Below are 134,693 nucleotides of genomic sequence, written 5' to 3' on the forward strand. Positions count from 1 at the left end.
CTATCGGAAGCTCAACAAAGTCACTCAGAAAGATCATTTCCACTCCCATTCTTTGATCAAATGCTTGATAGGTTGGTCGGTCGAGCTTTCTATTGTTTCCTTGATGGATATTCCGGCTACAATCAAATTCTTATTGCTCCGGAGGACCAAGAGAAGATTACTTTCACTTGTCCCTATGGTACTTTCTCATTCTCGCGAATGCCATTTGGGTTATACAATGCACCGGCGACTTCTCAACGGTGTATGATGGACATCTTCACCGACATGGTGGAGGATGTTCTTGAGGTCCTCATGGATGACTTTTTCGTGGTCGGAAATTCTTTTGATGATTGCTTGAACAACTTGGATAAGGTCTTGGCAAGATGTGAGGAGACAAACTTGGTTTTGAATTGGGAGAAATGTTACTTCATCATCGAGGAAGGCATTGTCCTCGGCCACAAAATTTCAAAGCATAGTATTGAGGTCGACAAGGCCAAAATAGAGGTGATCTCTAAACTCCCACCCCTACATCCGTGAAGGGAGTGAGGAGCTTCTTGGGTCATGCAGGGTTCTATCGTCGATTCATCAAGGATTTTTCCAAAGTGGTGAACCCCTTGTGTAAACTGTTGGAGAAGGATGCCAAGTTCCATTTCAACAAGGACTTTATGAAGGAATTCAAATTGCTCAAGTTCAAATTAACTACTACTCTTATTATCACCGCACCGGATTGGAGCTTGCCTTTCGAGCTCATGTTTGATGCAAGTGATGTGGCGGTTGGAGCAGTTTTGGGGCAATATATCAACAAAATCTTCCATCTGGCCTACTATGCTAGCAAGACCATGAATGATTCCCAAGTCAACTACACAGTGACCGAAAAAGAGTTACTTGCTATTGTCTTTGCTATGGAGAAGTTTCGCCTGTACTTGGTGGGTACAAAGGTGATTGTCCACACTAATCATGTGGTGCTTCGGTACTTAATGAGCAAAAAGGATTCAAAGGCAAGGTTAATGCGGTGGGTGCTTCTATTGCAAGAGTTTGATCTAGAGATTCAAGACTGCAAAGGTAGTGAAAACCAAGTGGCGGACCACTTGTCTTGTTTGGAAGAGGAGGGGAGGCCACATGACGGCCTTGAGATAAATGATTCCTTCCCCGACGAGTAACTTCTAGCCATTTCAATGACTGGGATGCCATGGTTCACTGACTTAGCAAATTATCTTGTGAGTGGTATTTTACCGAATAAGTTCTCTTCAAACCAAAGGAAGAAGCTCAAACAGGATTGCCTTGACTATTATTGGGATAAGCCGTATCTCTTCCGGATTTATACCGATGGTGTGATTCGACGAAGTGTACCGGAGGAAGAACAAGTGGAAATTCTTGAGGATTGCCACTATTCACCATATGGTGGTCACCATGGTGAAGCTAGAACGGCAACAAAAGTGTTGAGTTGTGGATTCTATTGGCCTACTCCTTACAAGGACGCTAGCTATCTCGTCAAGCGTTGTGATGAATATCAAAGGGCCGATGGGATTTCTAATAAATATGAGATGCCCCTCAGACATTTTTTATGTGTGGGGCATTGATTTCATGGGTCCTTTCGTGATCTCTTTTGGGAACACTTACATTTTGGTAGTTGTGGATTATGTGTCAAAGTGGGTTGAAGTCGTGGCTTTACCCAACAATGAAGCTCGAAGTGTGTTGGCATTTTTAAAAAGAACATATTCACAAGATTTGATACTCCAAGGGCCATTATTAGTGATGGGGGATCACACTTTAAGCTTTTGATATCTTACTCACCAAGTATGGTGTCACTCATAAAGTCTCGACCCCCTATCATCCTCAAGCAAGCGGGCAAGTGGAAGCCTCCAACCGGGAGATCAAGAGTATTTTGTCAAAGACAGTGAATGCCAACTAGACGGATTGGTCAAAGAAACTTGATGATGCTCTTTGGGCTTATAGGACGGCTTACAAAACATCGATTGGTATGTCTCCATACCGGTTAGTGTTCGGGAAAGCTTGCTACCTTTCGGTGGAACTTGAGCACAAGGCTATGTGGGCATTGAAAAAGCTTAATCTTGAATGGGATGTCGCTGCCAACCTAGGGGTGGCACAATTGAATGAGCTTGATGAATTCCGGCACCATGCTTATATAAGTTCGTTCTTATATAAGAACAAGATGAAGTACCTCCATGACAAGTACATCTGGAACAAGGAGTTCAAAGAAGGTGATCTTGCATTATTGTTCAATTCTCAGTTACGAATGTTCCCGAGAAAGTTGAAGTCTAAGTGGAGTGGTCCGTCTGAGGGTGTGAATGTGACACCCTTTGGTGCATTAGACTTGAAGAACAAAAATGATGAAGTGTTCAGAGTCAATGGTCACCGGGTAAAGCATTATCTTGGCAAAGTTGATGGTGGCCACGTCGTGGCGTTAATTCATTCCAAGTGATTGATGGTAATCTGCGTCATGTCGTGACGTTAAATCAAGCGCTTCTTGGGAGGCAACCCATGTTTCTTTTCATTTTTTATTTTCTTTTTTAGATAGGTTTTGTATTAAGATAATTGGTTTTGACTTGAATAATAGGAATGAGTATGCATTGCAGTACTGTGTTCGAAAATATTGGCCAAGTGTTGAAAACATGCGGACCGCACATTTATTGTGCGGACCACACAATTTTTTATTCCACAACTGAGAAGAATCTGCGGACGCACAATTCTTTGTGCGGCCGCATAACTGGAGACCCAAAAATTCAACTCTCTGAAGTTGTGAATTGTAGAGAAAAGGCCATTCTACGGCCGCAGAAATTTTTGCGGCCACACTCACTTTTGTGCGGACCACAGAACTTCAGCAAGGTCAGGCAAAGAATGTGGACCGCACTCAAAATTGTGCGGCCGCACTCAGCTTCAATTTTGACCGACTTTGGTCAACCTATAAATAGGACCTCATTGCACTATTCATAACTTTACACACTCTGAACTTTTGAGACCTAAGCAAGCACAATGCACACAAAGTACCTCACACTCCACATTTATTTCATCAGTGTAGATTCTTAACTGCATTCTTCATCACCGGTATGTTCAATTCATGTTTAGATTTTTCAATTTTTTAGTTTTTGTTCTTAATTAGTATAGTTATTTTTAGGCCTAAAATGTCAAATGTTCTTCATGTGTGCTTGAAATTGTGTGGGTAATAGCATGTGTGCTCATTGAGGACTGGGTAGATCGTTCATCATGTTTAATTTGCAAATACCATATTTAAATTGTGCAAAAATTGCAAAACCTAAGTCAATGCCGTTTTACTTTTGAATTATGCGGCCGCACACAAAATTATGATGTCCGTAGATCTTGAGTTAGGGCAAAATGTGATACATGAAAAGTGCGGACCGCACTCAAAATTATGCGGTCCACAGAAAAATTGTGCGGTCCACGGAAAAATATGTGCGACCGCACTTTGGAACTTCAGAGAACCAGTAGTCTGAACTTGGTTTTGTGCGGCTGCACTCAAAATTATGCGGTCTGCACTTTATCATGTGCGATCGCACTTTGAAATTGTACGGTCTGCACAAGGCAGTCTGCGGCCGCACTGAATATTGTGCGGTCCGCACTGTCTCTTTTGTACACTGATTTCCTGCAACTTTTAATATGCTTCTGAACTTTAACTGACTTATGTGCTTCGTATTGCAGACAATGGTTCGATCAAGAGGCATAGGTGATACATCTAAAGGGAGGGGTGAACCCTCCCGAGGCTGAGGAAAGGGCACTCAACCTCTGGGAGTGCAATCAAAAGCAATAGCCAAAAAGCCGACCACTGGGAGAGGTAGGGCCACAGAACCCTCAGAATCAAGCTCGTATGTCCCGTCTAGGGAAGCCTCTGAGGGTCACTCAGTGGAGGTACAGCATGAGGCCCAGTCCCAACCACCATAATTCACTGGGAGATACCAACTGCGCAACGAACCCTCCACCACAACAAGTTCTTCTGAGGGTTCCAATGCTGGTAGCCAGGGTTCAGAGCCCTCCTCTACACACACTCCCTCTGCACCAGTTGCAGTAGATAATGATGATGATGATGTTCCTGATGATGGTAGGGGAGGTGACACTAGAGTGGGCGGCCTAGAAAGGTCGAAGAAGAAGGAAGTATGGGAAGATAGGTTCGTGAGTTTGACTGCCTACACAAAGCTTTGAGAGTGGTGGCCCCAGAGATCGCTCACACTTGAGCTACAATTCTTGCTGAATGATTTGGATAAATACAATCCAAATGTCCTTAAGCAGCTCAGGGAGCGCAAGGGGTGGATGCGGTTCACCAGAGTGTTATGGATGCCAAATAGTACTTGGTACTGAAGATTTATGCCAATGTGGAACACATCAAGAAGGGTACCAAAGTGAGGAATTTGAAAGTCAGATTCGACCCAAGCACTCTGAACACTTACTTGGGATTCAAGGAGGTAGAGGCAATCCAGTACTTGGAGAAGCTTGCTATGGGTGATGCAGCTCGCCCTTGGTTAGTAGAGATTTTGGCTCCTCCAGGACCACCACCACCGTGGATAATAGTAGGGGTTCCCATTGAATGGGCCACCCTCAACTTTGAAGAAAATGGGTGGCAAACATTTGTGTGCAGCCGTATTGACCCAAGCCAGAATAAGAACAATCTTTCGATTCCCCGGGCAATTTTGGTGGCATCTATATGGCCGGGTACCCAATAAATGTGGGTGCCATCATGTCGGTCAATATGTCAGTGGTTGTCCGAAAAGGAGAAAGCTCCTACCCACATCCCAACACCCTCACAGAATATCTCACGGATGAAAAGGTGGATCTGAGGAGTTTTGATACAAAAGTGCGAGCTAAGAAGCACTTCTCATGGTACTCCTTGCAAGGTCCGGGAAACCCAAAGTTCAAGGGTAAGGCAACTGCCACCATTGGCCAGTCTTATGAGCCATCGGTGGTGGTTATAGATTATGTTGCTGAGCCATCTACAGCTCCCATGCCTTCCACAACGGCCGGTCCTTCCACCAAGATAGCTGACATGCCACAACCTTCATCTTCTAGACCATGAACATCAGTACCAGTTCCTGCCTCATCCACATATCCACTCATTGCACTGCGAGTCTCCTAGACATTGCCGAGTCTCAACAACTGGATGCAGATAACTACTTCAACGTTTTCTAACATATCCAGTGTTGTTGCAGCACAGTCTTCTACACCAGCAGCACCACAGGTTCCTCCGTCAGTGGAGAAAACATTAAAGAAGATCCTGGACAACCAGAAGACCATTATGGATACACTAGTGGCACATGGGGGAGCTATTGAGGAGTTGGGCAAAAAGGTGAAGAAGATGAGGAAATCCCAGGACTCAAAGAAATCAGTGGAGAGATTGAGAAAGGAGGTGACAAAGATTGCAGCAGCTGGTGATTTACCATTTGACCTACTGATAGAGACAGATCCATCAGTACCAGCAGAACCAACAGCACCATCAGCAGAGGCACTAGCTGGCCAGTCTGACAAGCCAGACCTTGCCGAGGAGGTGCTTCAGATGTTCACCAACCCTGTTGTTCCCCGAGCAGAGGATGATGAGATCTAGTTGGAGGAGCCCGAGGGTGGTGACGCTGCCATGCACCCTGAGACCACATAGGGAGTTTTCTTTACTCTCTACCCTCCTTATTTTGATTTTGCTAAGCATTGAGGACAATGCTTATTTTTATTCAGGGGGTGGTCTATTTTGGTGGGTTTGATTTGATGACATTGGCCTGTAATAACTTTAATACTATTTTTGTTATCATTATTTTCTCTTTCATTATGTATATATTTTATTCCCCTCAGTTTGTATATTCATTTGTCTTACTTTCAGTATCTTATTTCATAACTTCTTTATTTTGTTTTCTTAGTAGTCTAGCTTTTTATTTATGTTAATAGCTTCTTTTTGATTTGGTAGCTTCATTTTTATGTTTAAGTGAGCAATAAGCCTTTGGTTTTCTTAATGCCACGGTTCTCTCCAAATGTGGGTTTTGTGTGAACCGGGTGGCTCTTCCCAACGATGGATGGCGTGACAACCTTCTTAAGGAATTGAGTCTGTTTTTTATGTTTAGGTAGAAACAATAGTGTTAATGAATAAAAAAGGGTCAAGCATGATCCACTTAGTACCAACACACTTAACTACACGCTTATGGTTAAAAACAAGCTTTTGGAAAGAAATGGCTCTAGTTAGTGACCTTGTGACTCTTGTGTTGACTTAGACAATCATCAGGTGGTTTAATTCAACCATTAGAGATCTTCAATCTTGAATACGGTTGTTGTGGACCCTCGAATCTATCCTCTTTAACAATCCGGTTGTGTGAGAGGTGAGATATTTTGTTACGAGTCCAAGTACTCGTGCGAATGGTCTAGAACTTGCCCCGAATGTGTTTCTAGGCGAAATTCTAAGTTTGCTTGGCTTGAGAAATTATTGTAGGCTCTCCTTGACCCGTTTTAAAACCTTCCATGGAACACCAATGATGTTATCATTAGTCAACCCCTATGAGCCTAAAGTCTTTTTCATTCGATAACCATGTTACAAGACTTTACCCATTTTATAGTGACCCTCTCTTTGCACCCGAGCTTTCCTTAGCACTCATGAGAAACAAATGGCGAAAACATACGTTTGGGGGAGAGATGAGGAGTTTGAAAGTGGTATCAAGGCACAAGAAGAGAAAAAAAATGAAGAAAAGGAAATGCAAAGAAAAAGAAAGAAAGAACAAAAGAAAAAAATAAAAAGAAAGTGAATAATTTGAAGGGTTGAAAGGATCCAAAAGAAAGCAAAAGTGCAAAGCATGGAGAAAACAAAGAAGGAGAATATTAATATCATGACCAAGAAAGAGAGATGTCAAGTCTCTCTAGTTCCCCTAAGGAAAAAGAAAATGACTCAAAGAGTCGGCAAAGTATGAGCCAAAAAGAGAAAATGGAGTGCTAAAGGAAAGATGAACCCGTTCCATTCCAACATTTCCCTCCTCAGTCCAAAAGTCTTCATTACATTCTGAAAAAGCCCTACATGATTTCAAACCGAGTAAGCTTACATTAGTGATGATCTACATGAGGGGCAAGCATATGGTACTTAGAGCCGTACTTGTGATATTCTTTTGAGAGTGATGAGCGAACCTTTCACGAATCATTGAATTGAGTGCTACATTTTTGAGCGAGATGAGCTTACGGAGAGTATAGGAGAAGGAGCTTGGGATCCACAATGACCTACATGAAAGTGCAAACTTTCTTGATGAGTAAAATCAGCTCTTGATGCTCAAGTGTCACATTAGAGCTATTTGTTCTTTAACATTCAAAACATGGCCTTGTTGATAATTCATGAGTGTGTGGGTAATTGTTGGTCCCAATTGATATGTGTTTGATGCAACTTAGGCCAGCTAAAATAGCTCTTTTCTTGTGGAGGTGGGAATTACCTTATTTGATTGAGGACAAGCAAAAGCTTAAGTTTGAGGGAGCTGATAAGTAGGGATTTTGACTACTTATTTGCACTCTTTTACTTTAGTTTTAGCTTAAAAATGCTTAAAGGTATTCCTGAAAACTGGTAAAATGTACTTACTTGCAGGAGCATTAGAAAAAGAGCCAAAACGATGAAATTGAACTCAAGAAGAAGTATTTTTGGACAAGGACTAAAACCAAGAAAAAAGAGCAAAGTGCGGACCGCACGATATTGAGTGCGACTGCAGACTATGAAGGACCTCTGACAAAATACCTTTGCAAAGTGTGGACCGAACAATTATTGTGCAGCCGCAGAAGATGAGGTTAAGAGACATGGAGTTCTGAGTCCATGAAGAAGTGCGGACCGCACTATTATTGTGCGGCCGCAGAATTCAAGAGTGCGTCTGCACTCAGAAATGTGCGGTCCGCAGAAATCCCTCCTGTCAAGCTCAAATTCAAGAGTACGGCCGCACTAAAAAATGTGCGGTCCGCAGAATCTGAAGACGTATGGCCGCAACTCAGAATTGTGCGGCCACAGAAGTCCATCCTGTCAAGCCCAGCTTCAAAGTGTGGATCGTACACAGAATTGTGCGGCCGCAGAACCTCCGGAGGGGCAATTTTATCCGAAAATTTCAGCTCTGTATAAATAGTTCTTTTTGTCAAATTTAGGTTAAGTTTTGAACTCCAGAAAGTAGATAGTCGTTTTTCCTTTACTGCTTTGGGAAACTTTGTGTTATTTTATCATTTTAACATTGGATTTTCATCCCTTTATCATCTATTATGAGTTTAATCTTATTTTCTTCCTTAGTTTCTTCATTTTTGCCTATGTGTAGCTAAATCTCTAGTTAGGGTTGTGACCGAACCCTAGTGTGGTTACCTAATGAGTGTTTGATTTAGGGCTTGTTTAAGATTGGGTGTATGATATTTAGCCTAGTTCTTGCTTGAATTTAGGAATTAATGATTGCAAACATTGATTCATGCCTAATTGACTTAGTCTCTACTTGAGAAAGAGAGACTAAGTCTAGGAAAACTTGGCTAACAAAAAATTGGGGTGAACACAAGAAATTGATAGCCCCAATTAAAGGGTTGAATCTAGAGATAATAAGATCTGACTTGAGCATATATCAACGATTTTGTGAATTACCCATTTGAACTTGAGAAAGAAAAATTAGGCAAAACCACTCTAACTACCGAGAGGTATCGAGTGGGTAATCGTGTGTTTATTTCTATATTACACCACGACCAACGAAACATGCCCTAAAGCCCACAACCCGTTAGGTAACCACCTAGGTTGAAGTCACAGCCCTAGATCTTTTATAAACTTGAAAAACAACAACACCAAAAATATTGTTCTATAGCTTTACATTTACAAACAATAGTATAAATGTTAGAAGTAGAAAGAAACAGCCAAGTATGTGTAAGTGCATTTTAGGCACGTCATACACCCAGTCTAAGTATATACCTAATCTAATATAAGCTCTCTGAGGAATCGACCCCGACTCAAAGTTAGGTAATTATAATTATATCGACCGCTTCATAATCCCAATCAGTGGTATGACTTTGGGCGACATCACCCACCAATGTTTTTATCCCTAGTCAACCCTTTTGAGCCTAAAACCTTTCTCATTTGATAACCATATTACAAGCCTTTACCCATTTTGTAGTGATCCTCTCTTGGCACCCGAGATTTGCTTAACACTCTTGAGAAACAATTGGCTAAAATATAAGTTTGGGGGAGAGACGAGAAATTTGAAAGTGGTATCAAGGTACAAAAAGAGAAAATAAATGTAGAAAAGGAAAGGCAAAGAAAAAGAAAGAAAGATGCAAAAAAAAAAGTGAATAAGTTGAAGAGTTGAAGAGATTCAAAGAAAAGCAAAAATGCAAAGCATGGAGAAAACAAAGAAGGAGAAAACGAATATCATGACCAAGAAAGAGTGATGTTAAATCTCTCTAGTATGAACTAGTTCTATTCCAACATTTCCTTCCTTAGTCCAAAAGCCTTCATTATATTCCAAAAATGCCCTACGTGATTTCAAGCCGAGTGAACTTACATTAGTGGTGATTTACATGAGGGGCAAGCATATGGTACTTAGAGTCGTACTTGTGACATTCTTTTGAGAGAGATGAGCGAACTTTTCACAAATCCTTGAAGTGAGTTCTAAATTCTTAAGTGAGATATGCTAACAGAGAGTATAGGAGGAGGAGTTTGGGATCCACAATGACCTACATTAAAGAGCGAACTTCCTTGATGAGTAAATTTAGATCTTGATGCTCTTGTGTCACATTAAAACTATTTGTGCTTAAAACTTCAAATCATTGCCTTGTTGATAATTCATAAGTGTTGTGGGTAATTGTTAGTCCCAATTGATGTGTGTTTGATTCACCTCAAATTAGCTGGAATAGCTCTTATCTTGTGGAGGTGGGAATTACCTTATTTGCTTGAGGACAAGCAAAAGCTTAAGTAGAAACATCTATGCGACCGCACTCAGGAAATGTGCGGCCCGCAGAAGAGCCCAGTGCGGACGCACCCAGAATTGTACGGACCACAGAACATGAGAGATGCGGCCGCAATCCAGAATTGTGCGGCCACAGAATCAAATCCTGTCAAGATTTGAAGAGAAGTGCGGACCGCACATATAATTGTGCGGCCGCAGAACCTCCGAAAGGGCAATTTTGTTCGAAAATTACAGCTTTGCATAAATAGAGTACTTTCACGAAATTAGGTCAAGTTTTTGAATATTGGAAGTCCTGTAGCTGTGTTTATTTACCCTTTTAGGCAAGTTTAGTTTACTTTGGTGATTTAACATTGGATTTTTATCTTTTAATCTTGCAATATGAGTTTTATCATCTTTTCTTCTCTATTTTCCTCTATAACCAAAAGTATCTAATTGTATTCCCAAAAACTGATGAAATATGCTTACCTGCAGGAGTATTGGAAAATGAGCCACTACGATGAAATCCAACTTAAGGAAGACCGATCTGAACAAGGACAAAAATCAGGCACAAAAGCTCAAGTGCGGACCGCAGATTTTTATCTGCGGCCGCAGAATGTGAAGGAAAATCAACAGAGCCCCAGTGCAAAGTGGCCGCAGAAGCTACGTAAAAGCCAAAGTTCAGAGAGTTTCAATTCAGGTTCAAGAAGAATGTGGACCGTACAATAATTGTGCGGCCGCAGAAACAGCTATGCGACCGCGCTTAGGAAATGTACGGTCCGCAGAAAAGCCCAGTGCGGCCGTACCCAGAATTGTGCGGACCGCAGAACATGAGAGATGCAACCGCAATCCAGAATTGTGCGACCGCAGAATCAACTCCTGTCAAGATCTAAAGAGAAGTGCGAACCGCACATATAATTGTGCGGCCGCAGAACCTCCGAAAGGGCAATTTTATCCGAAAATTCCAGCTTTGTATAAATAGACTACTTTCACGAAATTAGGTCAAGTTTTTGAATATTGAAAGTCTTGTAGCCATTTTTCTTTACCCCTTTAGGCAACTTTAGCTTACTTTGGTGATTTAACATTGGATTTTTATCTTTTAATCTTGCAATATGAGTTTTATCATCTTTTCTTCTCTATTTTCCTCTATACCCATTATAAGTAGCTAGATTTTTAGCTAGGGTTATGATTCAACCCTAGTGTGTGAACCTAATGGGTGTTTGATTTATGGCTTATTTATGGTTGGGTATTTATTATTTAGCCTTGTTCTTGCCTTTAATTGTAGAATTAATGGTTGCAAATATTAGTTTATGCCTATTTGACTTGGTCTCTACTTGAAAAGGAGAGACTTACTCTTGGAAAACTTAGCAAACAAGAATTTGGGATAAAATCAAGAGATTGGTAGTCCCAATTAAAGGGTTGAACCTAAAAATAGTAAAACCCGGCTTGAGCATTTTATCAATTATTTTGTGCAATACCCATTTGGACTTGAGAAAGTCAAATTAGGAAAAATCACTCTCTTACCGAGAGGTATTGAGTGGGTATTTGAGTGTTGATTGCTATAATACACCCCGACAAATAAAACAAGCTTTAAAATTTACAACCCATTAGGCAAACACCTAGGTGAAGGTCATACCCCTAGGACTTTTTATATATTTGAAAATAAATCCAAAAACAATATTCTCTAGTTTTATATCGTTAGAATTGTAATCCTTATGTAATTTTAGAAGTAAAAACAACACCATATTTGTGGAAGCGCAACCAAGATACTTCACGTGCTTTATCCAAATATATACAACTAATCTCATCTAAGCTCCCTATGGATTCGATCCCGACTTATTGTTCGGTATTATTATCGCAATCTACTGTTTCACAACCCCGAATAGAGGTGTGACTTGGACGAGATTAATTTTTGGCGTCGTTGCCGGGGAGCATAAAGATAGATTTAGCTATATATTTGGTTTTGTGTGTGAATTATCTTCTTTTCCTTCTGTGTTACTAATCTTTTTGGTGAAACAATGGCTCTCAACAACAATGATCCTCGGAAACATGACTTTAGGGGATGTGGACGTAGAAACATGCCTTTTGGGGGATGAGGGCCTGATGGCGGCCGTGGAAAATTTCACTGTCCTCGAGGGAACATTAAGGAGCATGGAAGAGGATCTTGAGATTAGTAAGGGTGTGGAGGCCCAATGTAGCGACCTTCAAGCTCAGGTAGTTCAACTGCAATGCCAGTTAGACGAGTGCCAATTCCATATGGAGGCTCTCAGGGGTGAGAAACATGAGGAGTTCGAGCAGGCGAATTCTTCTCGGTTGGACGCTCGGAGGAAGGTGGACATCCTCGAGCTAGCAAAGAAAACTCTTTGTGCTGAGAAGGAAAATTACCAGTCGACGGCAAGGGCTAAGGAAGGTCGTCTTGAAAAGAGATTGGGTAGTTGGACAAAGAAAACTCTGAGCTGCATGATCGGGTGTCTTCTTTGGAGGCCGAGAAGGCCTCACTGCGCGCGGCCTACTTTTTCGAACGCTTCCGAGTATCCTAACAATCCTCAGGAGCTGTAGGAGGAGTAGATCCATCCTGAAGTTCGTCTGGACGTGCTCCGCGACATGCGTGTGGTAGGCGTTATATTTTATGCAGCCCTCGAGGATGCCTGAGTTTAGGCTCGTGAGGCTCGGCTCGCTTGGGATTATGATCCTGCTATGCCTTAGCCTAGTGAGAAGGATGATGAAGAGGGCATAGATCGGGTCAAGGACGTTGCCTGGTATGATTTTACTTACCCTTAGGGCGAGGATGGAGGAGATGTTGGAGGCCGAGATGGAGATGGCCATTAGTTTTTTGTTCCAACTTGTTGTATTTTTTTATGGCATCTTAAAATGCTTTTGTAAAGAACTCTTTCTTTGAATATGAATATCTAAGTTGAATTCTTGTTTTACATGTATCTTTTTCATTTTGTCTCTTGGCCGAATAGTCATGGGCCGTATTGGACTTTTGTTTACACAAGTCAAATATATCTCTTAGTCGAGATGTGGCCGAGGGCCGATAGGTGTTGTTCGAGTTTTGTCGAACTTGATTGTTTATTAAATCGTGGTCGAGGGCTGATAGATGTTGTTTGAGCTTGGTCGAACTTAACAGTTTATTGAATCGTAGCTAAGGGATGATAGGTGTTGTTCTATCTTGATCGAACTTAACCTTTTGTTGGATTACGTCTGAGGGTCGATAGGTGTTATTCGAGCTTAGTCGAACTTAACCTTTCGTTAGATTACGGCTGAGGGTCGATAGGTGTTGTTCGAGCTTGGTCGAACTTAACCTTTCGTTAGATTATGGTCAAGGGCCGATAGGTGTTAGCTTAGTCAAACTTAACCATTCATTAGTGTATTTTCTATAAATGATCTATTACTTTGAAGTCGTTGCTCTGATTACATTATTTTGCCTTTTGGCAATTTTGGAGAATTGTACAAGTTTTGGGCGTGGACTGGTGTTCTAGTCCCAGTCCAGTATATCTAGTCCTTTCATTATTCGACTTGGAGAATCTTGAGGAGTCGGGCAATGAAAATTTAGTCTTATCTCGTATACTTCAACTTGAAGAGGCCCACTCGTTGCCTCATTAAAAACCTCCTTGAGAAAACCCTATTGGGACAAAACTCAAATGAGGAAAAAAAGTACGACTTATGGGGCGCTTCTTGTTTCTTAGGAATTGAAGTACTTGAGGTGGCTTACATTCCAATTGTTTGGTATGAGCTTCCTCTCCATGGTTTCCAATTGGAATGAACCTTTGTCTGCTTTGCCTATAATCTTGTATGGTCCATCCCAGTTCATTCCCAATTTTCCTTCTCGTGGATCGCTGTTTGCTTGAGTTTTGGCCTTGAGCACGCAGTCTCCGACCTTGAGTATTCGAACCTTTAATTTTTTGTTATAGTAGCATTCTTCTTGTTGTTTCTGAGCGATTATCCTTATGTACGCCATATCTCATCGCTCTTCGATCTCGTCGAGATCTTGTCTCATATTCTCGTCGTTACTGGTGTCGCTTTCATGGGAATATCTTAGGTTGGGTTCTCCAACTTCGACTAGTATAACTACATATATTCCGTAAACGATGGAGAAATGTGTCTCTCCTTTGCTCGTCTTCGGGGTAGTTTTGTGTGCCCATAATACTTCTGGGATTATATCCGGACACAGTCCTTTGTCTTCTTCAAGTTTCTTCTTTATGATGTTTAATATGGACTTATTGGAAGATTCTGCGTGCCCGTTGCCTACTGGGTGATAGGGAGTTAAAAGTATCCTCTTAATGTGCCATTTCTCGAAGAATTCAATGGTTTTCTTTCCCGTGAAATGGGCCCGTTGTCGCAGCTTATCTTTTTGGGTAGGCTGAATCGGCAGATGATGTTTTTCCATATGAAGGCGATTACCTCTTATTCGCGCACTTGGTAGAACGCTCTTTCTTCCACCCATTTAAAGAAATAGTTAGTTAAAACTAAAAAAAATCATACATTACCTCGCCTCGGCGAGAGTGGACCCATGATGTCCACTCTCCACTTGATAAATGGCCATAGAGAGGTAACCGAATGAAGGTGTTCGCCTGCTTGGTGGATTATTGGGGCGTATTTATAACATTGCTCATATTTTTTCACGAACTCTGAGGCATCTTTCTTCATGGTGGGCTAGTAGTACCCGACCCGTATGTGGCACCTGACGAGTGCTCGATCACCAGAATAAGCACTGCAATGCCCTTCATAGACTTGTTCGAGAATGCGTTGGGTTTGGTTTGGGCATAAACATTTTGCCAACGGACTGACATACGTTCTCTTTTATAAGTATTATGAAAGAGGTTGTATCTGGCCGCTTGCATTCTTAGTTTTTTAGCTTACTTTTTATCGTTTGGGAGGGTGTCATCGTGCAAATACGTAATAATACAATTGCGCCATCCCCAAGTTAAACTTACAGATTTTACCTCGAATTAGTCTAGTGACGAGTTGAGGAGATGGACTACGCTTTGGTCCCCGACCATGATGTTTTTGGTGGCGGCGGCCAGTTTAGAGAGGCCATGTGCTTCAATGTTCTGCTCTCGTAGGATATGGTCGAGCTTGCATTCATTGAAATTGGGCAACAACTTATAGATCTCGACTTGATATTTTTGCAAGCTTTGTTCTTTGATTTGGAAAGTCCCTATGACTTGGTTGACTACGAGCTGAGAATTACAGTGGAGTCTCAGCTGCTTTGCCCATATCTGAGTGCTAGCCTCATTTATGGCGATGCACCTTCTGTTTTGTGTTCGTGTTCCTGGTGGAATTCGTAGAGGGCGTCGAATTTCCTAGTGCTCGGCTCAGACCTCATCTTTGGCAGCCACTTGACCTTTGTTCCAAGCTTCTCAAAGGCGTAGACCACCTCTGTAGGTGAACAGAAAAATTGTAAGCAGACAATAAAAGGGGCATACCTCTCTCGTTCATGTGAGTACATGTCCTCGGCCTAGACGGGTCATCATCATAACAAAAGGATGGAGGGGAGGGTGCCCTGACATAGGGCTGATGTCGTTTGCTGTTTTGGCCGAGAGGCTGGGTGATCCCTCATCATGTTATATTTTGGTCCATTGAAGTCATCGTCATCTGCTCGAACCTCGGCACATTATGCATTATGGATTTTATCACAAGTGGGTTGGAGGATACTTCATTAATCGGCTCAGCAGCTTTTTGGTAGCTCTTAAACTCTCTCTACTCAATCTGTTCTGAAAGTCTGCGACTGCCATCCCCTCGGACACATTTGGTAAAGCCATCCTTACCCCGTTGAATCGGGCAAAGAAGTCCCTCAGTCCCTCTCTTAGGGATTGCTTGATGGCGAAGATGTCGTTTACTTTCGTTTCGGCTTTCTTGGCCCTGGCATGTGTAGTCACGAACTTATCAGCCATTTTTTCGAACGTTTCTACGGAGCGGGATGGTAGCTGTGAATACAATGTCAATGACCCTCCAGTGAGGGTTTCACCAAATTTCTTTAGAAAATGGAGGGCACATGTTACTTGGTGAGGTCGTTGCCCTTCACGACGGTGACGTAATGAGTCACATGGTTTTCGAAGATGGTTGTTCCATCGTATATTCTGAGATACGGTGGCATTTTAAATGTCTTTGGTATGGAATGTCGGGTCGCTTCCTCGATATGCGGTTGTTCTACAAATTTACCGGTGTCCCTTTTCGGCAGTAATTTAGGGGCGCCCGGTATCTTGTCTACTAGTTCCTAGTGTTCTTTCACACTATCTTTGAACGCCTTGTTCTCATTCTCCATTTCTTCCATTCGTTTCAAAACAATGGCGAGGACGTTGTCACCTATACTGTCAGTAACATTGTGAGTTTTACTTGGAGTTGGGGGTCTGGTTGATCGTCCTATTCGTCCCCACGTTATACTGTGTGGGCTCTTGCAGTTTCTGGGGTCGTGCATGGAGCTTGTTTGTTGAGCATACTTACTAGGGTATCAGTTAGCCATGCTTCGAGGAGCTTTTTCATAGCAGGTGGCGTCCCTTCTCCTGTAGACGTGGAAGCCCCTTTCCCATTTGGTTTCGTTGTGCTACAAAAAGCGGGAGGCGACTTCTCTCGCCTGGGGGGGGGAGGCAGTGGGCGTCACTTCCTCGCCTTGTGCTTCATAAAATTCGTTGATGGCGTTCATGAGGTTAAGGGGGGCGTCATTTGTTGCCCTAGCCTCGGAAATTTCTGTATATGCAGATATGAGAAATAAACTTTATGGCTTGTTGGGTTAGCAAGTCGCGTGAGTTGTAGATCTAATAGAAACTAAAAGATTAGCTAAGAAATCCCCACAGACGACGCCAAACTGTTTGACCCAAAATTTAGATATAGATTTAAACAGTTAGATTTTCTAATGAAATAAGGTTAATATTAGCCAATATTAATATCCAAAAAATTATTTAACTAGTGTCATGGGAAAACATCATACAGTCTGTTGGAGCAGCCGTGAATATGTAACAATAAACAATATTTAATGGCCCAAATTCAAAGTAAATAGCATTAAACAGCAATAAATAGTATATAATAATATTGTTGTAAATAAATGAAAGAGAGATGACCGAAAAGGGATGGGATCGTATGATATTCCCTCAGACAATGGTGAATGATTGAGTAGCTTTTGAATATTCAGATTCTCCTTGGATCATGGGAGAAAAGTTAGATCAGGATCTCAAGGAAATGTGTCTTTTGTATGTATGTAATAAAGCAAAAATCTTTAGATAATATCAAAGTGTTGTTATTTTACAAATGACTGTCCAATCCCGCTATAACTGTGTCTCTTTCTATTTATAAGAGGACATGTATCACAAAACCCTAATAGTACAGATCTTAGGAATATTCATTGGAATATTCTCTTTAAAGTCAGATCCCCAAAACTAGTCGTTACTGCTCCGTTAAGGAGGGTACTCGACCTCAATCTTTGTTGACTCCTCGACCTAGCACTTATCTTTTGTCAGATCATTTCGACCGTGAATCCGTCTTATGATTTAGTGCTAACGCGACCTAAATATAACTAAGATAATTTTTGGCCTATACAAGAAGAATATGAATATATTCTCTCTGGTTTATTTTGTTTTATATGTAATTCTTTTCTTTTTGAGCCGTTTTAAAAGAATTGACATATTTGTATTACAGAATATATTCTTTATTTTAACTTCTTTCAATTTACCAATTGACATGCTGTAATAGGAGTTTACATGAGATATTTAAGATCGTGAAATGCTTGAGTACTTTAATATTCTATATACATTTAATTTCAGTCAAATGTGATCATGCAAAACGAGTGATAGAGTAACAAATACTCAAAAAACTTCTGAAGAAAAGGATGGAGGACTTCAAAACACATTAAATTTGACCAATCTTCTACCCCTTGCACTTTCTTCACAACGGCAAAATCAAAATTTTCACTAAAAATATTCAAATTAATATGTATATATTAAAAGAAATATTTGACTTATATACCAGTATAATTTTTCTGGTGAATAGTAGTCAATTGACCATCAATCCAGTATCCGCTTCTCTGCTATCTCGGACCAAGAAGAAAATGATCTCCTATGGTTACTTGCAATTTGAAAAAAAAAATTATGTTTTTATATCTTTTATGTATAAAAATAAAAATCTCTAGAAAAAAACATAAAACTAAAGCCTGCAAATGAAATAGAATAGTAATAAAAGTACTGCGTTTGTATTGGCAACTAAAACTGAAAAGTTGAAGTCATGCTCAAAACTCAAAAGTGGTCCCAAGATCAGACAACCAATTAAACTCCTGTACTAAATCAGGAAAACATGCTCAAAGTAAGTGGACTCCCAAACAGGCCTTAAACTCATGGTGGGGTGGGTTGTGGTGACAGGTGTCGGTACAACAACTTTATTCCCTCTAATGTAAATTAATTGTGGGATGACTACTATTAATTTAATTATCCTTTATACACTAATAATCCAAAAGTTTATATATTAATTATCTCGAGAGGTACATTCTCTCTCCGGGACCAATTAATTGTATTGGTAGACTAAAATTAGGTGAGTATTTAGGTAATATAATTACTTTTAAAGGATATGAATATATTCCTTGATGTGTATCTTTTTTGGAAACTTATGGCGTTTAATTGTTTATATGCACAAATTGGCCCCTATATTATTCTACTAGTCTAATTGACTAGTAAAAACTTCTGAAAAACTATTTCTATTACTTCAATCTCTATATTTCCTGTCAAGTGAATTAAAAACTATTTCTATTACATCAGATGTAAAGTTTCTTTTTTCTTTCTAGGCGAACCCTGATATGAATTGGTATTCCTTGTTATAGCTAGGTGAGTAAAAGGAAGGATGATTTGTCTTTTCTCCTTGCTTACTTCCTTATTGATGTTATTATGAGTTCCCCTTCTTTTTAAACTAAGTATATGAAAAATGAAATTTTCAAAGTGATAATGCACTTTGTTCTTGAATTATACAACATTCACGAAATTAGGTTAAACATCATCAAGAAAAGGCAGGTTAAAATATTTTGAGAAAATTGCATATTCGTATTGAAGGTCATGGCTGATCAAAATGGTGTAATGACTTTTTATACATCAAAACCAAGTTATATAGTGTATTAAATTGTATAAGAACTCGTGAAGAGACCACTTTACAACTTTTATCCTTTTCCCCTGAATTCCTTTTTATTTTTGGATATAAAAGTTGGAAAGTTTGATCCATATTTTTTACATTTATTTTTTGGCTAAAATACAATTAGTTTTGACCGATCACCAATTTTGTATTTTGCCCTAAATTTTTCTCCCAAGCTTTATTCCAATCGAATATTCCACATTGCCCAAATTAACTATTTTATATGCTGGAATGTGAGAAATACTTGGTTTAATTTGAGGAATGTTGAGAATATAACAATGGGTGTAGAATTTGAAAGGAAAGTGTGTCAGGGTAAAATAGAAACCTCGGGAACAAGAGGGTTGAAAGTTTTGAGTAACGTTTACAAATTAATAGAAGTCACCGAACCTAGATTTTACTTTCACCTCTAGGCCTCAGAGCTCCATTCAAATGGCATATTAACACCCAAGGCATGTTTGTAAGGATAAATACACTAATCTAAGCAACAAAATTTCTGAGATATATTAGTAGTTCACAACACTGGTATTGATGGTGCATATGTCCATCAATTTAGATCACTTCTCCATACTAGAGACCAGCTATGGGCAAGTTTGTTGCAATACACAAGGTGAGAATAGGGCAATCAACAAAGGGTATCTTCTTAAACAGGCGATCAAATCGGCCTTGCTGATCTTCCCGTCGTGATCTGTATCAAACAAGGTGAAGAGTCCATGGATCTGCGATGGTCAAGATAGAAAAACTTAAATAAGATGTATAGCAATAAGAAAAACCATAACAATTTTAGTATCCTTGAACCTAATTTCTAGAAAAATTATCTGTATTATTTAAGCAAAGTAATCCACTCTTTTTTCCGGTCAGAAAGTAATCCACTCACTCAAGCAATTGACAAGCCAATTGATGAGTCTCTACCTCAGTTCTTCATGTACAGCGTGCTATCTTTATACATTTCTTACAGGTTAAACAAACCCCTCGTTTTTACAAAGTGATAACACTTATCAGAGCGGTAAAACTTGAATTGACCTAGTTTACAAGCAAAAATAGTACAGTTACATATCGAGTCCACGCAACAATGTATGTGTGGCCTGAGAGTTTCCCAAGACTAGCCAAAAAACAACTCACCTCATTGCTACTCAAACCAGGAAGTGATAGCATAAGAGAATACCTAAACTGCAAAAGCACATGGAAGTTATAGGGACAAGTCATATCTGCAGTTGGTTGATAACAAGAGCTATCAGACAAAAAGAATGAAAGTGATCATACCTCTTGTTCCAGAATGTAGTTCTTCCCACCGTCGTCACATGCAGTAAAAGCTGATTCACAGGCTTGATGAAACAATGGCTGCTTCAAGATATGAGCTGAACCAACCAAAAACTGAAGGCAACAAACAGATCAATCATGAATTCTACATCTGTAATTTCATTCATAAAACAAAATCATTCCCCGACTCCCACCCAACCCCCTTGCCAAAACCATAGTGGCATACATCAAAGCGTACCTATTTAGTCAAAATGACTATCACAGGAAAAGCGACGAAAGCTTTCAAGCCTAAATGGAAATTTCTTTTCAATAACGTTTTTAAAACGAGTCCTCGAATTGCAACATATGATTCACAAAAATAAAATAAAAAGGAATTCCATTATCAACAAAGAGAGAAGCTCTTACTATTTTTATTTATTTTAAGATAAAGAGTTCCAGACATCTCACCCCTCTTTTATCATCATACTTTAATCCTGGATATCAAATTATAATTTTCAAAAAGTAAAATATGAAGGTCGTCAATGATGCAAAGATCCCTATAAAATTAATGAATGTCATTTGACATATATCATTAGCCATATGGGATTCAATGATGTCCTCATTATTCTCTGTCAGCTTTTCAATTGACGACGATGGATTACAAAATAAAATTATTTCAAGTTTAGTCTTGAATATCTTCAGAGATTAGATCTTTTTTTTCCTTGATAAATGTCGACTAGGCACTGCCAACATTTGAATGGGATGAAAAGATAATTCAATTATGTTTGCAATGTATAAATCCCAATATCTATGAGAAAATAAAAAATGTACATCAGATTATAGGCTCATAAATCTGAATCTAGTTCCTAAAACAAGTAAGCAGATAACTTGATTTCAGAAGCAATTGGTGAAGAAAGAGCACCTGCTTGAATGTTATTTTACCGCTCTTCTGCATATCAATGAAGCCAAATATCTGCAATACAAGAAAGAATAGCTCAGGGAGATAAAGCAAGTTATTATACTTTTTATAAGGATATTCTTTAACAAAATAGACTTCTTTTAAAGCAAATTATTATACTTCACCAACAAAAATTGACCTCACAGACATCTTAAACTTCCTATTACCTAGTGGTAACTGATATGATTTTCAGAAAAAATTATCTTCACTCTTATGTGTCATTTGGTAGAAAGATTGATATCCTGAGAATCCTAGGTATATAGGATGGTGATGAAGTGATCATTTGTAGAATTGCACTTAGATTCTCATGTTTGATATGTCAAATTGATCATGATTGTTAAAGTATGCAGACCTTGTCATCTAAAAGTTTAATCTACTAGCGATAATACACTTTTAATTACGTCATCAGTACAGCCCCTCACGTGCCTAATTCTTTTATCTGAGCCAAGCACGCGGATATTATTCTAAAGAAAGGTGGCTGTCAAACTCGAACTCGAAACTTCTATTTGCTCTGATACATTAAAGTGAACTGCCTCATCAAATAGTTTAAGTTATTAGAGAGGATACACTTTATTTCCTTAATTATGTCTTGAACACAATGGAATCTTATTATTAAACCAGTCCAACACTATTTTTAGCTCCACAACACCCTTGACACAAATTTCGTCGTTTCAGTGAAAACATTTATAAGAGATTTTCTCAACCATCGATTACCCAACTACAAGTAGGACCTCCCTTCATCAACTCCACATTTTACCAGACGAGATTAGGGGACATGCAGCCACAAAAAGAAAATATTGAAGGGAGAATCTACTCCTTGAGAATGAAGACTAGGGAGGAGAGGAACATGCTTGTTGTGAGAGCAAGAGGAAGGGAACAGAGCACTGATTGCAGCAAATTTCTTCTTTTTCCTTTTTTTGGACAGAGGATTTGGCTTCTTTTTTTTTTTTGGGGGGGGGGGACTGTGAAGGAGTTTTGACGGTACTATATGCACGGCCAAAAGAAGTTGGAGAAGAAGGCAAGTGATTAGAGCCAGCAGCAATGAGGAACACTGGAAGTGGTGGATGGCAGTGGAAGTAAACAAGTAAAAGTATTCCCTCTAACTACTTAATCTCAGCTTAATCTTTGATATGACGCATCACACAATTCAACATGGTATCAAGTAAGCAAAGATCCTAGTACTTGGGTCTCACCGCCACCCATCAGCTGTCCACATGCTTTGCAAGAATAGACATAGACTTGCACATGAAAAACGTGCCGCATACCTAAGATAAAAATAAATATGCGTGATCCCTCTCCAACAATTTAAGCTTTTTGATTAGGCGGTGCACATATTTTGACAATAGTGGAAATTGACCCTTTTATATTAAGTTTGACGGTCAAAGTGGTCTATCAGGATCTAACCCCATGAGATTTTAATTCAGAATAACAATCTTCCTCCAACCTGCAACCTGATGATATAATCCTACCTCAGCTAACATGGCATTCATAAGTTTAGTCCAGTCCTTAGCATTCAAAATCCTACCACCCTGTTTTAAATTTTTTTTTTTTATAAGATTACCACCCTGTTTATAAAGTTAAAAGACAAAAAAGTAACAAGTAGAGTAGACATTAGCTGAAGAAATGACGGAAAACACACAATGCAATGAGAAAAGACATTGACAAGCCCAAGAAAGTAACTCCTAAAAGGTAAAGAATTAGGTTACCAATGAAAGAAGTAACAACCATAATTATCAGGGAAACAGATGCAAGAGACTGAATGATGAAAGCCCTAACAAGAGAACAAATGCTCAAAATTCTGAACTACGCCAATCGGAACTAATATATTTTTTTACCTTTTCAGAAAGAGTACAGGATTTCAGTCTAAAAACCCTGAGGAAGTCATGAATCTCGACCTGTCCCCTACAGAAACAATGGATATTACTGCAAGTACAATTTACAATTAAAAAATTCCATGAAAGCAAAACTACAAATCCCAAAAATCTAGTCAGGATAGGAGAAAAAATGTGATACATCAATATACAAGAAAAGAACAATTTTCAAATTTTCTCTTGAAACCACATAAAGAAGGAAGGAGGGTGTAATGACATCCCAACAAAACACCCGTATAACATGAGAATGGGAGAAACTCACACAATAAATAGAGATTGTGAGAAGAGAATTACATTTAAACATAGTCATCTAACAAGAAAAACCAACTAAATTGAGCAAAGAGATGCAGACATGTGACTTAAATCAGTTCACGAACAAACAAAAAAGAAAAGGCTGGATCACACAAAGAGCCATGAGGAGCACAAACAAGTCCGAACATGTTAACCTTCATTTTATAAAGTCGGGAAAAGTATATCCAAAATGGATGGTACTTTTTGAGTAATTAATCGTTATATACGATCAGCGTGAATAGAACAGAGAATAAAGGACGACGATCTAAATTTCACTAAGTTTGTACCAGAGAACACATAACAGCTAAAGTTATTGGTCAACAAAATACATGTGTACATACAACCAGCTTCTTTGCTACCAGGCCAGTACCCAGATATTTTATCCAGCTTGAAGTCCCTTGTGTGATATGAAGACATGTATTTTGTTATAATCTACAGCTACCCCAAATATGAAATCCAGCATTTCCAATAGCTTTAATTTTACCAGAGCCATCATACTGTCAATCTCTGCATTTTAATATATTTGGATATTACATGAGTTTTTTGTGTGGATATTACGTGTTATAATGTATTAAAAAGTTAAATGCCAAAAACTAGATCTAGAAAGTTATCACTTCACGTGCTCTCGTGTTTAAAAAAGCCTATAAAGCCTTGTGAGGACTGACACAGTGTGGCCCACCTATGCACTCCTGATTGAAAGCCATAATAGTTAAGGACAAGTTTTACCCCTTATTATTGTTATTTCTCTTCCACTTAATTACCGAAAGTCCACAACCTCAACTCGTGTCAAATTCCTTGACAAATAATTCATAATAACCAATCAGCATCGGACAGAAAGGGGGCACTGTTTGCAACAGAAAGTCCATGCCCTTCCCATAAGCCAAAACGACATACCTGGTGTCTGGGTTCATTGAAAGGAAAATATCCAGAAAATCTACAGTCTCCAAAGAGCTCAAATGAAATGCTTGAAACAAGAAAAATGACATACTTGGAGTCTGGGTTCATTGAAAGGAAAACATCCAGAAACTCTACAGCCTCCAAAGAGCTCAAATGAAATGCCTAAAAACAAGAAAATGAGAAGGATCATATATCTTTTCAATTATCATGTTCAGTCCACATTTTGGAAAAAGACATTGCTACAAAGGCACAAAAATCTGCATACAATTAGGTTATAATATGCTTCAAATATCTTAATAAGCCACTGAATAATTTTGTCAGTCAGTAGAAATTTTGGACTGCTTCTTCAGAAAAATGGTAGTTCATTCATGGGAAGAATACCTTTTTTTCCTGTGTGTTAATTCAACAATAGAGTACATAATTACACAATTTTATTGTATTTGCAAGCCATGGTTGTATGAAATCGAGAAAGGCTAACCAATTATTTCTTGAGTCAGATCTTTTTACCAATTACTACACAGGTAATATTAGCTTGATGACAACAAATGTCTGGGATACTATGATGTTCTCTGTTTTGTATGCACACAAAAGTCAACTCTATTTCCAAAGTTCTCTCTACATCACTCAGATCCCTTGTTCTACCGTTCCCCAACATCAATCTGTATCAACAATCAACATTACATCACTCCACAGCGAAGATGCAATTATCCTCAAGAAATTAAGAAAATATCAATACAAATATATCTCTTATGTAGAGAAACCAAAGAACTTCATAATGGGCAAATGCTAAATTAGCAGGTCCAAATGTAGTAAACCTAAATACAAAAACTAGACCCGCTCAGACCCAAAGCAATAGCATTTTGTTTAGTAAATGTTCTCATTGGCAGCAAAAAGGGGAAAATCCCAGTATAGAAAATGTATACAATACTATTGTTCTCCATAAAAGTCATCCAATACCTATATCAATCGCAATCCTCTCTGTACTCTAAGAGTATATAAAAAAACAGTGGAGTATTCTCCATTTGAGCTACTGCTCACTGAACTTCCTCGTAGTATCCGAAGCAACGACAGAAAAGTACCAACGGAGTCTACTTTAAACTTAGGGGGTAAAAGTAAAAGTTATATTTGAGCACTAAAACAAATATAAGGGGCAATGAGGCTAAAAGTTTTGCAGTTTAAAAAATGACAATGGTACTTGTCCATGCCAAGTTTTGCCTCACAATTAACTGATAAACACATCAACAAGACAACAACAACAACAATCCAGTAAAATCCCAAAGTGGGAAACTGATAAACACATCATGTCTCAAAATTGTCATACTCTAAGCAAATAGCTAAGAAAGATGAATTTGCTTTTCTCAGGAGAAGTAAAGAAAGTCAACTCACCGCTTCAACTGCTGCCATCTCAACCAAATAGAGAGAGGGATTTTCCTGGAAACCGATAAAAAGACATTACTCCAGAGTGATACATTCAACAGAAATCCTTGTACAAGAAAACTAGAAATCAAATTTGATTAACAAGTAGAAAGTATTCATCATTTCCTCAGCAAGAAAACTGATTAAAACATATAAAACTCCAAGGGGTTGCACCTATGCTGAATGATTCAACATTGAACACCGGCATGAGAAAGAAGCAGCCGTTTTTTAGACTGAACTTAAAACTTTTTCTCCACCGTCAAATATGAAATTCCTTGTCAAAATGGGATTAAAATTAAGGCAGTCCACGAGAATTTCCAAATGCAGGGAAAATTGGCACGCTTCCAGGCCATAAGTCTCATAGTGTTGACAGTACCCAGAAAATAAAAATGTTATTATTATATCAAGATTGCACATTTGGAGGTAAATATACAGCAACTAGGACCAGATATTTAGCAGATTGGCAACATGTGGAGTACTATAAGCGGCACTGCATGCATCAATGTCTATTTGCTGACAGTGTAATAGCATATGAGGTTTATATTAGTCTCAGACAAGCTATATGTGCTCTTTAGGAAGAAAAGTTTTTGAAAATATTGCTAAGAATAGGGCAGACACTCCCCCCCCCCCCCCAACAAGAGGAAGAAAATAATTTTTTTTGAGGAGGAGGAAGAAAATCAAATTGATACATCAATACAAGCAATTTGAATGTGATTTAGTTAGCAAATCTCGAAAAGAACCATATACCTGATTGCACTCCAACGCCTTAGCAAGAAGCAGTACGTCGCCATAAGAATGAGATGTTTGTACAACGTTGAGGGCAGTTGAAACAGCATGGCCAGTCTGTATTGATAAAAAAATTTAAGGATCAAGCTTCCGTAAATAGGATGTATAAAGGAGATAGCTGATTAGACAAGCTCACACATTTAGTAACATTTGATTACACATGTTATCAACAAAATGACATTCAACTGCACAAGCACACAAAATTTGTTCTTTTGTTTGTGTGCGTGTGTCAAGTCACTACAAGAGTCTCAAATACAACAAACGTAATTTATTCATCACTAAAATCACAACCACACTACAGAAGCTGCAAGGAGAAAATTTAGATGAAGTTGGCCTTGTAACTGTAAAAATAAGTCACCCAACTTCAACAAGCATTGTCTCTTGTCCCAAGTCACCCCCCAACTCCATAAGAACGATGCCGGTGTGTTCTTTTTTTTCGACAGTGTGGAAGGAAAGAAAAAGAAGACTACTCCAGACTAGTGAGAGGGACATGAACAGCTTGTAAAGAGATTTTGTATATCATTGTTTTTGTGTAATGAGAACATTCCTACTTGTATATATGATTGGAACAACTTGTGGGCTACATGTGGTTATAGGGGCGAAGCTATGTAGGCCACTCCTTATTCATTGTACATATTTTTGCCACCATCTTGGTGTAGCATTCATCGACTTTAAAAGGCTAACGAAGGATCCATGTAACATAACAAATGGCACAAATCTATGTCATATCATGAATTCTGCAGCAATTTACCGGGCAGGATTTCTATAATGGAAAGCACAAGCACGTGAAATAAAAGAAGCTGGAAAAAAACTGAATACTCCATATTTTTGCATTCAAGAAGTTTTTATATGCAACAACACATACAACACGTGAAAAATAAAATCTTGTCCAGTCAGCACAAGAGTAAGTTCTGTTGTTAGAATCGACTCACCCTTTGAGCAAACCGTACAGCATTTTCTTTCTGATTCTCATGAGGTGAAACAACAGGAAGGTACTCAACCTGCACATTACTAAACAAAGTGAGATAATTGTTTCAACAGTAATATCCGCACTAGTAAAAGAAAATGGCAAGTATTTCCAAGGATAATAAATCATATATGTCACCAAATACCTTCCCCAGCCCAATAGTGACCAACTATACACAGGAAGCAAAAAAGATGGAAAGGAAAATTAAAAGGCTAATGAGAAAAGCCATGGCCAAATTTTGTGTGCAAGTTAATTTCATTACTAGATTATGTAATTATGTTTTAGAGAAAAGAGAATAAAACATGAAATTATCCACAGTTGCCAAAATATACTAAGCATATGAAGCCAGAATAGTAATTGAAGCAAAACTCCAAAAGTTTTAGGGGAGTGGAAGTTTTATGGAATCCCAAAGTTTTAGAAGTTAAGACTTCCAGAGTTCACTGGTAGAACATATTTTGTGAATATATTTGTAATTTTAAAGAATACATTAGCACAGTTTTGCCTCTCTACCTCTACAGGTAGGGGTAAGGTCTGCGTACACACTACCCTCCCCAGACCCCACTTGTGGGACTATACTGGGTATGTTGTTGTTGTTGTTGTATTAGCACAGTTTAAATAAGAGAAAGTATGAAACAAACACACTATTGAAAGCACATAATAACATGATCCCCAGTAAAAAATTTAACAACTAATGAATCTAAAACAAACAAGAACATAATGTAAAATATTTAAAGCTACTGAACCCAAGCAGATAGGCCTACAACACAACTGGAGAAAACAGCGGCAGGTTTCTAAATTAAGCATAATGAAGATAAGTTTTTTCTATCAGATATAGATCTGAATAAAGATAAAAACACATCTAAGACAATCTAAAAATATCAGTGTACCAAAGTCAAGCAACATTCAACAGATTACTCCACAAATTTCAAAAGACCTGAAGAATAGCCATAGTTTCCATGAAAAGCTAAATATTGGCAGTCATATACCATCATATTGATAAATCAATCTGCTAACAAACTGAGCCCAAAAGGAACGCATATACATGTAAAAGAGCACAGACTTTCAGATGGGAAAGGAGCAGAGCTCTAGACATATGACTCGTAGTAGAAAAGCAGATAATAGATTTGAAACTTGACATTGGAGGGGCAGTCACACATCGAAGAGTGCATATACGTCCATGAACACTTAGTCACTTCTTTTCTTAATGCAAGTCATACATACCTCCATGAAATTGTGGAACTGTGTGAACATTCTAAACATCAGCATTCCTAGGGAAACATTCCCCCTGCACGACAATGAAATCCCACATGAGGGCAACAATAAATAAAACAAATGTATCAGCCCCAAAGAACCTGCTGAGAAGGAAGAGTATACCATGATTGATCAAAGTGAACGTGGGGATAACGCACAATAACAGGCTGGATAGGATAGCCTGGGATAAATGCACCAAGTTGAAAGGAAATAATAGCTCTTCCATTGGTTGTAGTCCCTTCAGGAAATAAAAGCACTCGGGGAAATTGATTGCACGAAGCCTTTCTCTGTTTTCAGATCCTTGAAAGCATATTTCTGTATCAAATAGCTATATTGCTAAACACTTTATATTTATACATTCTAGAAAAGAATGTAATCTACTTACTAATTGTGGACCGAGCTATTCATTATTTCTAATTCTCTTATGCCTAGCGGAGTACAAAGTAAAACTTTTGTATATATTCTGCATATACATGTGGCACCAAATACTCCCCATGAAGGGAGTGTAATAGATGGTTGCTAAAGGGAAAAATACTTCTTCAGACCTTATTTAGCTGATTAAGAGAGTACATGAACTTCATAAAATTCCGGAGATATAAATTTTGCTAACATTGCTTTTCTTTTAGTGGTACCTTCTCATGTGTCAGCTTTACTCTAAATAAATATTTACTTCATATCAAATGAATAATAGTAACATAAGTCATTACCCCGATGGCAATCAGGAGACATAAGAGAAATGGGTAGATTATTAATATACTAATAGGAAGTTTAAGGCTTTAGAAATAGCAAAATGCTTGTTGATGAAAAGGATCAAGAGTCTCTTATGGACCACACACATTAATTTCCCGATCTTCTATAATTCTTTGCACTTGTTGGCAAGCAGTTGAACAAGCAAAATGTGCTTGAAAACTACCCCCAGACTTCAACTGAACTGCATCTATATCTATCTGGAGTATAGAGCTCAACCTAGATCCCTAGACATGAAATTAAAAGAGCAAGCTTTGCCTGGGATGGCTCAAAACATTTCATGTGCTCCAGGGCAAACTTCAACAACATATCTTGAAAACATATATACAACTATGAATAAGTGATCATGGGCCTACATGTAAGAAGTAGATTTAAATAACCTCAGAATGATATGCACTAACATAATAGCCAAAAAATGTTTATCATCCAAGTACCAATAGAAAAACAAGAGACCAAAGACAGATACTATTTACCTTTATTTCACCAACAGCATGCTTCCTTGAAGTGGGAGAGAATCTATTAACATATATCACCTGCAAAAAGGGAGAAGGCATAAGCAACTTTAATGTCTTAATTACAGATATATGTACCAGGCATTCTGAGGCAGAATAAACTGGATTCCAGAATTCGAAGCTAGAATCAAATGAAGTCTGCCAAGAAATGACAAAACATAAATTATACGTACTAGCACCAATATGCTAATAAGTACTAAGTAGACATAAAATTTGAGACAATGTTGTTGTGTGCCCATTACCTGCATAGCTCTGATAATAGTTCCGACGAAAGGCATGGAATCATGGGACTCAGAAGCAACAATGGTAGGAAACAACTCATAGAAAAAGAAGATAGGGTCTATGTAGGAGACATGATTAGATACAACAACCGGAGCTATCTCCCTTGGCGCAGGTTTTCCTTTTCGCCCTATCCATTGGTACCTGGAACAGTAAATAAGAAAGGAGAAAAGGAACAAAAAAAAAGATATTTTGTCAGACACAGTTGTTGGAAAGCAAATCTAATAAAACAAATTCCTTGAACTCTGACAGCAGCTTACATACTAATATGACTACGACATGACCTCTTTTAACATGGAATGACCTATTTTGTTTTGACAGCACAAAATGCCTGACTTTCAATTTGCAAGTTACTGTCCACATAAAATTCACAATTAATGGCATGCTCTATACCCCTCTTATATACAAGATGAAACCATTAATCTCGTAAATCCATATCCACCAAATATTGCTACAAGATACAAAGGAAAAATAGAAAAATTTCAATACATGGAAAAGGAATAATAGTAGGATTTGTAAGGGTATATTTAACAACTAAAAAGAAAATATTTGTACCGGTAAAGCTTATATAATAGCGTGAACTAAGCTTATATAATAGCGTGAACTAGGCCAGAGGTCTTCCTTAATAACGTAATTAAGCCACTAAATTTCCCAAGAGCTCCAACACCCCAAGCTACTTAGTAAACAGGTTTTTATCCACTCCGTGAGTCACCCCATCCACCTCTTCATAGAGAAAAGAACTCTACTAGAAAAAGAAAAAAAAAAAAAAAAAAAAAGTCTCAAACTTACTGTGGCTGTTGCTTAATTTAATCACTCTCCTGCTAGATGAATTAGTTTCCAATACAGGTGTGTGTAAGTATCCAATGAAAGTACATCTAGCTATTTTTGAAGGATCCACATGAAATACTCAAACTCAAATCACACCCGTCCTCAACGGGTGTGTCAAGGGCTCAATGCATATCAAGGGTCGATGCAACAAATGAAAGTTCAATGCAATATATGTACTACCAACATGAAACAAAAAAGAGAGGTGAAGTTAACCTAATAGCACCTCTCTTTGAGAAAAAAGGCGTATAAATTATTATTTCACTTTTAAACACAAGTAACCAAAAAATAAATAAATCTCCTTCACCCTTTCACAAGAAACCAACAAGATCACTGTCTATCTTGCTAAAGAAGCAATCTGTACCAACACAAACTCAAGAAATCCTACTCCTTTAATTAAACAAAAGTACTACTAATATTCTTTGACTGGCCAAATTTGCAAACAAATGATTGAAAGCCAAAAAAGGTCGTTGTTTGAATAAATACCCAAAAGAGAAGAGGATGGTTCTGGCACTAAACCGGGTAACACACATCAATCTGGACCTCCATTTAGGCATAGGATTTTGTTTATCTTTCCACCCGTGCAAAGCAACACGTGTCGCCACGTAACCGACCATCAAAGAGAACCCAAAAAGCACCAACCTCACCAAAGCAAGTGGCAAACACACGACAATCTTGAACCATTCATAGACCCCTTCGATTCTAGGTGTATTGTTCCTAAACGGGTCAACGGTGGTGGATCGAGGCATGTCGAACCGTTTCGCTCCAAGAAACGCATATGGATTATCATCCACCTCCGAAATATGAGTAACCAATTGATGATCATCACCGTTGGGCAGCTGGTGGACCCCATCGTCGTCGTCAACGGTAAGGATCACGTGCGGCTCAGGCGCGTGATCGTGATCGGAATCTGAGAGGTGGGTGGAGGAATGTAAGAGAGGAGCGGATACAGTGTGGTCCGACATTACCGGGAAACGATTGCCGGTGGCCGGAAGCGGAGAGTATAGAGAGAGAAAGTGTAATGGAGAGTGAAAAGGTGAGAGGGAAAAACACTCTCTCCGACAAAATAACGATTTTCTGTGGCTATTAATATTTCTTTTTTATTGGAAACCTATCAGACAAAAAGTTACGCGACAAAGTCGGACAGATGGGTAATTTCATTTCTTTGTTTGGATTTTACGGTGGATAAGATAGAAAGTATTCCTTTATTTTTAATTTTCATTGATTGGGTTATAGAATTAGGTTTGATATGAAACGTTTAACCTTCAAAATGTAACTTTTTCGATGCAAATCTCAATTTATCAAACCTTAAAATGGATGAGACAGTGCCGTTAGTTAATGGCACAGTTTGTTCTATATTTTAATTTAGAAACTTACGTAATATCTGTTTTTTGATTAATTACAAATATGTAATTATAGAGTGGTTTTCCAAGACAAATCCAATTCTTTTGACCACAAATTATTTTTCATAGAAAACAATATATCTTGTGAAATTGCTCGACCCAATTCGTTAAAAGAGTGAATAGGCAAGTATACTATTACAGCACATGTAATATGTAACGATCCAATCGGTCTATTTTGACTTTTAGAACTCCGTTACTTAAATAAAACTTTCTGTATGTACTTTAATTGATTTATGACTTGTGGGAATAGTTGGTTCGAGATTTGGAAGTGTTTGAGTTGAAATCGGAACACTTGGTTCCTTAAGTTGGCTTTAAAAGCCCAAGTTTGACTTGGGTCAACATTTTGAGCAAACAGACTCGGATCAGTATTTTGACAGATTCGGTGGGTCCGTATCGTGATTTGAGACTTGGACGTATGCCCGGAATCAAATTATGCGGTCCCTAACCCAAGATATGAAATTTTGATGAAAAATTAAAATGTTTAAGTTCAAATAGTGACCGGATATCTAATTATGTGAAAACGACCCCGGAATAGAATTTTGATGATTCCAACAGCTCCATATGGTGATTTTGGACTTAGGAGCGTGTTCATAATTTTATTTGGAAGTTCGTAGTTAAATTAGGCTTAAAATGGCTAAAAACAAGAATTTAAGTTTGGAAGTTTGACCGAGGAGTTGACTTTTTGATACCGGAGTAGGAATCCAGTTTCAAAAATTTTTATAGCTCCGTTATATCATTTATGACTTGTGTGTAAAATTTGAGGTCAATCAAAGTTGATTTGATAGGTTTTGACATCAAATGTACAAGTTGGAAATTTTAAGTTTCATTAATCTTGAATGGGAGCATAATTTATGGTTTTAGCATCGTTTTATGTGATTTGAGTTTCAAATAAGTTCATATGATGCTTTAGGACTTGTTGGTATATTTGGTTGAGGTCCCGAGGGTCTCGGGTGTGTTTCGGATGGTTAACGGATCAAAAGTTGGACTTAAAATAGCTGCTGCAATTTTTTTTTCCTTTCTGCTTGAAATTCTGGCCCAAAATCGAGGCCCAAGATCGAGGCCCAAAATCGAGCTCCCAAGATCGAGGCTGAGGATCGAGGCCGAGGATCGAGGGCTGCCTAGGTAGAATTATAAAAGAGGGCATTCGTCCTATTCGCCATTTTTAACAAATTGGAGTTTGAGCAGAGGCGATTTTTGATAGATTTTCAAGGAAAAGACATTGGGGTAAGTGATTATAACTTGGATTTGATCTACAAGCATAAATATATCATTATTTTCACCATTTAATTAGTGTTTTGAGATTCAGATTTGAAAAATTTTAGAAATCTCATAGAAACGAATTTTTGAGATTTCGGTATCGATTCGGAGTCAGATTTGAGTGAAACTGGTATGGTTGGACTCGTAATTGAATGGGTTATCAGATTTCATAACTTTTACCTGATTCCGAGATGTGGGTCCCACGGACGAATTTTTAATTAATTTCGGGATTTTTCTTTAAAATGTAGTGTTTTCTTATAGAATTGATTCATATAATTTTTAGTGATTGTATCAAATTATTTTGGCTAGATTCGAGCCAGACAAAGTTGGATAATCGTGGAAAAGGCCTTATAGTGGATTAAATTGGAGCAAGACGAGGTAAATCTCTTGTCTAATCTTGCGATGGAAAAATTACCCCATAGGGATTAAATTGAATAATTATTGCTAATTGCGGGGCTACGTACGCACGAGGTGACGAGAGTCCCGTACGCAGCTACTATTAATGCTAAAGTCCGGGTAGTTTAGGACTCAAAGCATGAATTACTTGTGTAAATTGTATTCTTTGTTTAATATATATATATATATATATATATATATATATATATATATATATATATATATATATATATATATATATATATATATATATATATGTGTGTGTGTGTGTGTGTGTGTGTGTGTGTGTGTGAATATATTGTAAATTTTCATATAAAGATATCAAAGGATGGAAACCTTATATGCTTGATTTTCTGTTTAAATTAATTAATTGTTAAAAAAAAACTGTTCTTCCTCCCGAATACATCTTATAATAAATATACTCTCCTTCCGGAGGCACATAAGAAAATGTCCTCCTTTCTTGTGGAGCGGGCCGAACGCCTCGGTAGGATAGATGTATCTATGGATCGTGTCGCGCGTCCCTCGGCAGTGTACACGAAACTCTGGATCGGGCCGTACGACCTCGGCAGAAATCGTGCTTAATAATAATAATAATTACACGATACTTGGACAGTTTATTACAACTTGTAAAGCTATTTGATAAATTGGAAATTTATTGAAATTGAATTGCAACTTGTAAAGCTATTTGATAAACTAGAATTTTTATTGAAATTGAAGGATTTAATTAATAGATTAGAAATTATTTGAATTGAAGGAATTTAATTAATATATTGAGAATTACTGGAATTGAAGGAATTTAATTACTTCTGCTGGTTCAATACATTATTGTTAATTATGTGAATCACGTTGATATAAATATTTTTATTTTTATGATTATTTAATATTATTGACCCACAGTGAGTGTCATAGTCGGTCATCTCGTCTCTACCTCTTCGAGCTTATGCTTCATACTTATTGGGTACAAGTTATTTTCGTACTCATACTGCACTTGCTGTACATTTTATTGTGCAGGTACATATACGTATAGCGGCCTTGTGGGCGCAGAGGTGTGGTTAATAATTGTGGGGACATATGTGAGCTGCATTCTATATTACGATCCGCAGCTAACAGAATCTTCTTCAGAGTTATTATATTTTCCTGTCTAATTTGTATTCTAGACAGATGTTGTATTTTATTTTAATTCCCTAGTAAATGCTCATGCATTTGTGACATCGGATTTTGGGAATGGTTGTGAATTGTTTAGAAATTTAGCTGCAAAAATATTTATCATTTACTATATGAGTTTTATCTCTACAATTTTATTAAAGAAATTTTTATTTCAAAAATACAAAAATGGGTAATTAAGTTAATTGATTATGGTTGGCTTGCCTGACAGTGGTATCCGGTGCCATCACGATTTTTTTGGATTTTGGGTCGTGACAACATGGTATCAGAGCACTAGGTTCACGTAGGTCTCACGAGTCATGAGAAGTCTAGTAGAGTCTTGCGAATCGGTACGGAGACGTCTGTGTTTATCTTCGAGAGGCTATAGGGCTGTTAGGAATACTTCCCTTTTTGATTCCTCACCGTGCGATTCGATTCCTTTGAGGCTTGTGCCTGCATTTCCTTCCTATTCAATCTTATGCGACGTAAAGCGCTTGTTATAAATTGGGGATCGAGGAAATTTTTTAATGCTACTACAGATGTAGTACATGATGCTTCTCCATGTGAAATTAATTGGGCTATTGCCGTCGCTTTTGCGAAAGGCCGCTCTGTCATTTCAAATTAAGTATCAGTACTACCTAAGGTTTTGAGATTTGGCATTGATCGTTATGATGATTCGTGCGTTGTTATCGCACAATGTTTATGAAATGGTAAAATGCATGTCTATGTGTCAAGGCAGTAAACGACTTGAAAGAAGGTTTTCTTTAGTACATGATTCAGAGGTTCCATGTTTTATTTCCAGCAGAGAAAAAAAAAGTAATCGGGCTATGAATATTCAGGTCTGGGGTTGATAGAGTAACGAAGCCTGATATTTTCGAGCGTGGTAGAGTTCTCAATTTTGATGTGGTGTCATCGCCTTGTAAAATGCGTTAAGGTTCCGGTTTTATGGTTTTCTTCAACTCGCATTCACGACGGGGTGTTAGGAATTGGTATAGGGGAAGCAGTCGTTAGAGATCGCGGTGTGCAGTGATTCAGGATCGAAGCAGCGTTTCGAGTATTGATGTCTCGAGAAGGATGATTGTCAGAAAGGTTTAAAGTTGGTAACGAGCTATTGGTTCAAGTGCTACAAAGATGGATTTTGAGTTAAGGCAACAACTGGGCAACGAAGGATGAGGAAGGACATGTGGAAGGTGCCTTGTGGTGGTTAGGTTCCGAAAAGGCCAAGTGTAAGAAAACAGAAGTCGAGTATTTGCTTAAAGGAGAAGGGTCTGACCAAAGTAGGAGAGTGGTAAAGTAGCATATGGGTTACGTGGTAGGATGATTACACGTCTTGAGGAAATGTTTGAGTGATTTGGGATGTAGAATGGACAGTGACTAGGTCTACGGACTTAAGTTGTAATATCAGCCGCTACATTGAGGAAGATTGGATACAACAGGAGGGAGTTGCTTGATATGAAGAAGGATACAACATGACTTTGGATTGGAATGTATTGTCGCACCTTTAGCTGATGTCCACGAGGAGTGAACGGACTGATGTAGCTGGTGAATGAACTTGGACTCAGGATGATCTATTGATTTTATAGTAATTACACCAAGTGTAGCGACGTTGGAATATATCAGCATGTAATTTTCACATGTGGGTTATCTCCTGTAAACACGTTAGCGGTCGCGTGGTGTTGACGAAGCTTCTGCAAAGAATTCTACTGGCTACCCGGTAAGAGATTTAATATGTAAATGTGGCTAGTGGTTCGGAGTGTCTATTAAAGGTTAATAGAAAGATTTCAAAAAAGAAAGAAATAAATAAATAAATAAATTGGAGAGTTGCGTGTGCAGGATCATGTCAACGATGAAGAAAGAATCTCGGTGGATTCCGAAATTTTGTAATTTGTAGCTTCAAGCTAAGTGGGAGAGCCACATTGTCTTTGATTGGATTACGTAGTGTCAACTTGTGCGGTTTCTAGTTATCGGTGTATTGGTGGGTCATTACGACTAAGGAAAGAAAACATCGGTGGTAATTTGAGCAAAGGATTTGGGGAATGTGTGTCATATTTGGCCTTATCAATTCATATTCAGGTTGGTGGGAAGACTCAGAGTTTATGCTTCGTGTAGATATAATACACATGGAAAGCGAGCCAGTCGGGTGTTTCCTTGAGAAAGTGTCCATGTGCTAGCGGGGCCTTGGAGTTGATCATGTATGGGAACAAGTCAGATCAAGTTACTCTCAATAACAGTCCTAGTGGATTCAAAAAATTAAGTGTGGTGTCTAAGAATCTCGAGTCTATAGTATGGTTGAGTATCGAGCTTTTGCAGCAGATTATGAAACGGGGGATGGAGTACTCTGCGTTATCTTTAGGTTGTGGTGTAGCATTAGAGAAACGGAAGAAAATAATTTCGGATTCATAAAAGAAATATTAGAATGGGTGTACCAGTTAAAGATGTAAAAAGTGCGCACAGGAAGGGATATGAGATAATTAGTGAGTTTTGAAATAGCGTGGTCTCGTGAAATAAGGTCACTTGGGATGAGTGCGGATTTGAGTTCGTGATGTAATGAATGGAACTATTATTATTTCTAAGGCAAGTTGAGAGTAAATTGAGAAAAGACGGATCGGATAACAATGGTTGAATCGACATGATGGTGGCAATGATCAGTTCCTTCAGCGCATTGAATTATGCATGTGAATTGTGGCGGTACGTGCTAGGCTTGACGGCCGCCGTAATTGATTTTATTTGGAGGAATTCAAGTATTATGACATGTTATGTGTGGAGGGATCCCAGAAGAGTTATGGTGGTTTAGACCACTACTTGAGGCCGATATTTTCTACGGATATGGGAATTCAGTCACGTGTTGCAAGGGTTCTCTTGAAATAAGTTAAGAAGAAGGTTTCTATATGATGAAGTATTTACCCTATTAGTGGTTCGAGAGTTATGATGGAATTCGTGTATTCCTGCGTATTGGCGTGGTTAAGTGCACTAAGTAGCATGAGATTCAAAAGTTGAGGATTTAAGATTTCGGTTCGGTGTTGACAAGGATGTCATGAGCTCGGATGAGCAGGAAAGGGATTTAGATGTTTAAAGTAAAATGGTATTGTTTTTGGCATCATCTAAGGTCGATGTCGGGTGTAAGAGACCTTGTGTATTGATTTGTGGATTCTTGATATGCTTTACAATATTAGTGTAACCGGTAGCATGGATGTGTAGACTTGTTACCTGGTGCGAAAGGTCGTGGGAGCGTGTCTCACGGAAAGATTGTGTAAGAGTGACATGTAGTCACTTGATTGAGTGAAGATTGAAACCAAGTATAAAGACTGTGGTAATATCGTCCGTTTAAGAATTTATGCCTGGATGGTGCTCAGTTCATTTGGTTGTGGACTGTGGAAGTTTGTTCCGATTATGATGACTATTCTTGTGTGTTATGGGAAAAAGGGTATTATGGATCCTTGAAAGGTTATTAGCCTAGTACGGTGCGATCAGAATCGGCTTGAGGTATGTGGATGGATTTAAATATGAATACGGGCTCTATATCAGGCCGAATGTGTTCATTTCAGCATAAAATCTCCCTATGGAGGAGTATTCGGACATTGGATGTCATTTCGTCGTCGGTTATTTCATGTAATACTATATTGTGCCGTGTGAGTTATGAAACAGTTTGATCAATTTCTTTTGTGATGACGTTCCGTGTAGCGATGGTGTTATATGAGCAGGATGGCTCTCGAGATTCAGATCATATATCGCACCTTAGTTGTGATTGAGTTTTGTAGCGTATGGCGCAGTCGGTCCTTCCAGGGATGATATTATGCACTGAGCGTGCTTGTGTTCGATATTTGGATATTTTGTAGTAATAAGCATTCTAGCTCGGTAAGTATTTTCTTATAGATTCTTCTTGTGCGTATCGGGTGGCACGCCGCCACAGGTATGTTGTTTGGATCGAGTTGCACGCCGCAACAGTATCATGTGTAGATCGGGTTGCACGCCGCAACAGTGTGATGTTGAGTACATTCCCCTATATTCTATTTTGTGTGTTTGTGTCCCATTTTCTGAGGAAGGCTCATGACACCTTTTCAGTTGTCTAATTAGTCACGTGGGGTTAGTAATTCTTTCCAAAGTTCATTTTTCTTATGTATCGCAATCAAGTTCGTAGCTTATTAGCTCATTATGGCGTCATATGAGGCTTTTTGATCGCGTCTGAGGTAGTTTATTGCCTGAGCAGCTTATACTTAGTGAGACGAGATTATTGGATTCGGGATCAGTGCGATCGGATTATATAAAGTGTAATAAAGAGCAAATACCATTATTTGGTTATAATGAGACAATGGTTTTTGTCAGAAGGAGAAACTCAATAATTATTGACTCAGCAGTTGGTTATGAATTTCTACACATTTCTTCCATCGTGGAAGCATTTCAAGAGTTGAAGCAGGACTTATATGTATTGTGAGGTGTGTTGTGAACATCAGATTCGTGGAATTTTGGCTATTGTTATTGGAGGATGTTATTATAGTCATGTGAATGATGCTGTGCATGGTCTAAATTCAACAAAGGTATGCAATCCTGTACTGGTGCATCGTGTAGTGATTGATACGATATTCATAGGTTGGAAACATGCATGGTGGAGAATTCTGGATGTTAGAATTGGGCTTTAAGACTTATTTGCCTAAATAAAGAGGAGAATTTTTAGATTGGCTCGAGTTAATGTGCTCAACTGGATGTGGTAGCATGGGTAGGTACACGAGGTGTTAAATAATGATTTTGGATAACTCCGGAACACTCCTTAGCACGTTCGAGGACGAACGTATATTTAAGTGGGAGAGAATATAACGACCCAATCGGTTATTTTGACTTTTAGAACCCCGTTACCCTAAATAAAACTTTTCGTATATGCTTTAATTGATTTATGACTTGTGGGAATGGTTGGTTCGGGATTTGGAAGTGTTTGGGTTAAAATCGGAATACTTTGTTCCTTAAGTTGGCTTTAAAAGGCCAAGTTTGACTTTGGTCAACATTTTGAGCAAACAGACTCGGATCAGTATTTTGACAGTTTCGGCGGGTCCTTATCGTGATTTGGGACTTGGGCGTATGTCCGGAATCAAATTCCGTGGTCTCTAGCCCGAGATATAGAGTTTTGATGAAAAATAAAAATGTTTAAGTTCAAATAGTGACCGGATGTCTAATTATATGAAAACGACTCTGGAATAGAATTTTGATGATTCCAACAGCTCTGTATGGTGATTTTGGACTTAGGAGCGTGTTCGAAATTTTATTTGGAAGCCCGTAGTTAAATTAGGCTTGAAATGGCTAAAAACAAGAATTTAAGTTTGGAAGTTTGACCGAGGAGTTGACTTTTTGATACCGGAGTCGGAATCCAGTTCCAAAAATTTTTATAACTCTGTTATGTCATTTATGACTTGTGTGTAAAATTTGAGGTCAATCGTAGTTGATTTGACAGGTTTCGACATCGAATGTAGAAGTTGGAAAATTTAAGTTTCATTAAGCTTGAATGAGAGCATAATTCATAGTTTTAGCGCCGTTTTATGTGATTTGAGGTTTCAAATAAGTTCGTATGATGCTTTAGGACTTGTTGGTATGTTTGGTTGAGGTCCCGAGGGTCTCGGGTGAGTTTCTGATGATTAATGAATCAACAATTGGACTTAAAACAGCTGCTGTAATTTTTTTTCCTTTCTGCTGGAAATTCTGGCCCAAAATCGAGGCCCAAGATCGAGCTCCCAAGATCGAGGCCGAGGATCGAGGCTAAGGATCGAGGCTCAGGATCGAGGTTGTGGATCGAGGCTGTTGATCGAGGGCTGTTTGGGTAGAATTATAAAAGAGGGCATTCGTCATATTCGCCATTTTTAACAAATTGGAGTTTGAGCAAAGACGATTTTTGAAAGATTTTCAAGGAAAAGACATTGGGGTAAGTGATTCTAACTTGAATTTGGTCTACAAACATAAATATATCATTGTTTTCACCATTTAATTAGTGTTTTGAGATTGAGATTTGATTTTTTTTAGAAATCTCATAGAAATGAATTTTTGAGATTTCGGTATCGATTCGGAGTCAGATTTGAGTGAAACTGGTATGGTTGGACTCGTAATTGAATGGGTTGTCGGATTTTATAACTTTCGCCGGATTCCAAGATGTGGGCCCCACAAACGAATTTTTAATTAATTTTGAATTTTTTCTTTAAAATGTAGTATTTTCTTATAGAATTTATTCCTATAATTTTTAGTGATTGTATCGAATTATTTTGGCTAGATTCGAGCTAGATAGAGTTGGATAATCGTGGAAAAGGCCTTATAGTGGATTAAATTGGAGCAAGACGAGGTAAGTCTCTTGTTTAATCTTGTGAGGGGAAAATTACCCCATAGGGATTAAATTGAATAATTATTGCTAATTGCGGGGCTACGTACGCATAAGGTGACGAGAGTCCGTGCGCAGCTACTATTAATGCTAAAGTCCGGGTAGTTTAGGACTCAAAGCATGAATTACTTGTGTAAATTATATTTTTTGTTTAATTTTTTTAATATATATATATGAGATTTTCATCCTTTAATATTTTTATCTAACAATTCACAATATATATATATATTAAACAAAGAATACAATTTACACAAGTAATTCATGCTTTGAGTCCTAAACTACCCGGACTTTAGCATTAATAGTAGCTGCGTACGGGACTCTCGTCACCTCGTGCGTACGTAGCCCCGCAATTAGTGTGTGTGTGTGTGTGTGTGTGTGTGTGTGTGAATATATTGTAAATTTTCATATAAAGATATCAAAGGATGGAAACCTTATATGCTTGATTTTCTGTTTTAATTAATTAATTGTTAAAAAAAATTATTCTTCCTCCCGAATACATCTTATAATAAATATACTCTCCTTCCGGAGGCACATAAGAAAATGTCCTCCTTTCTTGTGGAGCGGGCCGAACGCCTCGGCAGGGTAAATGCATGTATGGATCGTGCCGCACGTCCCTCGGCAGTGTACACGAAACTCTGGATCGGGCCGTACGACCTCAATAGAAATCGTGCGTAATAATAATAATAATTACACGATACTTGGACAGTTTATTACAGCTTGTAAATCTATTTGATAAATTAAAAATTTATTGAAATTGAATTGTAGCTTGTAAAGTTATTTGATAAACTAGAATTTTTATTCAAGGATTTAATTAATAGATTAGAAATTATTTGAATTGAAGGAATTTAATTAATATATTGAGAATTATTGGAATTGTAGGAATTTAATTACTTCTTCTGGTTCAATACATTATTGTTAATTATGTGAATCACGTTGATATAAATATTTCTATTTTCATGATTATTTAATATTATTGACCCATAGTGAGTGTCATAGTCGGCCATCTCGTCTCTACCTCTTCGAAATTAGGCTACATACTTACTGGGTACACGTTGTTTTTGTACTCATACTGCACTTGCTGTACATTTTATTGTGCAGGTACATATATGTATAGCGGCCTTGTGGACGCAGAGGTATGGTTAATAATTGTGGGGACATAAGTGAGCTGCATTCTATATTACGATCCGCAGCTAACAGAATCTCCTTTAGAGTTATTATATTTTCTTGTCTAATTTGTATTCTGGACATATGCTGTATTTTATTTTAATTCCCTAGTAAATGTTCATGCACTTGTGACACCGGGTTTTAAAAATGGTTGTGAATTGTTTAAAAATTTAGCTGCAAAAATATTTATCATTTACTCTATGAGTTTTATCTTTACAATTTTATTAAAGAAATTTTTATTTCAAAAATACAAAAATGGGTAATTAAGTTAATTGGTTATGATTGGCTTGCCTGACAGTGATATTCGACGCCATCACAATTTTTTTTTGAATTTTGGGTCGTGACAGAACAAGAACAAATCGAACAAAAAATTACGGAATGTAGGTTTCTTCTAAGACTTAATTAAGAATATTAGAATATGAAAAGTTGTCAATTCAATGCAGCTGTCTCGTGCCTAGGCAATATAAGACAGCTTCATATGAAGTTTCCTTTTAATTTCTTATATCACATATTTGGTTCCTTCCTAATAGCAATGTACTTAGGAAAAGTTGCATATAGCATTAGGGTTGTACAAATCGAATCGAAAAATCGCATCAAACCGAAAAGGTAAACCAAACCGATTAAAAAAATCCGACTTGATTTGGTTTGATTTAGTTTGGTATGGAGTAAAAAAAACTCGAACTAACCCGACATATAAATATATAATATTTATATATACTTTTAAGATTTTATATAGAATTTTTTTTAAAAAATATCTAGAAATATTTGGGATTCTCTTGCGGGATATAAATTTTAATAGAATATGAAGTGCTCCATATTTATTGACCTTAAATAATGGGTTGTATGATCACTTTCTTATCAAGTGTTAGTGAAATGCATTTATCTCTTTGTTATTCCATATTCATATTATATGTTGAGATCTATTAAAATCTTATATCATTTTCGAATTTGAAGTGATTATTAATATTTAGGTATCATATTGATTTTTATGTTTAATTACTAGATTCGGTTAACCTAAAAGTGTACATCAACGAAAAAATTATTAACCTGAAAGTGTACATCAACGAAAAATTATTGTCAGACGACTAAAAAAATACTAACTATTATGTGTTACTAATAGAATTCTCCCATAAGAATATTTTAATCGATAACATGTTTGTCAATTTTTTATATTTATATTAAATATATATTTATTTATCAAATATTTAACAAAGTAAGATTGAAATAGTATTTAAGTAACAAAAAAGCCGAAAAGCCGAAAAACTCGACAAAACCGAACCAATCCAAACCGATATAGTTGGTTTGATTTGGTTTTCATAAAACCGAACCAACTCGGTCCATATACACCCATATATAGCACTATAAACTTCATTTTTATTAAAGTGTTTTTAAATTCTTAATAGTTAGCAAATTTTTATCTTCTAGATCACCAACCTTTGTATAATGACTTCTTTCTCCATTTTCTAAAACACATGTTAGAGACTTACCTATAGAAATTAGAACAAACCAAATATTTTGTTGAAGTAAAAATAAAGTTTAAAGGTAATCAAAGCATATAATAAAATTCTAAGATAATTCACTATTTTTCTTTAAATGAACTTTAGATCACAATTTAGACAACATTTTTTAATAACAACCAAAACTCGAAAATTTATAATAAACGAGGTGAGAAATCTTAATAGACTACTCTAATTATACTTCAGAAAATACACATACATAGACACATTCTAGCTTAGATGGTTCCTCTGTGTGTGTCTTATTGGTGTTTTTTCAATTGAATATCAAACTAAATCAACCTAAAGTACATTTTTGAGAGCTTAGTAATGGGTAAAAATAATAATGAGCTTTGGCCTTGTTGATTGTCAAGAATCTCATGCAAGATCTTGAACCTTAAAAAATTAATATATTATGTTGGATCCAATCTGGTGAATATTCAGCACACGCTTTTCAATTTAGAGGAAAGTGCACTAAAAGCCGTCCTATTTTAAAAACATAATCACATGCGCCGTGACGTGTTTGTTGAATTTTTTTTTGAAGGGACTTACAGTGTGCCTCCTTCATCGGTTGTAATTAAATCGTAAAAGAGCCAAATATACTTCTCTACTTTCGAAAATGATCTAAGAATGTCCCTCGTTATACTATTGGGTTATCTATACCCCTTCAGTCATACTTTGGGTTCAAATATACCCCTCATTTAAACGGAGTAACACGTGTCATCGTCATGTTGGTCAATTCTAAATATCTCTTAATTAATTAAAAAGATCCATTACACATACCCGAAAAATATTTTTTTTTTATAGAAACTGGAAAAAACTATTTTCTTTTTACTAAAAACTGAAAAAAAAGAAAATATTTTTTTACAAAAAAACTGCTTTAAAAAACTGAAAAATATTTTGTAAAATAATATTTTTGTAAAAACTGAAAAAAAGAGCTGAAAATCAATTTTCTAAAGAAATATTTTTTGTAAAAACCAGAAAAAACGGTTTTTTTTTTTACTAAAAATAGAAAAAAAACAAAAATATTTTTTTTCCGGTTTGTACAAAAAAACTGCTTTATAAAAAGCTGAAAAATATTTTCTAAAATAATATTTTTGTAAAAACTGAAAAAAAACTAAAAAATAATTTTCTAAAGCAATGTTTTTGTAAAAACTGAAAAAACAAATATTTTTTTTTCAGTTTTTAGTTAAAAATATTTCATTTTTTCCAGTTTTTAATTGCTTTAAAAAATTACTTTTCAGTTTTTTTTCCAGTTTTTACAAAAAATATTGTTTTAGAAAATATTTTTCAGTTATTTTAAAGCAGTTTTTTTGTAAAAACTGGAAAAAAAATATTTTCTTTTTTTTCAATTTTTTGCAATTTTTTTTTTTAGTTTTTTCTAGTTTTTACAATTTTTTTTTATTTTTCGGGTATAGGTAATGAGTCTTTTTAATTAATAAGGAGATATTTAGAATTGACCAACAGGACGATGACATGTGTCCCTCCGTTTAAATGAGGGGTATATTTGAACCCAAAGTATAACTGCAGGGGTATAAATAACCCAATAGTATAACGAGGGGTATTCTTAGACCATTTTTAAAAGTAGATGGGTATATTTGGCCCTTTGCCATAATTAAATTGATACTAATGTTATAACGTTTGAAGATCCTTTTATATAATAGCACTTAATAATTAAACTACATGGACCAAGAAAATATGTCGTACAAAAAGAAATATTTTGTTAGTTAAAATAAACACCCTCCAAGAGTAATTATTATCATAGAAAAATTACATGCGTTAGAAAAACATGATTAGCATACAATCAACTCTCTAATAATTTACTGTTTACATGTAAAAACTGATAGTTTCGGAAAACTAATACAAGTTCAGCTTATCAGCTTGATAAATGTTGATTTAAAAAAAAATGTTAAAATGCTTCTATTGTTTGAAATGCCACGGATATCTTTAGTTGTTTTCAATAATTTGATCACTATGATATTACATTAACATTAGATTATACACATATATCTTAGAAAAATTATAATATTGAACCTATTCAATTTAAATTCAAATTCCGTTTGCGGGAGCTTCTGCAAATCGCTATCTAGTAGAGTCTCTCATAAAAAGATGAAATGACACAACAGTGACCAAAAATAAGTATAAGGTCATGGTGCTAGAGATAAAGGCTAGTCATCGTGTTCAACTAAAGTTCATTTATGGTAGAGAGTATATACGACATAATAATTGAAACGACTAAATGAAGATACTGTACAATTTTTGTACGTGTGGCACCCTCAAACGTTAATCAGAAGTTCATAGTCCTACCCCTATCAACATACATGTCAACGTTAACCTACCAGCTCACATAATCTGTTGACCCCTTGGGCGTTACCGTTTTTCGCGTGGCAATTCTCTTAGCAAAGAGAAACCCCACGTTAAGCAATTGATTTACATGAATTATTCAAAACCAGACAAATTTATTTGTAAAAGGAGTGAAATTTCCACACTGAATCTTGGTTAACAACTTTCAGATAAAAAGGGCGGTGAATGAAATTTTTAGACAAAAGAGCAAGAACAAGGTTTCCTCGGGAAATTACGGTAGGTGGTAGACGGGAAATTTTCCACAGTATTCACGCATAACCATGACATATGATTGCAGAGTAGAATTTATCACTTTGACTATAGTTGATCCACTATATTCTCACATTCTTTAATCACATTAACATAATAAGTTAATATAGTTTGAACGTAAACATTAGATCCAATCAAACTTTATTCCTGAAACATGTGGGGAACATACAGGAACATCGGGATGCGTGCAAATAAGCTAGTGATTTTGGGATCTGATTGCATTGAGATCCACCACGAACATTTGTCAGGTTAGTATAATACAGCAGGAAAAACTTCCACCCAAGTTTGCAGGAGATTGGGACTTAAATAATCACCATAAAGTAGCAAGCAAGTGTGACATTATGAACTCCTGGCAAAACCATGTGCGAGTCAATATATCTAAATCTACGCCAAGTTGCCAATCCCTACCTTTTGAGGGATGCAGGGGCTAGTAATTTTCCAAGTATTAGAAGGGCCAACACTTGAGATGTGTTGCCACACATGAGACTCTCACCTAGCAAAAAGAACAGGTTATCTATATACAATGAATGACAGAGCAGTGAATTTCTTTTAATCATGCATATCTTGATTCTTCCCTAAGATCTGCAAGTGTTCTCTGTAAATAATACCAAAACGTCTAGTCAGATACATCTTTAGACAAGAATATAAAGATGGACATATATCCAACCATTCCTTATTTTAAAAAGTACATATAAACCATTACCTTGCATTTGGTCGTTGTATTGTATATTGTTACTTCCTTCGGCTTGACTTGCAGTAAATATAACTGCTTGAAGCCAACAACATTTAGCTAATTTATCAATGGAAGATCTAATCACTCTCGCCAGAATCATAATCACTGTCACCAGGAATTCCTTTTCTGCTTTCGTTTTCTTCCTCACGATTATCGGAGTCATTATTGGAGTCATCAAATGGTTCTCTTTCTGTAAGGAAGAACCCATTCTCAGAAGGTTTGTAGTTTTTACCCCTCCATACCACGATCTGCTCTTTATCGAACGTTACGAGTATACAAGGGACCAAATCCTGCCATGACATAAGGTAATCCACTCAAACATAGTCTTAGTAGCAAGCCTATCACTATATCGTCCTCATGGATATCAGAACATTCTTTGAACATCAATTAAAATTTGGTCTTAGAAGCATGCCAATCACTATACTTTCCAAATGGATATCACAGCATTCTTCCAAATATCTGGCCCTTCTAAGTTGAGGTCTTCATTTCAAGTAGCAAAGCAAGTAAACTGAAGGAGGTAGACAACCAAACTAGTATGCAATTAACTGCAGTTCCAGGAATATTAACACACCACTACATGTCATGAAGGCAAAGAGCTCTAAAAGTAAACAAGTAGAAGATGAGTGATGACCATGATTGTTTCATCCGTCTTTCTGATTTGGTAAATTCACCCCTCTAAATCCCTAACCCCAGGGGCCAAGAGTGGTTTTCACCACTTTCTTCCTTGGTGATTCAGACTCCTAAAGAACTCTCACCACTAGAGCAACCACCACTGGTCAACGATGAAGATGACTAAATAAGGGCAAAGATCAATTGTTCGTTGAGGGGAAAAAATGAAAAGATACAGAAGAGACATAAATAGAGACATAGCACAGGTACAAAATGAGTATTGTTACCAGCTTAAGTCCGCCAGCAAAATATGAAACTTCTTTTTTTACCAGCATACAATAAATGTGACTATTCTATAGTTGAAATAAAGTGAATATTTCTTATTAATTCTTGATTTATTTATTTCATTATTGGAAAAGAATTTATCAACCAATTTATTTGTTGATTCAAGAAAATATGGCTGTGGTTCCTGGACTCAAGACTGGATTAACGGTTCAAGAACCTGTCTCCATAGCAAGTTCTCAATTTGACCAGATCCCTCATGCTTTGGACATAGCCACTGCAATTGTTCGGTCCCAAAAGCTTGAGTACTATAATGCATACATCTCTTTCTGACAAGCAAAAAAAAATTCACTAATAACACAAGTCAGAGTTAAAAGTATACAGCATTATATAAACATTCTTTATAATTTTTCTTTATATATTTAAAATCTAAAGAATATTATAAGCAGCATTAATAACTATTGAAAGTAAAGTAAGAAGTAAGAACACACATTTCATCAAGTCTACAAATTTTAACATTATAAACTATGGATTGAAGTTATCCGACATCATTCTTATAAATTACCAGATATTATCTGAAAACATCAGCCAGGAACATACATACATCTTCAAATACAAATAATTAGGTTTTATCCGTTACAAAAGAGACCCAATATTGTCTCTCAGAGAATTCACTGGCCCCAAACATATCGAATTTGGCTCAAAGTACCTGATTTTTGGGTAATTCCGTAATTGTATCTCAAAATAAGGACATTTGTACCCTGAAAATTAAAAAGATTTCTGATACCATACCGCTGACCAGGCGTATTTTCCGTGTATCGTACTGGATACTTGGTAGGTATTCATAGTCCAAAATAGTTTATGATTGCCGCTTTTCAGCCCATCTTATCATTATGAGTGATTAAAAGAGGAAGAGTACAAGAGTTTTTTCCTTGACAGGCTTTTTCTCAAGAAAAATCCCAAAATAGTCCCTTAAGTTTGGGTTCAATCAAAATGGTCCATAATATACAAGATAACCACTGATAGTCCTCCAAGTTCTTAAAAGTAGTGAAAATTTAGTCCATCCCAAAGGAACCCATATCCTTCCGAGGAAAAATGCCAAAGGTAATCCCTTAAGTTTGGAGCTTCACTCACAATAGGCTTTAATATAGAAGGTCTACTAAGTCCAGACAACTGTATCTCAAGATGTTTAGTTGGGAGTTTCCCTATAACAGCCCCACCCTCTTTAGATGAAATTGGAAAATCACCGTAGAATTGGACAGAAAACAACAACACTTGGATCAGACTCAGTGGTGTTCCTCTTCATATCTGGTCCAGAAATTTCTTGGGGGGGACTCACAGCCATTGACCACTGCAAACAGTGACTAGTGACTGAAGCTTTGTTACATGGGCCAGGATCCAAGTTGAATCTCCCCTCATAAAATCCTCAAATTTGTCGATATCGAAATCAGGGGTCCTCTTCATATCTGATCCAGAAATTTCTTGGGGGGACTCACAGCCATCGACCACTGCAAACAGTGACTGAAGCTTTGTTGCATGGGCCAGGATCCAAGTTGAATCTCCCCTCATAAAATCCTCAAATTTGTCGATATCGAAATCGGGGGATCTATATGGGCCCAGTGTTTTTGAGAGCGAGAAGCGCAAAAAAGCGACAGGGGCTCGCCTCGCTTCAAAAGCTTAAAAAAATCAAATAAACTGAAAATATAACATATATATATAATAATTAATTTTATAAACTGAAAATATAACATATATAAATACACATTAAAAAAATCAAATAAACTGAAAATATAACATATATATATATATATATATAATAATTAATTTTATAAACTAAAATACATATTAAAATTAATAAATAAGAAGAATAAAGGGGGGGAAAAAACCAGCGCATGCGCCTGCCCTAGCTGTGCGCTGGAGGAGGAGCAGAAGAATTACCTGGAGGTTGAAACCCTAGCTGGCTGTTGCTGCTAACGTTGGGAAGGAGAAAGAATGGTCTTTTCACTTTGGGTCTGTTTTGTATAATAAAAACAAAGACCCAAACTTTTTTTTTTAAAATGACCCGTCTGAACAGAAGCGAGCGCTTATACGCTTCTCGCTTCTGGGTCACTTCGCGCTTTCTTGGCTGAAGCGATCGCTTCTGATGGTCTGGTCGCCTCAGTTAGGAAAAAGCGACGGCTTCTCGCTTCGCCTCGCTTCTCGCTTAAAGCGACGAAGCGCTCGCTTTTCAAAACACTGTATGGGCCATCCCTGTTTGGGCGGAATCATGCCCCATATGCTCACAAATTCCTTCTAGGTCAGCTTTGCCTATTGCAGCAGCCAGCAATGTCACTGGAAAAGATACAATAAATCAAATACCTCTTGGTTGACCCAAGAAGCACGGGGAAGACCTCTTTGCATGACTTGCCAATGAAAGAGACCCGCATGTTCAGACTATCTCTGGGTGGAGATTTAAAATTCAAATCTCAGCAGTCGAACCCCAATGGATACTAACCCGGGTTTTCTCTTACTACAACGATAAATAAGCCCCATACCCCGCCACATAAAACCCAAACCTCAGGCCATCCTCTATTAAACAATTGGGTCAATAAGGTTTGGAGCACCTTTTTGGCAAACCAGGGAGTCCAGATTTCAACAAATAAATTATCATTGAAAATAACTTGTTGTATTTATAAGAATAACAGAAACTGCACCTCTTCTCGTAAATCATAGTACTCCACAAGAAAGATAAAAGAAAAACTATAGCATGAACAAGTACAAGTCCAACATAAAATAGAAGGGGAAAATTCTTACCCTCAGTTTGCAGCCTATTTTCTTGTAATCGCTCTTTGGGAGGCCTTTACAATCTATCCGAACCAGCTCCTCAGTGAGAAAAGCATCACGTACCATCGGTACAAGACTGCCATAGTAACCATTTTTGGCTGCATAGTAGCATACATTTCACATACCAAATCCAGATGGCCTTATCAAACACAGTTGACAAGAAAGCATACCAAGTTTTGTTAATGCCGGAACAGCTAATCCTCTTTTTCTCATTTCCTTGGTTTCCTCGATACTCAAGCCATCAATAGTAGTTTTTATAAGCCTAGGATATACAGGCTCATGAGGTTTCCATAGCATTAAGGGGATAACAGGCCTCTTCTTGGGATGATAATTCCTTCCTCTATAGAGAACAAGTAAACCACCATGTCTGTGGATGATTTTACCAAATGTCTTATCCTAGAAGACATACAAGAATCCACATTACTAATCAAAGACACAGTACAACATAAAAAGAAGATTCTAAGTTGAGATAACCATAGTTTTAGAGAATAAACACCATAAACAAAGTAAACAGATACTTGTTCAAGCAACTTAATTCCGAAGAAGAACAATAACATGAAGGGATTAAGAAGCAAAGAAAGTGGATGTCATTGAATTTGAAGGATGGAGATACCTCCAACTGAGTGCAAACATTCTTCATATCAACTGTAGGCACGCCCATACATTTTATTCTTACAGCTTCAGCATGTTTCCAGTTGTTATGAATATCATTCAACATGTTATGTGTTAAGCCATCTCTCCCTGCAGAACAAAGATGGAAAATCAGCAAACAGGTATTCCAATCATGTGCTATCATAATCCCACTATAGAAACTTACGTCCAGTGATATTCAACTTCATTTCTCAATAAAGTAGAGAAGGAAAGAAGTGTTTGATGTCATTGTCATTACAAGGTAAGATCCTAATGCCAAATGGAGCACATCACATCACTAAATTTCCCAGTGTATGACAGAAAATATAAATGCAAATAGCAGAAGTCAAGCGTGGTTTGCATTATAAAAGAACACCAAGATGTTATGTGTAGCAAGCAGTTTTTACAAGAGCTTACGACGACTGAGTTACTGATAAGAATATGCATAGTGCCTCCAAATGTTAGGCAATGCACCACTTTTCAGAGCCTCTGTGAGTTTTTCCTAAAAGCCATTACTCAGAAAATACTTTAGTGATTATTATTTAAAAATCTCCAACCATATAGGATTAAAATTTAGCCCTAATAACACATTTGATTCATCCTATTCTCAACTCCCTTTCTTCAAGATACACGGTGAGTTGATTTCTATGTAAAGCATTTCTATATGCATCTAGATGGCAGCAATACCAAAGCCATCAGAATATCAACATTGATTTTTTATTTTTTTTTGAGAAGGTAACATCAACATTGATTTCTTTGAATAATCTAACCATGTATGCTTGGCAAACAAGTTTAATGCAGTTTAAATTGTCAAATTTCCCAACGACATTACGAAATGATACTAATTTTCAAGCCGTACACGTGCAACCATGCCACTGCAATAAAAAGTTAATACCAAACCTAGCTGAGTACCACCTTTAAGTCAGCAAACCACCCCAATCTGTGTGCAGAATTTCACCACTTCCATTTAATGCAATTAGAATATGCAATGATGTAAACCAAGACCATAATGGTCTTTGGCATCTATCCCGTGGCATAGCAAGTAAGTGCCAAGGTAAAGTACCTATATTTACCTTCTCAACTCCACTTAAATAATTTTGCAAATAATCAGATACTATTACACAATAACAGTAAAAGAAAATAAATCAAAACTCACCTCACCCAACATAGTACCTTACCTTTGAGTCTAATCACAGAAGAAATGATCAACCCAATCAATATTATGCTTCAATACCAAATTGGTTCTAGTCAGCTATATGAATTCTCTATAGCCATTCAACTACGTTAGACCCATTTCGTTCCAATGCAGGTATTATATAATTTGTCTAATCAAAAAATAAATGATTATCAATCAATCAATCAACTATGCATTCGGGTCACCTATATGAATCTTCTAGATCGTTCTGTCGAATCACAAAAGAAATGAATTTTATATAAAAAAAAAAGTGTACCCAAATTGACTTGGCGCTTGGATTTATGCCTCTGGCATGTTTCCGCAAGAGCTTTTCTCTCAGCATTCGTCAAAGGCTCTCCTTGAATTCTCTCTCTCATAACCCTCCTCTTCTCCTTCACAGTTTTCTCATCTTCAGCAGACCCCACTTTTGGGTCAACCACAGGCGCACAAACTCCAGTCCACACCCTATCCAACTTTCCAGGCCCAAAAGGCGAGTACTTAGGCTCGCGAAGCCCAATCGGCCGCACCTCCGTACTGCTCTCTGTGTAACTGAAACGGAAGTCGAATGGCAAACTGGATTGAACCGGTTTCTCGCCGGTCCGGTCCAGTGATGACGGCGGACGGTACCTGGGTTTGGGCTGCTTTTTGGGAGGTGATTGAGAGTGGGGTTGAGTGGAATTAGGGTTTTGGGGTTTAAAGGAAGGTGGAGGTACGAAGGAGTATTTTGAATAGAGATTTGAAGAAGCGGTGATGGTTGTCGGGACGGCGGCGGCGGTGGAGAAGAGGTGGCGCGTGACGGAGAGTGAGAGAATTTGCTTTTCCTGGCGGGAGAAGAAACGGAGCATTGTGCCGGGGCAGATGCATTCGGGTCAATTCCCCTGCTGATATAGTTCAGGAGATTTGAGCGGTAAAAATCAAAACGGTCCCTTAATTGTGTGTAAGATCAAGTTCAATTTTCGTCCCTTAAACATTATTGCTAACACAAAAGTCCTTTATGTTTGTAAAGTTTGACGCTTTTGATCCAAGTCAAGACAAAGAAGGGATAAGATGGAGGGTCTCCAATGGGACCAGAGTAAATGTGTGGAAAGATTCTTGGATTGCTAATTCAAATGGTTCCGTCAGTGAGAATCTTATTACCACAGTTAAATATAGGTTTAACGATAACTCAGCTCATTGATAAAGAGAGCGATAAAGATTCATGCAGATAACATTAAATACTATTTCGTCCATTCTTATTTTAACAATTGGTATGATTAATAGACTAATTTAATATTATACAAAATCAAAGTTATACGAGGTTAAATCCGGATATCATCTCACAGAGGCACTGCTAATAGATAATAACAAAAGAGTCAATAATGCTCAATCTAATTGCCACTCTTTTCCTATAGCGTTTGGGATTTTATGTGGACTCTGGGGATTAAAAATAAGCTTAAGCACTTTGTGAGAAAACGTGTCTTGAATATTTTGCCAGTCAATGATATGATAGCTAAAAGGATGAAACACATTTGTGAGGTTTGTGCTGTTTGGGACTGGATATGCTTTGCAAAACTTACATAGGCAAAGTTAAATTTCTAGTCAGACAGCTTATGATAGTAATATTATTCACATATAATAAATTGACCACAACCAATTTGAGATTGAGACTTAGATATTAATATCAATATATTTGTCTTTTCGAAATTACTTGTCAGCTAACCTGATTACTAGATTTGATTAGGAGATAGTGGGTAATATTGCTTCAAGGAAAAGTTAAAAAAGGGTGTAAAGTTAAGGGAAGTAGTGAGCAGTCCTTTTCTTGAATGCAAAAGCCAAAAATTCTTCCGAACTTTTTGTTTACAAAACCGTAATTCTAAAGGCTATTTTTTTGGAAATGAAAAAACTTCGAACTGGTCAGATGAGGATTAATCAATCTTTTGAAAATAAAATTTACGCGTGATAGATATTAGACATTTATGACTTTGAATTCAATATGTTTAACTGCATAATGTGTTGAGGTTTTGTTTTTAAGATGAAATATTCTTAAAATGAGGGTGAATGGGAAATGGAGGGAAAATGAAATTTTGAGTAAAATTTTAAGTTTCCCCCTCTTGACAATGAGACATTGTCCCATATTGGAAGAGGAAGACATTTTTGGTGGGTATATATATAATTGCTCTTCTTGTAGTCTTAAAGAGTTAAGAAGAAAGCAAGCCTCGCGCCGTCGTCGTCGCTCGGCTACAGTAAATATTAACGTAAGATTATCCGCATTTGTAACGGATATTTTCCAATCCGTGTATTGACCATTTGGCAGCCGCCTAATGCTCTTCCCACCATGAAGTGCTTGCTCCACAAACATGAAGTGCTTGCTCCACAAACATGTAATGCTTGCTCCACCATGGAGGGTGGACGTTTGGTCTTCTTCAACATTTTGCTGCTATATATATGTGCAGCAGATGTTGAAGAAAGACACTCAACACACAACATACAATTCGCTCAACAAATTGGCTATACATTGCACTCCTTCCTCTCAGCATTTCCATACGATTTTCTGAGTATATACTCCTTCGTTCTGCATTGTTTTTTAACTTCAAACAAAGCAACTGTAAGTGTGATTTGCTACCGAACTTTGTGTTCGCTGAAATACTGGGGTTTGAAGTACCGCTACACCAGTGTGTTATTCGTTCTATCCTGGGAGGAAATAATCCATTACCTTGGGTACTAGGAGGGGATTAAATTCCTTAAGGAAACACTGTGAATTCAGTGGGCTCGAATTTATTATTGTTCATAACGTTAACTTATATTTTGCAGAATTATTATTTACAAATACAGCAATATTGGCGGGAATAACAATCTTAAGGAATTTAATATTTATTTCTGTACTTGTGTTATTCTTATTATTCTGCAAACTAAAACCTTTGTGGTTTGTGTACTCCCGTTTTGGAGAGTTAAGCCTTCGTGGCATTTTGTTGGATATTAAAATCTACGTGATTTTTACTCCAGTTTGAAAACGTGTATTAAACGTTTGTTTGTGTCATTCTTTTACAGAAAAAATGATGACTGAAAGCGAAAACCAAGCTGTTCCGATGGTAACTGCCAACGCATCGACAAGCCGAACACCGGCGTTGGCACCGGCAGAAAAACCCGAAAAATTTTCCGGGATTGATTTCAAGCACTGGCAGCAGAAGATGTTCTTCTACTTAACTACGTTATGTCTACAAAAGTTCATCAAGGAAGATGTTCCTGATCTGCCAGATAAAACTCCAGATAATGAACGCTTTCTCGTGATTGAAGCGTGGAAGCATTCTGATTTTTTATGCAAGAATTATATTCTTAGCGGGCTGGATGATAATCTGTATAATGTATACAGTAGCATGGAGACCTCAAAAGAATTGTGGAATGCGCTTGAAAAGAAATATAAAACTGAAGATGCCGGGATGAAGAAATTCGTTGCCGCAAAATTTTTGGACTACAAAATGGTAGATAGCAAATCTGTTATTACCCAAGTCCAGAAATTGCAAGTGATTATTCATGATCTACTTGCTGAAGGTCTTGTCATCAACGAAGCATTCCAAGTAGCAGCAATGATTGAGAAGTTGCCTCCATTGTGGAAGGACTTCAAAAATTATTTGAAACACAAACGAAAGGAAATATCCCTTGAAGATCTCATTGTTCGGTTGAGAATCGAAGAGGACAATAAAGCTGCTGAAAGGAGAGGCCGTAGAAATTCAACAATAATGGGAGCAAATATTGTTGAAGCTAACAAAAAGAGGAAGAAGGCTTCTGGTCCGAAATACAACCCAAGCAAGAAGCAGTTCAGTGGAAACTGCTACAACTGTTAAAAAACTGGACACAAGTCTACGGAGTGTCGTGCTCCAAAGAAAGATAAGAAAAGAGGTCAAGCAAACATGGTAGTAAACCATGATGATGTTGATAACTTGTGTGCCATGCTTTCTGAATGTAACTTGGTGGGAAATCCTAAACTGTGGTGGTTTGATTCAGGAGCCACTCGCCATGTTTGTGCAGTTAGAGAAGCTTTTGCTACTTATGCTCTTGCTAAACCCGGAGAGACAGTTTATATGGGAAATGCTTCAACAGCAAAAGTTGAAGGATATGGAAAGATATTTCTGAAAATGACTTCTGGCAAGGTCATGACTTTGAACAATGTCCTTCATGTTCCCGAAATGAGAAAGAATTTAGTCTCTACTGGACTTCTTGTTAAGCACGGTTTTAAGTGCGTTTTTGTGTCAAACAAGGTTGTAATTAGTAAGAATAAAATATTTGTAGGAAAAAGGTTACCTCACCGAGGGCCTTTTCAACCTAAATGTAATGGTTGTAGAAAATAATAATAATATTTCAGCTTCTTCTTACTTACTTGAGTCAAATGATTTATGGCATGTACGTTTGGGTCATGTCAATTATAAAACCTTGCGGAAAATGATTAACTTGGAAGTACTGCCCAAGTTTGAATGCGAAAAATCAAAATGTCAAACATGTGTGGAATCTAAGTATGTTAAACATCCTTATAAGTCAGTTGAAAGGAATTCAAATCCTTTAGACTTAATTCACACAGATATTTGTGACATGAAGTCAATACCATCTCGCGGTGGAAAGAAGTATTTCATAACTTTTATTGACGATGGTACTCGATATTGCTATGTTTACTTACTGAATAGTAAAGATGAAGCAATAGACGCATTCAGGCAATACAAAAATGAAGTTGAAATGCAATTTAACAAGAAAGTAAAAATGATAAGAAGTGATAAGGGTGGTGAATATGAATCTCCTTTTGAAGAAATATGTTTAGAATATGGAATTATTCATCAAACAGCAGCCCTTACACGCCCCAATCTAATGGGATTGCGGAAAGAAAGAATCGCACATTAAAGGAGATGATGAATGCGTTGTTGATAAGTTCTGGTTTGCCACAGAACTTGTGGGGAAGCCATTCTTACGGCTAATCGAATATTAAATCGATTGCCCCATAGCAAAACACAATCCATTCCATATGAAAAATGGAAAGGAAGGAAGTCCAACTTGAATTACTTTAAAGTGTGGGGGTGTTAGGCAAAAGTGCAAGTTCCTAAACCCAAAAGGGTAAAGATATGACCGAAAACCGTTGATTGTGTTTTCATAGGATATGCGACAAATAGTAAAGCATATCGATTTCTAGTTCATAAATCAGAAAATCCCGACATTCATAATAATACGGTTATAGAATCAGATAATGCTGAGTTCTTTGAAAATATATATCCGTATAAAAAGGAATGTGAGTCGTTTGATGAAGGATCTAAACGACCTCGGGAAGAAACAAAAGAAAGTACATGTAATCAGGAGAATCCAAGACGTAGTAAACGTCAAAGAACGTCTACTTCATTTGGACCAGATTTTGTGACTTTCTTATTGGAGAACGAGCCTCAAACATTTAAAGAAGCTATGACTTCTTCGGAATCATTGTTTTGGAAAGAGGCAGTCAATAGTGAAATAGAATCCATATTGAACAACCATACATGGGAATTGATTGATCTTCCTCCTGAAAATAAACCTTTGGGTTCTAAATGGATTTTTAAGAGAAAAATCAAAGATGATGGCACTATTGATAAATTCAAGGCAAGGCTCGTAGTCAAAGGGTATAGACAACGAGAAGGTCTAGACTACTTTGATACATACTCTCCAGTTACAAGAATTACGTCCATACGAATATTGGTAGCATTAGCTGCAGTGTATGGTCTTGAAATTCATCAAATGGATGTTAAGACTGCCTTCTTGAATGGAGAGTTGGAGGAAGAAATTTACATGGAACAACTTGAAGGGTTTGTGATTTCAGGTAAAGAAAAGAAGGTATGCAGACTTGTTAAGTCTCTTTACGGACTAAAACAAGCACCCAAACAATGGCATGCGAAATTTGACCAAACAATGTTGTCAAATGGTTTTAAGATAAATGGATATGATAAATGTGTGTACATTAAAAATGTTCCAAATCACATAGTCATTGTTTGCCTATATGTGGATGATATGCTGATAATGAGTAATGACATTGCCAACATAAATGCTACTAAACGTATGCTCAATAGCAAGTTTGATATGAAAGACTTGGGAGTTGCTGATTTAATTCTGGGAATTAAGATCCATAAGACTCCTCAAGGTCTGGCATTGTCACAATCTCATTATATTAAGACAGTACTTGAAAAATTCAAGCACTTGGGCTTTAAAGTTGCAAAGACTCCAATTGACGTGAATCTTGCATTAGCAAAGAACAAAGGCCAAAGCATATCACAATTGGATTATGCTCGTGTGTTGGGATGCTTAATGTATATCATGAATTGTACACGACCAGATATAGCTTGTGCTATAAGTAAACTGAGTCGATATACGAGCAATCCAGGCCAATCTCATTGGATGGCAATGAAACGAGTTTTGGGATATTTAGAACATACCCAGAACTTTGAATTGCACTACAGTAATTTCCCTGCGGTGATTGAGGGATACTGTGATGCAAATTGGATCACCGGTTCAACTGATTCTAAGTCCACGAGTGGATATGTATTCACTATTGGTGGAGGAGCGGTATCTTGGAAGTCGTCCAAACAAACATGTATTGCCCGCTCTACAATGGAGGCTGAATTCATAGCCTTAGATAAAGCCGGTGAAGAAGCTGAATGGCTCCGGAATTTCTTGGAAGACATTCCATTTTGGCCCAAACCGTTGGCACCAATATGTATACATTGTGATAGTCAAGCGGCAATTGGAAGGGCTGGGAGCATTATGTATAACGGTAAATCTCGTCATATACGACGAAGACATAAAACCGTTAGGCAATTACTCTCTAGAGGAATTATCACGATTGACTATGTAAAGTCAAGTGATAATGTGTCGGATCCACTTACAAAAGGCCTAACTAGAGAGGTAGTTGAGAAATCATCAAGGGGAATGGGGCTATGGCCGAGAACAAGTCATTGTGGCGGTAACTCTACCTAGAAGACTGGAGATCCCAAGATCTAGGTTCAAGGAGATCAAACAAAATCATTAATGACGGTTCAACATTGTCAAATAAAATTTTAGTCCGTTCTCGTGATGAGACAATGTTCAGTACCAAGGATAAAGCATTAAGGCTTTTTAATGATTTCTAAATTTGATACGGGGTATATCAAATAGTGTATCTACAGGATGACACGTTTAGGAATCACCTATGTAAGTGTGAAGTGTTAGCCGCTTCAAGGAGAACTTTGTAAGGCCAGTTCTCTACGCACTTATGAAATCAGGCGGTATTCATGGCTGAAACGAATACAACAATGAGAACCAAAGATGGTTAAGGGTTGATTGTGTGACTTATGGTTGTCTAGGTATACACCAAAGATCGACGGTTCAAAGATATCAAATCTACCGATTGACCGAGTATATCCGACATAAGTTTACTACGGAAAGTTCAAAGGGAAACCTACTTATCTAGATGCGATTAATCCTTACTTGTAAATCACACAGTTTTTCCATGCATACTTCCGTGATATAGCTATTCCCCATTCATGTGGGGGATTGTTGAGGTTTTGTTTTTAAGATGAAATATTCTTAAAATGAGGGTGAATGGGAAATGGAGGGAAAATAAAATTTTGAGTAAAATTTTAAGTTTCCCCCTCTTGACAATGAGACATTGTCCCATATTGGAAGAGGAAGACATTTTTGGTGGGTATATATATAATTGCTCTTCTTGTAGCTCTTAAAGAGTTAAGAAGAAAGCAAGCCTCGCGCCGTCGTCGTCGTCGCTCGCTCGGCTCGGCTTCGGCTACGGCTACGGCTACGGCTACGGCTTCGGCTTCGGCTTCGGCTTCGGCTTTGGATTTGGATTTGGATTCGAATATTTTTCAATCTGTGTATTGACCATTTGGCAGCCGCCTAATGCTCTTCCCACCATGAAGTGCTTGCTCCACAAACATGAAGTGCTTGCTCCACAAACATGTAATGCTTGCTCCACCATGGAGGGTGGACGTTTGGTCTTCTTCAATATTTTGCTGCTATATATATATGCAGCAGATATTGAAGAAAGACACTCAACACACAACATACAATTCGCTCAACAAATTGGCTATACATTGCACTCCTTCCTCTCAGCATTTCCATACGATTTTCTGAGTATATACTCCTTCGTTCTGCATTGTTTTTTAACTTCAAACAAAGTAACTGTAAGTGTGATTTGCTACCGAACTTTGTGTTCGCTGAAACACTGGGGTTTGAAGTACCGCTACACCAGTGTGTTATTCGTTCTATCCTGGGAGGAAATAATCCATTACCTTGGGTACTAGGAGGGGATTAAATTCCTTAAGGAAACACTGTGAATTCAGTGGGCTCGAATTTATTATTGTTCATAACGTTAACTTATATTTTGCAGAATTATTATTTACAAATACAACAATATTGGCGGGAATAACAAAATGTTGATCATATAACTAAATTACTTTTAAACATTTTTTTATATTTAAATGCAACTGTCAAAGACGCTGCCCTTGGATAATGGCCTAATGGGATTTCTCTCCTTTTTTTTTTTTTTTTTTTTGGTTTTTCACTCGGGTACCCGCATTGGAGAGTCCCATATTGGGGTAAAGCGTTCCCTAACAAAGACGACTCTATACCCATGGTTCGAACCCGAGACCTCTGGTTAAGGATAAATGAGTACTTACTACTCCACCACAATCCTTGTTGGTGGCCTAATGTGATATTACCACAATGAAATTTAGAAGTTAAATGAAAATATATAAACTTTAATTTTTTAACTTTGCTACTAATGGAAACAAAGTAAAAGACTTGCATTTAAATCCAAGCAAGGGGCTTCCTGATGTAATGGCTTTTTGGGTATCAGCCACATCTTTCCATGCAATACAATATATTCTCTCTCATACATAATATTCTTCTATAGAATTGCTTCGAGATTTAAATTTTCAATTAATTAAAAAATTTCTGACTAACCTTCTGAAATGCCAACCTACCCCCTCCCCTCCCCCCTCCCCCCCAAAAAAAAAGGAACAATATGATAACTTATTGCTATTCTAACTACTCTGACCAGTTGATTTATACTATAAGTGTGTTTAATTTACTAGCATTGCTGTTGCTTCCATTAATCATTGAGCTTATATTATATACGGAGACAAATTCAAGATCTAGAGTCAGTGAGTATAGATCGAATGTTTGAGTCCAAAGTAATGGTTCAATTGAACCCATAGAACCCCTCTATATTCGACTATGATATAGAGGTGCTCATATGGTGGCATGCTGCATGCAGATGTTAGGCATAATGTATCTCTAACTGCACTCAGCTTTACTAAGTTCTTTTACAAAGTAACTAACAAATAGAATCAGTAACTAGAAAGAAAAAAAGGAAATAAAAAAGTAAGAACAAAATATTACCTTTCTTTCTCAAAAAGTTGCACATAATAATCTATCAGTCTTTATCCATCTTTCTTCTAAGACAACCAATCAAAATCCTCAACATGAAGTTAAGTTAAAGTATCCATCAGATCATCCTTCTTCTCATTAATTGCTAATACCATTGTACCTAATTCTTTGTATGATCCTGGAGTTTCTTTCTACTTTTGCATGTCACCTAATCTTCCAATAACATTGTTGACACAAAGACAATGATGAGGAACAATCACTTCTGTTGGTTTCTGTCTTATCATCTTTTTCTAATCTTGATCTTGACTGGCATTGAAGCTGCTGAAGGAGATAGAAAAGAAGCAGTAACTTTTTATACTATGTATTTTCACAATCATTTTTTTGCTTGTGCTGCATTATATTGATATGATCATGTTCATTGCAGGATGTCTACATTGTTTTCTTGAAAGATCATCCGGTGAACGAAGAATCTGTATTTCAGAGACATATTAATGTCCTATCATCATTGAAGGAAAGGTTGGTTAAATCCTTCTCATTCTCATTTAATTTTATCCAATTAGAGTAATGCTGTTTCAGCAAGGAAGTTTCTTGACTTTCTTAATTATATATGTTGTAATTTATAACAGTGATGGGGATGCAACAGAATCTCATGTTTATAGCTATACAAAAATCTTCAATGCATTTGCAGCAAAGCTATCTCAACATGAAGTTCACAAGTTATCTAGTAAGTAGGATCCCTCTGCTATAACTTTAGTCTTTGGCATTTGTTTGATACTAATAATTGAGTTCTTCTCTCCAGGCATGGATGAAGTGGTTTCTGTCATACCAAACAGATACAGGAAGCTACATACTACAAGATCATGGGAATTTATTGGTTTGCCTGCAACTGCAAAAAGAAGATTGAAAGGGGAGAGCAACATTATCGTGGGTGTCTTCGATACAGGTTAAGTATCGGTCAGATACTACTCAGGTTTTTCATTTTTGACAACAAAACAGAAGGCTGAAATCAAATTTCTTGAAAATACTTTGACAGGCATAACTCCTCAATCAAAAAGCTTTAAGGATGATGGTCTTGGTCCTCCTCCAGTAAAATGGAAAGGAAGTTGTGGCCATTTTGCAAATTTTTCTGGATGCAACAAGTAAATTATTCCCTTGTCATTAGTACTTTTGTATTGTACATCAGTGACATGACATCCATATTGGAGTCTATTATTTATCCACAAGCATAATTAAGTGCATGTAATGTCACGAAAAGACAAATCAATGAACATAAATAATAGGTAGTTCTGAGTCATGTACACAACCAACCAGCCGCAGCTCAAATAGAATAATAATTACTAAAGTTTGCACAAAAGTATGTCAGAATTTTAAAGTTAATAACTTATTGTTTGAAAATAAGGAGCCATATTGTGTGCTGTCCACATGATACACTAGTCCCTGCATTTGTTCCTCCAATATCGAACATATTAAGCTGTTTTACTAGGGTTGAAAACATACGCTTCTGCCATTGAGTTATTCTCATTTCTAATTATTATGCATGCCTTTATTTGTGATTATCAAGCAAACTTATAGGGGCAAGATACTTCAAGCTGGACAAAGTTCCTGATCCAAATGACATATTGTCACCAATTGATGTGCACGGCCATGGAACACATACATCATCCACCCTAGCGGGAAGTCTGGTGCCTGATGCTAGCTTGTTTGGTCTTGCCCGAGGGACTGCACGTGGAGCGGTTCCTTCTGCTAGAGTGGCTATGTACAAAGTCTGTTGGGCGACCTCAGGTTGTGCAGATATTGACATTCTAGCTGCATTTGAAGCTGCAATTAGTGATGGTGTGGACTTAATATCCATATCAATTGGTGGTCTCAGTGGCAGTTATACAACTGATGTGATAGCCGTTGGGTCATTTCATGCCATGAGAAAAGGGATTCTTACTGTGGCTTCTGCTGGAAATGATGGACCTAACCTCAACACTGTCGCGAACCATGCACCATGGATGCTAACTGTAGCAGCTAGTGGCATTGATAGGGAGTTCAGGAGTAAGGTGGAGTTGGGAAATGGGAGAATAGTCTCAGTAAGTCTTTCTTATTGATGCAACGAAAGCTCAAAATACGCGAAAGGGCAAAAGCTGTTCTATTTGATCCCCTTTTCATTGAAGCATTTACTCATAGCAGCATTATGCAGGGAATTGGAGTCAACGCATTTGATCCAAAGAAAAAATTGTATCCTCTTACGATGGGAGTTGATATGGCCAAGGGCTCTGATACTCGAGACAGTTCAAGGTACTAATTAGGTTGTTATTAGACATTTTTTTCTTGTAATACTAACCTTGCATAAAATATGGCACTGTCACAGGTATTGTGGTGAAGGATCAATGGACCCTAGAAAGGTAAAGGGAAAGCTTGTTTATTGCCAGTTGGGTACTTGGGGTGCTGATTCTGTTATAAAAGAACTTGGAGGGATCGGCACTATTATTGAAAGCGATCAGTTTCTTGATTCTGCCCCAATTTTCATGGCTCCTGCAACAATAGTTAATTCCAGCATAGGGAAAAGCATTAATAACTATATGCATTTAGAGAGGTAACAATGTTATAACCTGTTTAGTCCATTTCAGAACAGAAATTACTGATTTTTATACTCCACTTAGCTGTGTGATGGTTTTGAAAATTGCAGATTACCTTCAGCAGTAATATACAAATCACAGGAAGTTAAGATCAAAGCTCCATTCATTGCATCATTTTCATCAAAAGGTCCAAATCCGGGAACAAAACGCCTTCTGAAGGTAAATTTAGATGGAAATCAGAGTTCATTGTTAGTGTTAATTTCCAAAATAGCTTTCTGATGCAAGCATTGTACAGCCTGATATTGCAGCTCCAGGAATTGACATTCTGTCTTCTTACACCCCCTTGAAATCACTAACTGGTTTGAAAGGCGATACTCAATATTCAGAATTCACCCTCATGTCTGGCACTTCTATGGCATGCCCTCATGTTGGCGGCGCAGCTGCTTATGTAAAGTCATACCATCCAGATTGGTCTCCTTCTGCTATTAAGTCTGCCCTCATGACTACTGGTAAATCAACAAAACCTTGTTTTCCACTTTCATTTGGTCTAAAAACTCAATACCCCTAGAGCAAATAGATATTGTAGCAAATATATTAGTCCACGTGAGAACTACATAATCTAAGACTGTACAACAACAACAACAACAAATACGCTTCGATTCCAAGCAAGTAGGATTCAGACTGTAATTTTTGAAATTTTTATCTTTTTACTTATGAACTTGAAGCAAGACCTATGAGCTCAAAGGTGGACAGGGAAGCAGAGTTCGCGTATGGTGCTGGACAAGTTAATCCGGCGAAAGCAAGAAGTCCTGGATTAATTTATGAAATGGATGATATGTCATATATCCAATTCTTATGCCATGAAGGTTACAATTCATCATCAGTCTCCAGTTTACTTCGACAACGGGTAAATTGCTCCACATTGATTCCTGCAAATGGGGAAGATGCTATCAACTATCCCACAATGCAGTTTGGCCTAAAGAGTAATCAAGAACCAACCATTGGCATTTTCAGGAGGAAAGTTACCAATGTTGGACAAGCTATATCTGTTTATAATGCCACTATCAGAGCTCCTAAGGGAGTGGATATCACAGTAAAACCAATGACTCTCTCGTTCACACGTGCAATGCAGACAAGAAGTTTCAAGGTTGTTGTGAAGGCAAAACCAATGTCAAATGCTGTAATATTGTCAGGTTCACTCATTTGGAAGAGCTCCCGCCATCTTGTAAGAAGTCCTATTGTCATATATGATCCAAAGGTTTTTGATTAAATGGTAATGTGATAGTTTCTAAGGATAATAATACAGAAGAGTGTAAATCAAGAAACAGAGATGATTGGTGAAATTAATTTCTGAAAAGGTGGGGGCAGGGTAAGTGTGCACAAGAATGAATTTGAAGAACAGTAGATTCAACATCTGTGAATAAATCTACATGTATATTCATTTCACACAATTACTTTTGTTTTCATTTCTGCAAACAAGTCCGAATTAGTTAAATACTTGTGTCAGAAAATTCTCGGATCGATGTGTTATTTCTATAGAGGAGATAATTGACAATACGAAGTTGCACATTAATCCTTTCTTACAGTGGACCCGATGGGTGCAAGCATTATCTAGAATGATTGCACGATTAAATTTGAACCAATGACTTAAGTAAGTCATTATCATCCCAAAAATAACCAAATAAAAGTGATTTATCAACCCTTATTTACATATAAAAAGCCATCCAACAAGTCTCTATAAAATCATTTTCTACGCGAATGTATAGCTAATCTAAAGGAGATTACTATATAGGTTGATGACCAAGGCAAAGCTAGTCTAATCATAAAAATCTTCCGTGTACTTATACTGAAGACGTGTATAATGAATGATATAGGGATTTATATAGTCGGCCTCACGGACATATATTGAGAGGTAGTTGATTGATTATCCAACTAATATAATCAATTACGCCCTTATACTCAACTTTTCACATATACCCCTCTTCCCAACAGTCTCCACCAAAATAAATTGACAGACCAAAAAACAAAAAAGGATAAAAAAGCAACTGCACAGCCAACACGAGTCAAACAGAGAAATGATAGGCCACCACAACCAATAGTGATTTCTTGAACACTTCCAATTCTATACTTATCTTTGTTCAGCACATCTTTGAGTGCAACAAAGCTTGTGTGGCTTCTTTTCAGCATAAAAGAAATGGCATATCGCTAAGTGGACAGAACAGAAGATTCCAATGATTGTCGCCATATGCGCAGCACTAACCAAACCCACTATAGTGTCTGTGTTAGGTATTATCTTAATAGCTATTTCACAGTAGAGTACAACCACCTAAAATATATATACTTACAAGTAACTATATATGATAAATAAAACAAGTAACTTACAAGATAAAATATGCAACCTATTACAAGTTACGACAAGTAAAATTACGTTTATCATAATGTAAAAAATTATTACACTAGTATATATAAGTTAATTAATCATCAACGGTATATGTTCATTGTTCCATATAGGGGTGGCAAGTGGGCCGGTCCAGGTGCCTGAATCGGCAGGGGACCGCGGGCCAGGACTGTTTGGCCCGATTTTAGTGGGCCGGTCCTAAAAATTTGGGCGTGTCAGGCCTGGGACCGTTTAGCCCGCCAGAGCCCGGGACCGACCCGGTCCCTTAACGGGTCAAACGGTCCCAACGACTATTTTAAATAAAAAATATAGCCGTTGGGCTGTCAAAAATAGCCGTTGGCTATTTATAAAATAGTCATTTAACCCCCCAACTTTGTTTTAATCCCAAACTTTTTATAATTACACTTTTTCCCTATTTTCAACTATAAATACCCCATCATTCTTTCATTTTTTCTTACAAAATCATCAATCTATCACAATCTCTCTCTAATTTTCTTCTATAATTGCTACTATTGCTTACTTTATTGTTACTAAGTGTATAATATATAAGCTATATTCGATATATATATATATATATATATATATATATATATATATATATATATATATATATATATATTATACGTACATCTTATATAGCTTATATACCAGGGAATGATACTATACACTTAGTGTATATATACTTTTTAGTAGTAACATGAAATGACCAAAGTATGATACTTTTTAGCTAGTATAACTATGGAATGATAGAAGATCAAGTTTTAGCTCAACTCAGTTTTAGACTAAAACTTGATCTTCTATCATTCCATATTTATACTAGCTAAAAAGTATCATACTTTGGTCATTTCATATTACTACTAAAAAGTATATATATACTAAGTTTATAGTATATAAGCTATATAAGATGTACATATACGATATAAATATTGAATATTAAAATTTAGGATGTTAAATAAAATTTAGGTCACAATTCTATAATAAAATTTACAAAGCATTGCCTTAGATATTTTTTTTAACATCCTTTTGTCTCTAATATCTATTTAATTTTATTTTTTTTTAAAAATATATGTTGGGCCTACTTAGCCCGTTTAGCCCACGGGCCGGGACCGTTTAGTTCGGGACCAAACGGTCCCGGACCGGTCCCTACAAAAAGTCCATTTGACACGGGCCCGTTTGACATGTTTAATTTGGGCCCGGGCCGGAATCGGGCCCGGAGCTATAATTTTGGTCCCGAAAAAAGGCCGAAATGGTGTCATGCTTTGCCACCGTGTAGTGCAAGAAAAGTGCCAAAGATAGCATGCAAATGATGAAAACAAAAGAAGGGGTTAGGTTTAGGTGCACAAACAAAATTATGGTCCAAAAATGAAGAGCCTTCTTTATTTTGGCAGCACTCAAATTTTCCAACTCTAGAGTAACCGAACAAGCATGCGTTAATTTTGTACTTTATCCTTCTAGCTTTTTCGGCGCCAAAGGCCAATCATACCAAGCCATGAGAGTTTATTTATTAGCATTAGGCATTAATTAGAATAATAAACATGGTTATAAGAAACTAATTTCTATCTTTGTTTTATGGTATCTCCTAATCACAGCTAGTAAGTGTTAGGAGGCTAAAATCTCTAATCTAAAAACGACAGTCCTAACGTGTTCACAAGATCTCTATACTAAGAGTCCTTGAAAACTTTAAGTATATGATTGTTAGTGTGTGTGAGAGAGAGTTCTAAACTTAATATTTGCCTTTGTGACTCTCTTCACATAAAACTCATGATTGAAAGTTTCAGTAAACATGTACATCAATTCAATCATTGATAAGAGTAACTACAACTTTATATTAAGGTTAATTGTTGGGAATCTTAGTAGCTCAATTGGTTAGTTACCTAATTTTTTACTTGGTGAGAGTTCGATTTTCTACCTAGTAATTTTCCTTCCTATCTCCTTTTCAAAAAATTATTAATAAAATAATAATTTTAAGGTTAATCGCTTTTAGTATTGCACAAATCCGTTTATCAGTGTTACAATGCGTATCTAAAATATCAAGTAGATCTTGAAATTTGTATACACAAATCATCTAGATATATTTGTCGAAACAATATCATCAATAGCTAGCATGCATGAATTACAATGAAAGCATCACAGTTATTTTTTAGCAAAACCAAAGAGGCAACACGGTTTGTTGCTTGCTGTCCAAATAATTGAAATCTTGAAAGTACCATTCAGCGACACAAAAGTAATAAAATACAATTTAAGCAACAAAGGTCAACTATGATTATACCGATTTTCAGCCTGATAATTGGTACAAGTAAGAATGCAAGGTATCGGAGCTGACCAAAACCTAAAATAATCTACCGAGCAACATTAAATGTTTTAGCCACACCCCCATGATTATATCGCACATTTTGGTTGGTCATAAACGCAAGGAAAAACAAAGAAAAAAGAAACCACACCTCTAAGTCAAACACATACAGTTAAGAAACAGCAATTAGATTGCCACATTTATGAGGGCCGTCACCGAATGTTTTCTGGCATCAAATCATAAAGGCAAAAGATTAGCCCATGTTAAAAGATATATATGTTTACCCGTAAAACGGTACAGTTAAATTTATACGTGGTTTCTAGACAAATGAAGTAATTTGATTCTAAAATAATAAGAGAATTGGATAAAAATGCAATACTTAGCCTTGAAATGAAAATGAAATAGCAGAAACCATAACACCGGGAGCAGGGCTTCCGGGCGCAACAGTAGTGAAATCAAAAGGCGAGAAGATAAAATTGTATAAAGTTTTGAATAGATTATAGTATAAGTTTAAAATTTGCCAGAAAATTTGTGTCATCTACAATGATAACGAAGCTCAATATTTATAGATGCACCTAGGGAACAAGGTCCCAGGATCATGCCCCTTTTAATGTCAATTATGAGGGTCATTGAAAAATGTGTAGCGGTGGGTATGAATGATAAATTATTCATAATGAGCAGTGTACTAAATGCTGTAGAATATTCTCCATTAAATGCTACCGGATAGTATGAATTTATTGCATCTTTATGAGCATCATTCTTTTTAGTAACAGATAGAACAATTATCTTCGATTTTAGCTATCCTCTGTCTTCGGCTCCACGTGTCACTCCCTTATGCAATCACTTAACATATCATATTTTACCTTATACAATATAGTACTACATCTGATCTTAAATATTAGTCATTTTATCTAATTAAATTTGTTTCAAAGTGAGTAACGTTCTACATAAACAAAAAGTCATTCAAATTAGTGGAGTAAATGAGACTTTTCATAAAAACAGAATCTTAAGAGACAATTATATGAACAAAGATGAAGTAACATCTTTTTAGGTGGGGTATAATTAATTATAGTTTGAATCGCCATTTTTAAGTGACCCAATTAATAAGAAATACAACTTCTTTGAACAATGATTGCACGAAAGCTATCGTCCAAAACAATCTCCATTGCATTATATAGCACTATAGCAAGTTCCTAAAAGCCAGCATTAGTCCGTCTCTCTTTGTTTTCAATTGTTTAATCAGATTATCATCTTTCTTTTTTTATTTTTTCTAAGAAAAATACTCTCCTTCTTCTATATATATATATATATATATATATATATATATATATATATATATATTATAGGAGTCGTGCATTCTTGAAAAAAAAAGGCAATTAGTTAAAAGTGGGAATGGGAAGATTGCTTTTCTTTTTTTCCTTTTGTTGCTAACTAGCTAGCACATTAATGAAGTGACGAAGTTGTCAATGCAATCACACTCTTTCCCTTGGCCTATTTAAACTTCTCATCAACCTTTAGCCATTCCTCAGTGTTCCTTCAATTGTCCTGAATCCTAAAACAAAGGTATGTCTTCTCCTTGTATTCTTTCTTCCTCTCTAGCTTCATGTGCATGTTCACAATACCATGCACAAATTAAGGTAGGATTATGATTTATGAAACATCTATCACGTCATGCATATATTTAAGGACTAATACGGCAACTATTCCAATTTTGGCTCTCCAAGTCATGGCCTAAAATATACATTTTATGCATGTTTGACATTGTAGCTATCCAATGTGTATACACAATCGGTGGCGGATTCAAAATTTAAAATTAGTGAGTTATGTTTTATATATACCTATTTTTATATTTTTCTGCACATATATAAGGTCTAAATTAGGCGCAATGTATTCGACCATGTCCAGTTGAACACCCTTTCGGGAAAGAATTATATTGTGTATAAGTCAAATATTATTTTTATACATATATATAATATTAAATTTTGAACACCCTTACTGAAATTTTTTGACTTTACCAATATTGGTTGTGTCTAATCTAGATTTGCCACTGACACCACTTGGGTAGACCTTCGTAAAGATGCCCTGTGTTTAGTAACAGGTTTACCAGTTTCCTTTCAGTTCTGAAACAGGAGTTGTATCATATGATTTGTGCTATATAGTTAGTACAACTAGGTAGCTAAGCTTTAATTAATGGCTTCACATTTCCAACCTCAGATGTGAGCTTTAACAAGAAGTCAGCTGTAGTGGTTTGTGGTTGGCTCAATACCATGGTTGTATTTATTACTTCACGAGTATGGCTTCATCAGTTCTCTTTCTTGAACCACTTTTAGATGAACTGTTGATGGTCCGTAATAAGAAATATCTCTCATTTATATTACAAGAAACTCCTTCAATCTTCATTGACAGTTCAAAACTTTCCCTTTTCAAAGAGTACTAACAAATTGATTGTTTATTATAGAGATGCCAATTATCTTAATTGCAGATAGTATTCTCACTTTAGTATCTTTTTTCTTCTTTTGTTTTAAGGTTGATCACAATTCACATCGTTCCTTGTATTAAAATGTGTTACTGATATTTAGGTGGTGTCATTGTCTTGTCACTTTTAGAGTGCACAGTTTTAGCATTTGGTCACAAGAAGTAACTGCACTTCACAGTAACTCACTTCATGTAAATCCTTCAAATATGAATGCTTTCGTACGGAGTATTTAATTTTCTGTCTGCCAACCTTTGATCAGTAAAATCGCCACTAGAATCCACTATTGTTATAAATAAGAGGTGTATCTAAGCCCTTTGCTTATATTTCTTTACTTTCCCCCCCTGTTTTGGAAGTGAAGATGAACTTCAGGAACTGCATGTTGTTGTTAGCATTTATAGCTGCAGCGATTTCAACTGCCTTAGCAGAACAAGATGTATATGTGGTTCACATGGACAAGACCAAGATCACATCATTCGACAGTTATCTTGGAACTTCCAAAATATGGTATGATAATATTATTGGTTCTATAACTGAACTCTCTACTGATGGTAAAGAGGAACAAGAAGAAAAACCTCCTCAGCTTCTTTACGTATATGAAAAAGCCATTTCAGGTTTTTCAGCAAAACTCTCCAAGAAACAACTTGAATTACTAAAACAAGTTGATGGATTCCTTACAGCAATGCCAGATGAAATGTTAAGCCTACACACCACTCATTCACCTCAGTTTCTTGGGCTGAAAAGTGGCAGTGGACTTTGGAGTGCTTCTAATCTGACTTCTGATGTGATTGTTGGCATGATCGATACTGGAATTTGGCCTGAACATGTAAGTTTCCGTGATTCAGGCATGCCACCGGTGCCTTCTCGTTGGAAAGGCAAATGTGAGGCTGGAACGCGGTTTTCGCCATCAAATTGTAATAAGAAGATTATTGGTGCAAGGATGTTCTCTAAAGGGTATGAAGCTGCTGCAGGGAAAATCAATGAAACAGAAGATTATATATCACCTCGTGACTCACAAGGCCATGGAACGCATACTGCTTCAACAGCAGCTGGAAATCTTGTCATGGGTGCAAATCTTTTTGGTTTGGGTAAAGGGTTGGCTGGTGGTATGAGCTATGGATCAAGAATTGCAGTTTACAAAGCATGTTACATACAAGGCTGCTCAAGCTCTGACATTTTAGCAGCTATTGATCAAGCTGTTATTGATGGGGTGGATGTATTGTCACTTTCTTTAGGAGGTTTCCCAAAGCCATTTTATGCAGATAATATAGCTATTGCTGCATTTGGTGCAGTTCAACATGGGGTCTTTGTTTCATGCTCAGCAGGAAATTCAGGGCCTTTGAATTCAAGTGTTGGCAATCCAGCACCTTGGATTATGACTGTTGCTGCAAGCTCTCTGGACCGCAGTTTTCCAACTACTGTCAAGCTTGGAGATGGACATGTGTTCAAAGGGGCTTCATTGTTCCAAGGTAAGCCTACAAAACAATTGCCACTTGTTTATGGAAAAACAGCAGGTGGGGAAGGAGCTGAATTTTGTACCAATGGGACACTATCTTCAAGATTAGTCAAAGGCAAGATTGTTGTGTGTGACAAAGGAATCAATGCCAGGGCTGAAAAGGGAGAGCAAGTAAAAATAGCTGGTGGAGCTGGAATGATTATGGTAAATAGAGATGAAGAAGGCGAAGAACTTTTTGCCGATCCTCATGTGTTGCCTGGCACATCTTTAGGAGCTTCAGCTGGCATTGCTATCAAAAGTTACATTAACTCGACGAAAACTGCCACAGCTTCTATCAAATTCGAGGGGACAGTTTATGGCAGTCGTGCACCAATAGTGGCTGCATTTTCCTCTAGAGGACCTAGTGCAGCTGGACCGGACATTATCAAGCCGGATGTTACTGCTCCAGGAGTGGACATACTAGCTGCTTGGCCTCCAAATATCAGCCCATCAATGCTAAAGAGCGATAAGAGAAGCGTGCAATTCAACATTCTTTCAGGCACTTCCATGTCTTGCCCTCATGTCAGTGGACTAGCTGCATTACTTAAATCTGTCCATAGAGATTGGTCACCAGCAGCAATCAAGTCGGCGTTAATGACAACTGCTTATACCCTTGACAAAAAAAGAACTCCAATTGCAGATGCTGTTTCTGAGACTTCATTATCAGCTACCCCTTTTGCCATTGGCTCAGGACATGTTGATCCAGAAAAGGCTTCAAATCCAGGCCTTATCTACGATATATCAACTGAGGATTACCTGCATTATATCTGTAGCCTAAACTACAACTCTTCTCAAATAGCCCTTTTATTGAGAAAGAATTATACTTGTCCTAGTCATGCAATTCAATCACCTGGTGATCTAAACTACCCTTCTTTTGCTGTACTTTTCGACAGCAAGAGCCGAAATCTGATCCAGACATTTAAAAGAAGTGCGACAAATGTTGGGAACCCTATGAGTACTTATGTTGTACAAGTGAATGCACCTAGCGGAGTATCTGTTACAGTGAAGCCAAAAATTCTGAAATTTGAGAAGAAGGGTCAGAAGCTAAGATATAAAATGAGGTTTGTTGCAAGGGGAAAAAGGAGTGCCGGTGATTCAACATTTGGATCACTGGTTTGGTTTTCTAAAATACATATAGTTAGAAGTCCCATTGCTATCACATGGCAGTAACTCAAAGAGGGAAATTTGATGACAACATCCAATTCTTGAAATTGTCTATGAGAATGTATTCTTCTGAATAAACAAACTAGTTGAATCAAAATATTATATGCTTAGCTATTTTTGAATTCATAACACTCATTACTCTTTTTCTCTCGTTTTCCCTTGTTTCAAAAAGAGCACAAATATTGAATTAATGGGTCTCCTTGGAGAGATGTTTGAGCTGTTCAAACAAATATTGTATTGCAGTTACAAAGAAAGAAAAAAGCTGACCTTATACTTTAAGCCTTATAGGCCAGAAAAGGAATCTGACCTCTATAAAAATTCAAGGAATTTTTTTTATTTTTTTTTTTCTCTTTATTTTGGCATTTGCAGCTCTAATATTTCACTGTTGTTTGTAACCATCCCTAGTTGTCATAAAGTCGTCCACTAAATTCATTTATTGACCAATGGTAAATGTTAAAAACTTATCCCTGTTTATATCAAAGCAATACATGTATTTATTAGCTTCGGTTATATTAGTTAATATATAATTTTACCTTATCAAAATCAATTAACTACGATAATTTAATATGATTTAACACATAAGTATTTACCCCTTAGAAAGGCTGATTTACTTGTATTGCAATGAACAATTTATCAGATTATGATAGATAGCTTCTCTAGATTTCCTTAGAGAATATTTTCATCTTGAAATTTGACGTGGTATGTTTATTTATTTTTTCTAAATATACTTTAGCTTTCACAACTATATTTCTTTAGTCTTAGGGTACGCGCGTTGCATGAATTACATGTACACCATGTGTCAAGAAATATAATTTCTTAGAATTACATGAATACTATTAAAGTTGGATGGGTTATAGAATAAAAAATTTAAAAAAAATTAAAAGTTTAAACTTCTGAAAATTATAAATTTTTATCATATTTAACAAACGCCGTAAAGGAAGAAACTGTACACCAACAAAACTCTTCAAATGACCAACAAATCATATGATATTAGAAAAAAATAACAAGAATACGTCATTGAAGGGGAGCTTTGGCGTAACTGATAAAGTTGCCGCCATGTGACTAGGAGGTCACGGGTTCGAGCCGTGGAAATAGCCTATTGCAGAAATACAGGGTAAGGCTGCGCACAATAGATTATTGTGGTCCAGCCCTTCCCCGGTCACCGCACATAACAGGAGCTTAGTGCACTGAGCTGCCCTTTAATATATTGCATAACCTGAAATCTAGAGATACTATTATCGATATGAATTATAAAGAAAGTAGCTTTGAACAAATTGCCCAAGAGCGTGTTTGTAATCTTCGTATTTGTGTAGCTATGGGTGTGTTTGGAACATTGATGAAAAATTACTGCCAAACTCCATAGCAATTTTTCCTAACTTAAATAGAAAAATAATTTTTAACGATTCCCAACTAATACAAATTGACAAAACATAATTACAATTTTACACGACTCCTAAGATACTTGAACACCTAATATTTCGACTAAAATTTCAAATCACTTTACTTTAATACTTAAGTCTTATGCATATTAACTTGACTGGTTCAATAACTTGGATTAATTTATTGAAAAACTAATTTGGATAAGAAAGTCGAGCCTATGCTTTTACAATAAGTAGTCTAAAGCCATATAATTTGTTGAGGTTTTTGATATTTAAGATGAAATAGTCTTAAAATGAGGGTGAATGGGAAATAGAGGGAAAAATAAAATTTTTGAGTAAAATTTTAAGCTTTTCCCTCTTGACAATGAGACATTGTCCCATATTGGAAGAAGAAAAGATTTTTTGTGGGTATATATATAATTGCTCTTCTTGTAGCTCTTAAAGAGTTAAGAAGAAAGCAAGTCTCACGCCGTCGTCGTCGCTCGCTCTGCTCGGCTTCGGCTTCGGCTTCGGCTTCGGCTTCGGTCAAATGATCGATTGATTGATTGATTTTTCGTATATTGACCACCAGCTGCAATAGCCACAAACAAGCTAGTGCATGCTCCACCATGAAGGGTGGAGGGTCGTTCATCTTCAAAGCTGACAGCTATAAATATGTGCATCAGCTGTTGAAGAAAGACACAAACACCAAACTGAAAACGCTAAACTTTGGCTATACATTGCACTCCTTCCTCTCAGCATTTCCATACGATTTTCTGAGTTTCTACTCCTTTGTTCTGCATTGTTTTAACTTCAAACAAAGTAACTGTAAGTGTGATTTGCTACAGAACTTTGTGTTCGCTGAAACACTGGGGTTTGAAGTACCGCTACACCAGTGTGTGATTCGTTCTATCCTGGGAGGAAATAATCCATAACCTTGGGTACTAGGAAGGGATTAAATTCCTTAAGGAAATACTGTGAATTCAGTGAGCTCGAATTAATTACTGTTTCATTACGATAACTTATATTTCGCAGAATTATTATTTACAAATACAGCAATATTGGCGGGACTAACAATCTTAAGGAATTTAATATTTATTTCTGTATTTGTGTTATTCTTATTATTCTGCAAACTAAAATATTTGTGGTTTTGTGTATTTCCGTTTTGGAGAGTAAAGCCTTCGTGGCATTTTGTTGGAGATTAAAATCTACGTGATTTTTACTCCAGTTTGAAAACGTTTATTAAACGTTTGTTTGTGTCATTCTTTTTTACAGAAAAAATGACGACTGAAAGCGAAAACCAAGCTGTTCCGACGGTGACTGTCAACGCATCGACAAGCCGAACACCGGCGTTGGCACCGGCAGAAAAACCCAAAAAAAATTCCGGGATTGATTTCAAGTGCTGGCAGCAGAAGATGTTCTTCTACTTAACTACGTTATGTCTACAGAAGTTCATCAAGGAAGATGTTCCTGATCTGCCAGATAAAACTCCAGAGAATGAACGCTTTGTCGTGATTGAAGCGTGGAAGCAATCTGATTTTTTATGCAAGAATTATATTCTTAGCGGACTGGATGATAATCTGTATAATGTATACAGTAGCGTGGAGACGTCAAAAGAATTGTGGAATGCGCTTGAAAAGAAATATAAAACTGAAGATGCCGGGATGAAGAAATTCGTTGCCGCAAAATTTTTGGACTACAAAATGGTAGATAGCAAGTCTGTTATTACCCAAGTCCAGGAATTGCAAGTGATTATTCATGATCTACTTGCTGAAGGTCTTGTCATCAATGAAGCATTCCAAGTAGCAGCAATGATTGAGAAGTTGCCTCCGTTGTGGAAGGACTTCAAAAATTATTTGAAACACAAACGAAAGGAAATGTCCCTTGAAGATCTCATTGTTCGGTTGAGAATCGAAGAGGACAATAAAGCTGCTGAAAGGAGAGGCCGTGGAAATTCAACAATAATGGGAGCAAATATTGTTGAAGCTAACAAAAAGAGGAAGAAGGCTTCTGGTCCGAAATACAACCCAAGCAAGAAGCGGTTCAGTGGAAACTGCTACAACTGTGGGAAAACCGGACACAAATCTACGGAGTGTCGTGCTCCGAAGAAAGACAAGAAAAGGGGTCAAGCAAACATGGTAGTAAAGCATAATGATGTTGATAACTTGTGTGACATGCTTTCTGAATGTAACTTGGTGGGAAATCCTAAACAGTGGTGGTTTGATTCTGGAGCCACTCACCATGTTTGTGTAGTTAGAGAAGCTTTTGCTACTTATGCTCCTGCTGGACCCGGAGAGACAGTTTATATGGAAAATGCTTCAACAGCAAAAGTTGAAGGATATGGGAAGATATTTCTGAAAATGACTTCTGGCAAGGTCATGACTTTGAACAATGTCCTTCATGTTCCCGAAATGAGAAAGAATTTAGTTTCTACTAGACTTCTTGTTAAGCATGGTTTTAAGTGCGTTTTTGTGTCCGACAAGATTATCATAAGTAAGAATGAAATATTTGTAGGAAAATGTTACCTCACCGAGGGCCTTTTCAATCTAAATGTAATAGTTGTGGAAAACAATAATAATATTTCAGCTTCTTCTTACTTACTTGAGTAAAATGATTTATGGCATGTACGTTTGGGTCATGTCAATTATAAAACCTTACGAAAAATGATTAACTTGGAAGTACTGCCTAAGTTTGAATGCGAAAAATTAAAATGTCAAACATGTGTGGAATCTAAGTATGTTAAACATCCTTATAAGTCAGTTGAAAGGCATTCAAATCCTTTAGACTTAATTCACACAGATATTTGTGACATGAAGTCAATACCATCTCGCGGTGGAAAGAAGTATTTCATAACTTTTATTGACGATGGTACTCGATATTGCTATGTTTACTTACTGAATAGTAAAGATGAAGCAATAGACGCATTCAGGCAATACAAAAATGAAGTTGAAACGCAACTTAACAAGAAAGTAAAAATGATAAGAAGTGATAGGGGTGGTGAATATGAATCTCCTTTTGAAGAAATATGTTTAGAATATGGAATTATTCATCAAACAACAGCCCCTTACACGCCCCAATCTAATGGGATTGCGGAAAGAAAGAATCGCACATTAAAGGAGATGATGAATGCGTTGTTGATAAGTTCTGGTTTGCCACAGAACTTGTGGGGGGAAGCCATTCTTACGGCTAATCGAATATTAAATCGAGTGCCCCATAGCAAAACACAATCCATTCCATATGAACAATGGAAAGGAAGGAAGCCCAACTTGAATTATTTTAAAGTGTGGGGGTGTTTGGCAAAAGTGCAAGTTCCTAAACCCAAAAGGGTAAAGATAGGACCGAAAACCGTTGATTGTGTTTTCATAGGATATGCGACAAATAGTAAAGCATATCGATTTCTGGTTCATAAATCAGAAAATCCCGACATTCATAATAATACAGTTATAGAATCAGATAATGTTGAGTTCTTTGAAAATATATATCCGTATAAAAAGGAATGTGAGTCATTTGGTGAAGGATCTAAATGACCTCGGGAAGAAACAAAAGAAAGTACATGTAATCAGGAGGATCCAAGACGTAGTAAACGTCAAAGAACGTCTACTTCATTTGGACCAGATTTTGTGACTTTCTTATTGGAGAATGAGCCTCAAACATTTAAAGAAGCTATGACTTCTTCGGAATTATTGTTTTGGAAAGAGGCAGTCAATAGTGAAATAGAATCCATATTGAACAACCATACATGGGAATTGGTTGATCTTCCTCCTGGAAATAAACCTTTGGGTTCTAAATGGATTTTTAAGAGAAAAATCAAAGATGATGACACTATTGATAAATTCAAGGCAAGACTCGTAGTCAAAGGGCATAGACAACGAAAAGGTCTAGACTACTTTGATACATACTCTCCAGTTACAAGAATTACGTCCATACAGATGTTAGTAGCATTAGCTGCAGTGTTTGGTCTTGAAATTCATCAAATGGATGTTAAGACGGCCTTCTTAAATAGAGAGTTGGAGGAAGAAATTTACATGGAACAACCTGAAGGGTTTGTGGTTCCAGGTAAAGAAAAGAAAGTATGTAGACTTGTTAAGTCTCTTTACGGACTAAAACAAGCACCCAAACAATGGCATGCGAAATTTGACCAAACAATGTTGTCAAATGGTTTTAAGATAAATGAATGTGATAAATGTGTGTACATTAAAAATGTTCCAAATCACATAGTCATTGTTTGCCTATATGTGGATGATATGCTGATAATGAGTAATGACATTGCCAACATAAATGCTACTAAGCGTATGCTCAATAGCAAGTTTGATATGAAAGACTTGGGAGTTGCTGATTTAATTCTGGGAATTAAGATCCATAAGACTCCTCAAGGTCTGGCATTGTCACAATCTCATTATATTAAGACAGTACTTGAAAAATTCAAGCACTTGAGCTTTAAAATTGTAAAGACTCCAATTGACGTGAATCTTGCATTAGCAAAGAATAAAGGCCGAAACATATCACAATTGGATTATGCTCGTGTGTTGGGATGCTTAATGTATATTATGAATTATACACGACCAGATATAGCTTGTGCTATAAGTAAACTGAGTCGATATGCGAGCAATCCAGGCCAATCTCATTGGATGGCAATGAAACGAGTTTTGGGATATTTAGAACATACCCAGAACTTTGAATTGCACTACAGTAATTTTCCTGCGGTGATTGAGGGATACTGTGATGCAAATTGGATCACCGGTTCAACTGATTCTAAGTCCACGAGTGGATATGTATTCACTATTGGTGGAGGAGCGGTATCTTGGAAGTCGTCCAAACAAACATGTATTGCCCGCTCTACAATGGAGGCTGAATTCATAGCCTTAGATAAAGCCGGTGAAGAAGCTGAATGGCTCCGGAATTTCTTGGAAGACATTCCATTTTGGCCCAAACTGTTGGCACCAATATGCATACATTGTGATAGTCAAGCGGCAATTGGAAGGGCTGGGAGCGTTATGTATAACGGTAAATCTCGTCATATACGACGAAGACATAAAACCGTTAGGCAATTACTCTCTAGAGGAATTATCACGATTGACTATGTAAAGTCAAGTGATAATGTGTCGGATTCACTTACAAAAGGCCTAACTAGAGAGGTAGTTGAGAAATCATCAAGGGGAATGGGGCTATGGCCGAGAACAAGTCATTGTGGCGGTAACTCTACCTAGAAGACTGGAGATCCCAAGATCTAGGTTCAAGGAGATCAAACAAAGTCATTAATGACGGTTCAACATTGTCAAATAAAATTTTAGTCCGTTCTCGTGATGAGACAATGTTCAGTACCAAGGATAAAGCATTAAGACTTTTTAATGATTTTTAAATTTGATACGGGGTATATCAAATAGTGTATCTACAAGATGACACGTTTAGGAATCACCTATGTAAGTGTGAAGTGTTAGCCGCTTCAAGGAGAACTTTGTAAGGCCAGTTCTCTACGCACTTATGAAACCAGGCGGTGTTCATGGCTGAAACGAACACAACAATAAGAACCAAAGACGGTTAAAGGTTGATTGTGTGACTTATGGTTGTCTAGGTATACACCAAAGATCGACGGTTCAAAGATATCAAATCTACCGATTGACCGAGTATATCCGACATAAGTTCACTACGGAAAGTTCAAAGTGAAACCTACTTATCCAGATGCGATTAATCATTGCTTACAAATCACACAGTTTTTCCATGCATACTTCCGTGATATAGCCATTCCCCATTCATGTGGGGGATTGTTGAGGTTTTTGTTATTTAAGATGAAATAGTCTTAAAATGAGGGTGAATGGGAAATGGAGGGAAAAATATAATTTTTGAGTAAAATTTTAAGTTTTCCCCTCTTGACAATGAAATATTGTCCCATATTGGAAGAGAAAAAGATTTTTTGCGGGTATATATATAATTGCTCTTCTTGTAACTCTTAAAGAGTTAAGAAGAAAGCAAGTCTCGCGCCGTCATCGTCGTCGCTCGCTCTGCTCGGCTTCGGCTTCGGTTTCGGCTTCGGATTCGGATTTGGTCAATTGATTGATTAATTTTTTGGACCAAATTTATTTGTTAATAGTAAATATTAACGTAAGATTATCCGCATTTGTAACGGTTATGTTCCAATCCGTGTATTGACCACCAGCTGCAATAGCAGCCGCCTAATGCTCTTCCCACCATGGCCAAGTGCTTGCTCCACAAACAAGCTAGTGCATGCTCCATCATGGAGGGTGGAGGGTCGTTCATCTTCAAAGCTGACTGCTATAATATGTGCATCAGCTGTTGAAGAAAGACACAAACACCAAACTGAAAACGCTCAACTTTGGCTATACATTGCACTCCTTCCTCTCAGCATTTCCATACGATTTTCTGAGTTTCTACTCCTTTGTTCTGCATTGTTTTAACTTCAAACAAAGCAACTGTAAGTGTGATTTGCTACCGAACTTTGTGTTCGCTAAAACACTGGGGTTTGAAGTACCGCTACACCAGTGTGTAATTCGTTCTATCCTGGGAGGAAATAATCCATAACCTTGGGTACTAGGAGGGGATTAAATTCCTTAAAAAAATACTGTGAATTCAGTGGGCTCGAATTAATTATTGTTTCATTACGATAACTTATATTTCGCAGAATTATTATTTACAAATACAGCAATATTGGCGGGACTAACATAATTAACTAAAGAACTAAAGAAAATTTCAATAGTAAATTCCTATAAAAATAAAAATCAAACAATAACGTCATGACTACAATTAGCTATATATGAACATGCTCACATAAACATGCAGAAAAGAATTCACATGGTTTGAAGGTGTTTAGGCAACCAAGAGTGACATATTTGTACTAAAAGATTGATTTATGAAGAGTAGATAAGTTATAAGCATTGTAAAGCCACATATGTCAACGCCAACTTCTACCTAAAATTTATATTTTTTCAATATAAGAAATTTTATAAATATAATCACAAACAAAATAATGATTTCCAATAAATCAATCACAACGAAAGAATTACATAATATAAGCACCAATTGTACGATACATGAACATGGCAATAAAAAAAAGGCCGAATTGCACAAGTTTTTATTAACTTTTAGACATCATCTGATAGACTTACCTGCTCTATATGAATAGCAGGAAATACAAGCATAAGCTAACTTCCCTACTAAAAGTTCTCTTGAAATAGTAATTATTGTTATTGTTCTGTTTTCAGGATTTTTTTTACTAATAAACTTTGAACTGCGCGTTGAACTGCAAAGCTACTGCCAATCTTTTTATAGTAATAGTACACAACTTATTTTACATCTAGTTCCTTTAGTAAACAAATGTTAAGACATATTCCGCAATAGATTTATATAATTGTATTAACAAACGGTAAGAGCAAACTTTGCATAAAAATAGAGGGCTTCAATATAAGAGAGTTTGAGCTGTTGGGAAGCATGGAGAGGGAGAGTTCCGTAATACCATAAGTGAAAGTCATAATATTAATACAATTTATAGAGTTCAAGTATCCTTAAGTTATTTATATCTTTAATTGATATGAGTTAGATGCTTAACTAATTTTCTACATCTAATGCAAGCCAAACAATCTTGTCTGCAATTTGTAAATAAGTAAATTTCAAACCGACATTGTAAAAAAAAATCACAATTGATAACCTTTCAATTTGCAATTCTTAATCAAGCATGCATACATGGGACGTCCTACAAAAATCACAATTGACAACCTTTCAATTTGTAATTATTTATCAAGAATATATGTATATTATTATATAACTTCAAGAAGAGATTACACAGAGAAAGTTTACCTCAAATCTCAAGTTAGTTCACCTCCGCATATGTTAGAGATATGAAAGTGAATGCTAAACCTAAATAAAGATAAGTAACATGAATTAACCGATAATAAAGAATCAAATCACAGTAAAGAATCATAAATAAACAAAAAATTAAAAAATCCTAAACCTAGTGGAAAGCTACACCATAATAAAGAGACCTAATTATACCTAAACAAAGGAGAGTCTAAAGAATTCTAAACCTAAAATAAAGTAAAGTCTTAGCCAACAGAAAACACGACAATAAACGAGAATTTAACAAAATTTGTTACATACAATATTTCGATAAGGGATTACAACTACAATTATATCCAACATAGAATGCACATACGAATGATTAAAAAGACAAACAACATTTTAATAAGGGATTCGTGTTTTTAATATAATATAGAAGATATTGACCGTTGATTACCCTAAAATAAATACAAACCCACACATTCATACAGTAACGTTACCATTACACTGCTTACGTAGATTTTTTCTAATAGTAATTTCATTACCAAAAGTAAGCTAAAACAGGTCGAATTAATAAACGGATTATAATTAAGCTTTTTCAGAATTTATTGAGGTCAAGATGTAGTAAACAAATTATAATACAGGCAGCTACATTTGACACTAACTAAAAATAAAAATAAAAGTGATTACGTTGCTGCAGTTGTTTACCAGATTCTTGAGCAAGTGACGCCATTAGAAGACAATCTAAAGATTTTTATGCCGTGCCAAAATCAAACTCATAAAAAATTCTGATTTCATTGATTTTTATTTTTTTGTTTTTGTCATTCTTTCTTGTATGAATCAACAAAGAAAAGTTTTGGAAATGGACGCCGTTAAGTGAATGAACTCCAGCAGAAAAGTCCGTCACCGTCAAATCAGCTTCCTAGTTCTGTCAAGATAACGGCACTGTCATTCTTCAATCTCTCCCAAGCAGTAAAATCTACCTTAAACGCGTTGACAAAGTTCAATTGTTGTCCTTTTGGGAAGCTCCAGGCTCCACTGGCTCCTTTTCACCTGATCCTGCTATTTTTTGTGATCTTCTTTCTCTTTTTAGTAATTCAGTCATAACCCTGTATAAGGTACTTTGTTTTCTTGATCTTTTGCATTTTCCATTGCTGATTACGAATATATTTCTAGATTCAAGAACCTCATTGATATCTTCTATTTTCCCATGATCAATTTGATATATTTCCTCTAGAATATCTATCTTTTGCAATTTAACCCCCCCCCCCCCCCCCTCCTCCGGTAGGGGTAAGGAAGCTTGTTTCTTTTTATGGTGTGTTGAATTAGGTGAAATTCAGGATCTTGGACAGACCCTCTTGATTTGTTGGTTAGGTTTGATCAGTTTGTATGTTAATGTACACGAAAGAATTAAGAATAGTGTAATCTGGTACTGTATATTAATGGATCAGTATAATAATTCACCTTCTTACCCATATAACAATGCTTATGGGTACCCTCCTCATGTTCCACCACCTTCAAATCAACCCTACCCCCCTCCCAGTTCAGGTGCATATCCTCCTCCTGGTTCTGGTCCATACTCATATCCTCATCAATCCCCTCATTATCCTCCCCCTTACAGCACTCAACATTCTGGTCACTATAACTATCATCCCTATCCACCAGCTCCAACAGCACCTCCGGCGCCCGCTCACCACCACTCCAGCTCTTTAGACTATGGTTATCCTCCACCACCACATGGTGTTGCTCCTGCCTATCCACCCCACGCATATCCGCCTCCTGCAACATCTTCTCCTATGCCTGCTCTTGAACAGCAAAGCAGTTTTCAATATGCTGCACCTCTGCATTATCCACATTCCTGGCCAGAAAGGCCTTTGGAGAGCCAACCATCCAAAGTTCACGACTCTCTCCAACGCCAAGATAGTGTTTCATCTGTTAGTAGTTCTGGGGCAAGCTATGATCATGGTAGAGATGACTCCTCCACTCGCCCTTCAGCTTATCCACCAATCCATGATCTCTTAGCAAAGGTGAATTTGACTGAAAATCACCCTTCTGCCCCTGCTTCTCCTCCTGCTCCGGCATCGGCATCGGCATCATATCACTCGGGGCCAAACCCTGTTCCCTCAAACTACAATGCTCAAGGGACTATCTATGGCCACCCTAATTCCTTTTCAAGGTGGGAAACGGAGTCTCCAAAACCAACCTATCCAACTTCTTGTGCTGAACCACAGAATACTCAGGCTATGCAGGTTGTGCCATTCTCGTCTTCTAAAAAAAACTTAAAAGTTTTGCTCTTACACGGTAATCTGGATATTTGGGTATACGAAGCAAAAAATCTCCCGAACATGGACATGTTCCACAAAACCATTGGGGATATGTTTGGGCAAATGAGTAATAAGATCACAAGTGATCCGTACGTCTCAATTACTGTAGCTGATGCAGTGATTGGGAGGACTTATGTCATAAGCAATAATGAAAATCCCGTGTGGATGCAACATTTTAATGTCCCTGTTGCACACTATGCTGCCGAGGTACAATTTCTTGTCAAGGACGATGATATAGTAGGTTCTCAGCTTATGGGGACAGTGGCTGTCCCACTAGAACAGATATATGGAGGGGGTAAAATAGAGGGGTCCTTTCCAATCCTAAACAGTAGCGGAAGACCTTGCAAGGCTGGAGCTGTTTTGAGTATATCAGTCCAATATTATCCAATTGATAAATTAAGTGTTTACCATCATGGAGTTGGTGCTGGTCCTGAGTATTATGGGGTTCCTGGAACGTACTTCCCACTGAGGATGGGTGGAACAGTTACTCTGTATCAAGATGCTCATGTTCCTGATGGAAGCCTACCAAATTTGATGCTCGACTTTGGAATGCAATATGTACATGGAAAGTGCTGGCGTGACATTTGTAATGCCATACGCCAAGCCCGACGGTTGATCTACATTACAGGTTGGTCAGTATGGCACAAAGTCAGACTTGTTAGAGATGATGCTTCTCTTGACAGTTACACTCTAGGGGATCTTTTGAAGTCAAAGTCACAAGAAGGTGTTAGAGTGCTGCTTCTTGTATGGGATGACCCTACATCAAGAAGCATCCTTGGCTATAAGACGGTAAATGATACATATTTTTAGTGAACTTCTGTCTTTTGTATGTGCAGAAAATGAATATTCAAGCATCGTTTACAGATTTAAATTAAATTTCAATGTCTTAAGTTGTTATTAGCAGCATACCTCAGGTGTAAATTTAATATTTTCCCTTTTTATATTTCCAAATGATCATTTGAAATGTCTGGAAAAAAGATTATGTGACATTGTACGCCTATTCTCATGCGTGCATCATCTGCACATATTGTGTTGTTTATTCAATTATTGAACACTTCTACCCAGAAATCTAATTGTTAAATCAGTGAAATACCAATATATACATTCATAGACAGTATATTTAATAAAGTAAGTCAGTGACTGGCTTTAAGTTACATAATCTGTGAGTGCCAAGTCAAATTACAGTCAAGGGCACATTTATCATTTTCAGCCTGGAAAACTAGTGCATCAACTAAGACAACTGGAAAGAATCCATGTCTCGGACGTGCAAGATTGCTTATGGTTCTGTTATACTTATGTCATATGCATATCTTGATATCCATTTAGTTCTCCGAGATCAACTCATGATGTATTTCTGTTTTAGCATTTCTTCTGCAGAGCTAATACATAGTGGCGCTCTAACCATTTTGTGTTTTCATCTTCTTGTTAGCTGTATTAGATAGTCCCCAAAGGCTTCATGTAAATTTAGTTTTGAATGCTTAATTTTGAGCTGCAGGATGGCGTTATGGCAACCCATGATGAAGAGACTCGTAGTTTTTTTAAACACTCTTCCGTAAAAGTGCTGCTTTGTCCTCGAGTGGCAGGGAAGCGTCACAGTTGGGTCAAGCAGAGGGTAAGTTAGATTTTGATGTTTCTTTCTATAGTTTCTCTATGGGATAAGTTATATGACCAGTTATCAAAAGAGTTACAAGATATCAGCAGCCCTGGAAGGATTCTAAATCTTGGGATTCTGGCCATTGAACATCATTCTGTTTTAATACATATATAATTTTTATACTTGCAAATTATTTTTGAATTAGCTTCCTTGATCAGTGGAGAGATAACTTCCTTTTGCCATTAGGTTTCTACTGAGCTTTAGTTTCTCCAAGTATCAACCCCCTTTTGCCTTTTCTTTGTGAGGACTATTTAAGTAATGATCCCCGACAAAGCAAAGTTTGTTTAGACATTAAATCTCATTTGACTGCATTGATTTCTGCCTTTCCCACTATGTTTCCTTGCTGGCATGTCTCGATGCCAATCATTCAAGGTGTGCCCAGAGTCCTTTAACATGTGGGTGAAACAGTCCTGTTAACTTTTTATTGTATTGCATGCCTCTTACCACTATGTCAAAAGATTTGAAAACTTTAGGTCGTTGCCACTAAGGTACATCTGATGATGTCTTCAGCACAAATTTTTTGCATTATACTGTTATATTGCTAGACTACTTCATTTGAATTTCCTTTTTTTATTGTACTCCATAGCCTATCTTGTGAGTTTGGTATGCAGGAAGTTGGAGTAATTTATACACATCACCAGAAGACGGTAATAGTGGATGCTGATGCTGGCAACAATCGAAGAAAAATCATAGCATTTGTTGGAGGACTTGATTTATGTGATGGACGATATGATACACCAGAGCATCCTCTATTTCGAACACTGCAGACAGTGCACTCTGATGACTATCATAACCCTACTTATGCTGTAACTTTTCATCCTTAATATCCTTTTGCTTGTTTTCATCCTTAAATGTCCTTTAGCTTGTTTTCATAGACATTGATTACCGTTGTTAATTTGCTGATTTTCCACCACATAGCGTAGTTATATTAGCAAGTATGAAATTCTTCACAATGAGTATTCCTTGATTACTTGCAGTGTCTAACTATTTATTATTTGTCAAATGATATGTAAAACTTAGTTATTCTCAAGCTCTTTAGGATTCTCTTACCCGGACCATCCATAGTACCTTTCTTTTATATCTTTGAGCTTGGCCAACCCCAGCTAGTGTAAAATAATGCCTATAGATTTCTACTATAGTTGGAAACACCATTCTTTTGATTCTCTTTTATTTTTTGTTTTAATGATAAGTGTGAAACTGAAGCAGTTCAGGTTTACAAACAGGAACTCTCTTCTTCAAAAGCTTAGTAGAATATGAGCTGTTATAAATTCTGATAATGACCAGAGAGCAGGTTATTGTCATTTGTGCTTCCTGCACCGTTCCGATCTAATTGAGAATCTATTTCCTGATTTCAAAGCGAAAATCATTGTTCCCCTATTTTCATGTCCCCAATAATATATCTGTAAGGAACTACTTTACTTTCTTCTCCAATTTAATTCCAATATTACACAGTTCAACAAGTTAATTGAGAACCATTTTTTACAGGACTTCTTTCAGATCTGACTGTGCACCCTTCATATTTCGAAATAATGTTGACAAATATTCATTTGCATCCATCATCTTAATAACCATGTCTAGTTGAAGCGCGATGTAGAATTTGAAACTGGAAGACTGTGATGTAGATCAATATTGTTAACAAGCTTATACAATTTTCAACCTTTGGAACAAAAGTAAATGGTTTGGCCAAAAGAATAGAACGAGCTTTGTCCTCCTACATCTTCCTCAGTTGACATTTAGGTTTCTTGCCTTAATAATTATCCCTAGTCAAGTTACATCATTCAGTATTGTATTGTAGCAGGAGAAAAGATTTTACATATTGATCATGAGTGAACTGTATCAACTTGTTTCATTAGGATTTACAATCACAATCTTAAAGTAGAAATATAAATCTCAGATGAAAACTTTTGTCTTGTGAGTTAGTCCTGCTCCATTTTATCTAACATTATTTTCTTATTAGGCCGTTCAAAAAGAATGAAACATTTCTATATTTAGAAACAATTTAACTTTAAGCTTCGCATTTTACGCTTAGTGAGAAGCTTCTATAGCCACACAAATGAAATGGCATGTTTAAGATCCACAAGTTCCAAAAGTCTTCATTTCTTAAATTCCGTGCCAAGTCAAACTACATTATATAAGTTGGAGGGAGGAGTAATATTTTTTGTTGTGTTTCCTTGATACATCTCTAGGGTGAAGTTCTTGTCATACAATTACCTTTCTCCACCAACAAGTCAATGTAATTCTTTGTGTTGCTTTAATAGTAATCTATCTCATGTACTTAACAGGGGAGTGTAGCTGGTTGTCCAAGAGAACCATGGCATGACCTGCACAGTAAAATTGATGGGCCAGCAGCATATGATGTTCTCACAAACTTCGAGGAGCGCTGGTTGAAGGCTTCAAAGCCTCATGGCATTAAAAAGTTGAAGACATCGTATGATGATGCTTTGCTCCGAATTGAAAGAATGCCTGAAATTCTTGGTATTTCTGATGCTCCATCTGTGAGCGGCGATGACCCTAACGGTTGGCATGTACAGGTTGTTATTAACGTAATATCAATAGATAGAAATTTAATTGGAGTGTTGTATTTGATCTTGTGGTGACATATTCTTTTTCAATTATCAACCAGATTTTTCGTTCAATTGATTCAAATTCAGTCAAAGGCTTTCCAAAGGATCCCAAAGAAGCTACAATGAAGGTGAGAAAGAAAAATGCAGGGCAATGACAGGGAGGAGATCCTTTGTCTGCTCCAAAACACATACTCATTTACTTATTCCAAGTATATACTCATTTTCTTTTCTTTTCTTTTTCTTGCAGAACCTGGTCTGTGGGAAAAATGTACTTATTGACATGAGCATACACACAGCATATGTGAAGGCCATTCGTGCTGCACAACATTTCATTTACATTGAAAATCAATATTTCATTGGTTCCTCGTTCAATTGGAGTCAGCATAAAGATATTGGTAAGAAGATATTTTCATGCTATGTATAGAAATATTATCGATGTCTCAATACACGTCGAGTAAGCAGGTTCATAAGTAATTTGCTACTTTTTATAGAAAAGCTTGTTGGAGTAGACTTTAAAATTTACCTTTCTTGGCCTATTTGTAACTTCGACTAGATACTCCTACTTTGATGCTGGCGCAACAACATTTATAGGGTCCCCTTTTTTTTTTTGGTGATAAGGTAAATTGTATTAATCAAAAGGGAGAGAACTCCCGTATACACGAAGTATACCAAAACGTAGAGAATTTACATCAGACCATGATTCTCTACAAAAGACGCCCAATCTTCTATATAAGTAGGGGCTAAATGAGTGCACCAAAAAGCGATCAAAGATAAAAGACTATTCTTAAGATTTGAAAAAGGAGACTCAATCTCCTCAAAAGCTCTCCTATTTCTCTCCCCCCATACTATCCACATGAGAGCTAACGAGGCGAACTTCTATGCCTTTTGCTTTCTTCTTCTACGGAAACCGGCCCAGCTATATAACATTTCCTTTACAGTGCTTGGCATCACCCATTGAACACCAAAAAGATTCAGGATTGCCCTCCACAAAGCAGAGGACACAGGGCAATGCAACAAAAGGTGATCAACTTCTTCCCCTGAGCTTTTACACATGTAGCACCAACTAACAAGTGTAATTCCTCTCTTTCCGGAGATTTTCAACAGTCAAGATCACTCCCCTCGCCGTTAGCGATGCAAAAAAGCACACCTTCGTGGGCGCCCTAGGAATCCAGATCGAGGAGTATGGAAAAGTGGTCTCCTCTCTCACCAACATACTCTGGTAAAAGGACTTTACGGTGAACAAACCATCGCCACGCAAGCCCCATCTCCAATAGTCGCAGGATGGCTGGGGCCTGTCTTGCCCATATAGTAGTGCCAACAAATCTTGGAGCTCCGCAATCTCCCAATCTTGCATGTTCCTTCTGAATGAGAGGTCCCATACTACCCCATTCATGCTCCTTACGAATCTGTTGGACCATCAATTCCTTCTGGTTTGAAGCTCTGAAGACGTGGGGGAAGGAGACCCTCAGAGTATCCTCTCCACACCACCTATGATTCCAAAAGCTGCTTCTCCTTCCATCTCCCACCCTGTAAGTGATGTTGCCACTGAATGCTTCCCAATTCTTCATGATGCTCCTTCACATGCCACACCCGAAAGTTGTTGTGATTGCCTTGGTCCTCCAATCCCCTCCCGTGGAATCGTACTTTTCTACTATGACCTCCCTCCATAGAGCATGCTCTTCTACCCCGAATCTCCACAGCCACTTCCCCATTAAAGCTCTGTTAAATACCCTAAGATCTTTCACTCCAAGTCCACCCCACTTCTTTGGGGAAGTGACTGCCTTCCAATTCACTAGATGAAACTTTCTAGTTCCATCCGCCGCATCCCAAAGAAAGTTCCTTTGAAGTTGCTCCAGTTTTTCTGTGATGCTCACCGGTGCTTGCAATAGGGATAAGTAATAGGTGGGCATACTCGATAAAGTGCTTTTGATAAGCACTTCCTTACCTCCTTTTGACAAATACCGTTTCTGCCAGCGTGCTAATCTTTTTTCAACCCGCTCGATCACTGGATTCCAAACCGTGGTATCCTTATATGAAGCGTCCAATGGGAGGCCCAGGTAAGTAGTGGGAAGGGAGCCCACCTTGCATCTGAGAACATAAGACAAGGCATCAATATTAGCAACCTCACCTACCGGGAAAATCTCACACTTGCCGATGTTGATTTTGAGTCCTGATACTAACTGAAACCACTGCAGGACCTGCTTCAGGTAGGTCAACTGATCCATATCGACATCACATAAAATCAGTGTGTCATCCGCAAAAAGCAAATGTGAGACTCTTCGGGCACCGAGCACCCCAATCGGAGCTGAGAATCCTCTCAAGAAGCCTCCGCCCGCCGCACGATCCATCATTTTGCTCAGAGCATCCATCACTAGAATGAATAACATGGGGGATAGAGGGTCACCTTGCCTGAGACCCCTGGAGCTACCAAAGAAACCACACGGGCTACCATTAACCAGGACAGAGAATCTGACTGAGGAAATGCAGAACTTGATCCATCCCCTCCATCTTGCCCCAAACCCCATCTGCATCATAATGAAGTCCAGGAACTCCCAATTGACATGGTTGAAAGCCTTCTCAAGGTTCAACTTGCATAGTAAGCCGGGTTCTCTATTTTTCCTTCTGGAGTCTACAAGTTCTTTTTCCACCAAAGCAGCATCCAGGATCTGCCTACCTTCCACAAACGCATTCTGGGAGGACGAAACAGTCATGTCAAGAACCTTCTTATGTCTGTTGCAAAGCACTTTAGAAATAATCTTGTAAATGCTCCCCACGAGACTAATAGGCCTGTAGTCTCTGATACAAGATGCACATTCTTTCTTAGGCACAATAGTAATAAAGGAAGCATTGATACTTCTCTCGAAAACACCATTCACATGGAAGTATTCAATGGCTTCCATCAACTCCCCCTTGATGGTGTCCCAAACGAGCTGAAAGAAAGCCAAAGAGAAACCATCAGGCCCGGGGGCCTTATCACCAACACAACTCGACACAGCCTCGTGCACCTCCTCCTTCTCGAAAACCCTTTCTAGCCACTCACTGTCTCCCTCCCCTATATGGTTGAACTCTATTCCCCCCAAAGTCGGCCTCCAACTAACTTCCTCTTTATATAAGTTCTCATAAAACCCCACTATCGCCCCTTTTATCTCCTCCTCTCCCTCAATCCTCACCCCATCCACAACTAAGGATTCTATGAAGTTTCTCCTTCGATTTGCAACCGCCGCCCTATGGAAAAACTTGGTATTCGAATCCCCCTCCTTTAACCAGAGCGCCCTCGATTTTTGCTGCCAACTAGTCTCCTGAGCTATTGCTAATTCGACTATTTCCCTCTTAACCTCCCCCTATCTCGCTTTCTCAGATTCATCTAACTCTCTCGCCCCTTCCCCTCTTTCTAATTCCCCCAATTCATGCATAAGCTCCCTCATTTTAACCTCTACCCTCCCAAAAACCTCATTATTCCACCTAATAATATCTCCCTTGAGCAATTTAAGTTTCTTCGAAAGACGGAATGAAGGTGTCCCTGATACCCCGTAGCTTGTCCACCATTCTTTCACCTTGTCACCGAATCCTGGCACTTTCAACCACATGTTTTCGAATCGGAAGGGAGCACGCATCCCCTCCCTCTGCATCCATCTAGCAAAATAGGCAAATGATCTGAAGTCAACCTAGGTAAAGGAATCTGCAGCACATTCGGCACCAGCTCATCCCATGAGGGAGATGTCAGGAATTTATCAAGTCTAGACCTTGAGTTGGAATCCTCCGCCCTGGCCCAAGTAAACCTTTCCCCTGACAGAGGAAGGTCAATGAGAAAGTGATCATTGATGAAGTCAGAAAACTCTTCCATGGTCCTCGAAATCACACTACACCCTAATCTCTCCTCCGGAAATCTCATAGTGTTAAAGTCTCCCCCTAGAACCCATGGAATGTCCCATTCCCCCATAATATTGGCCAGTTCCTCCCAGAAAGACCCCTAGAACCCATGGAATGTCCCATTCCCCCATAATATTGGCCAGTTCCTCCCAGAAAGACACCTTGGACCCTTCCCCTACCGGCCCGTACACTCCCTTAAATCCCCACTCCACCCCACTCACTCTATCTTTGACGAGAGCTGCCAAAGAAAAAACTCCCTTCCTAATCTCCTTTACCTCCAAGCTTCTATCATCCTACATAAGTAGAATGCCCCCGGCATTTCCCACTGCTGGGACCCAGTCATATTTCACCCAACTACCTCCCCAGACACTTCTCACGATCGCATCCGACAAAACTTCCATTTTGGTCTCCTGAAAACAAACTAGGTTGGCACCCCACTCCCTAACTCCCACTTTGATGATGGCCTTTTGTTTGGGTCATTCATCCCCCTCACATTCCATGAAAGGATCTTAACTTCCATAAGCGACAATAGCCCCTATTTCCCCACCCCCCTAGCCGAGGTCCCTTTCTCTCTGTCACACACTCGCCCCCTTCTCTGATACACCACTACATCCCCTAAGTTATTTTGCTTAACACCTTTACCCAACTCCCTTCATGCACCATCGTAAAGAGATTGTTGCTCAATCTCCCTCAACAGTTCTAACACCCTATCTTCCTTCCCTTCAACAGAAATACCTAGAAACTTCCCAAAGTTTAATAGTTTATCCTCCATCCAGAAACATATATCCCCTCCTCCAATCCGTGACGAAATTGGGCAGGCGTCTTCTATATGTACCCTTTCCTTGCTACTACCAAAGGAATACAAGACCATAGCATTGCTAGCACTAGGAGTTTTAACCTCCGAAAGGGTCTCATCATTTCCTTGAGGGGCAACAACCTCTGAAATTAACACCCCGCTGCTATAGGAATGTCCAGAACCATCAGTAGGGTAGCATGGAGGAAGAGAGCATGGAACCCTTGGCGGCATATTAACTGAAAGTACTGGTCCGACACTAACATCAATTGGGGCATGCTCAACAATCTCCCCAGAAGAAGAAAAAACTTTAAGTGTGACCTCAACACAACTAAGCCTATGAGCAGGTGAGGGGTTGATGGAACTGGGTCCATCAGAGGCGGGGGGCCGTGGATTAACAGCACCATCTTTAGCCGGTTCTGCCCCTGCAGCAGCGGCCATCGTAGAGGGGCACAGGTCACTAGAGCTCGGTGAAGGAGTGCCACTGTGTGAAGCACCATGGCCAGAGAAGGAGGAACGACTGTTCCCATATGCTTAGGAGCCTTATCATGCGCAACTTGAAATAATCTGTGCCCCTTAGGATCAATTCTAATGGAATTGGGGAAAGTTGCTGGGCCCATGTGAGGAGGCCCAGGCCTATACTTGCTGAAAATTTCCCCGGCCCTATGATAATTAGAAGAGGATCAGCCCATTCTGCCTTTCCAGCCCGCATCACTAACCCATTCACGTCTTCTCCTCCTGTTAAAATTTTGTCTTCCTCCCCCAATTTCAAACCTCCCGTCTCTTCTCGATCTAACGTCTGATTCCGGCTTAATCCAATGATCCGGTGAGCCCTCCCCTCCCCTCAGAGACTGATTTCCCCTCCCTTCCCTTCTATTTGACCTTCCATTTTCTTCCGCCACTATCACAGGCATAAAGATAGGGCGTAATTCAGGGCTCAACCAAACCCTATAACTCAAGTAGCCATCTTCCACCACAGTGGAGACAGGGATTCTGCCCCCTTTCCTCACCACAATCCTCACTCGCGAGAGATCGTGTAAACTGCAAGTGACATCAATAAAACCCCCACAGATTTCCCCTATCTTCTTGAATAGGTCAAGACACCAAAGATGCACCGGGAGACCCACCATGTTGACCACCAATGTTTCGCCAGTGAAGCGAGGGTCAAGACACCCATCATGCTCCACCCATCTGTCTAGATTTAAGAAGTTCCCATCGAACCACTTGTTTCCTCTGACAAGAATTTCTGAAGTTTGAGACTTGTCAACAAAACGAAAGAGATATTGAGTGTCCACCAGTTGCGATATTTTCAGCCCGTCCTTGACGTTCCATGCCTCTGCTGCCCAGTTCCTAGCAGCCTCTGGAGAACCAACCCATTTGGATAAAGACCCAATGAGACTAGATTCCAAGAAACCCTTGCGCCTGAGAGTGTGCTCCTCGGACAGCGAGAAGTGCGGCTCCTGCCCTACGTCGAGCTTTCGATGGCATCTTCCCCCAAGTTCTAGGGCTGGCCAAGAGACAGCTTTGATAAAAGACATGTATTCCAGTTTTCTAAATTCTAGAGAGAAGAAAGAGCTTCTCTCTGTACAATCCATCATATTCTAAATGCGTCTGTCCCGAAAAAGCTGGCCGGAAAAAGTCTCAATAGTTGGAATAACAGTAATCACAGTGGGTGAAAAACAGTATATAGGAAGGGAGGAAGGTTTTCTCGTACTGAACAAAGGAATCAATCGCCAGAATCTGGGGTTTAATGGCCGGAAAAAGAAAAAGTCGTCGGAATTTGGTGAAACTGACACGGAAAGGCTCGGAAAAGCCTCGAGAAGAGGCTGTCTCAAGAAAAAAATTTGAAAAATCGCCGGAAAAAGACACACGCGCCGGCGCGTGGCTGAGATGTCGCCGGAAAAACAGGCGAGTTGGCGGCGCGTGAGGGCTCGGTTGCCGGAGAACTTTACTGGGGTTTGGACGCGGGAAGCTTCGCTCTTGATGGGTGTGGTGGAATCTTAGGAAGAAGAAGAGAGGGAAGAGTTTCGGCCATAGAATGCTTTATTGCACTGTTGCTTTCTAGAGCTTCTTTTTCTCTCTCCCCTTAAGCTACTATTAGCATCGATCTCTTCTAAGAAGCTCAGCTGCTATGGCCTCCTTATTCATCATCCCTGGTGTATTGAAGCATGTGACATTCAGCATGTTTAGAATTACACAGACAACAAAATGTTTAAAAAAGTATACAGCAAAAATGGGGTAGTTATAGGAGCCCTCTTATATCCTTGTTGCCCACTGATGGATCCAATGTGAAGCTCATTCCTGAATTTGGAAACCAACCAACTGCACATGCAGGATTCTTTGGGAGGGCCAGCTCTCTATGTGGGAGAAACGGTCCCTTAGGCCCACCACAAAGAGGTTTAATGCATATGTTCCACAAGTTTTTTTCTGATGTTTCAGACAGACGGTTATGGAATTCTGATGTGTCTGACTGCCCATATCCACTAATTCTATCTTTTTGGCAGTTGAATTAGACCTAGTACTGGATTACTTATGAGTACACCTGCACGAATCACATAGATAACTTATGTCCTTGGGGTTTGACATAACCACTAACCAGCTCTAATTTATGGTTGATGTATCATCTTCTTCCTAATCCTTTTGTATGCTTGTTTTCTTTATTTTTAGAGGCAAGAAAGGGGTGGGTGCGGGAGTTCTGGAAGTGACAGAAACTTCTGATTCTTATGAGATCAGATCAGATAGATGAACATGTTAAATAGAATTTCAGGCTTCTTCATATCTAAGTCAAAGATAAGGATTTAACGTAGCATTTTAAGCATAACTGTAAAAGATGAGGAAGTGAATATTCTCTGGAAAGGAAACTTGAAAAGACATTCCGCTATAGATGAAAGAAATTGAATACATTTTTATCATAGCCGTAGGTCATTTTCCTTTCCGTCCATCCCCCCCCCCCCCCCCATTTTTTTTTGGGGGAGGGGGGGGTCCTTAGCCGTAAGGCATGCTCCCAAGGTCTTTTTAATACAACATTGTGGTATTTCTAATCATGTTAATCATTCTACATTTTTAACCTTTCATTTATTTATGAAATTTTTTAAAGAGAGTGGCGGTATTCCGCTCTTCTAACGCTAATGGTGCATATTTATTTTGACAAAATGATTTATCTTTTAACAATTTTACATATCTTGGAAGTAATACAGCTATTCTTCTGGTTGTCAAAGCAGTTCAGATAACTGAGTTTGCTGTGTACTGCAGGTGCAAATAATCTGATTCCAATGGAAATTGCACTTAAAATAGCCGAAAAAATCAGAGCTCGTGAGAGGTTTGCGGCATACATTGTCCTCCCAATGTGGCCAGAGGGTAATCCAACTGGGGCTGCTACACAGAGAATTCTTTATTGGCAGGTAGAGCACATGAGAGGTTTGCGGCATACTAAGCATGCTAACATATCTTTCTAAGCTGATTGAAATGTTTTGTGAAGGACAAACCATGGAAATTTGCTTTCCAGCTGAACTATCAAATAATCAACTGCCTTCTATTTGCTATAAGTTATTAAGTTGTGCAAGTGAAACCTTAGGTCTCCACTTTGGTTTGCAGAACAAGACAATGCAAATGATGTATGAGACTATTTACAAGGCTTTAGAGGAGGTTGGTCTTGAGGATGCATACTCTCCACAAGATTATTTGAATTTCTACTGTCTTGGTAACCGTGAGGCTGGTAATGTTGGGGGAACTGAGAGTCCTGGCACTGCAAACACTCCTCAGGTACTTGCATTGACCTCCATTCTCCTTCTCCAAGAGAATATTTGCAAATTTCGATTTGTGTCACTTACCTATCCCGAAAGTTTCTCTTTATTTTCATTTTATTAAATTTATTTTCTTCTACTATTTGCTCCGCCGCAAGCCTTTTTTTAATGGAGAGGCTCTGTTTGAAACATAAACAAATAGGCTTTGTTACTCGGACTCTTCAAAAATGCTGCCCGTTGATTGTTGGATCCTCCAAAAGTAGTGCATTTTTGGAGGATCCAGCACCGGTGCGACAACAAATGTGGAGAGTCCAAGCAGCATAGTTTTGCCTTTTAAGTTTCCTCCTATGTTTGTTGTAGAACTGTCTGCCTATATTTTCCCTGCACTGCACATTATTGATCACTTACAGAGAATGGTTTGAATATGTTGTTGCAGGCGTTCAGTCGGAAAAACCGTAGATTCATGATTTACGTTCATTCTAAGGGGATGGTTGTGGATGATGAGTATGTGATATTGGGATCTGCAAACATCAATCAGCGCTCTCTGGAGGGCACTAGGGACACAGAGATAGCAATGGGAGCATATCAACCTCATCATACATGGGCAAGAAAACAGTCAAGGCCCTATGGACAGGTGATTAGCAAATTTGATAGATGTGCTGAATAATTTGGTTACATTATCATCCGGAAGAAATCTTGATTTAAAAATCATAAGGTACTTATTTGGCGTCCATGCTAGCAGATATTGTAGATAGAAATGAACCAAAGTATGCACTCTCAAAGAAACAAGAGGATGTGCAACACCGCTTGCTTTTGTGCCTTGTTGTCAATCAGCCAACTAACTAGTATCAACCAATCAATTAACTATACTTTTGAATCTAAAATAATTGGGGTCAGTAATATGAATCCTCTATATCAGCTATGCTCTATTTGGGCCTTTTCTATATAATTACCCAACAATTTGTCTTTTCGTACAAATTAAATATTCTAAAATAATGGTTTCTTATATCTCACAAATATTCCTAAATTGACACACAAATCTCACACTGAAAACATTTTTGGCAAACATGAGATATAATGTAAGTGTAATGACATGAAATAAGCCTTAATCCCAACTAATTGGTATTACCCTATTGATCATTTGCTTCCATTGTAATTTTTTCTTAACTAACCGCATGATTCCAAGAGATTGTACGTCTTTTTGAAACAAGTTCCTCCATGTGGTTCTAGGACCTCTTCCCAATCATTGTAATGGTGGCTGTTATTTTTCTCTTCTTTGGAAGACAAAGGGCAATAATGAAACTTAGCAGCAGCACCAAAAATAAACATCATTATGGTACCCAAGAACTTGGTGCATTTGGAGATCTACTCAAGGCATAACCAAACCATCTAAGTATCCTGGACAACCTACCAACCATTAAGAATGTATAAATTGGGAGGGGATGGGAGTGTTGTTGAATTCTTCTATATTTTTCTTTCAACACTTGCTCTTGAGCTGGTAGGATTAATAGGGCACTTGCCTTGTTGGCAGCTAAGATATTACATATATAGTTGGGTTTTCCTTCACTCAGAAAGTCTTTACCTTTTATTAGAGTAAGATATGCTCTTGAAACTAGATTCATTCATTCTCAAGCGACCTCTCATGATATTCTCTCTGTTTGTTACTTGCATCCTCTGTCGGATGTGATCATTTAATTTTGTCTAGTCTTATATTAGCGCTCTTCCATCTTAACATCCTCATTTCTACGACACTCATCTTGAGGATGTGTTGAGTCTTAAAGATCCAACATTGATTCCATATAACATTGCCGGTCCGTAACTGTTTGTAAATTTTGTCTTTCACTTTTGTAGGTGTCTTTCTATCGCATATCGCTCCTATAGCATATCCCCCTTTCACCTGTTCTATTTCATTTTGTGCTACATGTTAATCTAATATGACATTCTCGTGAAGATATTGAGCTTAAATATCTGAATCTGTATTCATGAACCACAATCTCATCTAATCTCACTTTGACTCTGTTGTTTTATGCCTTTGTAGAACAAGACTATTTTTAGGACAACCAACTGTTGAAGCTCCTTTCTAATTTGGGAACATGATCAATGAACAATATTTTGATCATGAGTTTTTTTAACTCCATTCACCAATTGTATAATTTTTGTATAAAATATTTCTTTTCTATGCTCGCTCAGTCTCCTTACATAGTGCAAAACTTATGCTGCTAATTAAATAGTCCCGTTTTCTGTACAATGCCTATGTTTGCTGCCATGCCAATATCAAACTGAAACCAAAACATATATCTTCTAGTGAATCTTTACTAGGCCAAGCTTTAGGACATTTCTTTTGCTTTGCTTTTAACATGTGGAACAAAGCTTAAGCTGCTTCATCTCTCCTACATTTTATTATTCCGCATTTGACCTTGAGTTATTTTTTGTTTTAATATTTGTAATTACACACTGCTAGGAGTATTTGCAAAATAACGTCTCTGTGATTCCCTATTTTGATCAAAACATCTCAAGGCGGATTATAAGCATATAAGTAGTGGTTGCACATCTATGACCTAGGTTATATAGATGTATGTAGGGAACTTAAAGAATATATATGTGTATGTATATAACAAACAACAACAAACCCAGTAAAATCCCACAAGGGGTCTGGGGAGGGTAGTGTGTACGCAAACCTTACCCCGGGTAGAGAGGCTGTTTCCAGTAGACCCTCGGCTCAGGAACAGAAAAATGTGTATGTATATACTTACATATATTTTAAGAGAGTGTGTGTGTGTGTGTGTGTGTATCTTCATCTAATCCATTTGTGTTGTCTATCTTCTGCAGATATTTGGATATAGAATGTCTCTGTGGGCTGAGCATCTTGGAGTTGTTGAGGACTGCTTCACACAGCCGGAGTCGTTAGAATGTGTAAGACGGGTCAGGTCCATGGGTGAATTTAACTGGAAGCAATTTGCAGCTGATGAAGTAACAGAAATGAGAGGGCACCTCTTAAAATACCCAGTTGAAGTTGATCGCAAAGGCAAGGTGAAGAATCTTCCTGGATGTCCGAATTTCCCAGATGTTGGTGGAAACATAATAGGATCCTTTGTCGCAATTCAAGAAAACCTAACCATTTGATTTCCCCCCACATATGATTGGTAGAGACTTTGAACCCGGAGGAAATTATACAGCGTTGATTAGTATCTAAAGCAGTTTTCCATTGATTCATACGGTTAACACTAGGCCAGAGGAAGAGGATGATAATGTTAATGTTGAGTATAGTAGAAAATTGTACAGTTGCTATTTACTGTTTATTTTAATATTTCTTTTCTCTTTTTTGATGTCTGTACAAGCGAGCAACAATTTGTGAATTTTGATTCAAATTGTGGTTTCTTGGTGGCAAGCTAGGTTGTTTACTGGAAATTACATTAAAGAACTGTATGGATGGAACTGTTTCTGCTTCTTTAACTATGTGCTTGAACTCCATATTACTGGAATTCTTGGTTACTCTTTTAATCTATTTCTCCTACTCTTTTACTAGTTGTGATTATAAGTGTAACTGCCATTCCGTGAGGAAAACAGATTTTCTCTACTATTCTTTCTTTGTTTCATTTTATATGATGATGTCTTACTAGGCATGGTGTTAAAACAAAGGCTAAAAAAGTTTTCGGCACAAACTGAAATATATGACATATCCAAAGTATCTCTGGAGACAAAACTGGATCTTTAAATTAAAGAATTTCTAAATATAACGATTGGAGTGGACCAAAAAAAGATTCTCATAAAAAATGAAGGAGTATTCGCTGACGGTAAAAAATAATTGCAACATTGGATTTCAGCATGTAAAGAATTTTAAGCAGTACTTATAGTTGTTTATAAGAAGTTATTTGTACCAATTTAGTTTGTAGGTTATCAAAATTAAGCTCGCGAACAATAGTTACACGTTATTATTTATAGCCTATTTTATGGGTATGTGAACCCATGATCTTTTCGCCAAATTAGGTATTTTATTAAAGGCGGAGCAAAGATTTTAAACTTATGGGTTCAGATTCTAATCGTTTTAAATTATTGGGTTCTAAATTGATAATTTATATTCACCGAATTTTTTAAGACATATACATGGTTCGACCCAAAGTTACTGGGTTCGGCCGAACTCGCATTCGGCACTCTACCCCGCCCCTTTATTTATGTACATAATAGCTAGAATTGATCTAATATTATCCGGTGGCACTTATGCTCCGAAGAGACCAAATGGTGTAATTGGTTGAATGCTCTGTTATTATTATAGGCTGATGCCGTTAATGAGATGATGCAAGAAAACTTTACAAATGTTAGCCACAGAAGTTAAACTTCTTCCTAATTAATCATTCACGGCCCTTCATAATATAGAAATTAAAGTTACTACAATATTCTTTTTTCTTTCCAAAGTTACCACGCACCCACGTACGGTTCAATGACCCAACGAAAAGGAGGAGGAAATGGAGGCATTGTTAGTAGAAAGAGGAATAACTGCACTTGGAATATTCAATAAAGCAGCTGGTCTAACAGTACTAACGCAATTAATAGGTTGCACCGCCAACACCGGAGCTGCACTTGGTGTTTGTGGAATTATCCAAACAGTTGACGCCGCCGCCACAGCGAACATTGACACGTGTGGCATTATTGTCTGACTTGGTATTATCGACATAATCGGAGCAAAAATAGTTGTCACTTTGTTAGACTTCACGTCAATAGTACTAGTACTGCATGTAGTCATAGTTGTATGGCAACTTCTTTGTTTAACGTCGATAAATTCACTGTTAGTACAACGTTTGCGTTTCCGCGTTAAAGGGTCATTTTTAGTGGTGGGGATTTTGAGTGTGCCGTTAACTGAGACGGCGATGGCAGGGGTAGTACCAGTACCAGTAGCGGAGATGATAGAAGGTTCAGCATGTTGTAATAGCCATTGAATAGTTTCGCCGTCAGTTTTGTGACCGAGTTCACGGGTAAGTTGAAAGACTCTGGCGGCGCATGTTGCCGGCATTCTTATCCTCCGCCCTCTTCCTTCTACCTTGGTGTGTTGGTCCTTTGTATATGTAGCAGCCTTGTTATGCGGTGGCGGTGGTGGTGGCAGATGTGGCGGTGATACCGAATGTTTCAGTGTTGGGGTGGGTAGTGTCACTTTGATAATGGGTGGTGCCGGCGGTTTCTGATCAGCCATGTCATGAGGCTCTTGCTTGGGAGATATTAATGGTGTTGCGATTGGCGGAGCCACCTGCCGACGCCGTGCCAATGGTGGCGCTACCATGTAGGACTTGTTAATTTTGTTGATGTTTATATAGATTCTATGGGGATGGAGTCATGTGTTTGTGCTGCTTCCATTGCTTATATATAGAACGCCACTCATTACTCATAACTGCGCTCCTAAAGAGGGGCTTTGGTGTGACCATGCTTTAATTTTAATTTGGGTAGAACCAATAAATGTCACCACGTTGATTGAGGGGGTTAGTTCTACGTACCTTCTATACGTATTATTTATATCAAATCATGTAATTTAATCTTAAGATCAAATCGCAAATGAAAGTGAAAATACATATTATCTAATCATGATTAAACATACTCCTAAAATTATACACGCAAGTAGGGGCGGATTCAATTCAATAGCTATGGGTTACCATGAGTCCAGTAGCTTTTGTGATCTATAATCTGTATTTATATTGAAAAATCCATTAAATATATAAAAATATTTAGCTTGGAATCCAGTCCGTTCATCCGGTTAGTATTGTATATTAACTCAGATTTTTGTAGGAACTCATAAACCTAAAATCCTAGATCCGCCTCTGCACGCAAGATAGATATTTTACGGGTAATTTTATTTTCTACCTATCCTAACTGTGAATGGGATTAGGGAACTGTTTTAGAATACATACCCCTGAATTAGGGAACTATCTCTAGTTGATGTGCTCATATGGAAATTTACGCAGGCAGAAAAGAAAAAAGTAGAGTAGGGCAGTGGCACAAGTTGGGCTACTGTAGTAATGGGTTAGTAGGTGGTGGACCTTAGTGCTTTAATGTGATGGAAACAGGTCCAAATGATCTAAAGTTTGATTAAGAATGGCAAGCATTCGAGTTAAATTTGTGAATCAATTAGCTTGTAACTTAGATCATGCATAGCTCGTTGCAAGGTTTCTATCGTTTTGGATTTGTAACCAAACCAAGTTGGTTTTAATAAACCTGTGTTGGTCTTGGAAACCAATGTGATAATACAAAACAACCCCAACCAACGTACGGTTGCCATTTTTTTATAGATACTTATGCACATATAATATTTAGTCTAAACACTTTCTTTTAAAGCCAATTTTGAATCGATTTTTTTTACAAAAATCAAATCTTAAATTAAACCAAATCCAAATGCCACCTAAATCTATATATAGGACTATGCCTCACCTACAGCTACAAGACCAAACTCCTTCCTAGGAGCCTAGAGGAGAAGGGGGGACGTACCCCTCTAGGCCCTCTACAAATTCCTCTTCTAAATGGTCCCAAAGAGTGTTTGTACCCCCACTACAAACCCTAGCTAAGCCACGTTTTTTAGAAATATTTATATTATCATTGTATTATAATCGGTTCGAAGAAGTTATTTAATTATTTTTGAAGTAATCAAATTAAACTTACATAGACGAATCCCTTTAGTTGTAGGTGACTTTAACCCAATGATACAAAATACATTAGCAAGTAAAAGGGCAGAGGAGTTTTAACTTTTATTGAGATACTTGAAAATACTCAAATGTAATAATCATAGGTGCGCACATGTTTACCATCAAAAGATTTTCCAATTACTTTTTAGATTAAGCTTTCATATTTTAGTTCTCGTCTTCATACTCAAAATGACTACTTGTCTTCAGATCCTAATTCGAGTCGTTTCCACATATTATTGTCCTTATCTATCATTGTCAAACGCATGTTAGCTATTAATTATAAGAAAAGGATAACCAAATTTGTTCTAATCTGCCGCAATTTTAACCACTGAGAATATTAACCATGAATCATGATTTATAAAATAAACAGCCAGCAATAGTGTTTGATTACTGCTCCATCTGATGCAGCATCAAACCTCCATACACTTTTGGACAGCAACAAAATTATACACCTATTCTTAGTTCTAATTTCAAAATGCTACATCTTTTCTTGATTATAATTTCAAAATGCTACAACTGAAAAAAAGAGAAAAAGTTTATCTCCATTGCCAAATAGGAGTAAAAAAGAATGCATAAAACATTCAGTGGCTTCCCTTCAAGAACCAGACATGTAGGTATATCTAGTCTGGGCTCCAATAAGTAGTTCAATAAGTTTTTCTGCACATCCAAGAAAAATTTTGTCAGGAAGGATAATGTCAAAATTTACATCAACAATGTCAAATGAAGCAACTCTTGAAACTAGGTACAAAAGTGCGTTAAAAATACCTGCGAAAAATCCAACTACAGGAACAGGTTCTACAATTTTTTGAGTGCTTTCAAGTCTTCGCCTGAAATGATTTTAAGGCATTAGCATTGCTTTAATCTCTGTTAGTTCTCTTTCCTGCGCTTCTTATATGAAGCACTAACAAGAAATGACAGAAAAAGAGTATCTTTACCTGGTGTATTCCGAGAAAAAAGGATCTCGCATGAGGTAAAGCACCCAAAGCAGCTTCCTCCTTTTTAACTGCAGTTTTTGGAGTAAAATATATACCATTTAAAGATGAAGCAAAATTTTATGGCTGCAATAAATAAACTTAAAAGCTAATGAACAAATCAGATGAATATTTAAAGGGGAGAAAGGGTGAGACATAAAGCAAGAAATGGAATGAGAATCCGTAGTCTCGAGTGAGAAAGACCAATAACACGCTATTCCATCCACCATTGAATGAAACACGTCTGAAGCAACAATGCAAAATGTTTAGTATGAGATTTGGTAACCGGAACAGCAGATAGGCAACAACAGCAACAACAAGCAGTAAAATCCCACTAATTGAGTTTGGGGAGAGTAATGTGTACGCAGACCTTAACCCTATCCCGAATAAGTAGAGAGGCTGTTTCCGAAAGACCCTCGGCTCAAAAAAAACAAACAAACAAAAGGACAAAAAGGAGACAATATTAGTATCACAACAGCACAAAAACCCTACATGGCTAGTCCCACAATGGTACGAAGTAAGGCACGACTCGACTACCTCCTAACCTACAACCGTAATACTCGACCTCCACATCTTCCTATCAAATGTCATATCCTCGGAAATCTGGAGCCTCGCCATATCCTGCCTGATCATATCTCCCCAATATTTCTTAGGCCGCCCTCTACCTCTTCTCGTGCCCTCCACAACTAGCCGCTCACACCTCCGTACCGGAGCATTTGGCTTATCCTCTGAACACTTCCCGCATCTTGTCATCAATGGGAGCCACATGCACCTTCTCCCGAATATCATCACTCCTAATCTTATCTATCCTAGTGTGCCCACACATCCACCGCAACATCCTCATTTTTGCTACTTTCATCTTCTGGATATGTGAGTTCTTAACGGACCAACACTCAGCCCCATACATCATGGCCGGTCTAACCACCGCTTTATAGAACTTACCTTTGAGTATCGGTGGCACTCTCTTGTCACACAGAACTCCAGATGCTAACCTCCACTTCATCCATCCTACCCCAATACGGTGTGTGACATCCTCGTCGATCTCCCCTCCCCCCTGGATAACCGAACCAAGGTACTTGAAGCTGCCTCTACTCGGGATGACCTGCGAATCAAGCCTCACATCCACGCCCACTTCCCCTGGCTAAGCGCTAAACTACACTCCAGGTATTTTGTCTTCTCCTGCTCAGCTTGAAACCCTTAGACTCAAGAGCATGTCTCCAAACCTCCAGCCTCTCGTTAACACCGGCTCGCGACTCATCAATCAGAACTATGTCATCGGCGAATAGCATGCACCATGACACATCCCCTTGAATATGGTGTATTAACGCGTCCATCACCAGGACGAATAAGAACGGACTGAGCGCAGAACCTTGGTGTAACCCCATTACAACCGGAAAATGCTCAGTCACCTCCTACTGTCCTAACCCGAGTCTTAGCCCCATCATACATGTCCTTAATCGCCATAATGTAGGGAACCGACACACATTTTGCCTCCAAGCATCTCCATAGAACTTCTCTAGGAACCTTGTCATACGCTTTCTCTAGGTAAATAAACACCATGTGCAGATCCTTCTTCTCTCTCTATACAGTTCCACCAACCTTCTAACAATGTGTATAGCTTCTGTAGTCGATCGACCCGGCATGAACCCGAACTGGTTGTCGGATACAGACACTGTCATCCTCACCCTCGTTTCAACCACCCTCTCCCACACTTTTATGGTATGACTCAGTAATTTGATACCCCTATAATTGTTACAATTCTGGATATCACCTTTGTTCTTATACAATGGAACCACCGTACTCCACCTCCACTCATCCGGCATCCTCTTTGCCTTAAAAATAACATTAAACAACCTAGTCAACCACTCCAAACCTGCTCTCCCTACACACTTCAAAAATTTCACCGGAATCTCGTCTGGCCCGGTCGCTCTGCCCCTACTCATCTTACGCATAGCTACCACGACCTCCTCAATCTCGATACGCCTGCAGTACCCAAAGTCACGGTGACTCTCGGAATGCTCCAATTCGCCTAGCACAATATCCCGATCCCCTTCTTCATTCAGAAGTTTGTGAAAGTAAGTCTGTCACCTACTCTTAATCTGGGCATCTTCCATCAATACTCTACCATCTTCGTTCTTGATGCATCTCACTTGGTCCAAATCCCGAGCCTTCCTCTCTCTCAACTTGGCCAGCCGGAATAACTTCTTCTCCCCACATTTTTTCCCCAATTCCTCGTACATACGACCATAAGCCGCAGTCTTAGCCTCCGTGACCGCCAGCTTAGCCTCCTTCCTAGCTGCCTTATACCTCTCCATGCACACTCGCCTCTCCTCCTCACCTATTCTCCCCACTAACTTCAAGTACGCCGCCTTCTTTGCTTCCACTTTACCTTGGACCACTTCATTCCACCACCAGCCTCCTTTGTGCCCACCAGATACGCCCGTCGAGACCCCTAACACCTCTCTCGCAACCTCCCTAATATAGTCTGTTGTCGCTGACCACATAGTACTCGCGTCACCGCTGCTCCTCCAAGCTCCCATAGCCGACAACCGCCCCTCCAACGCTTGGCCTTTATCCTTAGTTAAGGCTCCCCACCTGATTCTCGGTCTTCCTCGAGTAGACCTTTTCCTCCTCTTTAACATAATACCAACGTCCATCACCAAGAGCCTATGCTGCGTCGCGAGTATCTCACCCGGAATCACCTTGCAATCCTTGCAACACCTCCGGAACAACAGATAGGCAAACCTCTTATTTTCTTTTTTGAGGGGATATAAGCCTTTTCTTTTATGGGGGAAAGGGAGGTACCATTAAGGATAATAAAAGTGAATTAGAAGTTAGTTTAAGCTATAGATAAAAAGATTTTGTGCAATAATCTATAATTCCTAACCTCATCCTTCTCGGATTTAGAAAATTGAAAATGCTGGTCTTTCCTGCTATCCTGGGACATTGTTATGACCGAGAGAATGCTGTTCCCCATGAGATCCACAGCCAAAGAGATGAACCAAGGAAACCACGATCGTGTTCCATATTTCCTTACCAGGAAGACATAAATAAGAGGTCTTAGGATGAACATAATCTCCCCGGTCACAAATAACCCTCCACGAGTACCTTTCTCAGATAAGAAGGTTGACAGACTGGGCTTTGTGATCACCTTAGCTGTAATAACATAAGGAAAGTTAACGCATTAGGAAATAACTGTTTCACCAACAGAAGCAAAAGATTTTAGTTCAGCTGAAACCAATTATTACTTGGTGGTTCCAGAATTGCTTGCTGCTGTTGAACCCTGCGCAACCAAGTTGGCTCAGAAACCGTCCTAGCATTCTGACCGAAGTTACTTAAGGCGGACATCGCCCTACCTTCAAGATTCCATGAGTTCCAACCCTGAGGGTGATTGGCACCCGGTCCTTGATTTCGGATGGGCTTCGTTAAATGCCCCATGCTTTCTTGTGGACTGGAATCATCTGAATGTTCTAAGTTTTCAGTCTCCCCGCCTTGCAAAAGCATTTTATATCCTGTATTTCTGAAAGCTGCCAGCCTGACACACACCCTGGCATCCATTGGAAAACAAGTTGCAGTACAAATGTTTAATCATAAATTACCACTTGTAGGCGTTAGGATAATATTTGAGTTGAAGTTGAAATAAAGAATGTCCGAGGCTAAAGCTGGTAACTAAGTAGCGTGAAAGTTAAATACTCCCTCCGTTTCAATTTATGTGAACCTATTTCCTTTTTAGTCCGTGCCAAAAAGAATAACCTCTTTCCTTATTTGGAAACAATTTACTTTTATGCAATGATTTATAGCGACACAAAATATATGTGCCTCATTTTACACCACAAATTCAAAAGTCTTCTCTCTTTTCTTAAACTCCATTCCCAGTCAAATGGGTTCACATAAATTGAAACGAAGGGAGTATGTAACTTACTTGGCAGCCTCTGTAAGAACAATCAAATTCCATTTTTTGTCTTCACCATAGAGCTGCTCAGCTACTACTTCAATCAATGTTTCCAAGTCCCTCAGCAAAGTAAGGCATAATGACAAAGGGAGAATAGAAGTCTCTGCAGAACTTGTATGCGCTGGGGTTGGAACTGTCTCTATAATATGCTCATTTACGGTGGTAACCATTCCAAGGATCGAGGAGACTGCCAAAATTAGAGCGCAATAAATAAACATACCCGTGCGGAGCAGGAAAACCAACATAGCTAAAATAACTACATCAATAAGTTACTTATTTACATTAAAATGGCGCCCACGAAAAGAGTTACAAAGGGAACTAAACATCCTATGAAGAGTCAGGATACTCAATATTCAGTTTGATTGATTAAAATTGCAAAATTTTCACAAAATGACACCAGAAAGATTAACTGCCAGTATTTTTGTGCCTTGCTTCCTAAGAAGAGAAGCATGGTGGAAGCTAATTTAGAAAGAGAAAAGGTATTATTTTGAGTTGCATAAGCAGCAAGAAGAGGCCCAATGTTACCAAAATTTCAATTAAACCTGCTTCTGGCCCAATTTCTGATGCAGCAAACCGCTCTGGAAGAAGCCATGTCATTCCCTGGCCATACATTAGAAACCAGATTATCATCATCTACTAGATTTCATGCAATTGGCAATCAAACGGTGCTAATGACAATAATGACATATCTTTTTTTTTAATCAGTAAAAGTGAATGACAATAAAGAAACTTACATATACTACTGCAGGATCCAAAAAGGAAAAATGAAAAAAAATTAGAAAGGGAGGCCTGCCAAATTTTGGCCATCTCCTTCATTCTTCAATATTTCAAATCTACCTTAACTAATCAAGATCTAAGCTGTGGTACAAAGTTCCATTAAACCCAAAAACTTTAGAAAAGACGATAGTCTTTACAATCTTGGCTTACTCAATCCCAAATATAGGGGCAGCACAAATATATGCTTTTCGTTTTTTTTTTTTTTATGGATGGGTCAGCCGGGAGAAGGGGAGAGGAGAGGTAGGATAAAGCAAAAGAACCTATACAAGCAGTTAAATCAAAATCAACTTCAGCACAGAAAAATTGCATAAAATATCAGTTTTCTTCAACTAACCCCCAAGTAATAGGCCTCACATGTTCGCAAGGTAACATATCCTTAAGAGTTTGCTAGCAATACATGGTTAGAACCACCTTCATTCCTCGAGCTGAATTAGAAAGGCTTCTAAGATAAGTCTGAATGGAGATTTAAAACCAACTCTTGGCGAAACAACCAATTCTTATTCTGGATAAATTTAATAGAAATATGTAAACCCCAAAAGAAAAATTAATTGAACAAACCTCCAACATAATAGATATATTGGCTTATTAAGAATATATTCAACTATGCCTCAATCCCCAACTTGTTGGGGACTTGGAGTCGGCTCTATGTCCCTTCCATTCTATTCGGCCCCTCTCATTCCAGTAATAAATAATTGATTCATCATAAATTAGCTATTTTTTACACAGAGCAACCCTCATCCCTTATCCAGATTTGAACCAGCTATCTACTATTCAGACACCAAAATCAGTTCCATTCTTGAAACTATCAACCCAAACTCAATATTAGTTCTCTCACACAATTGCCACTAACAAAATAGCATCAAGATGCAAGCTAGCAGCAGCCAAAAAGACTAACGCAATTAATCAGGACAAAAACCAAGAGGTAAAAAGACACTTGTGCTAACAACAATAGAAATTAAAAAATAAAACCAATAAATGTTAAGAGTTTAAGAGGAGGGGCTTACACTGGCTAGAGAACTCAATTGGCGAACATAATCACGATTCCTCCTAACCCATCTCTTGTAAGCCTCCATAGAAGCAAAAAGTTTGAATCTTTACTCCAAAAACAGTGTCTTTTATAATAGTAGCTCTTTTTAGCAGCACTCGATTGGGAGAAAAAAAGACCTAAAGCTGGAATTTTTTGAAGGTTTCAGATCAAACCCAGATGGATAAAAGCTGAGGGAATTGCCACTTCTTCTGAAATTTACTGCAAGTGACAGTATGCTTACGAAGGAGCCTGCACATAAACCGTCTCGAACGGATAAACAAGAACTGGGCAGTGGGCAGATGATAGTTGTGATGAGGGGTGTCGTTTTGTTAACTTATGATTTTCTTTTTCCCCTTTGTTTCTTTTTCTCTTGTGTCGCCTGCATAAACCAAGCTTAGTTAATTACTCCATTAAATATTTATAGTAATATTTTATGTCTATGGGTTAACATTCACTTAAATAAATTATGAGTTAGAATTCTTTTTGTTTTACATACTTCTTTGACGAATTCGTAGCATGAATTTTAAAATATTTATTTATAATTTTATTTTTATACAAATAACCAATTGTGTCTCAATCCAAAACAAGTTCATCACCTATATAGATCCTCACCATCATGTTTCCCTAGGTAAATATTTAAATTCATTAGTCCAATATAAGTAGCTTAGTACTCCCTCTGTCTCGTATTAATAGTAGTGGTAACTAAAAAATAGTTGTCTCAAATTATATGTCATTTTAAAAGTTCAAGACAAAATTGATTATTATTATTTTTATTTTTACCCTTAGTAATAATTGTCTTGAAGATAAAGATAACACATAAATAAAATAAATATTCAATAAAGAGAGATTATATCTTATGAAATAAATAAGGATAGAATAATTCAATCTCTTTCCTAATTAATATTTATTAAGGCGGGTTTAAAAGAGAAACGCCACATGTACCGAGGGAGTACTACTTTTTCCTGGGATGTAACAGCACAAAATATAGTTAATTCATATCACTTTAATCACTTATTAAAGTGTTGATTACAAAAACCAATAAAGAAAGTTAATTGTACTTGGATGTCAAAATCGACCTTAAAAACTTGCCAATGTCATTGTATATAGATTGTTTCCACTTATAAGTCGTTGTTTTATTTTTATGGAATAATGGTCAAATATACTTTTCTATTTTAGTATATTATTTATATTTATCCTCAATTATATTATTGGGTCATATCTATCCTTATCGTTAGTCAAATTTTTAAAGATACCCTCCACCCAACGAAAAGCCACCAGATTAATAAAATAATTATTTTTAAAAAAAATTATTAACCCATAACCCGTTAAACCCATCATTTAAAAATTCGGAACCTAAATTTCTGAGACGTCTTAACACATTTTATTTATTTAGATAGAGACAGACTAAGAATGATGGTGGAAGTAGGATTAGTAAGAAGAACTTATATTTTTGGTTATTAGTTGTTCATGGTGGTATTAGGATGTCATGTTATCACTTTCGTTTTTTTTTTTTGTGTGGTGATAATATGACATTCCTTTGTCTAATGTAATGCACACTTGACAGTTGGTTTGTATGTTGGTAACAACTGATACAGGGGCAACTCAAATACATGTGTAGCCAAAATTTAATGTGAGGCCTTAATTTTTAAAAACTGATATGATAATTTTTTTTTGAAGTCAATTTTTCTAGTTTTTTGATATGCAAAGTTGTTAATAATTTTTTTTATAATCGATTCCTCTAATAAATCCTTTTCAAATGAGAGTATAGCAAATCTATTTAATCTTTCTTGAAACATTGTTGATCTTAGTAAGATTTTATCAATTATAATTTTGATTTTTTTAGGCAATTGTTATAAAAACAATTCTACTTTTGTACTAAAAGTACTAAATATTATTTTTTAAATACCTATAAACCTATTATGTAAAAATTACACGGGCGCCCTATTTAGTCGCCCCCATTTAACCCATACCCATATTTTTAAAATTCTTTAACCTACCCTAATTTTGACAACTTCCGAAGCCTCCTCTTCTTCCTCCTGACCTATGCGTTCCTTTCTTCCTCTTCTTCTTTTCCTCTTCTTCTTTTCTCTCTCAAACACATGAGACTTTGTATAAGTATTATTGATTGGATCTGTAAAATTTTTATTAAATCTTATCAACTACCATATTCTATGTTGAAGGACGAGTAAATAAAACTCCACAAGCTGGTTAAAGTAGATGTGATTTGTGTCTTTCCCTGATCCATCCTTCTCAAACATACAACAACAACTGACTACTACATGTCCTCTCTTCCAAGTTACCTGCCACAAGAATGTCACATGCATGTGAAATTTATTATACACAATAGTTGCTCTCGCGATCTCTTGGAATTAGCTTACCCCTTGCTTTATGATATCATCCGCAGGAAAAACAACAGAAAAGGGCTGCAAAACTAAAAAAATAAAAGATAGAAAAAATAAGTTCAAAACATTATCAAAAAAATCAGTTAAAACTTTAGCACAATTTGGCTTAAGTTATATTTTAAAGCCATCTAACTTCAAAAAAAAGGCAGAACACAGCTATAGCTCTAAGACTACTGAAGTTTAGCAAATATAAAATAAAAATTTCAGCTCCTAGAATGCCGAATTTCAACAAATACAAAACAAAACTTCAACTCCTAGAATGTTGAAGTTCAACAATTACAAAAACAAAACTTCAGCTCCTAGAATATTGAAGTTCAGCAATTACAAAACAAAACTTCAGCTCCTAGAATGCTGAAGTTCAATAATTACAAAACAAAATTTTAGCTCCTAGAATGCTGAAGTTCAGCAATTACAAAATAAAAACTTCAGCCAAAACATACTGTAGTTTTATTGAACGGAAGTTTGCCATTGCACTATGAACTGAAGTTTGCATGATTGCCTTTGCAAATCAGGCCAAACTTCAGACAAAAATATCTGAAGTTTTGCTTTGATAAGGCTACACTTCAGGCAAAACATTTTGAAGTTCAAACTTCAGACATAATTTTTTGCTACTTCAGGCCCGTATGTCTGAAGTTACCTGAAAAGTGGGCACGCTTGCAATTATTTTTGCAAAGCGGGTATAAGTTAAAATGTGATCCAAAAATTAGGTATAGATGCAAATCTATTTATGAAAAATGGGCCCCTCCAAATTTGAGGGCCTAAGGCACAAGCCTTACTTCTAATAACCTTAGAGCCGGTCCTAAACTGATATATATTTTAATAAGAGATTTTTTCTTTCCCATATAATATTTGAAACTTATTTACCAAAATTGTACAAATTTTATATATTATTCGTCCTAAACAAAGTTTGGTTACAAATTATATACAGTCCATTATTAATACCTTAAATTAGGGAATTCTAGAGTGCGATAAACTTTGCTAAAGCTGGCCCTGCATTCCAGGTTTGTTCCATCTCTATTTTGATCCATGAGATGTCTTCAAAGCTAATTTGCCTTGACGATACCTGTAGGGGTGGGAAGGGAATGTTCGTGCAAGCACACTATGCCTTCTCACTGTGAATAATATTTTTTAATGAGTGCAAATTTATACAGAGGTTAGTTTCATGGGCGCGAAGATCTATACAAGTATTGTTATTTCGATTTTGGTTATTGGGACTATTTACAGCCTGCAGAGAATGTTGCTCAAAGATTGGGTTTAGTCACTACTTTTAAAGCACTAATTTGGCCCTTAGCTTCAGGTCGTTAATAGTGTTTCTCTACCATGATTATAGACGGTACATGCATTTCGCATTTGCAAATCCCTCCTTCCTGCCAAACCAATAGACAAATATAGAAAACAAGCGAGATAAAAAGACGTTTTCAAGTTATCAAAGAAAAGAAAAGATAAGGATACCCAACACAACAACATGTAAACTAAAAATAAATTTTATATAACTAATTATATAATACAATTTACTTATAACTTATCTACAATTTTCAAACATCATTTCTACTCAGTTAAATATAATTACAATATCACACAACTTAAATATAATTTTCATACAAATTTTATACAATATATCTTTTGTATGTATTTTGTATATGATTTGTATATATTTTGTAAGTGGTATGTTCTTTTTCCTCTCTGAAATTCCAATCAAAACTTCCTCTCTTAAAACAATTTTGATACATATCAACAACTTTATGTAAAAAGATACTCCCTCCGTTACAATTTATGTGAACCTGTTTGATTTGACACGGAATTTAAGAAAAAATAAAGACTTTGGGAACTTATAATTTTAAACAAGTCAAAAAGAGGTCCAGAGTATTTGTATGGTTATAAAAGCTTTTCCTTAAGGTTAGAATTGAAAGTTTAAGCTAATCTGTTTCCAAATTTAGAAAGATATCATTCTTTTTGGAACAGACAAAAAAGGAAATAGTTTCACATAAAGTGGAACAGAGGGAGTAGTATTTATAACTTAAATACAAATTTCATACGATGATTCATACATTATACAATTATTTTTTAACTTTCATACAATAGTTAAATAAAAAACATATAATTACAACTTAAATACAATTTACATACAACTTTAATACAATTTCGTAAGTATATTGTATGTCATGTGTTCTTCTCTTCTTCTTATTCGAGTTTCAGTCTGAAATTCAACCAAAATCAAGTCTAATCTTCATCAAACACCCTCAAAATTGAGATATAAAGTCCAAAGAATATTTTTAATTGTTTGCCACAACACCCAATCCAAACAAACAATAGTTTTTGAAAACCCAAATTCGAATTCAAAGCTTTGAAGCTTTTTAATGGCTGTCAATGGTGGAGAATCAAACACCTTCAAAATTATTTGATTGACAATTTGAATTCGAACACCAACTGTGCAACATGAAAGGAAACTGCTAAGTTAAAATTTTATATTAAAATAATTGAATTCATTGATTAAAAAAAAGGATAATAAGCAGAGAAAACGAAGGAAGAAAAATTGGGGAAAGAACAAAGATGGAGAGAAAGAGAAAGAGACGGAGAGAGAGAAACAGATACACACACACACACACACACACACACACACACACAGAGAGAGAGAGAGCGCAGAGATAGGGAAATAATTGATTCCCTATTCAATTCCTAATATAAAGAGATACTCGTTAATAATAATTTATATATAATTGATAAATTATATATGCCCATGTAATTAAGTTAAAACCTGATTAGGGAGGGTAAATAAGTTTCATATATAGTATATGAAGGTAAAAATCCCTTTTAATAATACTTATGTTTGGTTAATACATGAAGTTAGTGTACTTAGGTTGTTAAGTTGCTTTCCAACTTGTTGGTGTACTTTCTTTCATTCATGATGAATTCCTTAGACTGACGCTTGATATTAAATAGAATTTCCTCTAATTATTTTTTAATTTTTATTCATTATAAGTCCAGTTGTTACTAAGAATGATGAGTATCCCATCCCATAGTTTGGAATCTAATTTTGGTTCTTAAGGCGTGATTTGGCGATAATTACTTGTTGCCCAAATGCTTAAAGCAAAACAAAAAAATCACGATGCGTAAATACTCATCAACAAAGGCTCACCGCGGGAGGAAGAAATACTTCGGTAGCTGCCTTAAGACTTCAAAAATTTTAACCTAACAAGATGCTATAAACATTCAAGTCATGGTGGAAAGAAAATCATGATGAATACTCGGTACAGTTCGACATGGTGAAAAAAAAAGAAGCTAGAAAAAAATATTGAAAAAGGTAGAATATAATAAACATAAGGATATTAAAAGAATCGGGACTCAATATATAAATGAATATATGGTTGTCGGTATTTGTATATCTTTCACTTTTTGAGTTCAACAACTAACTACGAAAGAGATGACTAATATGTGAGGAAGAAGTGCAGTAAATAAAAGTGGTTTAACAGGGTATTAATGGGTTTAAAAAAAAATAGGTATTTTTTAATTTGGTGGCTTTCCGTTAGGTGGAGGGTATTTTTAAAAAGTTTGGCTAAAGGTAGATAAATAGTATAACGAAAAATAAATGTGAACAATATACCAAAGTAGATGGGGTATATTTGACCCTTTTTCCTGTTTTTATTTTTAGTCACCATCAAGTTTATTACTACTACTATTTAATTTATCATATTTTTGTATTTTGTTTAGAACCCTCTCGTTTCTAAATTTAATTATAATCTTTTGCATTTTGAGGCTGGAATGTCATATTTAAACATAAAAGTAACAGTTAATACAATTTATTATTTAAATATCTAAATTATGATATCTCTTTCTTCCAACACTATATAAGCTGGATTACTAATATCCTTTATTTACTTATTTCCTTTTTTCTAAAACTACTTTCCATTTCAATTTCAAGTTTGATTAGTTGGACAGTAAAGCTCATGCCAATATCTTTTATTTTCCAATAACCTTTTGACGTTTGTATTAAAATCGAGAATAGATAAATACACCTTGTATATGGTCGAAGTTGAGCTCGACTATAACTTGGTAGAATAGACTTGAAACGTGGTGACCAAGGACTGAAGATCAACCTCGAGTCCCACCGAGCTAGAACCCGAGGTCGGAAAGCCTGTCTTCGAGGAACATTAAGTCCGGTGTCGACCTTAGCCTCGGACGAGTTCAGAGAAACATTGTTGATATAACTAACAGAAGTCCGAAATATCTGTGACCGGTCGGATATTATGACGAAAATCTCTGCGGGAATCAATAAGGAACCGGCAATCAGCGAATCAAGTGATCTTTTACCTTTTATAGAATTGTACGTAAAGTAGGACTCCTCTACTATATAAAGGGGGTCTGATAATTTATAATACACATTGTAACACGCATCCCAAAGTAATATATTATAATTCTCTTTAAGTTCTTATTATTCTCTTGTTGTTCTGATATCAATTAAAGCACTTCTGGCTCGAGGGTGGCTAAAAATGTTCAACTTGTGTGGTTTGCATTTACTTTTCCATTGCTTATTTCAATTACAATATGATTTACCATTTTGTATCAAGTTAGATTACGTATCCATAAAATTACTTACAAATTCAATTGTTATCCGATTTTATGGGCAAACAGTTTGGCACCCACCGTGAGGCTAAGGATAATAGTGGTTATTTAATACAAATCTCCATACCACACACTACTTTACGCTTGCTCTTTGAAGTGTCTCTGATTTTATGTTAAAACATAAAATATCAAACTCTCAATCAGCACCCCTACATGTTGACAATGAGTCAGGTTACCACGGTGAAAATAATAACGTAGCACCCGGTAACGAGGTACCACCCGTTGATCCCATCGAAATTCCGGTTGCAGACCCAATTGACGCTAATTCACATGTGGCTATCGACGCAAACTTGCTTACTGACCCCGAGAATAGCATCCGTGGTGAAGCCCGATCGGCAACTCAAAATACACAAAATATTGGAGGGGACGGAACAATTTACAGGTGCTCTTTGAAATGATGCAGGCTCAACAGGCGGCGATAGCTCTGTTACATAACCAAAGTCGCGCACCGAGTAGAGTTGAACCCGATCCACCCCGTGAACGCACCCGCATGGATGAACCGGTCACATAAAGGTCGAATGAACATGAATCGGGGGCTTACCGCAAGATCATAAAGATGCTCGAAGAGCTAGATAGAATCAGGGGAGAAGAAAATCGAAGCTAATGACAAAAAGGTGAAAACCTACAATTCCAGGGTAGACCAGATCCTAGGAGCACCACCCATATTGAAAGGCTTAGATTCCAAGAAGTTCTTGCAAAAACCTTTCCCTCCGAGCGCAACTCCGAAGACAATCCCAAAGAAATTCTGCATGCCCGAGATTGCTAAGTATAACGGAATGACCGATCTAAATGAGCATGTGACCTCTTATACATGTGCCATCAAAGGGAACGACTTGGAGGATGATGAGATTGAGTCTGTCCTATTGAAGAAGTTCGGAGAGACCCTGTCAAAAGGGGCTATGATATGGTATCACAACTTACCTCTTAATTCTATTGATTCACTTAATATGTTTGCGGATTCTTTCGTGAAAGCACACGTCAGGGCCATCAAGGTCGAAACCAGGAAATCGAACCTTTTTCAAAGTAAAACAGAAGGATAACGAGACGCTCAGAGAGTTCGTGTCCCAATTTCAAATGGAAAGAATGAACCTGCCACTTGTCGCTGATAATTGGGCAGTTCAGGATTTCACACAAGGGCTCAATGTTCGAAGTTCGGTGGCTTCACAACAGTTGAAGCAAAACATGATAGAACATCCGACCATTACTTGGGCCGACGTGCATAACCGGTATCAATCGAAGACCAGAGTGGAAGATGATCAATTTGGGGACCCTTCGGGTTATGTTTATCCCGTCAGAAACATCGACAGAGTCAAGAGAGATATCGATCGTGAATCGAGACCAAACATGGATCGGTACCAGTCGTATAATAGAGACCGAAGAAGCAATGGGCCCGGGCGGAACTCTATGAGAAACTAAAGGAGAAGCGACAGAGGTCATAGCAACCGGGGACTTATGAGAAAAAACAGCTTCGATAGGACCATCAGGACTAAAGAAGCACCGAGGTTATCAGAATACAACTTTAATATCGATATTGCCGCCATTATATCAACTATCAGACGCATCAAAGATACCAAATAGCCTCGACCTCTACAATCCGATCCAGCCTGACTATTCACGTCACTCATGGCCACAGAACGGAGGATTGCCGATAGTTAAGAGAGAAAGTAGCCCGACTATTCAACATCGGGCATCTTCGAGAATTCCTGAGTGACCAAGCCAAGAATCATTTCAGGAATAGGGATTCTAACAAACAGACCGAACAAGAAAAACCTCAACACGTCATTAACATGATCATTGGGGGGTCGATGTTCCTCAGGAGCTGATGTTGAAACACACCAAAGTGCCCATCATAAATGAGAAATGAACTCGAGATTAGATACCGGAAGGAACCTTGTCTTTCAACGACGAGGACACGGAAGGGATCATGCAGCCCCATAATGATGCACTGGTAATATCTGTACTCGCAAATAAAATTTGGGTTAATCGTATGTTAATTGATCCAGGTAGCTCGGCCAACATCATCCGATTGAGGGTGGTGGAGCAACTCGGTATACAAGATCAAATCGTGTCTGCAGTCCGAGTTCTAAACGAATTCAACATGGCATGTGAAACCACTAAGGGTGAGATAACATTATCGGTGAACACCGTTGGGACAGTTCAGGAAGCTAAGTTTTATGTAATCGAGGGAGACATAAGGTGCAACGCTTTGTTTGGAAGGCCACGGATCTACAACATGAGGGCAGTACCCTCAACTCTGCACCAAGTGTTAAAATTCCCAACACCATGTGGAATTAAAACAATCTATGGAGAACAGCCAGCCGCAAAAGAGATGTTTACGGTCGAAGAGGTGATTCTGATATCCGCGCTTGTAACAGTAAAGGGGCCAAGTTCGGTGACAAAGCCAGAAACTAAATAGCAATTACCGATACCAGCTCCGACCCAACCGGAGAAATATGGGATTAATGAAGACGATGATTATGATTACAGGGTACTCGTGTCTTTTATAGCTCTCGATGATTTCGACGCCACTAAATCGACAGTTGAGGAGTTGGGACATGTCATATTGGTTGAGCACGTACCCGATCGAAAGGTATACCTGGGCACGAGGTTAAATCCCGAGCTCAGGAAAAAACTCGTCCAGTTTCTTATCGCTAACATAAATTATTTTGCTTGGTCCCACCTTGATATGACAGGGATCCCGCCGGAGATAACCACTCATAAGCTAAGCCTAGATCCGAAATCCCATCCGGTGAAGCAGTGGAGGAGACCCTAGTCTGAGATCAAACATGCTTTCATCAAGGACGGGTATCTAAACTCCCTAAAATAGGTTCCATTCGGTAGGTTAGCAAACGTAGTGATAGTCCCTAAAAAAGGGAATAAATTAAGAATGTGTGTAGACTATAAGGACATGAATAAGACATTTCCCTTTGCCCAACATCGATCGCATGATCGATGCCATGGCCGGCTACGAGATCCTCAGTTTTCTCTATGCCTACTCCGGGTACAACCAAATACGATGGAACCAGATGACCAGGAAAAAACCTCCTTCATCACTAAATACGACACCTACTGCTATAACGTGATGCCATTCAGGTTTAAAAATATAGGTGCCGCTTACCAACGCCTAGTAAATCGGATGTTCGAAGAACAAATAGGAAAGTCAATGGACGTTTATATTGACGATATGTTGGTTAAGTCCCTACGAGCAGATGACCATTTAAAATATTTGCAGGAAACCATCAGCGTATTAAAGAAGAAGTGTGCGCTCAGAGTTGTGGACAATGTGAAGGCCGTGCAAAGATTAACCGGGCGCATAGCCTCCCTCAGGTGATTCATCTCGAGGTCCTCCGATAAGAGCCACCGGTTCTTCACACTATTGAAGAAGAATAACTTCTCATGGACTCCGGAGTGCCAGCGAGCTTTGGAAGAACTCAAACGATATCTATCGATCCCACCCGCTGCTTCACACGCCAAAGATAGACGAATAACTATACGTGTACTTGGCAGTATCGGAAATAGCGGTAAGTGGAGTCCTGGTCCGAGAAGAACAAGGTACGCAATTTCTAATTTACTACATTAACAGGACCCTAGTTGAGGCCAAAACTAGGTATCCTCACCTAGAAAAGTTGGCGCTCGCTTTGCTAAGCGCCTCCAGAAAGCTAAAGCCGTACTTCTAGTGTCACCCCATATGTGTCGTGACCACTTACCCATTTAGGAATGTTATGCATAAGCCTGAGCTCTCGATTCGGTTGGCCAAATGGGCAGCGAAAATCAGTGGGTACGATATTGAATATCGACCCCAGATTGCCATTAAGTCTCAAATTTTGCCAAACTTCATGGCCGACTTTACGCCGGTCCTAATACCCGAGGTTGAAAGGGAGTTATTAATCAACTCAGGGACCTCCTCGGGGATCCGGACCCTTTTTACCAATGGCGCTTCAACTCAAAAGGATCTGAGCTTGGCATTGTGTTGAATCCACCAACATGCAATATAGTTAGGCAATCTATTAAGACTATGCAATTGACTAACAACGAGGCCGAATATGAGGCCATGATTGCAGGTCTCGAACTAGCCAAAAGCTTGGGGGCAGAGGTAATTGAAGCTAAGTGCGACTCCCTCCTTGTGGTAAACCATATTGATGGGACGTTCGAGGTCAGAGAAGAATGAATGTAAAGGTACCTGGATAAATTGCAGGTAACATTACATCGATTCAAAGAATAGACTTTACAACACGTACATCGGGATCAAAACAGTGAGACTGATGCCCCTGCTAATCTAGGGCCATCGGTCAAGAACGACTTCAGCTCGGGGGTGGTTGTATAACTTATGAGATCGGTAGTGGAAGAAGGTCATGCCGAGATTAACTCAACGAGCCTAACTTGGGATTAGAGAAATAAATATGTAGAATATCTGAGGACCGGAAAATTGTTGTCAGATCCAAAGGAATCGAGGGCCCTACATATAAAGGCAGCCTTGTTTAGCCTATCCAAAGACAGAACACTATTTAGAAGGACATTCGATGGCCCACTCACGATATGTCTAGGACCAGGGGACACCGAGTACGTTTTGAGGGAAATCTACGAAGGCACCTGTGGAAACCATTCAAGCGCCAAATCATTGGTTCGAAAAGTTATCAGAGCCGACTATTACTGGATAGATATAGAAAAAGATGCAAAGGAGTTCGTGCAAAAATATGATAAATGTCAAAAACATCGTTCGATGATTCATCAGCCCGGGGAGCTACTGCATTCAGTTTTGTCACCAAGGTTGTTCATGAAGTGGGGAATGGATATTGTCGGCCCCTTTTCATGGGCACCCGGCAAGGCTCAATTTATATTATTTATGACTGTCTATTTTTTTAAGTGGGTGGAAGCCCATGCATACGAAAAGGTCAGGGAGAACGAAGTCATCGATTTCATTTGGGATCATATCATATGCCGATTCGGAATGCCTGCTGAGATCGTGTGCGACAACGGGAAATAATTTATCGGCGGCAAAGTAAGAAAATTTATTGAAGATCATAAGATCAAAAGGATCCTGTCAACACCCTACCACCCTAGTGGGAACGGGCAAGTAGAATCGACCAATAAAACCATACTCCAAAACCTCAAAAAGAGGTTAACTGATACCAAAGGAAGATGGAAGAAAATCTTGCCAGAAGTCTTATGGGAATACCGAACGACCTCGAAGTCCAGTATCGAGGCCACCCCATTCTCACTAGTTTACGGCGTCGAAACTCTAATACCGGTCAAAGTCGGAGAACCAAGCCTCAAATTCAGATATGCAACCGAGGGATCAAACGACGAAGCTATGAACATGAGACTAGATTTATTGTATGAAAGGCGCGAAACAGCCCTTGTCCTGTTGGCTCCCAAAAGTAGTGGATTGAGAGATATTATAATCGAAGGACCAACCTTCGACACTTCAATGTCGGGGACTTGGTACTAAGAAAGGTTACACTAAATACCTGAAACCCGAAATAAGGGAAGTTGGGGCCGAACTGGGAAGGCCCTTATCAAATTATCCTGATCATCGGTAAATGATCATACAAACTCGAAAAGATGAACATTGAGCAACTACCGAACAACTGGAACATAGCTCACTTGAAGCGATACTATTGCTAAGGTACGATACCATTCATTTCCTTTTATTTATTTATATTCCGAACTAACACATTCAGGGAATCATCGAGGAATGATACAATTTTTAGGTCTGAAAGCACGCATTGCACTTTTTTTCCCTTGAACCTGTTTTGTCCCAAATGAGTTTTTCGGCAAGATTTTTAACGAGAAAATGGTAAATCGTTCTAACTTAGAATTGAAGGCCGGTTACGAACCGATATCAAAGATCAAGACAACAGTATTCAAGGCCTCTCTATGCTCGACCCCGAACACTGGGGGCATTACCCTCGGTTAACGACTTTAGTAAGAAAGGAAACTTTATGATTGAGCAGTCCTAGCTCGATCGATAGGATTTACTGTATGGGCCAAACGGTCACATGAACCATGCCCGCATAGACTACTCGAGCCATGGCACAAAACTTGTACACATGTTCAACTGCCACACACAAGAATAAAAGTTTCTACTTTGCGGATAAATATGTTGTCCTTTAAGAATTTCTCTTTTTTCTTTTAAGGAATATCTTACATTCGATCCCCTAAAGGTATCGAGCCCAAGGGTCGTCTTTATTTGGGTTCAAACGATCACTCCCAATCGGAGGATGCCGTTCGAAAACAAACTCGGACGACTCGGATTATGGGAGCCTGGGGGCAAAGACCTATTAGGCAACGCCTGAACCTTAAAGGCTACGGCCGCCCCCATTCGGGGACAGTTATCTTAGGCAAACCCAGATAACTTGAGGTAACAAGCCCATTGGGAAACATTCAAACTAAAAAAGCTACGACCATACTAGAACGGTTCGAAGGCGTCCGAGACCCGTAACAAAAATAAGGCCTTCAAAAAAATTCATAACCGGTTCTAAAGGCTACCCTTGGCAAACTACAATCTAAAAAGTCATAAGTACTTTGGGGAAAAAAGTTTCCGATCATGTCGAACCCCCACAATACCTTAAACAAAATAATGTCAAAGGCAGGGTCTGTTCGAACCTCCGAACATGACCTAACTATTTTATGCTAAGGCATTTCGACCTTTGCAAATATAAAAAATAAAGCAAAGAAAAGCAGAATATATAAACAGTCGAAGGGGAAAACGAACCTCATATATTATACACAATCTTTATAAAGGCCAGACGGCCCTAAAAAAAATACAAGAGTACACGAGTAAAAAAAAGCTAAGAAGCAAATTATTTTTACAAAGGCGTCTAAACAACTTGGTCTTCTTTGCCCCGAGTTCCATTGGAACCATCGAAGTCTTCTTTTTCTTCTTCTACGGGGCAGCCCAACTTCTTGGCCTCATCCTTAAATCCCTTAGCTATTACACCCCATATTTTCGTACGCGAGAGTACGTCATAATTCAATTGATGTAAGCTAAAAAAGGACGAAATCCTTCTACAAGAATAAGAAAGGTTTACCGAAGTCTTAAGTAAGTTAAGATGAATATGAGACTTTATAATCATGATTTAAATGAGTTTAAAGTAATGATATGACTATATATGATGTCTGAATATAAAATATAAATTTTGGGAAAAATCGGATTTTAGTTGTGGAAACAATAGCCTAAGGATTTGCCTTCTAATGAAGATTTTTGAGCAATATATTTTGTGTGCTATATGAGGTCTTTTTGGGACATATTATATACCAAATTTAAGGTCTTGGAATGTAGTTTCCAAAGCTCATAACCATTCATTCATACGATATCCGGATAAAAAGATATAAGTGTCGCAAGATGGGCCAATGCTAGGGTACCAAGCTAGCACCTCTTTGACTTTTCAAAAGTTGATATATATAGGTATTAGGTCGTCTTTAGCTTTATTTTTCCATAGAAAACGACCATAGAACACCCATAAATATATCCTTAAGCTCTCTTCTAGGGTTTCAAAGAAGATTAACATCCCGGGTACGAAATCAAGAAGCGATAACATTAGAATGATCCCTAAGACGTAAGTATCGCTATATCACCTCTCTTTTTCTTTGTACTTTGAGTTTTTAAGGTAATTCATAGTTAATAAAATGTCTACTTTCCTTATTTAAGCTTTTAAATATCAAGGAAGGTTGATAAATTCATTTCCTAATAGTTAGAAATTGTCGTGAGTTTGATTTATTTCACTTTTAGTGGACTATTTTATAGTCCACTCGTGTTGGCCAATTTTGCTGCTGATTTATGAAGTTTGGATGGATGAAGGGCGTGGATAAACACCACATGTGTTAGGATAGTAGGCTGGTCGCCCGTCGTTGCACTTTCAGGCTAATTGATAACTTGTAGATTGGGTGTGTTAAGGTATATTTGGTGTTATTATTGTATTGAATGTCCAGAATTGTAGTTGGATTGTTTTTGAGCTGTTGATTGTATTATGTTTGTATCTCGCCTAAAGTAGGCTTGAGAGAGCAGTAAAATCATAGGAAATGCTGCCCGTTTTATTTTAGAATCTAGTTATCGTTTGAGATACGTGATATATTAGTGCCATCTAAGTTGTACATGTATTTCTTTGTTATAAGGTTGGCGCACTAGTTGTCATAAGCTTGTTGTTGAGTTGCGTTGACGACTTGAGGTATGTTAAGGCTATCCCTTCTTTCCTTTTGGCATGATTCATATAATACAACGAAACGAGCAAGCACGCCATTTTCACGAATGATTCTATTCCTAGAAGTACTAGGGTTGCCTATGTCCTTGATTCCCCATGTGTCCTATTATTATATCATCTGTTCATGGGTATCAGAAAAATACGTAAGTTGCTAAAGTTTATCCGAAGGCATATTGATCTTATAATATTTCGAGAAATCTTACTGACTTACTTCATTATTCATTGCATTCATTTATACATGTACATTGACCCATGACCAAATGGTGTTATATATACGTATATTATATGTATATGGGATATGGTAAAAGGTTATGGCGTTATATACGCACCACCACCTAATCAGCTGGTATACGTTGATGATTTCGCCCACAGTGGCTGAGATGATATGATGGGATGCCCTCAGAGGCTTGATGATATTATGTACGCATATACCTATGCATGGTATGGCATTTATATGCACATGCATGACATTATAAATTTTTCATGATTCACAAAGCTATTCAGAATTACATGTTAAGTTCTTTACTCCATGTTTCTTTCATGTCTTTTATATACTACTGTCATGCCTTACATACTCGGTACTTTATTTGTACTGATGTCCCTTTTGCCTAGAGACACTACGTTTCATGTCTGCAGGTCCCGATAGACAGGTTGAGAGTTATCCTAGTAGGCTATCAGCTCAGCGGAAGGTGTTTGTACACTCCATTTTCTTCGGAGTTACTTATTTGGTCAGTATGCTTTGGACATGTATTTATTAGTATGGCGGGGCCCTGTCCCGGCCTTTATGACGTTTATGTACTCTTAGAGGCTTGTAGACAAATGTCATGTATATGGATAATTGTATGGCCTTGTCGGCGTATGTTTTGAGTATACAAATAATCATGTCGGCCTTATAGGCCCGTATGTCACATGTATAAGTTTTTATATCATGTTGGATCGTCCTATATCTAGTATTTCCTTATGTTTTTATTCTGGTTATCTCATGACGGCCCTTCTGGCCCATTTACCCATGATGGTGTGATAAGAAAGATACGTTATGTTGGTACTCGGTTGAGTAAGGCACCGGGTGCCCGTCGCGGCCCTCCAGTTTGGGTCATGACATTAGCAGTCTCGATCTCGGTTGATAGATTAAAACCCCGAGCATGGATCTCCTCGAGGGACTCTCTTCGTGACTTCCACTTCTCGTATTCAACGATATCTTTTAAGCGGTCCTGGGCCGCCTCAACATCGGCCGTATATTGGGACACTATCTTGTCGGCGTCGGCTTTGACCACCGCTGCCACTGAATTGGCCGTCTCAAGTTCTTTGACCATAATTTTTCACTCGGGAGTAGCCGAACTTAGCCGAGACTGAAGCTCTTCAACTTTTCTGGCCTACGCCTCGGCCTTCCCCTTTGCTACTCGGAGTTGGACCTCAGTCGAAGTCAGTTGCACCCGAGCAGCCTCTTTTTTCGAGGCCAGACGATCCATCCTTCCCCGCCATTTATTGGTCTCGGTCTTCACAGCATCCATCTCAGCTCGCAGTTGACCAATTCGATCAATTTTTTGTTGGACCTGCGGATTCCGACCATTAGTCACCAAGTCTAACTCTTCGTCACTAAGCTCAAATATTTTTACGTGCTTGACCAAGTTGGCATGCTCCTTTCGAGCCACCTTTTGTAGGAATCTCTCTTCTCAGTGAGCGTGGGACCTCAGCCTCAAGCTATTTCAGCTCATCCCGGTATCGAAGGATAGTCTTGAGGTGAAGCATCGAGGCCTACAAACTCAAAGAGAAAATGTTAGAGTCATCTGCAAAATAGCCTAAGTACAAATTGAGAACCATTGAGGAATATCTAAAAGTTACCTGGTTTAACACTTGTTGCGCTTCGTTGAACAGACATGATGCCTCTACCTCATTCATCTTGGCCTGATCATCCTCGGTCACCAGACACTGATGATAACTAGCCACCCCTACGGGGCCGGAGAGGACCCGGGAGTCTTCCGGAAGGGAGAAAGTGATGAATCGCTTCCGGCCAGGATCCACACTTGGGGCAGGCAATCGATTAACAAGTTTTGGACTCGAGGAAGGTCCTCTTGCTACCGAAGATGGGCTCTTCCTCGGTATCACTAAATCACCCAATCCGGTGACACCCTTCGTGGTCGTAGAGTCCACTCTATTGAAGAAGCCACGGAAGGGATCGTCCGCTCCGAGGACTCCCTCATTGAGAAGTTCTTTCACCGTCTGAGCCTTATTGTACATGGACTCAGTGAACAAAGGTGACTAGGTGATCCTTATCGCATAGAGATCTTCCTTCGGCGCATTACCCACATCTCGGGAAGCTTCGGTATCGGCATCCTCCTCGACCTCCCTAGCTTGAGGAAGATCGGCACCTATGGTTCGGAGGCCCCTTGCCCTTCGAGTCGTGTCGACACTCAGGTCACCAGATTGAAGGTCTCTTCCTCTTGTTCTTCATCGTGAAAGGGCACCCCTCGATCTTGCTCACAAAGAAACGGAGGAGGATTACGATCCTCTAGAAAGAAGGGTGAATCTAGCTGAGGGTTACCTCGTATCTCTTGCAGAAGTCGATGATGACTGGATCCAAGGGACCCAACGTGAATGGGTAAGTGTAAATACTTAAAAGTCCCTCGATGTGGGTGGTAATGGCCTCGTCAGGTTCGGGAACCACCACATGTTTGTCAGCCCAATTACAATCCCTCTTGACTTCGGAGAGAATGCCCTCGGTTATCGAACATATGTACCTCGAAACGTCCTCACACCGGCCTGGTACGGAGGAGGACGTTTCGATTTTAAAGTCAACATTGACTGGGCATCCCCCCGGGATGAACTTTTTTAGAGGAGATTCCGGTGCTAGTTCCTCGACAACTGTACGTGAAGCGGTCTCTTCGGTAGCCGGCCATGAGGAGGAAGGATTCTCTTTTTGAGGGGCGGATTTTGAAGTCTTCGCAATTTCTTTGGAAAATGAAGGGAAAAGAGAAAGTTAGAAGGGTATGCTTGATGGTTTGAGATAAAGAACAGAAGTTCCTATAAAAGGATTTCAAAATAATCAGAAAATTAATGCTTTAAAGTGTTGAAATTTCTAAGACACGAGGGCAGAAGGTGTGAAAGTAAAGTTTGAGTAAACTAATGAGGGGATATTTATAATTTCTCAACAACTGTTCACATCTGGGAGTGGCCGACCGGCAACTGACAAGTATTTAATGCCATTAAGACTTGACTGACGAGATGTTTTGACTGTTTTGTCGTTTCTGTCACAAAATATCGAAGTGAGGATCGAAAGTTCATGTCGTTTCTCGTCGTCTACTCTCCGAAAAATGAGGGGACTATCTGTATACGGTCGAAGTTGAGCTCAAATACAACTTGGTAGAATAGGCTTGGAACGTGGCGACCAAGGACTAAAGATCGACCTCGAGTCCCACCGAGCTAGAACCCGAGGTCAGAAAGCCTGCCTTCGAGGATCATTAAGTCCGGTGTCGACCTTATCCTCGGACGAGCTCGGAGAAACATTGTTGATATAACTAACAGAAGTCCGAAATATCCGTGACCGGTCGGATATTACGGTGGGAATCTCAGCACGAATCAATAAGGAACCGGCAATATGATAATTCATAATACACATTGTAACACGCATCCCAAAGCAATATATTATAATTATCTTTAAGTTATTATTATTCTCTTGTTGTTCTGATATCGATTAAAGCACTTCTGGTTCGAGGGTGACTAATCTTCCAACGCTAAGATTATTCAACTTGTGTGATTTGCATTTACTTTTTCATTGCTTATTTCAATTACAATCTGATTTACCGTTTTGTATCAAGTTAGATTACGTATCCTTAAAACCACTTACAAATTCAATTATTATCCGATTTTACGGGTAAACACACCTAAAGGCCTCCTTCTCAAACATTAATTTTTACCTCTTTATGCCAATAAAATATTGTTAAAATGACAAGGTGCCAATATCCTTACAATTACAGGTTCCCCTTTATCCCGTAAAGCAAATCTTATGTGTTCGTTGTGCCAATGAAGAAGGTTTAAGTATTCTCCTAATGCTATCTGATCTTTTTGTTTAGTTTGGTAAACTAAACAACGCAATATGATGATGAAATATGATACCATAGCAACAAATAGATAATTGTTTTTCCACTCGATATTTTCATCAAATTAAATGATATAATGAAGTAAGAATACATATTAATTAATTATAATTACGTGATGGATCTTTAATTTGATGTAAATATTTACTGCATAGCTATTATTTGATAAGTTTGATATATTGCATGCTTGCTCCTTATATTATTCCATCTTATACTACCAGAACTTGCTTCATTGCACAAACAATCTGTACATTTACTTTTCTCCTAAATCCTAATGTAACTCATAACTCACTTATGTATTTACCAGCTGCTTCCCTTACTCTATCTCCCATGCCTTTTCTAGTTTTCTTTCCCCCACTTAAAAAAAACGAAAAAGGAAGATTATTCAACTCGGTAAAAGAGTGGGTAAACATTTATGACAAAGTTTATTCTATTGGAAGGATTATTACGTATGGAGTATTTGAGTTTGTTATATTATACCATAAAGACGAAAATATTTATATATATTTTTTTGGTAACACTATGAATTACCATTGATAACAAACAACAAGAGTACACCTAGAAAGCACCTCGACCCCAAACTCCTTATCTGGAGAGTTTCAGATCAAGCCTTAGAGTTCACTAATTACACATCAATCTCTGCATCAATACACTACATCTCTGCCCTTTCTTAGTATGTCTAAACAAGTCAATCCTATCTATTAGCTCTTTCTTAATTTGTGTTACTATACTCTCTGTATTTACAATTGTATTCCTGAATATTTTTCAGTTTCCAGCCTTCCAAATATGGTATACTATTGCTGCCCATAATGCAGCAGCAAATTCCTTCCTACCCAGCTGCCACTTCTTCCTTTTAATTATGTACAGAACCCTTTTGTGCATCTCTCAGTTGCATTTGAATTCCTGCCCAGTGCATTAGTTCCTCGCGAACAGCTTTGGACCAAGGACACTCTACAAACAAGTGTTGGTTTGTTTTCACTACCTGATCAGTACATAGCACACATTTATCATCCTCCACCTAAATATGTAAAGAACTCAGTCTAGTCTTTGTGAGCAGTCTTCCTTGAGTTGTTAACCACATGATGATCATGTGCTTTGGTTGAGCTATTGCATTCCAGTGAAGATCAGTTGTTGCACATCTTCTGTGAGGACCTTTAATGGCCAAGTAACTCTTTGTGATTGAGTAATCCCCATTTACACTCAGCTTGCAGGTGTCTCCCTGGTACCAGTTCCTCATCTCTTCTTTAAGGGAATTTAGTTTTCTCCAATACCAACTACAATCTTGTGTAACCTGATGAGTCCAAACATTAACATCAGTTTTCATATAAACCCCGGGGATCCATTTAACCCATAAGGACTCCTTTATCAAAACAAGCTACCACAATAGTTTCCCAACAGAAGATTTATTCCATTCCCTGCAGCTTTTAATGTTAAGACCACCAAATTTCTTAGGCAGGCAGACTTTCTCCCACGCTACAAGGGAAAGCTTCTTCTTCTCCTCTGAGCCACCCCACACGTACTTTCTACACTTCTTGTCAACCTCATTCATTATGCTCTGAGGTAAAACAAAGATTGCTCCCCAGAAGCTATGAATTGAGAATAACACTGCATTAATCACCTGAAGCCTCCCTGCATATGATAGTTATTTAGCATAACTGAATTTGATTTTATTTGTTATCTTCTCAACAAGTTGATAGCAGTCCAACGTGCTCCACTTCTTAGGTGACAGTGGTAAACCTAGATACTTTATAGGAAAAGTCACTAGGGAGAAACCAATATTGCTTAGAAGAACCTCCTTCATATGATCATCAATGCATGCCATAAACAGGCTAGATTTTTCCATATTAGCCACCGAACCTGATACACTACTAAAATGTGCTAAAGCCTCTAGGACTCTATTCACTGAACCTGTTTCACCCTTGCAGAACACCATGAGGTCATCAGCAAAAACTAAATGTGTCAACTTCAAGTGCTTGCACATAGGATGGAATTTGAAGTTTGGGAGGGCACTCATACACCCCAATGTCCTGGACAAATATTCTATCACAAGCACAAAAAGTAAGGGTGAGACTGGATCACCTTGTCTAAGACCCCTTTTTCCCTCAAAGAACCCATGACTTTCACCATTTACACTTATTGAGAACTTGGTAGAAGTTACACATGCCATAATCAACTCTGTGAACTTGATTGGAAAGCCATAACCTATCAGAACCTCCTCTAAAAATTCCCAATTTACCATGTCATAGGCTTTCCTCATGTCTATCTTCATAAGACACCTAGGAGAAGTCTTCCTGTTATAGTGCCTCAGTATGTCATGACATATAAGCACATTGTGGAGCATTGATCTACCATGTACAAAAGCAGATTGGTTATCTGCTACCAGATGTTGAATTGCCACTTTCAGTCTGCTACATAATAACTTTGAGATGCACTTGTACAATACATTGCAATAAGATATAGGCCTGAATTGGCTTGCATACTCTGGATTGCTTAGTTTAGGAATCAAAGCAATATTAGTTGCATTCAGTTGTCTTAACAACTTTTCGTTTTTGAAGAACTCCAAAACTGCATCTGTAATCTTTTCCCCTATAATAGGCCAGGCTGACTTAAAGAAGCCACTACTATAACCATCAGCCCATGGGCTCTTATTACTGTCAATTTGGAATATAGCAGCTTTCACCTCCTTCCTTTCAAAAGGTTTCATTAGGTCTACCTGCTGTTCAGTTGTTAAAATATGGCCATTCTTTATAAATGCTTCAGCAACTTTGGTTATGCTTCTTGCTTTCTTACCCATAATTTCTTCATAGTACTTGACAAATAGTTAAGCTATACTATCTGGATCTGTCTACCAGTTATCCCGATCATCCTTTAATTGAGTAATTGCCTGTTGGAGCCTCTTATGTTTGATGACTGAATAGAAGTATCTAATGTTGTCATCTCCTAATTTTATCCATGTAGCCTTACTTTTTTGTTGCAAGTAGACCTCAGCTAAGTAAGATGAATGTCTGGACTTTTGGTATTTCTGATGTTCTTCTTGTTGCACGTTTGGATCTGTTGGTATAAGCTGTAACTGCTTCTGAAC

At 37.9% G+C, this 134,693-nt stretch overlaps 8 protein-coding genes across 15 annotated transcripts in view; 4 read left to right on the forward strand and 4 right to left on the reverse strand.

Annotated features, from left to right (window-relative positions):
* Window positions 1–4,673, forward strand: part of LOC138906496 (uncharacterized) — a 6,031-nt gene extending 1,358 nt beyond the window's left edge. Inside the window, exons 4-10 of the mRNA XM_070195422.1 lie at window positions 72–454; window positions 547–741; window positions 847–1,041; window positions 1,186–1,417; window positions 1,936–2,418; window positions 3,972–4,107; window positions 4,314–4,673. Of these exons, the coding sequence (XP_070051523.1) occupies window positions 72–454; window positions 547–741; window positions 847–1,041; window positions 1,186–1,417; window positions 1,936–2,418; window positions 3,972–4,107; window positions 4,314–4,673 (1,984 nt within the window). The remainder of the gene's footprint in view (window positions 1–71; window positions 455–546; window positions 742–846; window positions 1,042–1,185; window positions 1,418–1,935; window positions 2,419–3,971; window positions 4,108–4,313) is intronic.
* Window positions 4,674–19,246: 14,573 nt separating this feature from the next.
* On the reverse strand, window positions 19,247–32,060 carry LOC104103304 (lysophospholipid acyltransferase LPEAT2). Of its 5 annotated transcripts, XR_004508885.2 has the most exons (15): window positions 31,479–32,059; window positions 30,131–30,311; window positions 29,850–30,026; window positions 28,753–28,916; window positions 28,600–28,663; window positions 27,344–27,412; window positions 26,373–26,468; window positions 25,596–25,640; window positions 24,301–24,371; window positions 22,986–23,052; window positions 21,115–21,165; window positions 20,217–20,327; window positions 20,076–20,123; window positions 19,831–19,976; window positions 19,435–19,672 (listed from the first exon to the last, which is right to left on the reverse strand). XR_004508885.2 is itself a non-coding variant. In XM_018773197.3 (14 exons), the coding sequence occupies exons 1-14, from the start codon at window positions 31,955–31,957 to the stop codon at window positions 19,535–19,537; spliced, it is 1,761 nt and encodes a 586-aa protein (XP_018628713.1). In that variant the 5' UTR covers window positions 31,958–32,058; the 3' UTR covers window positions 19,247–19,534. The 5 variants fall into 5 exon arrangements, 4 of the variants coding, with proteins under 4 accessions (XP_018628713.1, XP_009609494.1, XP_070038840.1 ...); XM_018773197.3 differs by lacking the exon at window positions 19,831–19,976 and having other exon boundaries at window positions 19,247–19,672; window positions 31,479–32,058; XM_009611199.4 differs by lacking the exon at window positions 19,831–19,976 and having other exon boundaries at window positions 19,247–19,672; window positions 29,850–29,909; window positions 31,479–32,057.
* Window positions 32,061–46,848: 14,788 nt separating this feature from the next.
* LOC104105367 (CRS2-associated factor 1, mitochondrial) lies at window positions 46,849–53,979 on the reverse strand. Of its 2 annotated transcripts, none has more exons than XM_009613640.4 (6): window positions 53,342–53,976; window positions 51,874–52,001; window positions 51,431–51,656; window positions 51,231–51,358; window positions 47,517–47,836; window positions 46,849–47,408 (listed from the first exon to the last, which is right to left on the reverse strand). In XM_009613640.4, the coding sequence occupies exons 1-5, from the start codon at window positions 53,907–53,909 to the stop codon at window positions 47,624–47,626; spliced, it is 1,263 nt and encodes a 420-aa protein (XP_009611935.1). In that variant the 5' UTR covers window positions 53,910–53,976; the 3' UTR covers window positions 46,849–47,408; window positions 47,517–47,623. The 2 variants fall into 2 exon arrangements, with proteins under 2 accessions (XP_009611935.1, XP_009611944.1); XM_009613649.4 differs by lacking the exon at window positions 46,849–47,408 and adding an exon at window positions 48,658–48,766 and having other exon boundaries at window positions 47,749–47,836; window positions 53,342–53,979.
* Window positions 53,980–62,555: 8,576 nt separating this feature from the next.
* LOC104105374 (subtilisin-like protease SBT4.14) lies at window positions 62,556–66,486 on the forward strand. Its single transcript, XM_009613660.4, has 11 exons — window positions 62,556–62,771; window positions 62,852–62,943; window positions 63,054–63,151; window positions 63,227–63,370; window positions 63,461–63,566; window positions 63,989–64,502; window positions 64,613–64,710; window positions 64,784–65,008; window positions 65,102–65,210; window positions 65,287–65,500; window positions 65,717–66,486. Exons 1-11 carry the CDS (start codon window positions 62,670–62,672, stop codon window positions 66,259–66,261), a joined length of 2,247 nt encoding a protein of 748 aa, XP_009611955.1. The 5' UTR covers window positions 62,556–62,669; the 3' UTR covers window positions 66,262–66,486.
* Window positions 66,487–71,045: 4,559 nt separating this feature from the next.
* On the forward strand, window positions 71,046–74,925 carry LOC104105380 (subtilisin-like protease SBT1.1). Of its 2 annotated transcripts, none has more exons than XM_009613676.4 (2): window positions 71,046–71,242; window positions 72,509–74,925. In XM_009613676.4, the coding sequence occupies exon 2, from the start codon at window positions 72,514–72,516 to the stop codon at window positions 74,815–74,817; it is 2,304 nt and encodes a 767-aa protein (XP_009611971.1). In that variant the 5' UTR covers window positions 71,046–71,242; window positions 72,509–72,513; the 3' UTR covers window positions 74,818–74,925. The 2 variants fall into 2 exon arrangements, with proteins under 2 accessions (XP_009611971.1, XP_009611962.1); XM_009613667.4 differs by having other exon boundaries at window positions 72,514–74,925.
* Window positions 74,926–84,676: 9,751 nt separating this feature from the next.
* On the forward strand, window positions 84,677–102,406 carry LOC104099166 (phospholipase D gamma 1-like). The gene is made up of 10 exons (XM_070182756.1): window positions 84,677–87,070; window positions 87,777–87,893; window positions 88,547–88,741; window positions 90,218–90,466; window positions 90,559–90,627; window positions 90,747–90,894; window positions 98,415–98,563; window positions 98,757–98,924; window positions 99,342–99,539; window positions 101,735–102,406. Exons 1-10 carry the CDS (start codon window positions 85,400–85,402, stop codon window positions 102,026–102,028), a joined length of 3,258 nt encoding a protein of 1,085 aa, XP_070038857.1. The 5' UTR covers window positions 84,677–85,399; the 3' UTR covers window positions 102,029–102,406.
* A 744-nt stretch (window positions 102,407–103,150) lies between these two features.
* Window positions 103,151–104,314, reverse strand: LOC104096737 (transcription factor TCP9-like). The gene has a single exon (XM_009603147.4). The coding sequence runs from the start codon at window positions 104,175–104,177 to the stop codon at window positions 103,341–103,343; it is 837 nt and encodes a 278-aa protein (XP_009601442.1). The 5' UTR covers window positions 104,178–104,314; the 3' UTR covers window positions 103,151–103,340.
* Window positions 104,315–105,866: 1,552 nt separating this feature from the next.
* On the reverse strand, window positions 105,867–112,565 carry LOC104091208 (peroxisome biogenesis protein 16). Of its 2 annotated transcripts, none has more exons than XM_070182759.1 (8): window positions 112,272–112,565; window positions 111,033–111,090; window positions 110,461–110,677; window positions 109,787–110,085; window positions 109,426–109,694; window positions 106,503–106,570; window positions 106,333–106,394; window positions 105,867–106,224 (listed from the first exon to the last, which is right to left on the reverse strand). In XM_070182759.1, the coding sequence occupies exons 1-8, from the start codon at window positions 112,338–112,340 to the stop codon at window positions 106,163–106,165; spliced, it is 1,104 nt and encodes a 367-aa protein (XP_070038860.1). In that variant the 5' UTR covers window positions 112,341–112,565; the 3' UTR covers window positions 105,867–106,162. The 2 variants fall into 2 exon arrangements, with proteins under 2 accessions (XP_070038860.1, XP_070038861.1); XM_070182760.1 differs by having other exon boundaries at window positions 111,016–111,090; window positions 112,272–112,363.
* Window positions 112,566–134,693: the final 22,128 nt, after the last annotated feature.

The sequence above is a fragment of the Nicotiana tomentosiformis genome, chromosome 1 (genome assembly GCF_000390325.3).
Source record: "Nicotiana tomentosiformis chromosome 1, ASM39032v3, whole genome shotgun sequence".
Lineage (NCBI taxonomy): Eukaryota > Viridiplantae > Streptophyta > Magnoliopsida > Solanales > Solanaceae > Nicotiana > Nicotiana tomentosiformis.

Excerpts from the sequence above, each read along its gene's own strand:
- LOC104105374 (XM_009613660.4), top strand. The coding sequence starts at position 62,670 with ATGATGAGGAACAATCACTTCTGTTGGTTTCTGTCTTATCATCTTTTT. Across the intron at positions 64,711-64,783 it reads GATACTCGAGACAGTTCAAG|GTATTGTGGTGAAGGATCAA; the intron begins GTACTAATTAGG and ends GCACTGTCACAG. Across the intron at positions 65,009-65,101 it reads AACTATATGCATTTAGAGAG|ATTACCTTCAGCAGTAATAT; the intron begins GTAACAATGTTA and ends TGAAAATTGCAG.
- LOC104105367 (XM_009613640.4), bottom strand. The coding sequence starts at position 53,909 with ATGCTCCGTTTCTTCTCCCGCCAGGAAAAGCAAATTCTCTCACTCTCC. Across the intron at positions 52,002-53,341 it reads CAAGCGCCAAGTCAATTTGG|GGAGAGATGGCTTAACACAT; the intron begins GTACACTTTTTT and ends TTTGTTCTGCAG. Across the intron at positions 51,657-51,873 it reads ATGTTTGCACTCAGTTGGAG|GATAAGACATTTGGTAAAAT; the intron begins GTATCTCCATCC and ends TATGTCTTCTAG.
- LOC104096737 (XM_009603147.4), bottom strand. The coding sequence starts at position 104,177 with ATGGTAGCGCCACCATTGGCACGGCGTCGGCAGGTGGCTCCGCCAATC.
- LOC104105380 (XM_009613676.4), top strand. The coding sequence starts at position 72,514 with ATGAACTTCAGGAACTGCATGTTGTTGTTAGCATTTATAGCTGCAGCG.
- LOC104091208 (XM_070182759.1), bottom strand. The coding sequence starts at position 112,340 with ATGGAGGCTTACAAGAGATGGGTTAGGAGGAATCGTGATTATGTTCGC. Across the intron at positions 110,086-110,460 it reads GTTCTTACAGAGGCTGCCAA|GGTGTGTGTCAGGCTGGCAG; the intron begins GTAAGTTACATA and ends AATGGATGCCAG. Across the intron at positions 106,571-109,425 it reads CTAAATCCGAGAAGGATGAG|TTAAAAAGGAGGAAGCTGCT; the intron begins GTTAGGAATTAT and ends CAAAAACTGCAG.
- LOC104099166 (XM_070182756.1), top strand. The coding sequence starts at position 85,400 with ATGGATCAGTATAATAATTCACCTTCTTACCCATATAACAATGCTTAT. Across the intron at positions 87,071-87,776 it reads GCATCCTTGGCTATAAGACG|GATGGCGTTATGGCAACCCA; the intron begins GTAAATGATACA and ends TTTGAGCTGCAG. Across the intron at positions 98,564-98,756 it reads AGAGAATTCTTTATTGGCAG|AACAAGACAATGCAAATGAT; the intron begins GTAGAGCACATG and ends TTTGGTTTGCAG.
- LOC104103304 (XM_018773197.3), bottom strand. The coding sequence starts at position 31,957 with ATGTCGGACCACACTGTATCCGCTCCTCTCTTACATTCCTCCACCCAC. Across the intron at positions 25,641-26,372 it reads AGGCGTTGGAGTGCAATCAG|GAAAATCCCTCTCTCTATTT; the intron begins GTATATGGTTCT and ends ATCGGTTTCCAG. Across the intron at positions 21,166-22,985 it reads CCTGTACTCTTTCTGAAAAG|ATATTTGGCTTCATTGATAT; the intron begins GTAAAAAAATAT and ends CTTGTATTGCAG.